The sequence below is a fragment of the Perognathus longimembris genome, chromosome 11 (assembly GCF_023159225.1).
Source record: "Perognathus longimembris pacificus isolate PPM17 chromosome 11, ASM2315922v1, whole genome shotgun sequence".
NCBI lineage: Eukaryota > Metazoa > Chordata > Mammalia > Rodentia > Heteromyidae > Perognathus > Perognathus longimembris.
Genome location: NC_063171.1, coordinates 52,587,726 through 52,730,080, shown reverse-complemented (window position 1 = coordinate 52,730,080; position 142,355 = coordinate 52,587,726). Strand labels below are relative to the sequence as shown.

At 43.0% G+C, this 142,355-nt stretch overlaps 6 protein-coding genes and 1 pseudogene across 10 annotated transcripts in view; 4 read left to right on the top strand and 3 right to left on the bottom strand.

Moving 5' to 3' along the window:
* The first annotated feature begins 4,940 nt into the window (after positions 1-4,940).
* On the top strand, positions 4,941-6,668 carry Garin4 (golgi associated RAB2 interactor family member 4). Its single transcript, XM_048357837.1, has one exon. The coding sequence runs from the start codon at positions 4,941-4,943 to the stop codon at positions 6,666-6,668; it is 1,728 nt and encodes a 575-aa protein (XP_048213794.1).
* Positions 6,669-42,723: 36,055 nt separating this feature from the next.
* On the bottom strand, positions 42,724-61,250 carry Batf3 (basic leucine zipper ATF-like transcription factor 3). 2 transcript variants are annotated; one of them, XR_007212524.1, is made up of 4 exons: positions 61,158-61,250; positions 58,402-58,506; positions 50,068-50,335; positions 42,724-42,735 (listed from the first exon to the last, which is right to left on the bottom strand). XR_007212524.1 is itself a non-coding variant. In XM_048356926.1 (3 exons), exons 1-3 carry the CDS (start codon positions 61,233-61,235, stop codon positions 50,153-50,155), a joined length of 366 nt encoding a protein of 121 aa, XP_048212883.1. In that variant the 5' UTR covers positions 61,236-61,250; the 3' UTR covers positions 49,770-50,152. The 2 variants fall into 2 exon arrangements, 1 of the variants encoding a protein (XP_048212883.1); XM_048356926.1 differs by lacking the exon at positions 42,724-42,735 and having other exon boundaries at positions 49,770-50,335.
* A 5,261-nt stretch (positions 61,251-66,511) lies between these two features.
* LOC125360085 lies at positions 66,512-66,938 on the top strand (annotated as a pseudogene).
* Positions 66,939-79,981: 13,043 nt separating this feature from the next.
* Nsl1 (NSL1 component of MIS12 kinetochore complex) lies at positions 79,982-96,614 on the bottom strand. Its single transcript, XM_048357044.1, has 6 exons — positions 96,324-96,614; positions 95,556-95,634; positions 93,334-93,464; positions 91,037-91,091; positions 83,156-83,223; positions 79,982-81,259 (listed from the first exon to the last, which is right to left on the bottom strand). The coding sequence occupies exons 1-6, from the start codon at positions 96,558-96,560 to the stop codon at positions 80,981-80,983; spliced, it is 849 nt and encodes a 282-aa protein (XP_048213001.1). The 5' UTR covers positions 96,561-96,614; the 3' UTR covers positions 79,982-80,980.
* Positions 96,615-96,673: 59 nt separating this feature from the next.
* Tatdn3 (TatD DNase domain containing 3) lies at positions 96,674-109,935 on the top strand. Of its 3 annotated transcripts, none has more exons than XM_048357047.1 (10): positions 96,674-96,814; positions 98,687-98,719; positions 99,630-99,703; positions 100,315-100,399; positions 101,380-101,442; positions 102,554-102,663; positions 103,435-103,490; positions 104,656-104,768; positions 106,705-106,782; positions 109,641-109,935. In XM_048357047.1, the coding sequence occupies exons 1-10, from the start codon at positions 96,749-96,751 to the stop codon at positions 109,782-109,784; spliced, it is 822 nt and encodes a 273-aa protein (XP_048213004.1). In that variant the 5' UTR covers positions 96,674-96,748; the 3' UTR covers positions 109,785-109,935. The 3 variants fall into 3 exon arrangements, with proteins under 3 accessions (XP_048213004.1, XP_048213003.1, XP_048213005.1); XM_048357046.1 differs by having other exon boundaries at positions 106,702-106,782; XM_048357048.1 differs by lacking the exon at positions 103,435-103,490 and having other exon boundaries at positions 104,657-104,768; positions 106,702-106,782.
* A 5,098-nt stretch (positions 109,936-115,033) lies between these two features.
* Spata45 (spermatogenesis associated 45) lies at positions 115,034-121,531 on the bottom strand. The gene is made up of 2 exons (XM_048357093.1): positions 121,089-121,531; positions 115,034-115,185 (listed from the first exon to the last, which is right to left on the bottom strand). Exons 1-2 carry the CDS (start codon positions 121,363-121,365, stop codon positions 115,166-115,168), a joined length of 297 nt encoding a protein of 98 aa, XP_048213050.1. The 5' UTR covers positions 121,366-121,531; the 3' UTR covers positions 115,034-115,165.
* A 12,016-nt stretch (positions 121,532-133,547) lies between these two features.
* Positions 133,548-142,355, top strand: part of Flvcr1 (FLVCR heme transporter 1) — a 23,572-nt gene continuing 14,764 nt past the window's right edge. The window contains exons 1-3 of one of the 2 annotated variants that reach the window (XM_048357091.1): positions 133,548-134,290; positions 138,646-138,790; positions 139,314-139,982. In XM_048357091.1, coding sequence (XP_048213048.1) covers positions 133,556-134,290; positions 138,646-138,790; positions 139,314-139,381 — 948 coding nt within the window. In that variant the 5' untranslated portion in view covers positions 133,548-133,555 and the 3' untranslated portion in view covers positions 139,382-139,982. Of the gene's footprint in view, positions 134,291-138,645; positions 138,791-139,313; positions 139,983-142,355 lie in introns of those variants that run through there. The other variant, XM_048357090.1, reaches the window with a different exon arrangement.

Genomic DNA, 142,355 nt, shown 5'->3' with positions numbered 1-142,355 from the left:
TCCTCAAGGCTGGCACACTATTACTTGGGCCACTTTATGCTTTTTCTTTCTTTGTTTTTTATTTATTTATTTTTTTAGTGGTTAATTGGAGATAGTGTCTCATGGACTTTCCTGCTCAAACCAATTTTGGTTTGGTTTGTTTTGTTTTGGTTGGTTTTGGTTTGTTTGTTTTGGTTTTTTTGCCAGTCCTGGGGACTGAACTCAGGGCCTGAGCACTGTCCCTGGCTTCTTTTTGCTCAAGGCTGGCACTCTACCACTTGAGCCACAGTGCCACTTCTGGCTTTTTCTATATATATGGTGCTGAGGAATCGAACCCAGTGCTTCATGTATCCGAGGCGAGCACTTTGCCACTAGGCCATTTTCCTAGCCTCAAACCACTTTTGAACTGAGATTCTCAGATCTCAGCCTCCTGAGTAGCTAGACTCACAGGTGTGAGCTACCAGTGCTTGGCAGGGATCGTTGTCTTTCAATTCTGGTCCTCAGCCTGTGTCACTACTGTTCAACTTCTCTTGACAGACTCTAAAACAGTATCTTATTGGTGCTAAGATAGAATTTTGATATTAAACCTAAATTGCAGAATATCTTTATCAGTTTATCTGACTGTACAAATGTCTAAAATGTGTACCTATGCTGAGTCTATCCTACATACCTTTAAAGAATTATGCACTTTAACTACAGCTGTTGTAACATTAATATGTACCTCCTTGTTGCAAGTATATATTCCAACTATCAGGAAAGAATGAGAAAGTGGATGGAGAAAAAGAAAGAAAATAGTTTTGGAGAAATTGTATATAATGAAGTATATAAACTATACACTTCAGAGACAAGTATTCTGGAATTTCCAGGGCCTGTGTTTAGGCTTGGAATAGAACCAGGCTTTCTCTGCTGGGGCACATGTATCATTCACAGTCTAGAGACAAAAACTGGCCAGTCTGCTGTTTTCATTAGCTGTATCAAATGTTACCATTGTGTATGTGGATGGTGGACCTGTCTCTTTGATCTCATGTGTGGTGCGGCCCTTAACCTGTTACTTAGGATGCAGACATCAATTTTGCTTCTTTAGTTGCACCTCTGGTTGTTCCTACTCAATAAGCAGACATTATCACTAGATAAGGTGTTCTGTAGAGCAGCGAATGGGTCTAAATCTGCTACACCTACCCTCTGGTTGGAGGTGGAGATGTCACCCTGAGTCTTAACGAAACTCAGGACAATTTGTAAATTGCTCTGGACAACAAAGGGCTAGAGAAGAAGGGAGAAGGGGTGCCTATGGTCAGAAAAATTGATCTGAGAAAAGCACTAGGCATGGCGAGTGTGACTCTTAAGTCCTTTCAACAAAAGCATTAAAGATAGCTCCATATCTGGTAGCTAAGTTTGTTTCCATTGTTTCATAAAGAAAAGAGTGAATGTGTATTTACCTCAGGCCATTTGGTTCCATCTTGTTTCACATTTGAAGAGAAAGGAAATTTGGGGGTATGAGAGAATAAACTTAACAACAGGCTGCCTTCACAATAATCAAGCACTTGGCTGACAGCTCGGGCCCTGCGCTGCATTCTGAAGGGGATGGTGATGTCACACTGGGGCTGGAAAGCTGCCCTCTTGTATTGCCCTGAAACCTGTCCTGGCAGAGTAACAAACTTGAAAGGGTCCTGGTTCTAGAATGAAACCCTTTCACTTTCTTACAAGAGGTAAGTGCTGGTTCTCAACTTTCTCCTAATCTCTCTCCATGAACTTTGAATAAATCCTTGATACGCAAACCCCAATCAAGCTTTCACCTCTCTTCTTTGCTGCTTTTCAAGTATTAGTGTTTTCAGTCAGGATCTACCTGAAAGGAAGCCAGATTTGCCCGTTAAGCACTCTTCTGTGTTCTCATAGTGACTCTAACTCTAGAAATATTTCCCGAGCTCATACAATACTCCCAGGAAGGAATTCACACCAAAAAAAAAGCAAGGCATCACTGAAGACTAATGCCAATCATAGTTACCACGTATTGAAAAGGGCAGTATACTTAACACTTCACATGCATTATCCTGTGTGTTAGCTTCCTGTCACTAATGAAAGGCCTGAGACCATCAAGTTACAAAGAAAAAAAAAGGTTATTTTGGCTTACAGTTTGGAGGCCAGTCTGAATGGCCCTGTTGCTTTGGGCCTGTGGCGAGGCAGCATATCCTGGTGATCTGTGGCAAAGTAAAGCTATCCATCTAGGAAGTGAAAGAGGAGAAAGGGATGGGAGTGCCACACTGCTCAACAGCATGTCCCCAATGACCTAGAGACATCCCTAAGGTCCTACCTCTTAAGAGCACTGTACTGTGGACAAAGCCTTTAATATGTGGGCTCTGGGGGAAAACACTGAAACCATAGCCTCCACTAATTCTGACAGCAGTATCTGTTCTCATTCTTCAGGTGAGGAAGTAAGGAACAAAGTAACTTGTTTAAGGTCACAGGCTTGACCTTTCTGAAGCTCTTTTAAAAATCACAGTGGTTCCAAGCAGGAGTTCCGTGTGTGTGTGTGTGTGTGTGTGTGTGTGTGTGTAAAAATATGCAAATTAAACTTACCACTTCAACTGTTTTAACGTATCCAGCTCAGTAGTATGAAGTACATTCACAATGTTTATAACCACAACTGTCCTTGATGCCATTGACCAGTCATTCTGTGTCTGTTTCCTCCAATACTTGGCAATAGCTACTCATTCTTTCTCTGTGGACTTGTCTATCCTGGGCATTTCATAGAAGTGAACTCATACAGTCTGTGTCCTTTCGTGTCTGTCTTCCTTTCCTTAGCATAATGTCAAGAATCATCCATTAAAACAAGGGTAAGGACTCCTTTCCTGTTTATGGCTGGATTATATTTCATTGTATGGATAGTCTGTGTTTTGTGTATCTCTTTGTCTGTTGATAGATCTATGCATAAATAATTTTAAGATGCATCAGCAAGCTAGGTGCTGGTGGCTCATGCCTGGAGTCCTAGCTACTTAGAAGGCTGAGAGCTGAGAATCATGGTTCAAAGTCAGCCTATGTAGGAAAGTCCTTGAGACTGTTTACTCCAGTTGTGCACGTGCGCACACACAGACACACACACAGAGTCTATGCAATTTTAGTAGAAACAGCATTTATCCTTAAGGAATGATTGTCTGAGGTCAGATTTCAGGCATAACCTCAAACTAGAAAGTCAGAGATCCTTCTCAGAGCTTCCTACTAACAGCTTGGAAATCAGTCTGTGGTTATGTTTGAACAGGAACAAGGCAGGCAACAGGAGTGCCCCATATATGTGAATGGCTTCCAAACCAGCCTGTGGTATAGGATGGTACTTGGTAAGCTCCTGGAATTCAAGGACCACCATTTATTCTTGCTTTCATTCCCCTCTTACCACATGGCATTTTACTGAGAAGATGTGAGAGGAAGGAGCAAAATTGGGAGCCTTAAAAGCACGGCTAGATTCCCCCACACAGGGTGTTCATACAAGCAAAATAGAAGAAAGAAACTATAGCCTACTGTAAGATGTAATATTTAATAGCACACCCATTGTCTAAAGTGGGTGTCCCATGACTCTCTCTCTCTCACACACACACCCCCTATAATTCATTATATAACTTCTTATAATCATGTCTGTCTTCTTGAAGGCAAATATACTAGTCCAGTTTGAAAATAGACTGGTTCAAACTTTTTTTTTGCAAGGCAACAGCTGTAGTGATTTAGAACAAAGATTTTGCATCAGACAGCTAGACCTGGATTCAAACAGTACCATCAATATGTGAATGTAGGCAAATGATATATGTCTTTCCACGTAAAATGAGAATAGTTACAACAGTCCCAAACTCAGAGTTCTTCCAATGATACTCAAAGTACAGCTGGACACCAATGGTTCATGCCTATAGCCTTAGCTACTCAGGAGACTGAGATCTGAGGATCATGGTTCAAAGCCAGGTCAGGCAAGAAACCCCAATAACCAGCAAAAAGCCACAAGTGGAGGTATGGCATACGCTGAAGAGTGCCAAGCCTTGAGCCAAGAGCTAAGCAAGAGTACAAGGCTCAAGATCAAGCTCCAATTCCGGTACACACATGCACACATACAAAACACATAGTACAATGCCTAGAAGATACAACTTCCATTACATTGAACTTTAATTATTAAAGATCAGAGTTTTTCTGGAAGATCATTGTGTTAACATTTACTGAGATTTGATGAAAGGATATGCTAAGGACCAAGACCACCAAGTATAGATTACTCAATAAAATTAAACTATAAACACACATGGTTCAAGTGTATTCTGTCATCTTGTGCTTCTATAGACTGTCTAGAATTGTTGGATCTCTTCAATTTGTGGGAAGGAGAGAATCATTCCTATAAAAACTTTCCATTTGAAAAATGTTTTGTTACCTACCCAAGTCCCTGGCCAGGCCGGGGTGAGGGTGGGTGGAGTCCTGGCCTCTAAGCTCTGGCCTCTAACCTCTGGCCTCTGTGGGGACAGCTGAAGTATGAGAACAAAGGGGTATGTGACAGTGACAGGTCACAAAGGACAACAAGGATAAATGTGGCTATGTAGGGGCTTAAGGCCAAAAGGGTGGCCACTTCTCCCACTAGGACTGCAGTTTGTAAACTCTCACAGAGATTTAAAATATATATATATCACAAGGTGGAGGTTGAAGGGGTTAGACCCAGAAGAAAACTTCGCCAGAACCCACCTACATCTCTACACCTTTGATGGGATTCAGTCTGGGGTCCAAGCAGCCTACAGTGCCCCCTTGTCAATCATCTGTGCTCCCGCCCGCAGCCCGGCCTCTGGGGGGCTCTGAGGAAACCTGGGGGCCCTGCGGGGTGGGATGGGGTTGAGAGACCTGCTGTAGTGCAATCTCTGTGACCCAGGAACACAGCTCTGCCAACAAGACCAAGAAAAGACCACAGGGACTCGTCTTGCCAGAGTTCCTGTCCTGGTTGGTACAAGATGGCCCTGAAAAGTGAGTCTGTGTTGCCCTATTACACCGCCCAAAGTGCCTCGGGCGTGGGCTTGTTCAATACTGCCATGGGAAAACTACAGAGGCAACTGTATAAGGGAGAATATGATATTTTCAAGTATGCACCAATATTTGAGAGTGACTTTATCCAGATCACCAAAAGGGGAGAAGTGATCGACGTGCACAACCGTGTGCGGATGGTGACTGTGGGGATCGCGAGTACCAGCCCCATCCTCCCGCTGCCAGATGTCATGCTGCTGGCTCGGCCAGCCACGGCGGCTGAAGACCAGGCTGGACGAGGCCACACCAAGGGAAGAAAGCGCAGGTCCGCAAGGCCACTGGAGCTCACCAGGCTCCTTCCACTGAAGTTTGTAAGGATCTCTGTTCACGATCGCGGGAAACAACAGCTCCGCCTGAAATTTGCCACCGGCCGCTCTTGTTACCTGCAGCTGTGTCCCCCTCTCGAAGCACGGGAAGATCTCTTTGCCTATTGGGAAAAACTGATTTACCTTCTGCGACCACCTGTGGACAGTAACAGCAGTACCTATGCCATCCCGGCTGAGGACACCATATGCATGCCTGCGTTTGAGGAGGTCGACAGGACCAGTTTGACAGCCGCCGAGTTCCAAGGGAAAGGAGATCAGGACCAAGTCAGCATCAGGAGCCTCCACCTTGTCCATGAAGTGCACGGGGCCACCTCCGCTGCTTATGCTGGTGGGGAGAGAACAAAGTATGACAAAGCCACTACCTTGTCTGAAGCATCTACCACTAAAAGAAAACCTACCAAAGACTCAGCAGCTAGAGCAGGAGCAGCCGCCATTGCAGGTGCTTACTTAGCAGCAACCAAGTCTGCAAGCTCTGGGCAGGTAAGCGCAGCCATTGCAGGAGGGGTAACCACAGGGGCAAGAGGAAGCAAAAGCCATCTGGCTATTGTGGGCACTTCCAAGACCTCCCCAAAGAGCTTTAGAGTTGCCATGGCTGGAGCAGCCAGCAAATCCATAGCGCACATTCCCCACACATCCATCAACCCCCGCCCAGAAGGCAACGTGGGAATCACAAGAATAGACGTTGCTCGCAATAACATTGAACTAGAGGATGACTTAGCCCTTGAATTGCTCAGCTCTCCCTTGCTGAATGAAAGCCGGATGGGTAGACAGGCTGGCCGGCAGAGAACCTCTCCAAACACAGCCCGCAAGGAAAGGAGGGAAAGAAGGGAGCAGAGAGAAAAGGACCGAGGCGCACATCAAACCAGGACCGGGGAAAGTCATCGCAAGACAGGGGGGGACAAGATAACCCGAAAATCATTAAGTCACAGAGCCACTAGAGAGGATAAGAAGGAAAAAGGCTCAATGGGCACCTGGGAAAGTAGGCACATTTCCCACAAGGGCAGTAGCCACATCCCCATCGCAAAGGAGTCAAGGACCTCCTACAAGTCTGGGAGGAGCTTTTCCACTGCAAGTTCGGCTTCCTCAAACAAGAGAGTTGGCCGGATCAGCTCTTTCTTGAGGAACATCAGATCCAACCTTGCTACGAAAGGGGTAGCCTCACCGCGAGGCATCACCTCATCACGTGGCAGATCTGTGGACATCGTGGCTAAGACAGTAGAGAGGACCAACATGGATGCCATCATGGAGACAGCAGAACGTGGCCAGGGACTGGAGATCATTAGTTCTGTGACATCTGATATCATCGAGACAATAGCCTTCGAAAGCCATTAAGTAGAAGCCAGGGTCAAAAGCTGCAAAGGGGTCTTGGGGTTCCAGGGAGTACCCCGAGAGTGCCTATTCCATCTTCCTTGACTGCAGTTTAAATAAAGAAGCATTCAACCTGGAATGGCTTGCTCCATGCTGTCTGCATTGTCCCATAGCTCAGGGGCGACGTCACAGTGCATTTTGTGATGTCAACTATGCCTGAGACTCGGTGCAGTCCAGGGAACCACCTCTCACCCTTAGGCTCAACAGAGCCAGTGTGAGGACTCAGCCCCATCTTGACACTAAGAGCCAAAGTCTGTGCACTGAGTGCCCCACCTCCACTTTCTCCCGGTGTTAGCATGAGGTTTTCTTCCACAGCCCAGGAGGAAGCTAAGGGAGGACAGGGAAGGACAGGCAGCATTGTTTCCTGGCAAAGAGGGGGGACCTTTGTCTAGCCTTAGGAAGTCTGGAGGGATTCACTGTAACGCCGATTGTTCTAGGAGATGGTTATGAGAATAAGTGACAGTTAGGAGAATATTGACCAAAACATTGGAAACAGTCAAAATTTCCATCAACCAAAGAAGTGCTATTACAATGAGCTATGGAGTGGGATATTCAAAGTGACAAGTGGACAGCAGCTATGTATATGTAGTTTACTCATATTTTTTAAAAAGCAATAGGATACCATTCCACTTATAGTTCATAAACAAGGTCAATCTAGATAAAAACAAGGGAATATGAAAATTAAGGCTGGTGGAAAAGCAAGAAATAACAGGAGATGGTCTCAAGACTTTCAGTGCTTTTTGGGGGGGGCTTGGGAGGAGGGAGTGGATAGTATTCAAGGTACACTTCCAGCTCTTTTTTGCTCTGGTTATTTTTGTGATAGACTCTCCTGAATCTCTGATCTCTGCTTCCTGAATAGAAACGACAGGCACCAGCCACCTGTGTCTGGTAAGAATTGGGTTTACTAAGCAAGGGAGTAGGTACATGGGCATTAGTGATTTGTGTTGGTTTACCCACCATGTTCTATGAAATCAGGATGGCCTGTTATTGTGATGGCAGTTATAATTAAGTTGTTATTGCCACAGACTTAGCTTAATCAAGTTATTCCTTTATCAGCCTTATGGACAAATTTTAAATAGTATGTATGTACAAGAGCCCACGGTTGACTATTAAGAAAGAATGCCATCCCCTTTTACAGATGAGGACACTGATGTTCAGAAAGTTCTTGCCCTGTGACCATAACTTTATGCGCCCTATCTAAGGTATGCAGGGGCCTCTCTGGAGCACAAGAGGAGGCCTCACAAGAACCTGCAACCTGAGCTCTATAGATGCACACTAAATCTACCGGGGATTAAGAGAAGACAGAGGTTGGGGGTTGGAGAGACTCCTGGTCGTCCTTATGTGGTGGTTTTTGAACTCCAAGGAGCTCAAAACCCTGGCCTTATCTAAAGATTACTCAGACTATCCCTTAAGCTGTGCCTGGCTCCTGGGCTTTTCTCCCCAGCCTCGGCTGGCCCTTGTACTATAGTTGTAAACAGACCTTGGAATTCCAGGCCTTTCTCTCGTTCCACCTCACAGCCACTAACTCAACTTTTGAAAGATAGGACCCAGAATTCTTTCTCCATACCAAAGCTTTTAAGAAATTTCTTCTGGCATCTTCTATACCAGTCCTCAAACCTCACACGAAGGAGGTGATGACTTAGGTCACAGGGTCTTTGTTGCTTGGGCCTCTGCAGTTGATTCCCCAAACTGCTTTTGAGGACTCCTGACTTCAGCCTGTGAATGGAGAGAGCATGGTGGAGATGGGGGAGGGGGAATCTGTGGAGAAAGGCAGCCCGAGATCTACCCACACCCACCATTTTCACCAGCCAAACAAGGCTTCTGATCCCAGGATAAGGACTTACTGGAGTGAGTCAAGTATTCTGAAGAAAGGAGGGAACATGTCAAAGATTAGATACAAATGGGCCCTGTGAGGAAAACAATCTCAGAATCATTAACTTCGAAGTCCAGAGGAGGCAGAGAGGGATCTCCAGGGAGACAAATTAATGGTTTATTTCTGACTAGCCTTTCCTTTGACTGGAAAAGTGGGGAAATTACAAAAAAAGATCACATCGCATTCATCTTGCGCGTGAGGATTTCTACACTGGCAAGCAGAGGTAGACAGTAGTGTACCTGTTAAGGTAAAAGCAGTAAGAACATTGGCATAGTACCAAGTTCTCTTCAGATCCTCACTGCTTTCTTTCCACTGGGCACATCAGCAAACTGAGGTTGGGAGCATTTAAAGGATTTGCTCGAGCCATGGGTGCCTCATGTGAGCCCAGGCCAGCAGGAGAGACCAGGCCCGCATGTGAGTGGATGCAGTAGTTCAGAGCCACTTTTCTAGGAGAGACGTGTATTCAGGAACAGGATCAGTTCACAAGAGAGACTGTGGAAGAGCACAAGAAGAGGAGGGTCAGGAAAGGCTTCACAGATGCTGACCTTTTTGGAGAATAGATGAGGCCCTGCCAGGTAAGTAACCTGGAGCAAGGCTGAGGGCAAGGGAGGTGATGAGGGAGAGATGAGGAGGAAGGGATGTGTGTCAAGTACAAAGGCTTGAAACATCACAGTGCATTGAGAAGTTACAAGCATGTCAGCCTTGTTAGGTGGATGGCGAGAGGCGAGGAGGGGCAGAAGGACAGCAATCAGGTAGCTGGATAGGAAGAAAATGGGCTGTGGGGGTAGCTCAGTGGAGCCATTGAAGGCTGGTGCCGGAAGGGAGAGGTGAGGGGCAGGGGACTCCCTGGAGGCAGGGAATCTTTGGGGAATTCAGAAACAGGGAGCCCAGGACCTAGGTGACCCAGGGAGTGGTCAGGAGATGTCAAAGAGATGAAACGGGACCATCGTCCTTTCCATGTTCTCAAAAGAAATGGGGGTCATAGTTTGGCCTTCACTTTTAAAGAAGACAGAACACAGAGGCAGAAATATTTCTAGGGTGACTCTAGCTCTATGAGAGCAAGAACTTGAAACACATCAAAAGGTAACGAGAAATGTGTTAAAGTGCAAAACAGCTTCCAGACAGCGAAGAGGAGTCATATGTGAGGTTTAGCATAGGAAATCTGTGCGAGGATCTGAGAGGAAAGACACCCCTCCCCCTCCCCACTCCTTCCATGGTTTTCTTGTTTATGTGCCAGGAGCAGAGAAGGAAGTTCCATTTCTCTGCTGGACTGACCTGGCCCAGCAGAGCCCCTTGTGGCCACATGCTGCTACTACAGTTTTACACTTGCTTCACTGAGATGAGTCAGGAGTGAGTCACAGTCACTTTTCCCTTTGTCACACCACTACTAATCAACCCACCCCTTAGTGGGTGCAACAGGTAGAAGCCAGAGATGGAAGCTGGCAAAAAGGATGTGTCTTATCTAGGCTGTTGCATGGCTAGTAGGTGCTGAAGTGTGGAATAGCCACAAGACAGATCCCCAGAGAAGCCAGAATCCATCACAAGGGGGAAATGAGTAGCCATGAAAACCAGGTAGAGATGTTCTTGTTAGAGTTTATCTATAGCCTGGAAGTCACTAAAGAAATAATTGTTGGGCACATACTATGGGCAAGACATGAAATCAGGAGTATGAAGAAGCTACTCCTGTCTTTCTGTCTCTGTCTCTCTCTCATACACACACACAGCAGTAATACAAACTAAGATATGCTACAGATACAGCTTTGTGGTACAGTGCTTAGCATAATCAAGACACTGCTTTTGATCCCCAACACACACACGCACACACACACACACACACACACACACACACACACACACACACACACACCCCCCCAAACACAAAGTGTGGTGGTAGATCTCAGAACATGTATAGAAGACAGCTTCATAAGAGAGGAAAGATTTGAGCAAGAGTAACCAATTGCCCCTCTTTGTAGATGCAGTTGCATGGCACAGAAAAGGGAGACCTACTCTGAAATGCTTTATAAAATGTTAAAGATGTTGTAAATTTCCTTTGAGCATATACTTAGGAATGGAGCTAAATATATGCATGACGTAGTAGACACGGATGAGCAGTTTTCCAAAGAATGTATGAGATAGTGGAATGATAATAGAAAGCAGTTTGTTTTAAATAAAATAATTAAGCCCACTTAAAAAAAAAGAATATATGAGAGTTCTGATGGTTCCACATCCTTGCCAACGTTTCATGTGGTTCATCTCTTTCACTTTAGTTATTATGGTGGAAGGCAATGACTTTGCCTCCCTCCCTCACCGCTTCCCCCACCCTTAAATGCTGGAAATTGAGCTCAGGGCCCTAAGTCATAAGGCTACATCCCATGTTGAGGGAGAGGGGCTGGATTGTGCCCCTCACAGGAAAGTCAGAGGAAAATGGCAAGACCACGTTGTAGAAGGGACATGGATTGACAATGACTGTGATTCTTCAGACAATACAATTTACCATACCTCCAGTGATAGACCCTATCCCAATAAAATAATATCCCTAACAAAACCAGGCCAAGATGTACCCGGAGAGTGCTGAGCCCATTGTGATGGCTTCCTCTATCCTGGGTACTTTTCCCACCCTACCTGCTTTTCTTGTACTTTTTTTCTGCTGGCCCTGGGGCTTGAACTCCAGACCTGGGCACTGTCTCTGAGACTCTTTGGGCTAAAGGCTAGCACTTTTCCACTTGAGCCACAGTGTTACTTCTGGTAGTTTATTGGAAATAAGAGTCTCACCGACTTTTCCTGCCTTGGCTGGCTTCAAACAGCTATCCTCAGATCCTGAGTACTGTTTTTGTTGTTGTTGTTTTGTTTTGTCTTTTAACCTTTTCACTTTATCTCATCATTCTATTCTCTTTCTCTTATCCCTTCAGATATCTTAAATTCACAAGAACTCCCCCTGGAAATTTCTTTATTTTTTTTCTAGCCTTGAGCAAAAATGCTCAGGGACATCACCCAGGCCCCTGAGTTCAAGCCCCAAGACCAACACACACACACACACACACACACACACACACACACACACACACACACACACTCAACTTTTAATGAGTAAAATCAGTCAAGCTAATTTGTTTGCTAAGTCTCGGCTGACATCATCTCCATATCTCATCTACTCAAAGGGTGCAGATTGCTGGGGAAGCCCCTGGAAATTTCTTAGTCCTTTTCTCTTCATCTCCTTTTCCTTCCCACTCCCCTCCAATGTCCCACCCCTGCCTGTCTTCCAACTGTTTGTCCCCAGAGTTAGATTACTTGGACTCCTAGACCATAGCTTGTCATGCCTGGAAGAGAGCCTTGACTAATCCCAGATATACTTTTACATATGAGGAAGTTGAGGCTAGAGAAGGGACTTTCCCAAGGTCCTACTGCAAGTAAGTAGCTAGCACAGCATAAGAAAACAGCCCATAGCGCATCTCAAAGAACAGCTTCCTTTCCATTTCTAACTGCCTGGAACTAAACCCACTTGTTTATGGTCATTGCCTCACCATTTCAGTATCCTTAACCTCTTGGTCAAGAAGTGATAGCAAAGCCAGCCAGACTCTGCCCAGTAGGCCTAGCTGGCCTGTCCAAGTTTCAGCCCCTGGCCCAGTTTCAGCCTCTGGCCCAGTTTCCAGAAATAGATGGGGTAGGTAGTACTTGTGGATGGAGTAGGTGGGCAACAGTGTAACCAGTCCCTCTAGACACCCCACAGACCTCAGTGCAGCTACCACTTTATGTTCTGGTCTCTGAACTCTTAAGTTTAATTAGCAGTCTACAGACCAGATTTGAACATTTCCAGATATCCAAGAGTGGCAAATTTCATTCATGATGACTGAAGCTGGCTAAGGAAAAATCTGGGATGATAGCGCCAAGAAGACCCAATTCTATGTCTTAGCCCCAAAGACAGGAGCTCCATTATGCTAAAGTCTGTCTCCTATGACAATATGTCTCCTATGGCAATACCTCCAAGTAGGAGGAAGCTAGGCCCAGAGTGGGGAGTGGGGATCTCAAGCTGGGTCACCCCGTGTCCCACAGCATCACAGCTGGATTGTGTGGGAAACACACGTTGCTCTGGGGTCTGAGTAGTTAAAGTTGTGCAGAATGATCTACTTTAGAAAATTCACCAGATCTCTGCTTGCAGCCACAAGAAAGAAAGCAGTTCTGTGAATTAGTCCTAGCTGAGACTCGGTGCATAGGAAGGGCTGGCGGCGGTTATGTTAGCCAGTCACCTCCTTCAGGGGAGGGCCATGTCTTCTTCTTTCTGGGACCCCTCTGGTCTATCGCAGTGTTTGGCACACATTACATATTATGGGTTCTATAAATGTGTTACAAAGATCTACTAGCAGGAATCGAGGCTCTATGGTGGCCCATTCTTCCATGTATCCTCTTCGCCCAGCCTCCCTCCAGCAGTCCCCTCTACCACCTCTAACCAGTGGGAGGCTCAGAACACGCAGAGGTACTGCTAAGAACTTTTCATTCCCCCATCTAGACTCCCTCTATTGAGAGAAGTAGAAGACTCATGGAAAGCCCTATGTCTCCTTACAAGGGTCCTGCCTTGCAGCTCTTCTTTTCTTTCTAAGAGATGGGGAGGGGAAAGGGGGACATTTTTTAAAGGGAAGAAAAACCATTACGTTAGAAGAAATGTCATCATCTCATACTGTCATTTCCCAATCTGTGGTCAGCCAGAGCCCGTGCCTGGCCCTCATCCACACAAACTGCTGCTGCGGCTACAGCAACGTAAGCTGCAATGGTAAGAACAGCTGCCATACTGGGCTTGGAGCCAAGAAAATGGGAGCCCATCTGTGTTTCTCTTCAAGCTCTGCGAGCTTTTCATCACATCATATTTGTGACTGCCATGTGTAACAATAGGAGCATCTGTTGAATGCTTTCCCCAGTCAGCCACTACTCTACCAACTGCACTGAGACCATTGCATTTGGTGCTTGTGCTGTAACTCTGTGAAGTAGCCATTATCATTCCCATTTCACAGATGAGAAAGCAGAGGCATTAAAGTTTTAAAAACCTACCCAACATCCCCAGTGATAAAGTCAATATAAAGTCCCAAAGGGCCGACACAACAGCCCACATCATAATGGATTTTATAGAGAGAAGTCAGAGTCCTCCTTGGGGACAAGCCATCAATAAACGCCATAGTTCAAAGCCCCAGATGCCATGCTATACCACTCTCTTCCCTGGCTATGAGAACCCCTCAGTTTCTGCCACAGGCACTGTCTTGCATTCAGGCATGTACACATAGTGTCCCCTGAGAGGATGAGCAGCATTTATGGATGGAACAATTTATTCCTTCTTGAAAAACTACCACCATCTCATCTCGCTATCTTCTGATACTTCTAGACCATCATAGATTGTCCCAGGACCCAGTAGATGTCTTTCCAGGCCCCAGTAAGAAATCCCAATCAAACATTTGTTTGGCAAGGGAGGATGGGAACAACCCCTGTGGAAAACAGCTTGCCACACACTCCAACTGTAGACAGCCATTCTCCACCAGTCATGCAATGCTTGCCTACAATCTTGCCCCGATCACTCCCATGCATGCTTCTTTCTACCTCTCCCGTCTCTTTCCTTTTCCTACTCCAGGACTCCACTCCTCATGGGCTTCCATCAGACATTCTGTCCCCTTCTTTACACATCTGGTCCCACTCCTGTCCCCAGCTCTTTCCTTTTTTTCCAATGCTTTCTTTATTCCACTTTCTTGATCTTATATATTTTTCTCCTGACTTCAGATCAGTCCTGAAGATTTCTTCATTGCAACTCCTGTCCCACCAAACACAACTTAGACACACATACCACACGAATCCCTCTGCTAAGCTCGAAACCCCTTGGGGGAAGCCTAGGGACCCAGATAACAGAGAATTCCTTGGTTGGCTTCCTAGTGGCCCCTGGAGAGAACCCACAGGCCAAAGGGATGGTGAAACTCCTGTTGACAAGTCAAGGGGCTCTCACTGAGGCTGCTTCCTGGGCCACTTCTTAGGGCCACAAAGCTTGAGCTGATTTGCATTCATTCCCTGCCTTCTCTTGACTCAGGTTCTAAGACTTAGTGGCATGCTAATTTATGCAAACTAAATGCTAATGAACACAGAAAACTATGTGACCCAGAGTTTACTGGAAATCAGAGGCTCCCATGCCAGGAAGACTTAGGGAAACTTTGGAATCTACTTCCCAAGAGAAATTTAAAAATAGAATAGCTTTCAGCTGGGGGTGGGGGGGGGGTTGGTGGAAGGACGTGGCTGGCTGTCATTAGAGGAAGGCACACACTGTGTTCCATGTCTGTCTCTAAACTACCCAACAAAAAGCAGCAGAAGAAAAACCCTTTGGTGGCCAAGCCTCACTGTCTTCTCCTCTCCTGGTTCTGAGTTCTGGCTTCAGCTGCAAAGTCTGTCACATCTACTCACACCTACCCATCAGTGCTCATAAAGAAGCAGAACCACCAATATTCCTGTCTCCTCGAAAACAGGGTGTTAGATTTACCTCCTAGTTCCCACTTAGGTACTGCCCTCCCGTTGCCTGCACTGACCCCCTTGGATTTGGTCCTCATTGGGTGTGGGTGGTCAAGTGAACAGAATGTTCTGGAACCTGGACAGTGAATGCTCTGGAAGTTTCTATAAGGAAGACCTCAGAAGCTGTCTCTGAGCAGATCAACTTAGTCACAAAGGGTTAAGCACTTTAGTTCCTGAAGCAGGAAGTGAAGGACTGGTGCAAGAAAGGACAGGAGAGAGTCCGGTGATCCCAGAAGCCACATACCATTCTTCTGACCCTAAACAGAGAGGTGAAGAATTAACCACAAAAGGTAGAAACTGATTGTTTTTGTTAAAGATCTCAAGGCAAGAAAAGATTCTTCTAAAATGTTTCCAACAGCCTGCCAGTTCCATCAAAAAGTTTTTGCTTATATTAAGACAAATGTGTAGTGCTACCATGGTAATCATTTTATTCCGGTACTTCCTTTCTTGTAACTAGAAAAACAGCTGCTCCTGGCTATTAAGACAATATGCAAACAGAACTTTAACGTGTGCTGTGGAAAGACCTTAAGACAAACTCCTAAGACTTAGGGATGACTCCCAGCTTCCTTGGGAGATCACTCAAACCTTCCTCTTGAAAGTAAATCTGGGCACTGATCTGCTCTCCTCACCAGAGGAAAGGTTGCCAAACACCAACTTTAAGTGCTCAGTATTGGAGGCTGTCTGGAGGTAGGAAGTACCCTTCTGTATATTTAAGTGGGAAAGGTACACTGTATATCAAACATGTTGTGTATGTCTGCTCCATTTAGTTCCACTGTGGTCCCATTTCATGTGTTTTATTTTGAGGAATGAAGACTACGTAAGAGCTATAAACTCATTTTTCAAGATCCTACAGCTGCCATCCTACCAACTGGAAGCTAAGATTAGCCTGGAGTTGGGGCGTGATAGAATCAGCTAACTTTTCAAAGAGGAGGCAAAGAATTATCTATAGGAAGGGAAAAGAAGCGTATGTATTTGCCCAGCCCAGAGAGGATAGAAGCTACAGATAGAAGATGTCATTTTGAGTCTTTAGCACCCTTTTCTTGCATGGGGAGCAGGAAATATTTCTTTTTTCCCCCATTCTCCTTTCTCCTGTTCTACTAAAATAAATTCTTGATCAAGCTTACAGAAAAGAAGGAAAGGAGGGGGAGAATTATAAATTTTTCTGTTAAGCTGGGAAATTTTGCAAGAGTAATATGCAGCGTCATCTCCAAGCCAGGAATGTAGTACACACCTGTAATACCAGTCAGTACTCAGGAAATTGTGGTGAGAAAATCTTGAGTCTGAAGTCAGCATGTGCTACGTTAGTGCAACTCTGTCCAAAAATGAAGAAAAAAAAAGAAAGGAAAAAGAAAAAGGAGAAGGCAAAATATGATCTCCAGTCCTATTTGCAAATTCACCAGAGATTAAAAACAAACAAACCTGTGTGAGTTTGGACCATGCTAATTTGCTGCTTTGGTGCATGTGTGGATTTAGGGCTCACTAAAAGCACCTGGATGAAGCTTGTTGCTTTACTGTGCTCAGTCCCAGAGCAGCCAAGTGAGGGTGAGGCCAAATGGCTACTTGAAGAAACACCTTGGTCTATCCTAAGTCCTGTGACTGGTGTGAGAAGAATTCAGGCAAGATGCAAAGTGATAGGCAAGCTTATTAGGAAAGGAATATGGCAGAGAAAGGAGATTGTGTGGTGTGATGTCATGGGAAGTTGGCACTTTAGTTCCTCTCCAGCCATCTTTACAGTACAGACATGAGTATTAGAGAAAGAATTAGGGACAGGGGACAGAGTTATGCATAGTTTAAGAATCCTAGTTACAGGCTTGGTCTGGCTGGTCACCATTTCAGTTTAGGTTCTCCTGAATCCTGGAGAAGTTAGTTTCTCTGTCATCACTGGAGTGAAGCTGTTTGAATCCCAGGAAATAGTGCTCCCAGCTTGAAGGGGCAGCCTGATCATTGTTGGTAATTGTCTTCATTTGGGGGTGATCTGTCTTGCAAGGCTCTGCTATTCCTTAGTGATAGTCTTTTATCATCAAGATACTATTGAGCAGTCCTGTCTTTCCCAGCACCCAAGGAAACCACAAAGTCATGGTGGAGAGAATGGTTTAGAATGATGACAAACTCAAAATGGAGGCAGAGATGCCAGGCCAAACCAGTTGAAGTCCCTGTTACAAACATGTTTTCAATAGTCAGAACAACAGAAATCACCTGTGGGCCCTCAATGCTTATTGAGGTTGCCTGTAAGGAGTTCCTATTCTTAGGTCCAGTCTACAGAGCAGAGGTCATCTGTGAGCTGAGATGTTTAATTACACTCTCTTTTTTTTCATCAGAGACCTTGATCTCATCCTCCATTTTTTAGTTCCCTTTGCACTTCCCCATGGTGATCCATTGAAACCCGTGATGCTATAGTTTGTGTCTTAATTGTCCTTGGAAAGTCCAAGTGTTAAATACTTGTCCCTGGAGAGCAGTGCTATTGGGAGCTGATAGAAAAGTTAAGGGATAAGGCCTAATGGGAGATCTTCAGGTCCTTGGGGCATTGCCCTTGAAGGAGATTATGGAACCACTGTTTCTCATCTTCCTCCCTCTTTCTTCCCCAGCCATGAGTGAGCATCTTTGCTGTACCACATGCTTCCCCTCTGATGTACTGTCTCACCTCAGCCCAAAGCAAAGGGGCCAACTCATCGACTTGAACTTCCCAAATTGTGGGCCAAAATAACACTTTTCTGTTTATAAGTTACTTATCTCATATGTGTTATGGTCACTGAAAGCTGACTAACACACTTGACGGATTGTCAAATGTTTTTGAAGATTACTTTGGGTGTGCACTTTCTGGGAGGTCTCTTTACAAGGGATGTGGTGAGCTAATCTCTTCCCTCCATCCTTATTGCTGCTGGCAGGAATGTATACGTGATGGTTGGACATCATGCATCCAGTCTACTTGGAATCATGCAGGTGAGAAACACATCCTGGAGAGAATGAATCAGAAAGGTGAAAGGATGTTGGATCTTCATAACTCCCTGAGTGGCTAGCCTCTGGCTGTTCTTACCGAAGAGATTAAATCTTGTCACTTCCAGTCATGAGCATTTGTATTTTCTTTCACTCTCAAAAGAATTTGTGTTTTACCATTTGCTTTCACCATCCTGGAATGTCAAAAGGCATTGAATTTACCTCAAGGGGCTTCACGTGGGCTTGGGGTGGCTCTGCTTCAGTCAATGGACCGCGTTCCCTCTGCTCTATAGTTTCTGTTATTCTGGGACATGCTGTCCTCCTCAGGAGACTGATCCAACCCAAACAAATCACATTTAAAGCTTCTGCTACTGTCACCCTTACATTCCATAGGCCCAAACAAAGCCATGAGACAGTTTGACATCAAGAGGAAATGAAATGCATTCATCCCACAAAGGGGAGGATAAAGCAAACAATGGTTGACAATCATACACAGAGTTGACACATGTCTAACCCAGCCCTCTAGCCTTACAGATTTAGCAGCTTCTGAGTGTGCCAGGCTCCTTCTGTCACCTCTAATATCACTGTGGGTCACTGCTCCCTGAGCAAAGCTTCAAGTGTCATGGAGGTTTTCTCATCCCCCATCCAATGGGCACTATCAAGTAGATGGCATCAGGACTCTTTTTTTTTTTTTTGTCCCATCTTTGTGGTCATCCTCAGACTACATACCTGGCAGGCTGTGCCCAAAGGGGAGAGGGGAGAGGGAAGGCTGGCAGCTCTGCTGTCTTACATTTTTATCAGACATCCATGACCTCCCTCTTTCACACTTCTTTTCAGAGTCCAGTCCCTGTGTGCAACCCACACTTGTGCATCTAAGAGAACCAAGGTGCTTTTCCAAGTGCTCTCAAGGGAAAGGAATTTTATGTTTCCTAGAGGCCCTCAATACACTTCTCCTTAGGCTGCAATATGTAATCACCAAGACACACCCAAAGATTAATTATGAGGTTTAATCAGGCACTAGAAGCTCACACCTGTATTCCTAGCTAACTTGGGAGGCTGAAATCCGAGGATTGTAGTTCAAAGCCAGTTCAGGCAGAAAATCTATGAGACTCTTATCTACAACTAACCACCAAAAAGCCAAAAGTGGAACTATGGCTCCAGTGGTAACCTCACGCACAAAAACTTAGGGGCAGTGCCCAGGCCCTGAGTTCAAGCCCTAGAACAGGCACAAAAGAAAGAAAAAGATTGTGAGGTTTGAAAAGGAAATCAGTATTTTATCCTCAGCCACATTCAAATACTGAAAGAAATACTAAGAGATATTGATTGGTAGAGTACCTTCGCAGATAATTGTTTGTTGCTATGGGTTTGAATGTGTCCCCTAGAAAGCATATATTGGAAATTGAATCTCCATTGCACCAGTATTTCAGGGTGGGACCTTAAAGAATTGAGGACAGGAGGCTCTTAGGAGTTAATGAATGCATTGAAGGAGTAGGTTTGTTAAATGAGTAAAAAGAATGTCCTGCATGGATGGTAACTCTCTCTTTCTCTCTCTCTCTCTCTCTCTCTCTCTCTCTCTCTCACACACACACACACACACACACACACACACACACACTTACCCATATGCCTGCTACACATATCAGTCATATCTCTAGTCCATTGAAATCATCTAAACAAACACCAAGGGTGGTCTTGGAGCTAGGATAAAGAAATCAGCATGGTATTTGATGGGGGCGAGGGGGAAAAGAATGTCTTCTTTTCAGGATGGGGGGGGGGGTGAAGTTGTGTGGGGCCATTGGTCAGGAAAGGCTACTTTGAAAGTAGATCATCCAGGGACCCGGAGCTAGGCTGGGTTGGGTGGGCAGATGGATTGTGAACCATCCCTCACTTTGGTTCCACTGGACAAGGAAGAACCCGTGGCCTTTTAGGGAGGAAGAAAGAGGAACTGAATGGGTACTATGAAGACAAATGTTAAGAATCTCCAGAAACACCTCAGCTAAGGGATCTGAGGGACCCAATGGTCAAAGGAGTCGACTGCCTTCTCTCACTCCCCTCTGTGTCCAGGATGTCCAGACAAGAGCTGTCTCAGACTGATGGCCTGAGAACTCTAGTTCCATCTCTTTACTAGAAGGCTGGGAGGAGCTTCTACATTGCTTGTTCAGGAAATTGCTTTAGGAAATTATTCAGTGAGCTTGATGATCTGGGGGGATATACTATTGTTTGCTTAATTTGTCTTAAAAATGATTAATATTGTATACAAGAAGGTTTTTTGTTTTGCTTTGGCAGAGTCTCAGCTAACTATATACTTCCTCTTGGCCTAAGACAGCCCAGTTATCCTCAACTCGCAATCCTCCTGCCTCAGCTTCGCAAGTGTCGGACTCATAGACTTGTGTTACCACACCTGGCTAATAATAAACTTTCCTTTGAGATGGAACTCAACCAGTTAGGTTCTTTGTCAATATTGAGCGTGCTCCGGGGGAAGGACTTAAACATCCAAAATGTCTGAATTATTCTGGTTGCAGGTGAGGACATTTGATGTCCTAATATGCCTGCTCCTCTGAGCTTCCAGGTGGGACTCTTGCCTATCATGAAGGGTTGGACTATGCCCTCAGACTTCCATTGATGACATCACTTAGCACCAGTCAAAAGCCAGGCAGCCATCTCCACAGACCCTGTGGCCTTGTGCTTGGATACGCAGGAGCAGCTGGCTTAGAGCTCACTAGCTTGTCATCAGGCCTGGGTATCACTTCCCACCCCCAGCTGTTACCCAGGAAGTGAGCACTATGCACACACACGTGTTTGGGCTGTGTGCTGGTGTGTGAGTACTATGAGCATGTGCTGTATTACCAGCCAAGAACTGCATTGCCTCATCTTTACGTCCTCCAACTCTGCCCCACCTTAGGTCCTCGGATGCCAGGATGGTGGAATTGTTATTTATGAACAAGCACTGGGCTCAATTTAACTGGAGATGGTGTGGACAGCCAGAAGTTTTGACTCAGCACAACTGAGGTTCAGAATCCAAGATGAGCGGAGTGCCATGTGGCTTATGCCTATCATCCTAGCTACTCAGGAAACTAAGCTCTGAGGATCATGGTTCAAAGCCAGCCTTGGAAGGAAAAGTCCATGAGACTCATCTCCAGTTAACCACAGAAAGCTAGAAGTGGGGCTGTGGCTCAAAGTGGTAGAGCACTAGCCTTGAGCAAAAGAGCCCAGGCCCTGAGTTCAAGCCCCAGTACTGACATAAGAAAACAAAACAAAACAAAACAAGACAATCTACTTCCTTCCCCTCATCTATTCAACCTATGCCCAGATCACTGGAGATGTCATCAGGGCTCTCTGGAGCCTCTGCTCCTGTCTCAGCCTTTGCTACAGGCCTCCCTTGGGGACAGGAGGCTGAGGCTGGACTCCTCTACCCAGCTTCCTCAGGGCAATCTTCTCTCCAATGCCCTTTTTTTTTTTCTTTTTCTCTCTTTTTAATCTCTCCCCTTACAATTCCTATAAATTGTAAACAGCTTAGCCACGCAGCAAACTTGGCTGGCAAAAACAAGTTCATGTCGTAATCACCCTGTACTTACTCAATGCTTAATAAGTCCTACACACCTATAGGAAGCACACAGTCATTGCTTTGCTTTTGCTTCCTGATAATTCATTATGATGGCAACAGATAAGCCCAACAACCACTGCCTTCCCAAGAACTGCTTTCTCCATGTTAAGGGCTCAACATAAGCTTCCCAAATTCCTGGATAATAGCTGGGTGCCTGGCTTACTCTTGTCTCTCTCTGCAGCATCCTATGAGAAATGAATATACTATGGTAGATTTGTATAAGATTTGAACTCAGAGCCTCATGCTTATGAAGTATCCTACCAAAGGAGCCATGCTCCCAGCCCTGTTGTAAGGTCTTAGTGGGCATGTGGAGACAAAGATGGAGTCCTGTCTGCCCCCAGGCATCCAGGTCATTGATCTGGGTTCCAGTTGGAGCCAGGACTGCCTAGACTTCAATCTGGAACAGGCCACACAAAGCCCAGAGGCACTGGAATTTGTCCCAGTGATGAGGAATCCAACCAGGCTGTCTGGTTAAAAGGCATTCATCATGCTTCCTTCCTGTTTCCTCCAGACTCACCCCATTCCTTCCTTTCAATAGATTTGCTTCCTGGTTACAACAGCCAGGCACAGTCTGGCTTTCTGACTCTGAAAGCATTCCTCCTGACACCCTCTTCCTTTTCCTCTTAACAACCCCAAGTTTTCATTTGTTTATGCATCTGCCCTGGACCAGTAGACAGATCATAATTGGTCAGACCCATCCTCGTGTCTAGTAATCCATCCAAGGTTAGGGATGTAACCCACCAATGGCCAAAGACCTGAAGGGAAGCTACTAGAAGCTTCTAGGAAAGACTGACTTCACAAATTGCACTCTGGCCCTTGTTCCCTCTGCTCGGGAAGCTGTCACATGAAAAGGGAATCTTGGTGCCACTGCAGCCATTTTGCTACCATGAGGGATGATAGCAGTAGCCTTGAAAAAGGCAGTGAGAAACAATGGAAGAGCCTGGACCTAAAAGGAAAGAACTCAAGAAAAATCCTTAAACTGAAATCAGCTCAGCCCCCCGACCCTCCAGGCCAATTCAGTGGCTCCCCTTTCTGATCCTCCAAGCTTGGTACCTTTTGCTTCTTCACCTTACATGTATTCAGAAGCACAGCACAGTCAACCTAATTTGCCTTTCCTTCCACCCTAGGCAAAGAGCAGGAGTCCTGGAGACATCCCTTCCCTGAGCTAGGGCCTAGGGAGGAAAGGTGGGGATGGGAGGGGGTACGTACCTTCAGTTCTTCTTCCTCCAAGTGTGACTTCCTCACTCTGGGCACTATCTCCCAGAACATACCCTGAGTTCCTGGGAGATGTTTATGGACTAAATAAATGAATAGTCCTCTAACAAAATGTGCCCCTATAGTGGAGGCATTCGCTCTGGTTTAGACCCAGCTGGCATGGAATAGTTTTTATCACTAGGCTGCACAGTTGGCTCACAGATTGCCCATCTCTGGGACCAGCAGGGACTCTGAATCCTCAGCAAGATCAAGTCTCAGGCCTTCCTCTAGTGTCCAGATAATGCAAGGGGAGTAGGGTAGAAGCTTTTAGGGGGTGGGACTTTTGAGTTCATCCACCTGTGCACCCCCAGGGCCAGGCTCCCATCCTAGTAGAAGTTTGATAAACGGCAAAGGAAGGAAACGAGTTATTAATAACATGATCTGAATCTGAGTGTGTTCCACACTCCACATGTTGACATCTTAACCCCAAGATGACATTATTAGTATGTTTGGCTTTGGAGAGATTAAGGGTGAGGCCTCTTAAGTGAGATTAGTGCCAAAGGCACGCATCCAAGCAATAGATTCTATGCCACTAATTGCTGACCCTGTGATCCTGGACTTCTCAGCCTCTAGAACTACAAGAAGTCTCCAGTCTCTGGTATTTTATTATAGCAGCTAGAATGGACCAAAACATTGTTGTCAAGATACTACTATCTCTAACATGCAGATGCCACTCAAGCCAAATAGCAATCCAGGATGCAGGTTCTCCTCTGCTGATTTTTCTGGTGAGGAAACTCAATTCCTTCCTAAGACTATGAGATGTTTCAGTAGCAGAGGCCTGGTGTTAGTTGAAATCAGTTTGTTTTTTTCCCTCTGAAGGCCATGTTTGTTCACCAGCCACAGAATCCCCACACAGATCTGAGGTCTGGAGGTGGGAACGCTGGGCTTCCTCAGCCCATGCAGAATTAATGCCACCCCTTCCCCACCCATGAGAGGCACAAGTGGGTTCTGGGTGGAGCAAGAGATAGCTCCCATCAGGCCTTCTAGTGACTCACTATCCAGGCATGGCCAAAGCAGCTGTGTGTGTGTGTGTGGTGTGGCCCCTTGCATTCAAGATGAGGAAGATGAACATGGCTCTGAGACCTAGAAGGTCTGAGTAGGACTTGGTTACCAAGGTTGAGTCTTATTCCTCCAGACCCTGAGAAGCTCATCCTTAGCTGGGGCATTTTAGGGCCCAGCAAACAGCTAGAGGTCAGGACATAGCCATACTCAGTGAGGCCCAAATTGCCAATGGATGGGAAGAGAGGCACTGGCAGTGAACCTGCTAAGGACAGACGAATCCACACAGAACACAAGGCAAGGTGAGCCGGTGAAGAGTCTGTGTTTGGGCAGGGAGTGTAGTCTAGACAGAAGCCCTCCTATGCAGATGGTATCTACATCTCGCAAGGGGCAAATTAGAAACAAAATACTTCAGCCCTACTTTAGATAAACTGTCTCAGGATTTCAGCTTAAGGCCTAGAAACTAGTACTGGAATAATTTCCCAGTTCATACTGATGCTCTACCAGAAAAAAAATCTCATTAATTCCCTAAAGCCTACAGTGGTGGAAATATAGGGTATAAAGATAGTGGCTGGCCCCAGAGATTCACCTGACAAGAGACACCCCCCACTATGGCCCACCTGATGCCCTTTTCCCCTCACTGCTGCTGTGTTCTGAGAAGTGGATGGTTTTATCCCAAGGAGGGAGCCTGAATCCTCAGATCTTTGCCTCCTGAGTAGCTAGGATCACAGGTGTGAGCCACCAGTGCCCGAGTGTTGTCTATTTTGAACAGGCTCAGAGACAAAAATCTCATCAGGAGGAGGCAGAGGTCTGGAGGCCTACTCCAAAGGTATATGCTCCCGCTTTCTAGGAGGGCATAGGGAAGAGTTCTCGAAGCCACACAAATGGAAACCTAGCTTGGAGCCCAGTACCAATACCTACTTCCTCAGTGGGTCCCTGGAGCCCATGGAGAAAGCAGACCGGACCCCACCGCAGGCTGGTGCGCCCTGGTGCGGCAAGCGGAGAGCGCAAATGTTTAGGGACAAGGGGCCCCGAGGTGTCTGCCGGCGGCCGCCAGGTGGCGCTGCGACCCAGGAGACTCCAGGTCCCCCAGGCCCGGGGACCCACGAGGACCCTGATGCCTCGTGGAGGACCAGCCCGTGGACAGGCAAGATGGAATCCCTTTCTGCTCTCCCTGGCCGCGGGGCCCAGGGCATCGGAGCCCAGGATCGCCCGGCAGAACGGACCTGGAGGCCCAGAGCCCGCCCGGGAGCCGGAGCGTGCCTCTTCGCCCCGCCTCTCCTCTTCCCCGTGCTCCTCCCCTGCCTGGCGGCCAGCCAGGCCCAGCCCACCGCGCTCTCCACGAACCGCGGTGCCGGCTCGCAACTTGCACAATGACACAGGAAAAAAAAAATCGACTGTGCTAACAAGGCATGCCTTCCACCGGGAAACTCGGCCCTCGAAATGAACGGCCTTGTATCCCAAATAACCGACAGCTAGAGCCGGATGGGACCCTCTGCCTGCGGTTTGAGCTCTGCTACCCCCACTTCCAGAAAAGTCGTTGACCATCACTTGAGAAAAATACACGGACGCTGGGGAGTGAGGGGGGGCGGTGTACGCGTGACTTTGGGAAGGTACATTTCAAGGTCAAATCACAGATCCACCATCAACTTGAGTTAGTTATGTGACCTCCTTGCACCTTACTTTTCTCATTCACAAAAAAGGAGCAAAATTACTCACGGGGGCCCTCCTGAGTTGGTGGAGGAAATGAAATACACCCGTATGGCTTGGAATGATGCGCGGATAGCTCTTAGGTGCTCGGTGAATGTTATTGGGGTTCTTTTGTCGCCGTGAAGGGGTCATTTGCCATTCAACACAGGTGGCCTTGTAGCTTGTGGCCGGGTACTGTAACGCGAGTGGGCCCCCGCAGCTGCCCACAAAACTCTGCCTACGAACCACTCTGCCTCTGGTTGCCAGGAGTGGGGAGGGGGAAAGACAGTCCCAAGACTTCTCTGCTCAGGCTGACTTTAAAGCTCTATCTTCCGATCTCGGCCTCTGGAGTAACTAGGAGCAGGTATTGTTGTGCCAAGTCGCAAGACCACCCCCAAGAAGACCACCGAGATTCAGACACTCCGAAATGTAAAAGCAAGGCAAGGTTTTATTTAAGGAGCTGCCAACTCGGGCCTCGTCCTACCCACAGACACAGCGGAGGTTAGGAGGAAGCCCCGAGCTGTGATTACACAGGGCTTATAAAGGCAAAGAACAAAGTTACAACAATCAGCTGTGCAAGCAAGATTAGAACACAGGTACAAATCTGATTGGCTCAGGGTTCGATTCTAAAATGGGGTTCACGTGGTGGGGCCTGACTTCAAAGTCTGGCACCTCAGTATGAGCCATAGGTTCCTAGCTTTGTGTTTAGCATTCTTTGGGGCCTTTCCTACCTTCCTCACCTCTCAGACAGGCTGCCCCAGGACCTGGTAAAAGGTTTTGTTCACAGCGCTTGACCATGCCATGTGTGGGAACTAGCTATCTAGCAGTCACACCTAGCCCTCAGACTTGATCACAGTTGAATCTCAATCAGATCTTTAAAGAAGCTGCGGTGCAACCCATTCAGTTCCACCAGAAGGCCCGGATGAAGCTGGGCACAGATCACTGAATATCATTAAAAAGCTAACCACATATGCAAATTGAGGCCAACTTAGGGTAGAAAGTGCTTCTGGTTTCCTCCAGGAAGGCTTCCTGCCGGGTGGGAGGGGCTGATGCCTTCTGACACTGGCAGAGGGGGAGGGGTTAGACCTTAGCTCACCCTTTCCTGTACCAGGTTCTCACTTGAGTCATTCCAAAGTTCCCCTACTGGTCACTGAGAACATTCCAGGGTGTGGCATCTCTCAGGAAACAAGCTGAGTTCCTGGAAAACATCATCAATAGAGCCACCCCCATCTTTCTTAGAAATCCGACTTTCCTGCAGCTGGGAAGGAGGGGACTGGAAGTCAAGGAGTAAACAGTAACAAAATATGAGGCAGGGGAGTCCTGGTTCCTATATGCCTTCTGGTCAGGGTCCCGGGGTGACACTGGCTGTCTGGGGAGGACAGCCTTGAAAGATGGATGTGAGCAGAGGCCAGAGGAAGGGCCGGCGGGATGTCCTGGCCTCTGCTCAACTGGCAGCGTGAGCCTGGCACTGCCCCTCTGCTTTCCCCTAGGGACTGGGAGAAGGCAATCGGAAGCATGTGTCTCTGACTCATTTAATCTGGATTTATCAAATTGATGTTTGGCCAGAGTCCTTGGATGTCTTGGAAGAGCTCTTGGTTTGCTTTCATTTCGTTCTTGTGGTCATTTTCCTCTGAAATAGAATGTCCGTGTGGGAAGTAGACTTTTAAGAAGAAATTAACAAAACTTTATCCTTTGTCTTTGTTTTGACAACACTATATCTGTTAGAATGATAAGGATGAACCAACATGCTCTACTTTTCTTTTTTTTCTTGCTTGCTTGCTTTACAAAAATTTTTATTTTGTCGGTTATGGGGCTTGAATTCAGGTCCTAGGTGCTGTCCTTGAGCTCTTTTGCTCAATGCTAGCTCTCTACCACATGAGCCACAGCTCCACTTCTTGTCTTTGAGTGGCTAATTGGAGATGAGTCTCATGGGGAACTACAATACTCAGATCTCAACCTCCAGAATGGCTAGGATTATAGGCATGAGACACCAGTGCCAGGCTCTATTTTGCTTTCAGGGGTCGAAGAAAACATGAACTTCACATCAAGAGAAATTCTTCTGTTATATAATACTAATAAATTTGTCTTTCTAGTAACATGGCAACATAAGCTATAATTTTTATTTTTTTAATTATCTTTAACTAGTTGTACAATGGGGATTTCAATTCCACTTGGCAATTTATGAACACAGTGTATCTTGACCACTGTCACCTCTTCTATCATTCTCTCTCCACCCCATCTATACCAAGCTTACCCATCCCTTTACAAATTTATGAATTATATATATACATATTATTATTATTATTTTTGGCCAGTCCTGGGCCTTGGACTCAGGGCCTGAGCAATGTCCCTGGCTTCCTTTTGCTCAAGGCTAGCACTCTGTTACTTGAACAACAGCGCCACTTCTGGCCGTTTTCTATAAATGTGGTGCTGGGGAATTGAACCCAGGGCTTCATGTATATGAGGCAAGCACTCTTGCCACTAGGCCATATCCCCAGCCCCTATGAATTACAATTTTTGAGACGCAGGCACTGTGTTAGAGACCAGAGGACATTACAAAGAGAATAGCGTCAGCAGGCATTGGGTAGCCATGGCCCTTATGGAGGCTGAACACTCTAATTGTGGCTCCAACTCCCATCAGCCCCTAGTCAAGGAGCTATGTGCACGTTCTGCTATTGAGCAGCCTGTGTTTAATGAAGTGCATTATGGTTTGGACCAGGTAGACCACATGAGGCTCTGTAAGAGAGCCAGAATTTGAGGAGAAAGAGGGTTAAATATGAAAAGAGAGAGAATAACATGGAAAAATGGGAGAATGAAGATTCACTGTTTGGGGGAAGATTGTTAAAACTCAAAACTACTTGTATATTTTCTTTATTTCACATCAAAGACAGCATTGAATTGTTGCTTGTATCCATCCCCTCAGGAGCAATTCCTGCCCAGTGATTACTTAAACTCACACATGATTATCTTAGATAATAGATAGAAGGGGAGACAGGACTTATTTGTCCATTGTTCTTTCCTGTTGGCCCTTAATTTTCACTCTTTAGTGGTTTATGTCTAAGAAAATAATAAAAATGTCCAAAAGGTCATAAGAAACCATCCCACTTCCCTATTTTTGCTTCAAAACAATCCAGCAAGCATTGCTATGCTGTTTCCATGGGTACACAAACAAGGCTCCTAGAGCTGGGGCCCACAAAAGACATCTCAAAAAGCAAGTGAGGAAAGGGGACCCTCTGGTAGCAGGGGGTGGGTGGGGAGAACACAGTTATAGTTTTGTCATAAACCATCAAGAAACAAAAGAGGATACTCTAAGAGAGGAACACAAAGGCACAATGCCTATGTGTATCTGATCATACAAAATACTATTTATGAAAATGAACCCCAGGAAATGAAAACAAGACTTTTTTCTTTCCTTTTTTGGCTGTTTTTCTTTTCTTTTCTTTGTTCTGTTTGCTCATTTATATGTGGTTGGGAGGGTAAAGGAGGCACAGAAATGGAGGGAAAAAGGATGAACAAATGCAGCAATGGTACTCACTGGACACTATGTTGAAAATGAACTATACAACATGTGGAGGGGCTGGGAATATGGCCTAGTGGTAGAGTGCTTGCCTCCCATACATGAAGCCCTGGGTTTGATTCCCCAGCATCACATATATAGAAAAAGCTGGAAGTGGCGCTGTGGCTCAAGTGGCAGAGTGCTAGCCTTGAGCAAAAAAGGAGCCAGGGACCAGTGCTCAGGCCCTGACTTCAAGCCCTAGGACTGGCAAAAAACAAAAACAACTGTGTGTGAGGTGGGAAGGAAATTTTGGAAAAGAGCAGGGGAAGGGGTAGGACATTTTTCAACAAAATATGTACTCTTTACTTGACTTACATAACTGTAACCCCTCTGTAGATCACCTTTATGGTAACAATAAAAAATAAACAAGAAAGGTAAATAAGAACTTAGGGAGTAGTTTATTCTCCACCTACTCCCAAAACAACTTAATGATGGCTTGCAAAAATGCAAAAAGAAGGGAGGAAAGGAGGGAGGGGAAGGAAGAGGGGAGGGAGGGAGGGAGGGAGGGAATGAAGGAGGGAAGGAGGGAGGAAATGGAAAACACAAAAAATGCTGGAGGAAAAGCCAGCCATCCCCAGGTGAAAGTTGTACATCAAGCTGCGAGGGGAAATGGGCCCAGAGAAGAGGCCGCAGCTGGGCAAGTTCACAGAGGGTGGTGTGGACACATCCTTCCTCCAGCACAGTGAGATGACATCCTGGGCAGAGACCTGACTCCCTGTAGAGGCTTCTAGAAATTTGATGCAATTCTTTTTTAGGCTTATTTGACTTTGGATGGAAATGTCCTCCTTTCATTTTAGCTTGGTTTCTCCTGGCCCTTGGCAACTAGAGTCTGCTTACCTGGATGTCTTCAGTCCTCCAGCCACACACTAGAGCCTCTTCCATGACGGCTAATCATTGACTGTCAACTGGATTGAGAATTGCCTAGGAGACTAATGAAGCACATCTCTGGGTGTGTCTGTGACAGTATTTCCAGAAACAAGTAACTCTTAAGGGTTCTGACCTCATCAGTGGATTAACTCCTTGACGATTCATGATATTATAGCATCATTGTGAAGTGATGAAGAATAGTAGATAGATGAAGGACGTTACTAGAGACATTTCCTGGGGGCCATACCTTTCCCCTGCTCCTTCCTTCTCTATTTCCTGTCCACTATGTTGTAACCAGCTCTCCTCTGGGCTCATGCTTCTATGTCATGATGTTCTGTCCAAATACATGGGACTAAGCTACCATGGACTGAACTTTCTGGAACCATAAGCCAAAATAAATCTTTCTTTAAGTTGTTCTCACCTTAGCTTAGTAACTAATACATTCCATCATCAAACATTATCAATGAGTGACAAGCCGAAATTTCACCCTCTAGGATCTCAACTATTTAGTTAACATATATGTTGTGTTTACTCTGTGCCAGGCACTGTTCTAAAAATATGTGTTAACTCCTTTGATTCTCACATGGATTCTATGAAACAAGTAGTATTATTATTTTTATTTGGCAAATCCAGACACAAGGCTCAAAATGGTTAAGTAATTTGTTCAAGGTTGTACACTGGTTGCATGCCTGAGACTTCAACTGAGTTTCACTCTGGTCTCCTACTCTATCATTCAGCCTCTTAGCTTGCCAACTCATGAAAGCCTTCTGGCTGGGGGTTGTGGGAAGTTATACTGCCCCTGAGGCTATATTCTACTCAGCTGAATCCTAGTCTCTCCTGTTGGAGGAGACCAACAAGGTAGCACCTTGAGCTCTGTACAGTTGTGTCCAAGATGGGTCTTCCTTGCAGCGTGAAATGTAGTTAGAAAGCCGAATAAACCAGAGATCTTGGTTGATCCATAGTTTCATTTTATTAATGATAATAATTTCTTAGAGCCAGACAGTGTTCTAGGCATTCTGTATTTGGTTTTATCAACTAATCCTCAAAGCATCAGAGCATCACTACAAGAGCAGAAAATTGAGACTCTAGGAGTTAAATTCGTCTCTGCTCTCTCCCAGGCCATAATACCTCTGCTTTCCACTTAGCCACTATCACCCCCAAAACCCATCTGCACAGAAGTTCTTTCTGTGTCTTCTCAGGATCTTTCTTTCCTTCTAGTCCTCACTTGAACTGTTGGTTCTTCAAAAGCCAAGAAAGATTGCTTACTAGTTTCCTTCCCTCCCCTCCACACCAAGAGACCCCCACATGGAGTTCCTAGCAAGTGGATCCTACTTAGATGCTCCAACTTCATAACTCCAATTGCATTAGCAACATTTACGGGGAATGCACAAACAAGGAAAGAGCCAAAAACATAGTCTCCTGAACCCTCATGACACTCGGCTTCATACATGTTCATAAAGCAGGAATCTATCCAGATACCACCCCCCAAATATTTTCCAGTAGTGCCCAAAATCTAGTCATTTAAATCATCATGCAAATGGGGCAACATCTGTGGAAGCTGGCTGCCAGAGTCAGCCAAGGAAGATCCCAAGACTAGCAGGAAAATCTTGCTCCTCTTATCACATCCCTGAACTGGCGACTAGGGGGGAAACCACACAGCCTTCCAAAACTACAGCATCCCTTTCATGCGAATCCTCCATCCCCTCCTTATCCTTGTGGGACCCGGGAGAGATGATCATAAACAGCTGTTACCAGCTGGGCTTAGCAGGAAAACATTCTTGCCCCATTCTGGAAAATTTTGGGCATGAAGGATCTCAGAAGGAAAGTGGTGCCAGGACTGTTTTAGGTCTTGAGCAAGTGTCATTAGTCTGGACAGTACTAAGACTGTGACAAATTAAGGCTTTAAGTTGGTGGGGAATTTTTTTGTTGTTGTGGCTATTGTTTTTGCTTTTTGTGTGTTGTTTTTCTTCTTGAGCAAGGTGCCATGAACTCTCCATCCTTCTGCCTTAGACTTGTGAGTACTGGGATTACAGGTGTCTGCTGCTATGCCCAACACTAGGATTGTACCTTATGAGCAAATGAACTAAAAAAATTTAAATTGGCAAAAAAAAGCCAAGTAAGAGTGTGAGGCCCTATGTTTAAGTCCTTATACTGGCACAGAAAAGGAATGTGTATGAATGTGAGAGAATATCTAAGGTGTATTATGTGAAAAGGGAGGTATATAATATTGTCTCATATGTGTATAAAAGAAGAAAGGATCTTTACATATATTTCTTTATGTGCATCAAATATTTCTGTTTACACATATTAAAAATGGGACTGTCTACTGCTTCTAAGTAAGAGAATTTAAGTGCTGGTGTCGGGTGGAAGCTTTAATTTTATAGTGTGCCATTTGGCATTCTTGGTTTTATTACTGTATTTGTATATTATATCCTAAATTTCCCAAGGATTATACAATTATCTGAAATGATGATCACAAAGATTTTAAGGAAGCAATATGGGAAACATTTTTATTTTTCATATCTGCACTACATTGTTAATGCAGATGTAGTGTCACTAGCAATGGAGTACAGCTATGAAGATGTGAGAGATATTTCCTCTTCTCTCAGAAACCTCTCTACATGGGCAGTGAACTTAAGAGGGAAAAGGAAGGCCTCAGACCAAAAGGAAATTGATGCTTATTACACAAGGAACAACAATGCAAAAAGGACCCAACTTCCTGCATATGATTTCTGACCATCAGTCATTTCTCCATGCTGCTTGCTTCCCTGGGTCCCCCAATATGGAAAGTTTTTATGATGTGAATTGAAAACAGTAAGAGTCAAAGTTCATATGTACATGCCAATTTCCACTAAGTAAAGATAGGTCACTAACAGAAGCCTGGCAGGGGGAGGTTGAGCAGGTTCGTGATTCCAACACTCACAGGCCTGAGGCAGGAAGATCATGAATTGGAGGCCAGCTACATGGTGAGATCCTGTATCAAAAATAGAAGATAGAGAAAGAGGAGGAAGAGGACAAAGATAATGAGGAGGAAGAGGAAGAATAACAACAGCTTGGCAGAAAATGAATAAGATTTAAGAGTTTTATTATAGCATTGGAATATTCCATAATTACAGAAATCAACCTGATTGGTATATATAGTTTAAATATAAAAACAAGTCTATTTTAAGTGTATATTTGGGAGACAAATTTGTTCTTTCATGGAACTGTCATCGCAATCAAAATACAGAACATTTCCCTTATCCCCAAATTTCCCCCTGTATGCCACCCTATTACATCCTGACCCACAATTAATGAGACATTTTCTGTCATAAATTAGATTAGCTGTCCCGAGAGTTTCTTATATAAATAGAAGCATGCTGACTGTATTTGTCTGTGTACTTGTTTCTTTGTTGCTCAGCATAACAGTTATGTCCATTCTTTTTCTTCCTTAGTAACCAAATCTAGGGTAATATACCTAGCTAAAATTCTGATACTTCCCAGACTTCTCAGTAAGTGGATATGACCATATGATGAAATGATGAATGAAATGTAAGGCAATAGGTCATTCATGTGGCTCTCCTGAAAGTCTCTGTAAAAGTGAGGAGCATGAGGTCTTTTTCTTTTTTCTCTTCTTCTGGGATGTGGACCCGATGGACGAATCTCCACTAGCCATCTTGGAATATGGCTTGGGATATGGAAGTGACTTCGTGCATGAAAAGAAAAAGGAAATGAGCCTGGATTTCTAATGACACAATGGAGCTGTCCTACCAGCTTAACACCCTTTGCCTCAAATTGCTTTTGTTCTTTCTTATTCTCTCTCCCTCCTCTCTCTCTCTCTCTCTCTCTCTCTCTCTCTCTCTCTCTCTCTCTCTCTCTGAGTTTTAAACCATATATTTTGAATTTTTTCTGCTATTTCTAGCTGAAACAAATTTTGCCTCATAAGCTCATAAGTTTTTTAGAACTATTGATTTTGTTTTTGTTTTTGACCAGTCCTGGAGCTTGGACTCAGGGCCTGAGCACTGTCCCTGGCTTCTTTTTGCTCAGGGCTAGCACTCTGCCACTTGAGCCACAGTGCCACCTCTGGTCATATTCTGTATATGTGGTGCTGGGGAATCGAACCCAGGGCTTCATCTATATGAGGCAAGCTCTCTTGCCACTAGGCCATATCCCCAGCCACACAGAACTATTGATTTTTAATTACAGAAGTGTTTGAGTAAGAATTATATTTGATTAAGAAGCCTTTATGCTAAAACTTGACAAAAAGTAGTTCAAGAAACACATTCTTGTGTACAGATACACAAATTTTTAGCAAAACAATGACAAATTGGGCCAGAAATAGAAAAAAGAATAATGTATGACCTAATGGAGTTTATAGTAGTCATCAAAGGTTGATTTTGAATTCAAATTAATCTATTTAATTTATCAGCTTAACAGAATTAAAATACAATAAAATCAAATAACCTCCATAGGTACAGAGAAAACATTCGACAAAATTCACCATTCATGATAAAAACTCTAAACAATCTAATAAAGAAGAAAACTTCAGTTGATCAGGGATGATTCTGAGAGAAAAACAACAGCAACATAAAAAATTCTGGCTAACAACATACTTCATAGTGAAAGAGTGTTATCTCTAAGATAAGGAACAATTAAAAGATAACTGGCTTTTTTGGGGGTAGAGGAATACTTGAGTTTGAACTCAGGATTAAACACTTGCAGATAGATAGGCATTGGAGGCACATCTCCAGCCTGAGATATCAACTCTTTACAAATAGTATAGTGCAAACCCTACAAATGTGTATGTCAAGAAAAAGAAACAAAGAACATAACTTTTTTTTTGGGGGGGGGGAAGTTCTCTAGTTACAGGCAACATGATTATCTACATAGAAAATTGTGCAAAATGGAGGAGGAGGAGGTGAACAGGAAGAGGAGGAAGAGAAAAGGAGAGCAAGAGAAAGTAGAAGGGGGAAAGAGGGAGAGAGAGAAAAGAAAGAGGAAGGAAGGAGGGAAGGAAGGAAAGAAGGAAGGAAGGAAAGAAGGGAGGAAGGAAGGAAGGAAGGAAGGAAGGAAGGAAGGAAGGAAGGAAGGAAGGAAGGGAAGGAAGGAAGGAAAACTGAGTTCTACTACAAAAGATTGACCAGGTGCCAGTGGCTCACTCCTGTAATCCTAGCTATGCAGAAGACTGAGATCTGAGGATCATGGTTCCAAGCCAGCTGGGGCAGGAAAGTCCCTGTGAGACTCTTATTTCCAATTAAAAACTAGAAGTGAGTCTGTGGCTCAAGTGTAGGACACTAGTCTTGAGTACAAAGAGGCTCAGGGAAGAGCCCACGCCCTGAGTTCAAGCCTCACAACTGACCAAAGAAAGAAAAAAAGGAAAGACTGTAGTCTGGTTCAAGGTCAGAAAGCCATTTGTATACAAAACAAACAAACAATAACAACAACAAAAAAAACTAGCTGCTCTAATTTGGAAAGGTTTTGAAGTGTCCCCAAGGACTCACATACCGGAAGCTTGGTCCCTCAACATATGGCAGTGTTGGGAGGTGATGAGACCGTTAATAGATAGGGCATTAACGGGTCATTGAGCGCATGCCTTTGGAAGAAATGAGTAGAGTTCCGTGGAGCCCTGGTTAGGGAGCTCGAGTGGGTTGTGAGAGCTGGGAGTATCGCTCAAGTGGTAGAGTCTCTGCCTAGCAAGCAGAAGGCCCCAAGTCCAAACCTGAGCACTGCAAAATAAATAAATAAAAATTTTTTTTTAAAAAAAGGAATGTTGCTCTAAAAAGAGCAAGTCGGGCCCTCCCCTCCTGAGTCTTACTATTTTTGCCATGTGATTGCTCTTACATGTGCTCCTGCCACTGTGATGCCATGCAAGGCCAGAGCCAGGTAATGCTGCTGCCATGCTATGTTCCTTTACCTTCCTTCCCTCCCTCCCTCCTCCCTCCCTCCTCCTTCCCTTCTCCCTCCCCTCTTCCTTCCTTCCTTCCTTCTTTTCTTCCTTCCTTCTTTTCTTCCTTCCTTCCTTCCTTCCTTCCTTCCTTCCTTCCTTCCTTCCTTCCTTCCTTCCTCCCTCCCTCCCTCCCTCCCTCCCTCCCTCCCTCCCTCCCTCCCTCCTCTTTCTTTCTTTCTTTTTTTTTTTTGGCCAGTCCTGGGCCTTGGACTCCGGGCCTGAGCACTGTCCCTGGCTTCTTCTTGCTCAAGGCTAGCACTCTGCCACTTGAGCCACAGCGCCACTTCTGGCCGTTTTCTGTATCCATATCCCCAGCCCCGCCCCCCTTTCTTTTTTTTTCTTCAAATTTTTATTATCAAACTGATGTACAGTTTCATACGTTAGGCATTGGATACATTTCTTGTACTGTTTGTTACCTTGTCCCTCATACCCCCCTCCCCCCTCCCCCTTACCCTTTCCCTCCCTGAGGTGTTCAGTTCACTTACACCAAACAGTTTTGCAAGTATTGCTTTTGTAGTTGTTTGTCTTTTTTTACCCTGTGTCTCTTAATTTTGGTATTCCCTTTCAATTTCCTAATTCCAATACCAGTATACACAGTTTCCAATATACTCAGATAAGATTACAGTGATAGTGTAGGTACAACCACAGGAAGGTGATACAAGAACATCATCAATAATAGAAGCTACAGATACACATGGGATGTTGAAAGTAGTTACAACTGTGATATAACAATTGTCTCCATAACATGGAGTTCATTTCACTTAGGATCATCGTATGTGTTCATAAGGGTATAGCTATTGGGCCTTGTGGTGCTCTGCTATGACTTGCCTAAACCTGTACTAATTATTCCCAATAAGGGAGACCATAGAGTCTGGCTCACTTCACTTAGTATAATTTTATTCCTTCTTCTTCTTTTTTTTTTTTTTTTTTTTTCCAGTCCTGGGCTTTGGACTCAGGGCCTGAGCACTGTCCCTGGCTTCTTTTTGCTCAAGGCTAGCACTCTGCCACTTGAGCCACAGCGCCACTTCTGGCCATTTTCTGTATACGTGGTGCTGGGGAATCGAACCTAGGGCTTCATGTATATGAGACAAGCACTCTTGCCACTAGGCCATATTCCCTGCTCTATTTCTTCCTTCTTTACTTCCTCCCTGCCTCCCTTCCTCCCTTTCTCTTTCTTTCATTCTTTCTTTCTTTCTTTCTCTTCTTTCTTTCTTCCTTCCTTCCTTCCTTCCTTCCTCCCTCCCTCCCTCTCTCTTTCTTTCTTTCTTTCTTTCTTTCCTCCTTTCTCCCTCCCTCTCTTTTTTCTTTCTTCTTCTCCCTCCCTCTTTCCTTCCTTCCTTCTCTCTCCTCCATCCTTTTTCTTTCTTTTTTCCTTCCTTCCTGTCTTCCTTCCTTCTTCCCTCTTTCTTTCTTTCTTCCTTCCTTCCTTCTTTCCTCCATCCCTTCTTCTCTTTCTTTCGTTTCTTCTTTCTTTCTTCTTTCCTTTCCCTCTTTCTTCTTCCTTCCTTCCTCCCTCCCTCTTTCTTTTTTCTTTCTTCTCCTCCCTCCTTCCCTCCCTTCCTCCCTCCCTCCTTCCTTCCATTCTTCCCTCTTTCCCTCCATCTTTCTTTCTTTTTTTCTTCCTTCCTTCCTTCTTCCCTCCCTCCCTCCCCTCTGTCTTTCTTCCTTCCTTCCTTCTTTCCTTCCTCCCTCCCTCCCTTCTTCCCTTTCTTTCTTTCTTCCTTCCTTCTTCCTTCCTTCCTCCCTCTTTCTTTCTTCCTTCCTTCCTTCCTCCCTTTGTATCATTCTTTCTTCTTCTTTCCTTCCTTCCCTCCTCCCTCCCTCCCTCTCTCTGTTTCTCTCTTCCTTCCTTCCTCCCTCCCTTTCTTTCTTTCTTCCTTCCTTTCCCTCTGTTTCTTTCTATCTTTCTTTCTTGCTTCCTCCCTCTCTCTTTTACTTTTTCTCTCTTCTCTCTTTCTTCTCCTCCTTATTTCCCTCCTCTCCTCCCTCCCTTCCTCTCTCCCTCCCTCTTTCTTTCTCTCTCTCTCTCTTTCTTTCTTTTTCTCTCTCTTTTTCTTTCTTTCTTTCTTTTGGGCTGAGGACTGAACTTGAAGCAATATGGTAAGCACACACTCTACCACTGGGACTTAACACACAAGACCTAAATACTACCAGCATATCAGCAATTGAAATATTAAAATTTTATAAATTCCATTTACAACAGCATCAAGACACAAAATACTTAGGGGTACACATATATGTACTTAGGGGTGAATGTAATGAAAGACCTCCACACGGTATATTACCATACATTACTACAACAAAGAAGATTTAAATAAATGAATAGACATGTCACATTGCTGGATCGGAAGACTCACTAATACCAACCTGTTATTTGTCCTCAGTTTGAGCTACTGTCAATACAATCCTGTTTGAGAACAGCTAGTCTCTAGACATTGACAATATGATGCTTGATTGTACATAAAATTAAAAAATACAATAAATCTGAAATCAAATACACTAAGACAAGTGCTGTGGCAGAGATAGGCACAAAGGTTTACGACAGCACAGAGGAAAAGAGAACTGCTCCGATTGGGTGACTCAAGGGAGATTCCTTGAGTCAAAGGAGATAACCTTTGGGCTTGCAGTTGAAAGATGATTAAGCACCTACCAGCTAGAGCTGTTTAGGAAAGCCAGTGGCATACTTAGGTTTAGCTGACCACAGAGAATCAAAACACATCCTGAAATTGGGACCGCTCAAAGGGACAAAAGGCAAGTGAATTCTGGGCCTTTTAGTCTGTCACCCATTTATAGCTGGATGTATGTTTTCTTCTTCCTCCACTCTTGTACTCACTCTCTCAGTACCTTTGTCATAAAATACCAGAGTTGGCCACCTGGCCAGAGTGTATACAGATTCAGAGCCCCATATGCTTAAACCAATCTAAAACTAGCAGATTCAAGATGTCTACATAAATGGTGGATGCAGACAAGAAGGAATTATTACAGGGGAAAACCTCATCCTATGAAAATTCCTCGGTAACACCCCAGAGTCCACTTGGATGTCAGCTAACCTGTCATGGCCAAATCATGATCTGCTGTAAAATAATATCCCTGATGTGGGGATTATCATAACAATTGCCTAGATTAATTTGCAGCAATCTGAAGAAATACTGACTCTTCACTCGAGCCTACAGATATCTGATGGATCACTGAAGTGGAATAGAAGGCTGATATTCTATGTCTTCATGTTTTCTGTCCCCCTTGTACCTCAACCTTTGAGCCATACTCTACGCTCTGCAGGTTGACACATTGATTATTTGATAAATATTCTGTCCAAGGCTATTACACAGGGTTAACATGGCCAATTGCCCATTGGAGTGAATACATGTCTGTTCTACAATGTTCTTGCGATTTCTGGGAAATTCAAGTACCAGAAAAAATCTTTCAGCCCTATTACAAGGCCAGAATATTTACACAAGATAATGACACCAGCTCTAACTCAGAAGTTCCCAAATGGAGTTGGTTGTCCACTAGCCCTTCAAGTACAAGTCCAGGATGCTTGCATGCAAGAAGGAAAACATCTTTTGAAACTGTGCCCATGACAGACAATTAAAACAAACTTCTGTTTACTCCTTCCCACACCCTGAATTGATAAAAACAAACAAACAAACAAACAAACCTTTATTCACCCTTTATTCAAGCGAGTGGCCTGCTCATCCCTGGTCAGTGTTAGCTCCTTCTAGTTTGAGTTGGCTGGTTCAAGTTGAGGTCTCAATAAAGGAGCATTTCCTCTCTTATTCATAGTATGTGGCTTGGTCTGCTTTCAACTGTTTCCATCATCAGTATCAGATCCCATAGACAGAATAGGTCCCATTTAGTCCACTAGGAGGCTGCCTATGGATCTGTTTAAGAGTTAAAGTCTTAAGGAAACCCTTAGTTAGCCTTCATAGAATATTACATGAATGTTACACTTCTTTCCTGGCTTCAATATCCAGCATCTCTAAACCCTTAATATCCATCCCCCATCCTTTCATCTCCTCTTTTTAAAATTTCTTTTTCTTTTTCCTTTTGTCAAAGTGATGTTACAGTTTCATACGTTAGGCCTTGGGTACATTTCTTGTACTGCTCTCATCTCCTCTTACACTATTCTCTCTGTATACTACTGGGCAGGTAGGTAAAAGCATAAGTTAGATTAGAACAAGATTCTAAGGAAGAAGTTATTCCAAATGAGATAAATTAGAATGGTCCAATTCAGTGGTATTCAGTGAGTATGGGAATGATAGAAGTTTTCAATAAAGGGATGAGGTCCAAGATATGGACCAGTTATGGGACCAAGAAGAGATATTCAAGCATAGGGGCTATGAACAGAGGACAGCTGCTACCCCATCTAGGCCTGAAGAAGAAAAGGATGGTATGAGGGCTGATGGGAAGGAGAGGAAATTCTTCCTGGTTCTGGGACGAGCTGGGTTCTGGAAGAAGCTGTCCTGGAGGAACAGAGCCACTGCCACCCAGAGACCCTCAGTCAAGAAAGGGGAACAGGAAGGCCCTGGCAAGCACTCCCTCTTCCACTTTCCAGTTTCCTTTGTGCCAGTTGGAAGTCAGCCACGTGGGGAGCGTGGACAGATGAGGATGGATGGATTTAGGGTGCAGATTTAGAGGCCAGCGAGATAAACCAGAGTGACTAGATGTAACACACCTCGAGAAAGGCAATGGCGTGGGTCACTCAGGCATGGCAGGGGAAAAAAAATACCAAGCAGGCCATCAAGAATTTCCCACCAGGATGTCCCACCTTGCTTCACAGGGACAGGCCTGAGGGTCACATTTCTGGCAACTGGGCCCTCAACTGCTGCAGTTCTAAAATAGGTAGGCTGGATCACATGACCTTTGAAGATTTTTTTTTTTTGAAGATGCTTTGATGAGCTTCTCTTCACCTAGCACAGGCTGGATTCTATCTCATGCAGACAGGGGTCCTGTCTGTCAAAGGAGAGTGGGGATACCCAAAACTCCTGGACTAACCAGGATGTAGTACTCCCCTCTTCTAGCGAACCCATGGGACGTGCAGAGACAACCAGGGACTTTCTTAAACGTATTTTTCACTGTGGTGAGGCACATTCAAAAGGAAAGAAGAGTGTATTCATCTCCAGAGAACAGCAGCTTCGCAGACCTGCATAGCTGCAGCTCCAAGTCTTGGCGCCTCTCACTCAGTTCCTGATAACTGAAGATGAAACTTGAACAGCAAAAGGGAAGTCTCCTGTCTCCTACAGGGTATCAAATCCTGTTTCTAGATGGTTTCAGTTCTTAAAGACACAGGATTCCATATTTTCTCACCCAATGAACTGGAGGCAAAGAGGCTTCACTGACCACCAACCACATTTGCACAGTTTTGGGGTGAAATGGAGGTGTACCACAGAGTCGTCCTGAAATCCAGGTTTCAAAGGGTCCCAATATTTCTGAAATGCCTTGCCTTTCTTCTTCTTAATGTAAAGAATTTGTCTAGGCCAGTGCACAGATTCACTCAGTTTCCTCTGACCCTAAGAGCACCTACCTCCATACTTTTACTTTCCTAGTTTTCTATGGGACTCAGATGACTCAGCCAAGTACCAAGAACTGTTTTCACGGGGTGGAGAGGGCTTCACAGTCTCTCACAAGGCTGTCCTCAGTGGCCCTACAGTGTTACCTCTCCCATTTTGTGCCCAAGAAGCATTTCTAACTACTATAGGAAGAACCAGAGGTTGGGATCTTGCTGTCTTCAAGGAATATGCTCATGCATACAAGTTCAGTTATGGATTCCACAGGACAGGGTAGAGGAGGGAAACAAGAAAGATGAAGAGAAAAATAAGGAAAAGATAGGGTAGACACTCTGGATGGTGGTGTACACTATAATTCAGCCTGGACAGGGCTTAGGAAAGGTTTCCAAGCACATAAAAATAGGTAGCTGGGCATTCCCAGCTCTCGCCTATAATCTTGGCTACTCCAGAGGCTGAGATCTTAGAATCATGGTTTACAGTCAGCCCAGGGAGACAAATCCTGGAGTCTCCAATTAACTAACAAAAAGCCAGAAATAGAGACATGGCTGAAGTGGTATAGCAATAACCATAAGTAGAAAAAGGTAAGTAGAGCATGGAACTCTGAGTTCAAATGCCAGTACTAGCACAAAAAGAAAAAGGAGACAAGAAATAAAGAGGAAAAACAATTGGTGTGTCTAAAGAAAAAGAAGAAAAGAAATATTTCCCATTTTCTCTTTCTTTCTTTCTTTCTTTCTTTCTTTCTTTCTTTCTTTCTTTCTTTCTTTCTTTCTTTCTCTCTCTCTCTTTCTTTCTTTCTTTCTTTCTTTCTTTCTTTCTTTCTTTCTTTCTTTCTTTCTTTCTTTCTTTCTTTCTTTCTTTTTTGCCAGTCCTGGGGCTTGAACTCAGGGCCTGAGCACTGTCCCTGGCTTCTTTTTGCTCAAGGCTAGCACTCTACTACTTGAGCCACAGCACCACTTCTGGCTTTTTCTATATATGTGGTGCTGAAGAATCGAACCCAGGGCTTCATGTATGTGAGGCAAGCACTCTACCACTAGGCCATATTCCCAGCCCTCTTTCCCATTTTCTTAAATCCCTAAATTTTTTCTCATTGAGCAGACCCTGGAACAGGAGCACAGAAAATACCGTGGAATCTCCACAAGGATAGCCAGTCATTTAGGTATCATTTACTTAAATGAGCAACAGCAATAGGATAGAATATGTGCTCTGACCTATGTGCAGAGTGATGGGAAGGACATCTAATCAAATTTACCAGGAAACACAGAAGGCTTCTGGGGAAATCATAGCCCCCGACCTAAAGGATGCTTAGCAGTTGGAGAGAAAATGGCAGGCGTGAAAACAAACTGAGGGCTGATTGAAGACAACACAGACCAGGAGAGCAAAGCAGGTGAGACGGCTGATGTCAAGTGGAAACATCATTTGGTGTCAATATTTCCTGGCTTTCTTGGTGTCTCTGGACCTGGAGAAAACTTGTTAATCTTCCAACAATTTTAACATCAACTGGTACTATCTAAAAATACTTTTTTTTTTTTTTCCTGTTCTGGGGCTTAGACTCAGGACCTGAGCACTGTCCCTGGCTTCTTTTGCTCAAGGCTAGCACTCTACCTCTTGAGCCACAGCGCCACTTCCAGCTCTTTCTGTGTATGTGGTGCTGAGGAATTGAACCCAGGGCTTCGTGCATGCTAGGTAAGCACTCTACTGCTAGGTCACATTCCCAGCTCCTAAAAATACTTTAAAAATATTTGTATTTATTCATTCTTATAGGTTATTAATCAATGAAGGAGTCAGTCAACTGTAACCAGCTAAAAGAGACTCTGCAGAACAGGCATATTTACAAATCTAGAATACTGAAATGAGTGTGCAAATGGAAACAAATTGGTTATTCTGGAGGAAAGGGAGGGAGGAAAGTAAATTGATCCATCTTTGAGCAGACTATAATTTGCATGTCTGTAGATAAGAATTTATTTTGTTTTGCTATCAATTAACTAAATTTACATAGTTCTCAAATAGCTTAAAGACAGGAATGACTACAATCAGATAACCTGAGAAGTGTCCTCTAGACATTGCATAATTTTTCCTTGAACTTTTTCTCTATAAGGCCAACCTGTGAAATGGTTTTGTTTTGTGTTTTTGTCCCCTGGCCTTCTCTACTAGAAATTTGCATACATGATAAAGTAACCCAGAACAGATATTAAGGACTTAAGTAGTGATCACTGTAGAACAAAATGAAAACATTCTAACTGCATTGACAGCATTAAAATTGAATTGACGATAACAACTAAAGATTTCTGGTATTCTTTGTGTGTTTGTCCCATTTTTTCCCCTTCATCATCACTACAAGCTATGGTTGCTTTCATCATTATTATTATAAGGTTTCTCTTAACTTCTCTACTGATTTATGGTAATTCCTAAATGAAAACATACATGTTGACCTAGATGAAGAATTATAAGAGCAAAAGATTGAGTAAATCACTAGAAGGAAATCATTACATTTCTTTTGCGCAGATTAAGTCTGGAGGTTAGATTTCAGAAGTTTTAGGATAGATGACCCCTTAAAGTATGTGAAAATTTAGGGGTGTCTTTCCCTTGTTAGCCTTGCTCCCTAGCAGAAGTACTTAACCATGAATTGTTTGAACAATAGTTAATTTATAAATTATAGAGAATAATTTTAATGACATTCTAGCATTTTTATTAAAAAGGCATTATTGAAAGAACTGAATTATTATAAAAACGAATTGCTATCTGGGTGCTGGTGCTTCACCCCTGTCATCTTAGCTATTCAGAAGGATCTGAGGATTGAGGCTCAAAGCCAGCCCAAGCAGGAAAGTCTGACAGACTCTTATTTTCAATTAACCATCAAAAAACCTAGAAATGGAGGCAAGGCTCAAATGATAGTGTTGGCTTTGAGTGAAAAAGTCAAGTGAGAATTCAAGGCCCTGATTTCAAGCTCCAGTACTGGCACAGAAAAAGAAAAAAAAAGAATGAATAATTACTAATAAGGATTATAAATAACTGTTGAAGTAGCTCAGTGGTAGACCAGTTGCCTGAGTTTACTTGTTCTCCCCATTCTTAAGCTTTACAATAATAGCCACAACCAGTATTTCTCAAAGTTGTCTCCTTTCTCAATCTCAAAAAGTACAGCCTGATGAACTGAGCCATTTGTAGTTTTGTGACATCTGGAAGGTACTTTTTGGCCCGGTCTGGAGGAAAGGCTCTGAGGATGCGCCATGAAAATGGGATGCTTAAAAAATGGTCTTTCTAAGTGCTAGGGAAACAGCCATGGCACTGTCCACAGAACCTGTCACCATGGAGTTCAGATGTTACACAGTAAATTTAGTGCTAAGAAGAAAGTGACCCATTCCACAAAACAACTGAAAACTCAAACCAAAAGACTGGAGATGGGGCTTAGCAGTATCAAGCCAGCCTAGTAAGTGCCACTCCCTGTACACTGCAGTACTACACACTCTCACACACAGACACACATTATATATGTTAATAATAATAATGATGATGATGACAAACCTAAACCTTTGTGGTTGGAAGTGTGGCTCAGGTGGTAGAGTACCAACCAATGAGTGAAAGTTTGAGTGTGGGTCTCAGACAATTTTAAACAAACAATAAAACAAACAAAGAAAACCCATAAAACTTGTTCTACCAGAGTCTTGATTAATGGATAGGTTGATAAGTAGTAGATTATTAGGGGAAATCAGGGATGTTTCACGAACACCTCTGGCATTTCAAGACACAAACACTGGACTCTCCCTGACTCTCTTCCTTTAGGCCGTGGTCAAAGTTTTGAGCTAGTAGTAGACTTTGGTTTGATCTGTGATGACATTTCTGGCTTTCTTAAGAATAGTGTACCAGGAATAAAAAAAACCAAGTCAAACACCCAAAAGTGCAGATGAGCTGTCTCAAGAGACAATCTGCTCTGAGTACAGCTCAAGGCTCCAAACCTGAGCCAGCCAAGTGTATCCCATCATTGGCACCTGCTAAATGCAGACTGTTGTTTTCGGCCCAGCTAATGAGAATGGTGATGTCTAAGGTGGCAGCATTGACCATGCTGATAGGCTGAGACAATTTTATCAAGGTGGTTAGTGTTGGGGTCCGGCTTTATGGACTTCAGGTGAAGGGCATTGGAGAGTGCACCAGAGACGCCGCCCTTTCCCCAGCCCTGGGGGAATGCGGAAGCAGGCCACAATTCTCTGGGTCCGGAACCAGAAGAACCGGCTTTGCAAACAGCCCCCAACTTTCTCCCTGGCGTGGTGCTTTAGCTCATGAGGGGGTCATATGACAAGCCCGCAGCCTATCAGCGTCCTGGCCGGTCAGCTTTCTCTCTTCTCTTCCTATCATTAGTCCTTGCCCCCGCCTTAATAAATCAGATAGCTCTTGAAGCTTCTCGGAGACACGCATATGCCTGGCTTTCTTTACTGGTAAGGAGGTAAGCGTTCTCGTTCGGCCGCGTGCACATGAGGTCTGTGCTGGCTTCCCCGCTCCACCCTGGCCTTACCTGCGGGTCGGGTGACCAGGGGAGAGGGTGAGAAAGGGAGTTGTGAGAAGCGTAGCAGAGCCTTAGTCCCCGCGCCAGGGGAGGCGACCCGAGCCCGACAGTTAGTTTCCAGATGGGCAATTCATAAATGTTTCTATGACTCCACGCATAGGTCTGTTTCCATAGATTCTGACCTTGGCTAGCCCTCCCCTGATCCCACCACCACATCATTACATCCCAAGTTATGTGGCAGGATGAAAGGGGGCTTTCAACAGCATATTTTCCTGTGACTCAGCATGGCCTCCCCAGGAGAAAGGGTACATTAGGTTCAGAGCTCAAGGATCTCCACTGTCTTCTTCTCAACTTGCTTCCTTTCCTCTCTTTTCTTCCCTTTCTCCTTTCTCCTCTTTCTTCTTTCTTCTTCCAGTTCTTTCTTACCAGTCTTCTTCTTGAGGCATGGATGGTCTTGCTAGGACTTCCTGGGTATGAAGGGTGGAAAGCCTGCTGATGAAAGTTGGGGCCACCTCTTTTCTTGTAGTTCTCACTGAGGCAAAGCCGACAGCCTTCTGTCAGTAAATACACCCAGGGTTGTGTTGACCGTAGCATTGATGGGAAAGTAGAGAGGGGCTTTTGTGTTTCTCACTATCCTGTCCGTTAGAGTCACCATTCTTCACCAAGGTTTGGGGCCCAAATTGGGGCCTGATTCAGGGATGGAAACCCCAAGCTTTAAGGGTAGGTTGGTGCAATACAGGGTGGGATGGCGGACAGGAAGTTATGTGGCTGTGTGGGTGTAAGGGAAGGGCTTCCTCCCTCTCTAACACTTTCTATGCAGAGGGGACCTTCCTCAGCATTCTCCCTTCCCCCAGCCCAGCAGACTGACACTCTATCCGCAGCTAAGTTGCTTGTAACCAGCACAAGCAACAGTACAAATAACAACCAAGCAAACCCAGTCTTCATCAGTGTGTCCTTGTCCCTTCTCGGAAAAGAAGTCATCATCTCTTAGCTTTATATAGAATATCTATCTTTTCAGCTCAGTGCACACTTGCTTTTCAGCATACTCTTGTCCTATCTCCAGTTATCTGGGTGAGTACTTAACTCTCATCATCCTAGGCTACCTTCATTTTGTTTCCCTGCCTCCCAAAGTACTGCTTTCATGTCAGAAATGGAGGTAGTTTGGTCCTTCCTAAATTCAAGCTCAACTTCAATAAACATGTCACAACCAGGGAAAAGTCCCTGTGTTTAGCAATTAATTTGAATGAAGCTGCTTTGTCTGTTTTTCTTGTGAGAGGAACTGTCAGGGCACTGCAGGCTGGCTAAAGTTATTGACAGCAAACCAAGCAATCAGCACATTGGAGCAAGAGTGGGTGGGTCTGTGGCTATTCAGGAGACAACTGACAGGACTTGTAGGTTAGCTTGGGGACAGTGGGAGTAAATAGGAAGATGATGGTACAATCACGGTGTGGACCACAAGGCACTGCCATTTCTCTTAAGAGACCCTTAATTTGGAGCTGGATATATAGGTCTGTCCTCAGGAGACAGCTGGGTTCAGCGTACTAGTGGGGTGGACATTACCAGCATAAAGATAGATAGGGACTGGCTCACTCTTCATCTTGAGAAGAAAATAGGGATAGAAGTAAAGGGAGATAAAGCCTAGACAGGCCCATTAGATGAACAAACATCACTTACTGGTGGCTTCTAGGTGGGCAGTTTCAGGAGGAGGCTTGAGTAAAGACTGAATCTCATTCCAGAGACTGACAGTGACCAAACTTAGTTCCTTCTTCCATCCCCCAGCACATCGCCAAATTTCATTTCCCAACCTCCCTTGTAGCTGGGTGAGGCACTATGACTGGCTTTTGGCCAATGCATGAAACCAAAGAGGTGCGGCGATGTGCCATCATCTATGGGACATAGCACTACCCACCAAGCATCCTCTCTTCCTTAAGCCTGCCAGCCAAAGCCGAGGAGCTAAGGGGCTTCCAGGCCTTAGAAGCACAGAGAAAATGGCAGGAAGTTTGTTACTGCATTGTCGTGTGGTAAAAAGGGTGTCTATAAAGTCAAGCTGGACAGAGCTTAAAGAAAATCAGGCCCATGGGGCTATCAGACGTGGATACCAGTGGAGTGCCAGGCAGCCAGCAGAGCAGCAGCGACTGTAGAGGGTCAGAGCAGATCAGCACAGCAGCAGAATAGCTAAAATTTGAAAGTCAGATCAGCTAGAGGGATCTAGGAGCCGGGTGGTCAGGAAAGTTCTGCAGGATCAGCTTGAAAGCCAGGGCTCCCTGAAGTGCCAGGTGAGGGCTGGAGTTGACCGGTGGTAGCAGCCCAACACCTGCCTGCACAGGGGACTCGCTTCCCGTCTTCATCCTCATAGCCATATGTGTTCCTGGGACCTGGCTCTGAGCCCATCCTTTTACAGACAGGCTGCTTACCTGGGCCTGGGGCCCAATTTTAGCTTGGCTTTGTTCTACATTTTCTGAGAGACTAGTCAGACAGGATTTGTGAAGGAAAATTGTTCCTCTTCTCATCAGCCTAAGGGGACAGATTTTGGACTAATATGATTCTGTCTTCTAATCTTGCACCTTATAGCACAGAAAGGTGGTCTGGAAGTGTACAGAATAGTTAAGAAAAAAACAACTTGGCTACTGAGTGTCAGTGGCTCACACCTGTAATCATAGCTACTCAGGAGGCTAAGATCTGAAGATCGTGGTTTAAAGCTAGCTTGGGCAGAAAGTCTGTGAGATTCTTATCTCCAATTAAACACCAAAAAGCCTGAAGTAGAGCTGTGGCTCAAGTGGTAGAGTGCTAGCCTTGAGCATAAAAGTTCAAAGACAGCACCCAGGCCCTGAGTTCAAAGCCAGGGAGTGGTCTGAGAAATAAAAGCAATCTGGAATAGAAAACAGTCTATCATGGTGTGAGAGTTGGCAAAGATGGAGCAGAACACCAAGTACAAGATGCGCGTGAGTCATTTCCAGCCCACACCATAGCAACCCATATGGGTTAATGATTTCTGAAATGCTAGGGGTGGCTGGGAAGTCCCACCCCCTTATGCTCTGTCACAGCCCCTCCAAAAGCTCTTCTCCTATCCCCCATAAATGTGACTGTGGGGAAGACTAGGAGGAGGAGAAAGGGAAGCATCCCAAGGAGACAGAAGACCTCTCCAAAAGAGGAACTGAGCATACACCTAATCAAGAACTCAAGAGACAAGAGAGACAATTGTCATGTTTATTACCCAAATTCAAGAGACCTGGTAGAACAGCAGAACCGACTAATGTAACTGAGCTCAGTTCACTGGTGAAGGGGCGGAGAGGTTGCTGGTCTCATCAAAGAAGGAATTCAAGGATGAACGCAGAGGAGACTCAAGCGTGGAGCAGGTGTATTAATACAAAGCAAAGTGAAAATACACCCTCAGACAGGAGAGTAGGTAGGCTAAATAAGGAGCTGTTGCCTTGATGGTCTCAGGGGACCTCATGCTTTTGGGGTCTGTAGCCATGAGGATGGTCAGTCTTGGAAAATCAAGGTACATGCTACTAACTCCTGAAGGCTGAAATGCATCCCACAGATGATGAGAGCAAGGCCTTAATAAAAGGCCATGGGTTGTGGGGCATATAGATATGTTACAAGTGGTCCTATCAGCAGCAAGGGTGTGATTTTCATTTTAATTAACATCCAAGAACTGGGTGATGGTGGCTCACACCTGTCATCCTAGCTACTCAGGAGGCTGAGATCTGAGATCACAGTTTGAAGGCAGCCCAGGCAGGAAAATCTACACGAGATTCTTATCTCCAATAAACTACTCAAAAAAGCCACAAGTGGTTCTGTGGCTCAAGTGGTAGGGTGCTGCTACCTTTGAGCTCAGAGAGGCTCAGGGACAGCACCCAAGCCTTGAGTTTAAGCCCCAGGACTGGCAAAAAGAAAAAATAAATAGCATCCAAGCCATTGTTCTCACCCATCAGATCGCCTAACTCCCTGCACAATCCTTTATCACTAGCTGCCAAAATGGATAAGACGTGATTCCTGAGGATGGCCTTCCTCCTGGACGTGCTGTTCCAGGGCTCTGAGTATGGGGCTGGCAGAGCACTGGGCTGGGCTGAGGACAGTCTGTGGAGGCCACAGCTGGCCAGGTTACTTCCGGTGCCCCTGTACCCAAGTGCAGATGGAAATCCTTTTTGCCAGGTTTGTAAAGGACCGACGCTCCTCACTCCACGCAGGAGGGACGGCATCCTTGGCTTCATCGGGGCAGGCAGCTGGCCACGGGCTCTTGCAGCACCTGCACGAAGTTCATAGGGCACAATAGCAGTGGGCACATTTTCTCATGCTCCTTCAGCACCTCGCTCAGGTGCCTCAGCTCCTCCGTCAGCTTTCCGATCTCCCTCCGCAGAACGGTGTTTTCCTGCTCCAGGCACTCGTATTCCTGTGGAAGAAAGACAATGGACAAATGCATTTGTGAAATCACATTCCCTTCCTCTGACTTCTGGAAAGCTCTAGCCGGTACCCTGATGCTGACCTCTTGCCTACAAAGCTTAATCATTACCTCTCTCGTGTTTATTGGCATGGCTTTTCTCCTCCTTCCACAACAAAAGCGTCATGAAGGCAGAAAGCTCTGTACTTTGAATCTGCTTGACTCACATATAATTTACATAAAATGCCATGTGTGAATAGTAAGTGTAAAATTCATTGAGTGTTGATAAATATTTAAACCACTTGGTTTCTCTAGAGAACATTTCCATCACTCCAAAAAAAAATGCCCTGGTACCTCTTTGTGCCAGGCCCTCATCTATCCTCAACTGCTATCTGATACCTCTTAGCACTTAGACTAGTCCCTGGATCACACACTTGATCACACAAACAAATGCATGAAAACGCCAGTTAACTCTCCAGTAGGTAAGGGTTCACACAGGTTTAGAACTAAAGGGGATCACAGCTCTCCCGTTGTCCAACTCACATAATATATCATAATTTAAACCTTCCATATGTAATTTTATCTCACATATTCATCTTGGGACACGCATGCCCACCTTCAAAGGACTGTCCTTGTCATTTCTGAGCTGCTGTAATAGAAAACTCCTTTGTGGGGCTGGGGATATAGCCTAGTGGCAAGAGTGCCTGCCTCGGATACACGAGGCCCTAGGTTCGATTCCCCAGCACCACATATACAGAAAACGGCCAGAAGCGGCGCTGTGGCTCAAGTGGCAGAGTGCTAGCTAGCCTTGAGCGGGAAGAAGCCAGGGACAGTGCTCAGGCCCTGAGTCCAAGGCCCACGACTGGCCAAAAAAAGAAAAGAAAACTCCTTTGTGTATTCATTAAAATTATATACTACCCCTGGGTGCTGGTGGCTCACACTTATAATCCTAACTACTCAGGAAGCTGAGATCTGAGGGTCAAGGTTCAAAGTCTGGGTAGGAAAGTCCATGAGACTCTGATGTCTGTGGTTCAAGTGGTAGTGCACTAACTTGGAACACAAAAGGTCAGGGGGGGGGGGGGGCTGGGGATATGGCCTAGTGGCAAGAGTGCTTGCCTTGTATACATGACGCCCTGGGTTCGATTCCCCAGCACCACATATACAGAAAACGGCCAGAAGTGGCGCTGTGGCTCAAGTGGCAGAGTGCTAGCCTTGAGCAAGAAGAAGCCAGGGACAGTACTCAGGCCCTGAGTCCAAGGCCCAGGACTGGCAAAAAAAAAAAAACCCAAAAAACAAAAGGTCAGGGATAGTACCAGGTCCTGAGTTCAAGCCCCAAGACTGGTACCAAAAAATAAAAATAAAACAATCTCATATTCTTTCCGTCGAATCCACCTATTGGGCTTGGTTCAACCTAAGGGAACTACACAGAAACTCCAATACTTTTCCACCACTGTTTTTTTTCACAGCTCTCAAGATTTGTATCCTCTAAGTTCAACTGTCTTAGGGTCTCTGAGTTCCTTGTTCAGGGCCACCCCTGCCCTCTGGTTCACTGTCCCTGGCACACATTCCAACTTGCCAGAGTTCTAAGAAAACATCACTCCCAGAACACAGTAAATCATTCTGAAGAGCACACAAAGGGCCAGTGCATGCCGCTGACCTCTTTGGGCTAGCCCTGAGGCACGGGGTTTGTCCCTCAGCTTGCAGAGGAGTGCAAACCCCATCTACAGGTGCTGCTTTGCTATCTCCATGTGGATGATGTTTCAAAGCTTAAGGAGAAAACTTTACTGACTCCATTGAGTCTCACCCTGTTTAGGATTTGAGTCGCAATTGTGTCATCTCATAGGGGCAAGGCACTGATTCCGTGGCAGGACACTGAGCTTTGGCTCTGGAGTATGAAGATCTCTGAGGCTTCCTACCTTCTGCAGGCTCTGCTCAGAAAGTGTTTGGAGCTGCCTGTCCAGGCCCCTCATCAGTCTTCTCCACAGGGACTTTCTTTTCTGAGATTTATGTTTTACTTGTAAATCTCTGTGGGACTTTTACTGAGGTCATGGAATATAAGGGAAAACAAAGTGGAAAAAAAATCCTCAGGTGAAACTAACCTTACCAGAGGAAAAAGAGGAGCTGGGAGAAGAAGAGGTTGGGGATCACCGAATGGGACCAAAAGGGAGAGAATGACACTCACTTCACACTGAGAAGAAACAGCTACATTTAACCTAAACAAAAAAACTTAGCAGAGAACATTTAACCCAATGTGCTCTCTATAAAGAGTTGATCCACCTAAATCCTGTGGAGCTGAGGGAGGGCTTTGAGGGTGCTGTGCTGTTACCCCAGGACAAAGTTCATAAACAATTCCTAGTTTCAAAGCACAAGTCTATAAAATGACTATAAAAGTGAGAGAAATCACTGCAAATCCCAACTGTGCCTCAGAAATGAGTGGAGCAGAGGCTCTTACCTGGGGCAATTTTGGCAGTCCCTAGGAGAACTTGAGGACCTACAGTGGCACCTGGATAGTTCGGGTTGTCACCAGTGGGGGAAGAGAGTGAGACTATATCCAGTGGGTAGAAATCCGGGATGCTGTTCAAAGTCCTCCAGTGCCTCGGACAGCCCCCGCCCCAACAAGGAATTAGCCAGCCTATGTCAATAGTGCTGAAGTTGAGAAGCCTTGTTCTGGGCATCTCTGAGAGGTTGCCTAGAGGAACAAAAGGCTGTCTGGGTCTTCCAAGGTCTAGAGTCCTCTAAGGAAGATAACAGGTTTACAGGTGGGTGGAGGTGATGTGAATATTAGGGAAAAGAAGTAAAATCTCGAGTGCAAAGGAAAGGAGGGGTCAGAAAAAGTAGCCATGAGGCTGGGTACTGGTGGCTCACACCTGTAATCCTAGCTACAAAGGAGGCTGGGATCTGAAGACTGCCGTTCCAAGCCAAATCAGGCAGATAAATAAATCCTGAGAGACTCTTATCTTCAATAAAGCAGCAAAAAGCCAGAAGCAGAGGAATGGCTCAAGTGGTAAAATATCAGCCCTGAGTAAAAAGTCAAGTGAGAGCAGTACCCTGAGTTCAAAGGAGTGTGGTACACACATACACACACACACACACACAGCCACACATTACCCTCATTTCATAAGAGGTAATGACACATCCAAGGTCAACTGAAGCTCTCACAAAGTACCAGCAATTTGGCTTTAGTTGGCAATATCTGGGACCAAATTCCTTCACAGTGGTTACTAGGAGTAACTAGAGGCCTTACCAAGCCTTAAAATGCACTTGGCAGCAGAAAAATTATGTCACTACCAAGAGCTGTGCCAATTAGTGTCATACACAGTTTCTAACCCCAGTGGGGAGAGCACGAAGCATCTCTTAAAACAGTCAATATCTGACAAAAACCTGACAACACATACCACAACCCTATTGCCCAAGTAATTCATCAGTTTGTGAAATTTGGGGCTCATGAAACTGGCATTGCTGCTTTCCTTTTCTGACTCAAAAGTCTTTCTCAGTCTGACATCTTTAGGTGCCTGATCCAAACAACCTGACCCACTTGTTTCTTTCTTTTTCTTCTTCTTTTTTTTTTTTTTTAGTGTCACTTCCAGGACTTGAACTCAAGGCCTTATATTCCTGCTTGCCTTTTTTCCTCAAAGAGGGCACTCTACCACTTAAGTCATATCTCCACTCTCAGGGTTTTTTTTTTTCATGGTTAATTGGAGATATGAGTCTATGATCTTTCCTGCTTGGGCTAGCTTCAAACCAACATCCTTAAATCTCAGCCTCCTGAGGGGTGAGCCACTGGTGCCTGGCTTCTGAGCCACTTCTGAGCCACCTTTCAGTTTGCTTAGAGATCCTGCTGTTTCCCCTTGGCTCCCACTTGTGAATGACCTCCAGCATGCACCTGATGTTCAGAGGCAAATGGAGGTAGAAATCCCCATGAAAGGTGTAAGTGTGTAGAAGAAATGATTTGAAAACTGAACACCGAAGGCTGCCTATTACAGCTGCTTCCAGCACAACAATGCAACCTGCCAGCAACTATATCCCATATCCTCTGCTTGGATTATCCAGTCTTGACAGGTGATGGAGAACTGGGCCAAGAAACTCAGAAGAAATGGAGCTAGCAGGGTGCTGGTGGTGGCTGGAACGCAAGGATAATTGTGGCAAGTAAATGAGGAGAGCAGAAGAGAATAGTTGGGAATTTTAAACAAGTCTTGCTCCATCTACTTTGGGGCATTCAATTCATGTGAGTAAAGAGTCAGAGCTACTTTAATATTAAGAAATTCTCCCTATCAGTGTGGGATAGGAGAACCAATGAGGACTCTTTCAGTGGGCAACTATCTCCAGTGAGTAGCAGGTGGCCCTGGCTACTAGGTGACTGTCTTCCTGGTCCCTGGATTCCTCAGGCTGCGAAGTTTCCAAGTATAGTGTCCTGTTCTCTCTTTCTCTATCCTAGATGTGATCCAGGAGCCCTCCAGGTCCCAAAGGGCTTTCTGTGAGGAGCCCCAGGAATGTGCTAAATGTTCCCCACTCAAGTCACAGAAGTAGAATAAAAGTATTCATTTTCTATATATGTGGTGCTGAGGAATCAAACCCAGAGCTTCATGTATATGAGGCAAGTACTCTACCACTAGGCCATATTCCCAGCCCCAGAGTGAAAGTATTCTTTACCCCATTTCTTTGACCAGTCGCCCCACTTCCAGTACAGAGCGTTAGTCATTCTGTGTCTTGCCACCACACCACTGCTCATGCAGAAGAGTGATCCGCCCTAACTGTAATGTCCTCCTGAACAAGGCCAGAAAGTAACAGAAAAAGGGTGATTCTTGTGGTGCTTTTTGGTCCAGAGATGGCATTCATCCTGTTCTGCAGAAAGTGAGGGATGTAAGTCCATCTTCCAAAGCCAGTTGCTCCTTCCCTCCCTCCCTCCACCTTTTTAAAATCCATGACACTTGTGTACAGTGAGTGAGGGAAAGGGGAGGGCTACAGCTTTGGCGTCTGGAGACAGATGGAGGCAGAATCCTGACTTCCTTGGAACTGTGTTTTTCAGCAAAGCTGGCTTTGCCGAGGTCATCTCCCAGTGGTGTATATCCTGACTCTGTTCTCCAGCCCCACAGAGAAAGGGAATGGCTGCCCTAGCTCTGGAATGGACAACTGGTATAATTGTCTGGCAACCCAGCCAATGGTTATTGCTTAGTGCGGAACATCTCGGCTATGTGAATGCCCAAACTGTAAGATGATAAGTTTGTTATTTTAAGTCATCACATTTGTGGGAATTTGTTACCGCAGCAGTAGGAAGCTAGTACACTTTCTGTGAGCAATCCTATGCTTCCCAAGGACACAAATGAGGTCCCCTGTTCTATTTGTGATCCAACAGCAAGGCTTTGCCCTCAGGAGGGCTTAATGCTTGTGGAACACATCTATCCTACCGTATTCCAGAAACAATCTTGTCTAACACAGGTCACCTGTGTACCTATAATCACTCAGCATTTACAACCTTTAATGCACCTGGCCTGGACTCGAAACTCTCGAGAGGAAGAACCCAGGCAGCTAGCTACACCATGGTCTGAATACAGGACCATGCACGACTTTCTCCTCTGGGGATTATTTGGTGACATGAAGCTAGAATCATAATTGTTCCAAGAGCAAGGGGGAAGGAACCACAGAGACAAAGGGGAGACAGGGCTGGGGATATGGCCTAGTGGCAAGAGTGCTTGCCTCGTATACATGAAGCCCTGGGTTCAATTCCCCAGCACCACATATACAGAAAACAGCCAGAAGTGGCGCTGTGGCTCAAGTGGTAGAGTGCTAGCCTTGAGTAAAAAGAAGCCAGGGACAGTGCTCAGGTCCTGAGTCCAAGCCCCAGGACTGGCAAAAAAACAAACAAACAAAAAAAAAAACAAAGGGAAGAGCAGACTTCTGTGGAAATTTTACAGAACTGGCGAAGAAATAGGAAGGTTTTCCTTGACTCTAGAGACCCATCTTTTTCTAAGGCCCAGCCCTTCTACTTTCAGGAAGGAATCTGACAGTTATAAATTATGCCCTGCTGTGAATTTACACCAGAGGTTCACATCTCCCTGGACTATGTGCTACTGCTTTCCAAATAACAACTGTGTCCTATGCATCAGACTGCTGACTAGTTTTGCTAAGGTCATCTGTGGCAAGAAAGCACAGCAGGGTTAGGCACCACATGCCTGTAATCACAGGTATTCAGGAGACTGAGATTTGAGGATCACAGTTCAAAGCCAGCTTGGGCAGAAAGGGCTGTGAGACTATTTTTTTTTTAATCTCCAATTAACCACCAAAAAGACAGAAGTGGAGCTGTGGCTCAAGTAGTAAGTGCTAGCCTTGGGCAAGAAAGCTCAGGAACAGTGTCCAGGCCTTGAATTCAAGCCCTAGGAATGGATCAAAAAAAGAGAAAGAAAAGAAGAGAGGAAGGATGAAAGGGAGGGAGGAAAGGAGGGAGGGAGGGAGGAAGGAAGGAAGGAAGGAAAAGGAAGCATGGCAGAAGTTGGGCACGGTAGTTCACACCTGCAATTACAGTTTCTTGGGAGGTGAAGACAGGTGGATCATGGTCCAAGACTGCTCCAAGCAAAAGTAGAAGACCCTATCTGAAAAACAAACTAAAAGCAAAAGAATTGGCGCATGGCCCTGATTCAACAGGAAGTAATGAAGGAAAGAAGGAAGGAAGGCAGGTGGGAGGGAGAAAGGGAGGGAGGGAGGGAAGAAACCTTGTACAGAGATGGCAACATGGAGGTATGACCAATTCCTTGGACAGAACCTTCATTGCTTCCAAGGCCAACTGCTGACATGGAGCAGTTCCCAAGTATGCTTGGAGATTATGTGGACTAAGGCAAAGGGAATCACCAAGGATAAATTCCAGTGTGGGTGGAATAGGTCCTCTAAAGGTCGATATACTGGAGACTTGGTCCCTTATGCCACAGTGTTGGGATGTGGCACCTCCAAGAGGCTATTAGATGACGAGGGCTGTGCCCTCATGGTATATTAGTCTATCCATGGAGAGAACTGGTTCATCATAGGAGTGGCTTTTTTTCTGCTAATGGGATTTGAACTCAGGGCCTCCCACTTGCTCAGTGGGTGCTCTACCACTTGACCCATGCCTCTACTTGCTTTTTACTAGTTAATTGGAGATGAAATCTAAGGAACTTTTCTGCCTGGGCTGACCTTGAACTCTGATCCTCCAGATCTCAGTTTCCTGAGTAGCTTGGATTACAGGCATGAGCCAGCAATGCCCAGCTGGAAGGGACTTTTTATCAAAGCAAGATCTCTGTTTGCTATCTTGTGCGACACGGTAGTCCACTATGCTTATGGTGCAGAAGTAGCTCTCCTTGCACACTAAGCAGATGGTGGCATCATGCTCTTGGATTTCCCAGCCTCCAGAAACATGAGCCAAACTATTCTTCATAAATGATCCATCCTATGGTATTCAGTGAGGGAAGCCCCAAACAGACCTAATATCAGGCTCCTGATCCAGCTACATCCATTCACTACACTGAATACAGGGAGAAGAGAGATCTCAGAGCAAACAGACCTCATTCACTTATGAGCCCGCAGTAGACGCATCTGGAGGCATATAAGCAGAAAGTGACATTATGGGCCTAGGACAGAAGGCCTACCTAGTAACCAATGTGGAAAGATATGTTAGAATAGATGAATTGAAAAACCTTCAAGGGTGAGGTTTAAAAATAGCTTTGTCTGAAACCCTGGTCAACAACAACATTTAAGAAAACAGGCAGGTGCCCACCTGTAATCCCAGCAGGATCCTTCTACAAAGCTACATCCTTAGATGTAAGAAGAAAGGAAGGAAATGAATGGGGAAAGAACTGGAGAGGGACTGGGATCAAGAAGAGGTACTTTGTTTTGTTTTATAATGAGAAAATCAAGCACTGAAAGCACCCAGGGGATTATACTGCTTAATGGAGTGGTCCACAAGCAAAGAGTCCAAGCACTGGGCTGGAAAGACATGAAACAGAGTTAGATATGTGGAGAACATATCTAACTGAGGATGACAAGGACAGCCGGAGGGGGCGGGGGCTTCTCCCCAAGGTGCTCACGTGGCTTAGTCCCAACCACGTACTCACCTCGTGGAGTTTGTCAGCCTTCTGGGTCTGTTTCTTTCGACTTCTTTGAGCAGCAACTCGGTTTTTCTCTCTCCTTCGAACCTTCCTGTCATCATCCTCTGGGCTCTAGGGGGATAATATTTGAGAGGTGTGAGGGTGGGGGTCCCACCTTACCTGGTTCCACTCTCTCTGCTCCTTGAGCTCCATTACAACTTCGTTCAACAGCGCTTCTTGCTTCCACACCAGCAGACAGCTACCTTTTAAGGGGGTGGTGCTCACTATATGCTCACTCTCTGCTGAGGAGTTAATTCTCCACCATCCTGAGGAATGTGTACTGTGAATATCATTTTCAAAATGAGAAATAAGAGTCAGGTTTAGTGGCTCATGCCTGTAACACTAGCTACTCAGGAGGCTGAGATCTGACAGTCACAGTTCAAAGCCAATCAATCCCAGCAGGAAAAAAGCCAAAAGTGGAGGTATGGCTCAAGTGGTAGAGAGTGAGCCTTGAGTGGAAAAAGCAGAGCCCAGGCCCTGAGTTCAAGCCCCAGGAGTGACACTTATGTAAAGAAAGAGAGGAAGAGGGGAAAGGAGGGCTGGGTAACTTGCTCCATGGTGGGACACTTGTCTTGCATGTGTAAGACCTAGATTTGACGACCCCCAGCACCACACAAAAATTTTAAAAATTAAATAGGAAAGATGAGGAATAAGAAACTCAGACAGGTTAAGGAACTGGCTTAGGTAGCAGATCTAGAAGGGGGTGAGTGGGAAGTGGAACTCAGGTCTGTTGGCCTCCACCCCACAGGGCGTGGGCTTGGAAGCATTGTGGTGGCAAAGTTGTGGGCACCTGCTACCTGGAACCTATTATGTGCCAGCATTAAACCAGCCTGCCCTAGAAGGTGCTTCTGATACTGTGTGAAAATCATGATTATACATCTGTAACTCATTTTAACCACAGAACTCTACGAGCTCCAGGAATGATCTGGAACACCACCGATGATGTGCTCATTTGAACAACGTGTCACTGACATTTTGTTTCAGAGATCAGTATGAATCCAAAAGCAAATGTATGATGTGTCTTGAGAGCACTTAGTAATATGTGAGATTTAACCTAATGAGGCAAATTCTTAACAGGGATCATGTAACAGGCAGGCAGAAAAACATGTGTCTACCATAGTAGACACATTTACTTATTATAGAAAATATGGAAAAGGACAATAGTATTTGCTTTCCTGAACGCCAGGAGAGGATATGGGGAGGGGCACTTCTTTAAAGACTTTAAAACAAGAGGTTGCAGGGCTGGCAACATAGCTCAGTGGTAAAGTGATTATGTTGCATGCACAAAGCCCTGGGTTTGCTCATCAGCACCAAAAACAAAAAACCCAGAGGTTTGTTCAATTATTGACTTTAATGGAAAGCAAATCTTGATAACAGAAAAAAAATGGCAATTTCAGTAATCATTTTAGGTGGTCTTGTATTCCAAATAAAAAAGACATATCATCTTCCCAAGCTACTACTGGTAAGAATTTTCAACATATTCAATAACAAAATGGCATAAAAAGAGAATAAATAGAACTGGGAGGCAGCATTTGAGAAAAGAGGTAAGCCAGTCTTTAGATGTTCATGTATCATCCATATCTCATTTAGTCCTAACAAAAATCCAGAGAGGCACTGGTGGCTCATGCCTATAATCCTATCTACTCAGGAGGCTGAGATCTGAGGATAGCAGTTCGAAACCAACCCGGGCAGAAAAAGTCCCAGAGACTCTTATCTGAAACTACTCAGAAAAAGCCGGAAGTGGTGCTGTGCTTCAAGTGGTAAAGCTCTAACTTTGAGCACAAAGAGTCTCAGGGACAGCATCCAGGCCCTGAGTTCAAGCCCCAAGACTGGCCAAAAAAAAAAAAAAATCCAGAATGGGTAATGTGTGTTCATTTCACAGATAGGGAAACTGAGGCCCAGAGAGGTTAAACACATTGCCCAAGGTTACTCAACCTGTGTAGTTAAGGCAAGACTTAAACCTGCGTTAACACTTCCAGGGTTTCCCTAAGACGCTCTGTGCTGGGCACCAATTTGGGGGGGGGGGGTGGGATGGGAAAAGGAAAAGATCCAGTTCTTAAAGCAACTGGGTGAGAAGTTTCCAGAAGGTCTTGTCTCTTCAGACAACCTGGTCTCAGTCTGCTGTGAGTATAGTTGTAAGTGCTGTTGGGGACAGCCCAGGGGTCTGAGCTCAGGGGGTGAGGACGAGGGCTTTCCACTAGCGCTGGGGATGGAATAGCCCCACATCCTCGGACAGGTGCATCCAGCCCCCCATTCGGTTGGCAGCCAGGGGGATGCCAGTAGAGACAAAATGCCCTTCGGGCTGAATTTCTCCTCTCCTTCCTCGGGGTGTTCGGGCCTCCCCCGGGGGACCAAGGAGGCCCATGCACGGGGCCAGTGAGCTGGCAGCCTCGACAGTCCAGCGATCACGCGCCCCTCCCCCGCAGCTCGGGCCCACGTGCCGGGGTGCACCGCTGCGCCTGGCCCCGGTCAGTCCTGTGCGCCCCGGGGAGTCCAGCCTGCGGGCGCCGGGGCCACGTCGAGCCGCGGCTGCGCTGGCACCGCACGCGCACGCGCGCGCGCGGCTGGGGCGGACCTGCCGGGGCGCACGTCGGGGCCACCGGACCGCCCCCCGCCCCCGCCCCGCAGGGCTCCGGTTCCTCCACCCCCGCAGCCACCACCTAGCTCTCCCGGGCGCCCCGATCCCGCACGTCCACTCCCCTCCCTGCACTCGGCCCCACTACCTGTGGCTGCGGCTGGCTCCGGGGCGCCGCGGCGCTCCTCAGCTGGACGCTGCTGGCGGCGGGGAGCGCTTGCGACATGCCGGGCGCTGGTCCAGCCGCCCCGCCCCGTCGCGCGCAGCCTCGGGAGCAGCGTCCGCCCGCCGGCTGCGGCTCCCTGCGCCGGGGGGGGGGGGCACTGCCTAGGGCACCCGCATCCCGGCGCCCGGAACTTGCGGGCCCGCGGCCCTCCTTCCCGCTCCCCAGGTCCCCGGGGTGCAGCGTGATCGCCCCGTCTCCTACCCCGTACCCCCCCTCCCCCGCAGCTCCAGTCCCCAGCGCGCGCCCTTCCCGCCCCCAAGCCCGCCCCGCCTCATTTCCTCTTCTCCCCGCCCTCTTGCTGCACTTCGGGGTCCCAAATCCCACCCCTGGGGCGGCTTTCCGGGGCCCTGCGTGGAAGTCACGTGGTGGTTCTGAAACCCCGAATGGGAAAGTGAAGCCCACCCCCAGGAGACGACACTGCGGGAGGCCCAGCGCGGCCTTCGGATGCAAGTGGGTGGTTTGGAGTCGGTGTCCCCCACCCCCACCCCCAGGTCCCGCAGCTTCCACGTCGGACCACGCCACCACGGGGCCGCGCCACAGTCCGTGGGCACCGTCTACGTGCGACCTGTCACCTCGCTGCCACTCCCTCCTCCCTCCGCGGGAACCGCTCTGCGTGCGCCCCCGAGGGCAGCCCCGGGATTTTCTGTGGGGAGCACCCCTCCTTCCCGGTCCCCCGGGGCTGTGGGAGGGGGGGGTGAGGCGGGGAGGCCCCAGGGGTGAATTCCCTGAGCTGAAGGTGGGCAGAGGTGGGGGTGGGGAGCCGAAAGTGCGGTGCCAGGCTTCCTGGAGGTCTAACCTGTCACACTGCGCCCCACTCCTCACCGATTCGGGGATCTGCGCCCCCCCACCCCCGCGCCCCATCGTAAGGTTGACTAGACCAGATCCGTTTACTTTCCCAAGATTAAGGTGACAGGTGTGTGTGGCTCCGACGTGCGGTGACCACGCTCCGGCCGCAGTGTGAAGTCAAGATGATTGTGCCCAGGAAAGAACGAACGAGCGATTGCCAGTCTGTGGCGTGCAGGCTGCGAGCGCGGGGGGTGGGGGGGTGGGGGAAAGATACCCCAAAAGCTGTGTGGGAGTGTTGGGAACCAGAACAGAAGCCCTGGTAGTTCCCGGGCAGTCGTGGAGATGGAGGGCGTGCGCTTCCCTGACTTCTCGTCCAGCAGAGGCGACTCTAAACCAGGATTCAGGACCAACCCCTACAGCCATTTCCAAAGCAGCTTTCTTGAGCTCGGCTACCCGGCTCCCAGCAGGAAAGAGAGGCGAATCCAGCACGGAGCCGCCGAAGGGAGGGGATTGGAGACAGCGGGGTACCAGGTTGGATGCTGCTGGGGGGGCGTGGTCACGATGGCACGCACCACATGCGCACGGCTGCACGGCAGAGCCATTCTTCAAGGGGCTTTCTGCCTAGATTTCCCTTCTCATCTCTCTTGATCTCATCGGTCAGGGTAGCGCATGGCTGCCTCAGGAGCTGGTACTTTTTCATCTCACTCAATACAGTGTACCCTACACCACACTCAATACAGTCATTGCAGTACCTCGGCTGAGGGTCTGCATTCTTGGAAAAATTGGAAAGGATTCAACAAAATCAGAAAACATCTGGAACAAATGGTCATAATATTGAGAAGTTCTTTTATTGCTTGTGATCAGAGAGAACAAGGTAAAAACATGGGACATTTGTCACACTCCCATGCTTCATCCGGGTTATTGCTACATTTCTGTTCTCCATGAGTCACTGGAGCTGAGCCTTCTGTGTCTCCCTTCTGTCTGCACAGAAGAACTTGTCATTATAGGCTAAGTCTAGTTACTATGTAAGGGATTCTTCCAATGTATTTAAAGGAATCATAGTTTACTAGTTAGTAAGCATTCAGGGAAGAGGTCAATTTGACCTACATATCACAACAAAATGAATGGATGACTAAAGTCAAAAATAAAAATCAGGCAGACTGGTGGAATAAAATCCTAATTACAGTCTTGGGAATATGACCAGGAGAGGATTGTTTAAGAATATCTGTGATAAAATTTACTTTGGTAAGATATGAAGTATAGGAAAGTGTTCCATTGTTTTAAATGGTAGTGTAACTAGAAATTTAAACAGATCAGAAAAGCAGTACATATATGAAAGAGTAATAGTTCTATTATATAGATCCCAGGGAAGTGAATAAGAAAAATATTGTGACAATCTTTTCTAAGCCCCCCCCCCGAAGATGAATTGTATGTAGAAGAAATAATCAGGGAAAATGAATGGATAGATATAAACCAGCAATAAAAATCCTTTGAAAATACTAGCAAAATATCTACTGCAAATTAGTGTTCATTGGTGATGCAAATTGGTACAGATCTATTGGAAAGCAGTTTCATCGTGACCCTCAAAAGTTATCAGTTTTTATACCATTTCCCAATGTCTAGAAAATCATTCCAGGAAGATCATCAAATAGATTCAGGAGGGAAAAAATGCCATATTCACTAGTTCATAACACTGAAAATTTGAAAAAGCAACCTAAATATCCAATTATAGTTACATGGCTTACCAAAATGTTATTGGTTCAGTGCAGAATATTATATATCTTTACAATTACAGCATGAAGACAAACTTGTCACCTGGATGACTTATTTGATAAGAGGTAAAGTGAGAAAAAATGAAGGTATAAATGCATATGTAAAAATGTTTGTATATTTTTTAAAAGTGGAAAAAGATACAGCAAGCTGGTAGGTTTTCTCTTGTGATGGCAGAATTACAGTTTCTTTGTCTTTAAAAAAATTTTGGCAACCTTTGTTTGAGTCTTGGAATGTTTCATATTTATAAGCAATACATGCACATTTATAGTATGCCCTTTCCTAATGGTAAGGTCCTTTGAAGCACAAGGATGCAACACCTCTCAGAGTAAGAGCGCTTCCCTTCCAGCCTACTTTCTTGTGTATTGTAACATGTTCCTGCTCATTTTATCTGAAGAAGGAAAAAAGAAAAAGAAGGCACTGTAAGTATGAACAAACATTTCCAATGTGTCCATTCATTCTGTGCTTATTCTTTGTATTTTTCCCCCTGAACTGGCAAGGGAAAAGGTATGATTTGGCAATTTCCTATTAATACCACGATGACCCTGGATTACATTTGGGGGCAGAAAGAGGAGATGCAGGGGAGGTGTATAGCTCAGTGACCCAACCAACCTTCTGGTGATTCACTTCACAAGAACACAATGTTTTATCAAAACAAGTTGCTTATGTGCTTTTTTTTTTTTTTTTTAAATCCTGTCCCTCATTCACTTTTGCTGTTCTCCCTTAGGGAAACTGGCCTTCTGGTAATCGCATTCTCAGGACTTTCTCAGAAAGTGATCCTGCAGGCATCTGGTTGGGTTGGGGAACAGAAAGCTGAAGGCAGAGATCACTGGGTTTACTGGAAGCTGCCCACTGTGGGCCAGCCATTGGGATTCAACAGTGGGCCAAAGAGCCACACCTCAGGGAGCTCATATTGTAGAAGAGGGAGACAAACCGCAAGCAGAATGTACCATGTTAAATGTCAGTAGGTTTTATGGGGAACTATAAAGAAGGGATGAGAAATAGGAAGTAATGGGAGATGATGCTTTAAATAGACCAAGGAAGTCTTCTCTGCAGGAGGTGAAGGAAGAGGGCCATGTGAACATCTGAGAGGAGTGGTCCAGGCTACACTAGCAGCAAATGCAAAAGCTGTTACACATTATGAAAGCAGCCTGGTCATTGCAGAAACTGATGGAGGCTCATGTTTTCTCCTTGCCAGGCATGAAATCAACAATACAGCATATACAATGACAAATATTCCTTAAGGAGATTTTCCTTGCTAGAAGAGTGGCACATTTCATAAAGTTTAACTATGACTTTTTTTTTTTTTTGCCAGTCCCAGGGCTTGAACTCAGGGCCTGAGCACTGTCCCTGGCTTCCCTTTGCTCAAGGCTAGCACTCTGCCACTTGAGCTACAGCGCCACTTCTGGCCGTTTTCTATAGATGTGGTGCTGAGGAATCGAACCTAGGACTTTCATGTATACAAGGCAAGCACTCTTGCCACTAGGCCATATTCCTAGCCCTAACTATGACATTTTAACTGCTACTTAGAAATTGAAGTATTTCAATGAATAAGTCAGAAATTAAAGACTCCCTAATTTGCATGTATGTAAAGGGCATCATTGTTTGTCATCTCTAAATTTATTTATGTATTACAGAACTGGAGGGAAAAGATGTGAAAACAAGGTGTGAGAAAACGTAGAAAGGAGTTAATAAGCAAGATAGCCACAGTCTAATTATAATAATGAAATTAGATGGTGCTGTATGCAATAAAATTTCATGCAGAGGAAGAGGGTAAATGTCCATTGAAAGCAATGGACAGGCTGCTAAATTGTTTGATGATCCAACAATAGAGCAGATAAACTGTAAAAGCCAGAGGAGAAGCATTTCCTCTCACTCTTACCTGTAATCCTGACATGAGAGAGGATTATACCAAATAAGACCTACCCATGACAAAGCCATTAATGACTTAGGTCAGTTCTGAGAATATTGAAGATGAATCACTAGGAAAAACCATGAAATGCCCTGGAAAGATGCAACTCATACATTTTCTTTTTAATTAAGAGATTTTTATCCCAATTCCGGAAACTGTCTTTTGTCTCAGCAAGGCAAAATTTACTTCTTCAGAAGGGTGCACCATCAGCCAAAAATCTGGCAAACTGAAAACTCTTTAAAACATAAACAGTTACACCACATTACCAATAAACATCTTGCAAGATAGGAAATATTATCTGAATGTTTAAATTCTCATCAATGACGGGGAAAGACTGAATTGTTTTCAGTCTTTTTTTTTTTTTTTTTTTTTTTGCCAGTTTTGGGCTTTGAATTCAGGGCCTGAGCACTGTCCCTGGCCTCTTTTTGCTCAAAGCTAGCATTCTACCACTTGAGCCACAGCGCCACTTCTGGCTTTTTCTGTTTATGGAGTACTGAGAAATTGAGGGTGTGATGCATGCTATGCAAACACTCTACCATAAGCCACATTCCCAGCCCTGTTTTCAGTCTTCATAGAAAATAATAGCAGTTCAGAATCACTGTCTTTTTTTAAAAGTTAATTTTATTGTCAAGGTGATGTACAGAGGGGTTACAGTTACATGCATAAGGTAGTGAGTGCATTTCTTGTCATACTTGTTGCCCTCTCCCTCACTTTTCTCCCACCTTTCCTCTCCTCAGCTCCCCCCTCCCCCCCAAGAATCATTGTCTTATAAAGACGAGATCAAAGAGTAAACCAAAAGTGCCTAGTGCCCTGGAAGCTGCCCCTTCCTGGGGTCATGATGGGCAGCAAGATGGTATCTGTCAGCAGGGTGGTTCAGTCAAGCCACATACACAATTCATAAGACTTCCTAACAGAAGAGACAATCCTCAGTGCATCTGAAGCTCTGAGGTCTGCGGGGCTCCCACCTCAGTCTTCTTTGGTCTCCCAACGTACTAAAGGAAGTAAATCACCAGGTCTGAGGCAGCAAGGCCCAGCAGACACTGCAGCAATATTAAGAAACATCATCTCAGCCTAGGAATGTGGCTTAGTGGTAGAGTGCTTGCCTAGCATGCATGAGGCCCTGGGTTCAATTCCTTGGTACCACATAAACAAAAACTAAACAAAAACATAATCACAGAAGGAAACTTAGATCTCAAGGGGAAATGGAATTTATCCAACATGGAGGTTCAGAGTAAACATTGAGGCTGCTGTTTATCATCAAAGAATTACCATTACAGTAAAGGATTTCTAAAATGACAAGTCCAAAATTGTATATTAAACAACCTCAAACAACCTTAATCAATATCCTGAGAAAATGAAATCGAAAAATATAGATGGATACTTGTATCTCCTAATTTATGTATCTCAGTCAGCTTCTCCACACACTTACCAAATTGCTTATGTATTTTATACTTATTAAAGTATACTTTTTGTTTTGCTAGTCCTGGGGCTTGATCTCAGGGCCTGAGCACTATCCCTGGCTTCTTTTGGCTCAAGGCTAGCACTCTACCACTGAGCCACAGCGCCACTTCTGGGTTTTTCTATATATGTGGTGTTGAGGAACCGAACCCAGGGCTTCATGTATATGAGGCAAGCACTTTACCACTAGGCCATATTCCCAGCCCAAAGTATACATTTTTAAATGTTAAAAAAAGTGCCTACAGAGTATAAAGGGCAACATTTATAGGAGTATTATACCAGTAAGCTAATAACAGCAGTATTTTTCTTGATTTCTTCATATGGTGTGGTTAGTCAGCTTTTTGAATTGATAATTTGTTGGTTTTGTTTGAAAAATAAGAACATTACTTTTCTAATTACAGCCTCAGTGGAATTTCTAATTCAGCTTTCAGTGATGTTTTGAATGATAGTTAGCAACTACTAGACATCTAGCTAACTTTATATCCCTAGTGTATTTGATACTTGGTCATAAGTGATAATAACATCTACAGATCATGGAAAAATATGCAGATGAAAAAGAGTCAAAATTCAGCCACTCACACAGAGGTAAGTACTGAGATTTTGGCATTTATTGACTTCCCACATTTTTTCCATGGAAGTGTATGTATGTTTACATGTGTATAAATACACACTAACCTGCTCTTTCCCTTAAGAAGAATATAAATGCTGGGTTTTAGTGGCTCATGCCTGTAATCCTAGCTATCCAGGAGGCTGAGATCTGAGGATCAAAGTTCAAAACCAGCCAAGGCAGGAAAGTCTGTGACATTCTTCTCTCCAATTAGCCACCAGAAAACCAGACAGAGGGCTGTTCCTCAAAGTGGTATAGTGCTAGTGTGAAGCAAAGGAGCTCAGGAACAGTGCCTAGGCCCTGGATTCAACCCACAACCAACCAAAAACAAAAGGAAGAACAAGACAGTACAGACAGCGGAGGGATGGGACAATTGAGGGGAGTCTGGATTCATGTAGAGTTCCCCAAACTTACTAGGTTTGGCATACTAGGCTGTCATCTCCTTATTTCAAACACTTTGCATTGCCAAATGACCTGAAAATCCATAGCTCTGCAAATTGCGTATTAAAATCCCATTAGCTAATTAGAACCAGAGTTCTAGGTTCAACTCCAAGGTCCTACCTACATCCCATTCCGACCACTCGATACACCAAATGAAGAGTGTGGAAGTAATGAGCAGAGAAGGAAATGTGTCGCTTAGCATGAGAAGAGGCAAAAGTCAGTACTTCAGCCTACATTTGGGGAACACTGCGAGCTTTAGATGGGAATAGAGGAAGAATTGAGGCAGCAAGCAAAACATCTGCAAATTACTAAACAGTCCTGGTTATTGTGACCTGGTTGATCTTTTTTTTTTCTGTTTTTAAAGTTGCTATTATAAAGGTGATGTACAAAGGGGTAACAGTTACATAGGTCAAGTAAAGAGAGTACCCTTCTTTTGGGACAATGTCACCCTGGTTGATTATTAATGAGGGGTTCTGTCATTACTTGAGAGAAGCAAGCTGGAAAGGATGGAAAGTTAACAATGACTGGCAGGTGGTCTTTCCTCACAGACTTCACTGTTCATTATCTTTAAATGTCGTATGTAGGGGTTTCAATTCACCGTGTCAGTTTAAGGGTACAATGCATCTTGACCAGTGTCACCCCTTCCATTTATCTCCTCACTCCCATCAATCCCATCAACACTCATCTCGTTACTGAGTCCATTGTCACATATGTACACTGAGTATTACATTGTACTCTCCCCATCATTCTTCTCTCCATTCATCTGCTCCCTCTCCTAATCCCTCCTCAGATAAGACACGTTGCAGCTTTCTGGTATTCATCTTGTTAAACTGTTCTATTGAACACTCGGAACACACGTGAGATACAAGTACTTCTCTCCCTTGTCCCCTCTTCTTTTCTCTGGCAGGAACCAATCTGTTCATCTCAGTAATCTTGTCCTCTCAGGAAATAGTACATATGAACTGGATGCTAGTGGCTCAAGCCCATAATCCTAGTTACTCAGGAGGCTGAGATCTGAGGCTCATGGTTCAAAGGGTAGCCTGGTGGACTCTTATCTCCGGCTAACCACTCAAAAAAGCCAAAAAAGCCATATATAGAGGCATAGCTCAAGTCTTAGAGCACTAGCTGTTAACAACAACAACAAAAGCCCCAACATTTCCTCTCCACAAGAATAATAAATTTAAATGTACTCATATGGTATATAGAAGACTGGATCATTTGCATCCAGTGGATTCAATGGGCTCATCCAAATTGTTGCTTAAATTGTTTGTTCCTTCCTGTCGCTGAGCAGTATTCTGTAGTGTCTGCAGCAAAGCTCATTTGCTATTAAGAACATCCTGTTTGTTTTCCAGTTTTCAGCTACTCCAGACAAAACTGTTACATTTTTGTATGGATTTTGTTTAAACATTAAGTCTTTGTTTCTCTAGGATAAACACTCAAGAGTATAATTTATGAGTTATTTGGTAGTTGAATATTTAAATTACCACCAGTAATAGCTAAGTGGTACAATTTCTCTGCATGCTCGTCAGTATTTGGTGTTATCACTTAAAAAAAATTTAGCTGCTCTGATGCACATAGTGTTAATTTGGCATTTCCCTAATAGTTAATCGTGTTGAATAATTTTTCCTCTTTGCCATTGATCTGTGCTCTTCTGTGATGCTTTTTTTGTTTTTCTTGAAAACAAGATCTCGTTATATAGCTCAGGCTACATAATGTTGAGATCTTCCTGCCTCAGCCTACCAAGTGCCGTGATTATGTGTATGCAACCACCTTGCTCAGCTCATGACATGTTTCTTTATGTCTTGCATATTTTATAATGAGTGCTTTTCTTGGTTTGCTGCATGTTGTAGATACTATATCATATATGTGGTTTGCAACTGTTTTCTCATATTTTATATCTTGTCTTTTCAGTTTTTTGATTAAGTATTTCACAGAGCAAATTTTTATAAAGTCCAATTTATAATTTATCCTTTTATGAACATTTTTTTGGCTAGCCCTATATCCTAAAGATTGTCTCCAATTATATATATTTATATGTGATCCATGACAGATTCACTTCTCTGTAAGGTGTGAAATGTGGCTTGATGTTAATTTCTTTGACCTATAGATGAACAAATTGTTCATGCCGCATTTTTTTTTTGGCAGTACTTGAGAGTTTGAACTCAAGGCTTTGGACTTGCTACCAGGCACTCAACCACTTGAGCCATGTATTTTTAAAGGCTGTACTTCTTTCACTCAATTGCTTTTGTTCCACTGTCAAAAATTAGGTGTTCATAGTTGTGTGAGCCTGAGTCTTTTGTTCCACTGATCTATAGACCTCTTACTCAGTGAGTCCAGGAATCCAGAACTACAGCCTTGATTGCTGTAGCTATTTGTTTTCACGTAGACTAGCCTGATTCCTTCCAAGATTGTTTCAGTCTTTCTAGTTCCTTTGGCTCTCTATATAAATTTGAGAACAAAAAATACAACTTCAAACAAAATCTTGCTGGGATTTTGATAGGAATTTCATTAAGCATATAATCATAAAATGTTTAGTGATATTTTGGTCAATCGTTACATATGGTCTATTGGCCCTGTAGATTATAATGGAGCTGAAAAACTGAAGCCATCATAGCGTAGCACATAGAAGATCAGGGACAGTGGTGCATCCCTGTAATCCTCACACTTGAGAATGTAATGTTAGCTGTACAGTTTTTCTCTTCAATAAATTGAGGAAGTTCTCTATTTCTACTTTCATGGGAAAGTAGATGATGAATCATTGTTAGATTTTTAAAAAGTGCTTTTCCTACATCAGTTGGTATGACTGTGTGATTTTTTTCTTCTTTAGTTTATTAATATGATTGATTACATTGGCTAATTTTCAAATACTGAGCTTTGGATTCTTACAATAGACTGCTTAGTCATGTTGTGTACTTTTAAATACATTCTGAATTTTCTGGTATTTCTTAAAGATTTTTGTCTGTATTAATAAAAGTTATTGGTCTTTATTTCCTGTACTGTGCTAATCTGTTTTAGTTTTTAATATTAGATTATTACTAGCTTCATAAAATGAATTGAGAACTGTTACTTTTATTCTCTAGAAGAGATTCATTTTTATGGATATTTTAATTAGTTCACACTAATTAATTCCTCTTTAAATATTTAGTGGAATTCTCCAGTATATTTTATTTGAAGAATTTTAAAACTATGAAGGAAAATATTGATCAATTTCCTATTACATGAGACATGATGGTTTTTTTTCTTTAATTTTTATTATCAAACTGATGTACAGAGAGGTTACAGTTTCATATGTTAGGCATTGGATACATTTCTTGTACTGTTTGTTACCTTGTCCTTCATACCCCCCACCCTCCTCCCCCTTTCCCTCCCCCCCCACCCCCGGGAGGTGTTCAGTTCACTTACACCAAACAGTTTTGCAAGTATTGCTTTTGTAGTTGTTTGTCTTTTTTTACCCTGTGCCTGACATGATGGTTTTTAAAGGAACTGCTTTACTCTATTTTGTTTTCGTTTTTGTAGTATAAGAGTTGGAACCTAGATCTCATGCTTGGCAGGTCAGCATTCTGCCACTTGAGCAATACACCCAGCCTCATTACTAGCTAGGTTCTTGAGGTGAACGTTTAAAGATACATTTTAGAACTATGAACTTTTCTCTTGGCCCTGCTTTAGCTAAATCATATTTCAATTTCATAAATCACATTTAGCTAAACTCTTATTTCAATGTATTGTGTTTTCACTTCCATTCCATACAAGATTTGCTTGACTTTTAAATTTCCCTAGGGACTTTCTCTTTGATCCATGGATTATTTAGAAAAGTGATGATACAAATGTGTGGAGATTTTCCTTTTATTTCTGTTATTAATTCTTTTTTTTTTTTTTTTTGGCCAGTCCTGGGCCTTGGACTCAGGGCCTGAGCACTGTCCCTGGCTTCTTCTTGCTCAAGGCTAGCACTCTGCCACTTGAGCCACAGCGCCGCTTCTGGCCGTTTTCTGTATATGTGGTGCTGGGGAATCGAACCTAGGGCCTCGTGTATCCGAGGCAGGCACTCTTGCCACTAGGCTATATCCCCAGCCCTCTGTTATTAATTCTTAGTCTGATTCTACTCTTGTCCAAAAACTTGTTGCTGCTCCAATTTTAATTCTTCCTAACTTTACTGATGTTTGTGCTGTGACCAGGATCTATCTTGGCTCCCAAAGGTACTTCAAATGAGTTTGCATTCATCTATTGCGCAGAGTGTTCTACAAATACATACCTGCTACTTGGGAAGTAGACAATCTGAAGCACCACAAAGCCAGTCCAGGCACAAAGTTAGCAAGACCTCCATCTCAACCAACGAAAGCTGTGCATGACAATACATGCATATCATCCCAGTGCATAGACAGTACATGCCTAGCAGTCCAGCTACGAGGAAAGTGTGTGTAGGATTACCATCTCAGCCATCTAGGCATAACTATGAGACCCTACTGGAAAAATAACTAAAGCAAAAAAGGGCTAGTGAGTGACATGGCTCAAGTGGTAGAATGTCTGCCTGGTAAGCCCTGAATTCAAACCTCAGGACCATAGGAAAGTATTTATTATAGAAAATTAAAAGCTACAAAAATATCTATAACAATTGTTCTTGATAATTAATAACAAATCATTGTATCTTCAATTAATAAATTATGCTATTATGCTATTATGTTAAAGTATGCTGTCTACCATTCCTAATCTCTTTACCCAGAGACAACTATTGGTAATAATGCAAAGATCTTGGAGAGATAACTAGCGATATTATTTTAATTTGTGTTTACACAAGTCTGTAGTTTTTGTTTTGTTTCTGAAGACTTTGAGCTGCCTTTTCCAGGACTAAATAATGCTGATGGTTGGCAGTTCTTCATGTTTATTTTGGTTCCACATGCTGTTCTTCAAACCCATTTCCTCTTATTCTCCCCTTAGAGACAGAAGAGTAGCAGCTTCTCACCTCTGCCTAAGATCTATCCACAGAACTGAATCACTAATCTTATCTTTTGCTTTCCTGAATGAATCAACCAAGTGTCTCTCCTCGGTATCTCAGCCTCACTATTGAACTATTTTATCCCTTGAAGAGAAATGACCAAGAGGAAAGCCTATGTTTTCTGACTAGTTTATTGGGTTCTGAGGGCCTCAGCTCCTTGAAAGCAGTGAGCTGGATCTGTTGGCTTACAGTTTCCTTTCCACTGGGATTCTGCACATGGTAGACTTACTAAGCCTTACTGGTGTGTGACTCAAGAGCGTGGTGCCTAATGAAAGGCACCATCAAGGCAGTTCCAGGAACTTGCTGGTTACTCAGTAGTGCTGGGTCAAGTGCCAGGCCTGGGGGGGTGGGGGCGGTGATGCAGCTTGTCTCCCAGTCATTTCTCACATTCATCTCAAGTGGGTGCTAGGGATCCTTGGCACTGTGCTCCTTGGCAAAGGATGTGCCCGGGGGACTTCAAAGAGCTTAGGTTCCTTAAGGGCTGCTTTTACTGAGCTTGGTAGCTCTAGGGAGTTGGAGCTACTCCATGTTGATAGCTCCACATAGCCTTGAGTCTTTCCAAGGAAGCCACTTTTAATGTGGTGGCAGCGGGACTGAGCATTTGTGCACTCCAGTACGTGGGAATGCAAGATACAGACACTTAACAACCTATGTCTCCAATTCAACTCCTGTAGACCTGGAAATAGGAGGTGGAGGGAGTTCTAGCAGTGTGACAGGGCCAGGGACAGACTTCTGAGCACTTGACTTAACAGAGGCTCAACATGCAGTGTCCCAGGAAACACTACAAAGACTACAAATTTTGGCAGGAAGTGCCCAAACCCCCACTCTTTATAAAACAAAGAGCTCACTACACACTTAGTCATCTAGACACTGTATCTTTTTCTACAGAATGAAAAATTTGTAATTTATTAGCTTACCATATGTTTGCAACAGGTTCTTGAAAAGGAAATAATTACAGTTGGTACGTAGTTGATGCCTTATAAGAGGTAGCATGATAGCTAACTTGATGTGTGACCAACATATCAGAGGAACAATCAGAGGTTAGCAAATTGGCATGAATTTGCAAGTAGTTGCTCTGATTTCTCCTTTAGAATCCAAACTTCTGCAATTCGTGTGGGGCTGTAGCTTGTATGCACAGCTTTAGCCAGATGCTTCTCTTGTATTCATTCAACAAACATTTACTGAGAGCCCAACACCCTCCAGTTTCGACTGAAGTGATGCACCAGGAATTTGGTGGCTGCAACGAACCATTCCCCTAAGTGTTTTTGACCTGCACAACCCCCTCTCTACTCCCTCTTGTGTCAGAGGTGCCTGAGATCTGCCTCAATAAGTAAAATAGTGGCAGTGATGTGCCAACTCTAATCTTAGACAAAAAGGGCTGGTGATGCTTGCTTTTTTTTTTTTTTTTGGCCAGTCGTGGGCCTTGGACTCGGGGCCTGAGCACTGTCCCTGGCTTCTTCCTGCTCAAGGCTAGCACTCTGCCACTTGAGCCACAGCGCCGCTTCTGGCCGTTTTCTGTATATGTGGTGCTGGGGAATCGAACCTAGGGCCTCGTGTATCCGAGGCAGGCACTCTTGCCACTAGGCTATATCCCCAGCCCCGTGATGCTTGCTTTTGCAGTTGAGATCTCTGGGCTGCCATGTATGGGTAGAGTCCAGCTACTCTGCTGGAGAGGCCATGTGGAAAGGAGAGGCCGAGACTCTGGGGAAGGGAGAGATGCTCAGGATCACACAGAACCCAGCCACTCCATGCCCTTTGTTCAAGGCAGGATGCAGGCTCTGTTACTGAGTTACCCAGGGGCGGTAAATCTTGGTTCACTCAAGGTCAGGGGGAAGAAGGTTTAACTGGAGGAATGCACAGAGGTCAGATTCATTTAAAATGTCCCCCTCAAAGAGATACTACAGAAGATTGGAAAACAGATACAATTTAATATCACCAAAGTGAAAGGACAATAACTGAAATGGGTGACACATCCTTCTCCTAAGCAGTCTGTGACTCGGCTGTCTGCAATTTGCTTTGAAACCTTAATGGATCCACAGGTGACTAATTCAGAATTTCTTGTAACCATTATCCTGAGCAGTGAGGGCTGTTAGTGGCCCGTACGCCCAAAGTGATCGATATTTCCTAAGCAGTAAACAATAAAAGCATACAACTAACATCATTAAAATAATTGCCTTTAACAATTTTGTACTTTTATTAGATGCTGCCATTACCTGTGACTATTAGATATTCATGAACTCCTGGGAAATTCAGAAACGTTTTCAGTGTATATTGGTAAATGTCAAGAACCAACTAGGTGACCCTTATATAATGGTACAAGAGGACCAGGCCTTTACACAAACTACAGACAGAAGCTGGAGCCCAAAGGCCTTATTTGTCTCATAGCAAGGTACGTACCTCCTTTGTCTGCATTTCTTACTCAGAGAGATGATACTGGCCTACCTATTGGTAGTTTTGACCAGCCTGGCCAATGAAACAAGAACCAATGTAGAAATAATAAATGAACACATGCAAAACATATGTATGCATTTACATGTTCTTTATATAATATCTACTTATATAGTAAACATGACACACATAGACATATTTATATGACACATGTTGCTTTAATTCTAGGACTCCCACTATTAGTGGCCTTTCATTCAGTTTTGCTGTACTTAATAGCTGCGGTTTTTCATTTCTTCCTTTCCTTTTTGTAATCTCTTACCTTGAACTACCTAGAACAGAATGCAGGATAATTCCATGTAGCTGGAACAGATCTAATAACCTGGGTTTATTTAAATAACTTCAATTCAGATTTATAAGGTGACAGGGAATAGAAATAGGTATTTGTCAGGAAAAATTGTTTCTGAGAATCTGGAGGTGTCCAAGACAGAGAAGGGTACCATGGCCTCATCTGAGTAGCACACATGCCATCTGCTGAGCTCTCTGGAGTATGGAGTTCCCTCACAGCCAGCATCAGGGTAACCTGGTCAGGGTGCCTCTGCTGTAACTCAGCAGGTCTCTCTGTTTTACTGACTGCAGTAATAGCTGAGGTCCTAAGGGTAAAGCCCCAGCAGGTAAAGCCCAGGGGGGTAGGGGTTAAACCTGGTGGTCAGGCTGGGTGGGTCACAGAGCAGAGTCCATTAATCCAGGCAGAGTAGTGTGTGTTTAAAAGTTGAAATGTGTGTTTATGAGCTGGCATTTTTATTCCCTTAGAATATGAAAGACAAAAGAAATGAGGATTATTGGGGGAGAGGGGGTCATGAGGCTTGAAATCAAGGCGAAAATGCTCAGGGCTAGAGTTCTACAATTTGAGCCATGGTGCCACTTCTGTTTTTCTGGTGGTTAATTGGAGAGAAGAGTCTCACAGACTTTGCTGCCCAGGTTGGCTCTGAACCATGATCCTCAGATCTCAGCCTCTTGAGTAGCTTGGATTACAGGTGTAAGCCATCAGCACCTGGCCTGGGAATAATTTTAATAGTGGGGACTGATTTGGAACTTATTATGTAGTCCAGGCTGGCCTCAAACTCATGATCCTCCTGCCTCAGCCTCCTCAGTGCTGGAATTACAGGTGTGCATCACCACACCCAACTAATAACATTTAGTTCTTTTTTTTTTTTTTTAGTTCATTTGTCAAATCTGATTTACTTGTTCAATGTAGAACTATTGATTTGGATTTAATAACACATGCAAAGTGCAGTAAGTACTAAAACTTGCCAGTAAATTATGGGAATTTCTTACTATTCAGTTTCCAAAGTTGATAAAACTGTTTCTTCAAAGCAGGTCATTCCATAGAACTCTAAACACTCAGTTTCTCATGTTCTCTCTAAGAGCAATAGCACAGGCTGCTCTCCTTCCTTCCTTCCTTCTTTCCTCCCTCCCTCCCTCCGTCCCTCCCTCCCTCCCTCCCTCCTTCCCAGGGCCTGGCATTGTCCTTGAGCTCTTTTTGCTCAAAGCTAGCACTCTATCACTTGAGCCACAGTGGCACTTCCTTTTCTAGTGGTTCATTAAGAGATAAGCATGGACTTTTCTGCATGGGCTAGTTTTGAAATGCAATCCTCAGATCTCAGCCTACTGAGTAGCTAGGATTACAGGCGTGAGCACCAGAGTCTGGCTATGAACTTATCTTCACTATGCTAACATTTCTCAGTGAGCCTTGGTAGGAGTTTTTTTGTTTGCTGGTTTGTTGTTTGTTTTGTGCAATGAATATTCAGTGTGTCTTTCCATCTGGAAACTTAAGTGCTCTCATAAAATTCTGGGGCTGGGGACTATATCATGAAGAGGACTATTTAGCTCACAGTTCTTGAAGGCCAAGAGCGTGGCACTGGTATCTGCTCAGCTTCTGCTGAGATCCACATTTTATCTGCACATGGTGGAAAAGCAGAAGAGCAAATAAATGGGTTTGTGCAAAGAGATGGCATGGCAAGAGAGGAAGGAAGAGTACAAGCATAGGTAGCTGACCTGCTCTGTTCTGCTCTGGCAAGAACTACCTTCACCCCTCTATTAAGGTGGGGCCCTCACAACCTAATGACCTCTTTTTAGGTCTCACCACTTGTCAAGGCTGTTATGTTTGGACCAGGCACTTCCAGATGAGTTCTGGCATAGACATAGCACATTTGAACCATAGCACTGGCACTCCTCAGTTCTGGCGTGTTCCCTGAATTTCTATTTCTTCATTCTGCATTTTGAGATACACTCATGTCATTCCATCACTTGTGTGTGTGTGTGTGTGTGTGTGTGTGTGTGCGCGTGCGTGCGCGCGCACCAGTCCAGGAGCTTGAACTCATGGCCAAGGTGCTATCTCTGAGTCTTTTGCTCAAGGCTAGCACTATACCACTTGAGCAGAAGCTACACTTCTGGCTTTTGGGGAGTTAATTGGAATTAAGTATCATGGATTTTCCTGACTGGGCTGGCTTTGAATTGAAATCCGAGATCTCAAGTCTCAGTAGCTGGGATTACAGATGTAAGCCACAGGTACCAGGCCCTGAAAGAGAATTTTAAGACTTTGTCCAATCCAGCCTTTTTTTCCCCACCAGAGAAATCAAGATTTTATTTTCAATATTTCCTTCACATTCCCACATTTCCCAAATATATTGTCTTTTTTGTAATCCTTACCTTTTAATTTTTGGCCTATGAAGAAATGCAGTTTCTCTTGCTAAGATGCATATACTTATTAAACATTACAAATGATAGTTACATCTTAGTTAATAGTGCTAAAATAAGCCAGGTGCTGGTGGCGCACACGTGTAATCCTAGCTACTCAGGAGGCTGAGATCTGAGGCTTGAAGTTCAAAGCCAGCCCAGGCAGGAAAGTCTGTGAGACTCATCTCCAATTAACCACCAGAAAACCGCAAGTGGTGCTGTGACTCAAGTAGTAGAGCATTAGCCTTGAGCTGAAGAACCCAGGGACAGAGTTCAAGCCCCATTACTACTACTACTGCTGCTGCTGCTGCTGCTGCTAAAATATTATCTTTCCAATGGCATTTCTACTTTAAATCCAGCTATAACTGTGGAATACAATTTTGAGTTCTCAAGGAGCTTTTGGCTTTAGTTGCCTGTTTTAATTATAACACTTCTGGACACACAAATAGATATGTCCATTACAGAGTTATTAAAATTTCTACATTCTCTTAATCTATTTCTTCTCTTTGCTGAAATACTTCAAGGTAAATCCAGGGTATCACATTTAACTTTGTATATCTCAATATATATTCCTTAAAAAAGGGAGGGGGCATTTCCTTATGTAATGATAATGTAATTACCTTATTGCTAATAGCATTAGCAATTCTGTTTGAAAACTTTCAAAGTAAAATAAATCACACATAATTTTAAGATAAAAGAGCACTGTAAGAATAGCAACATTTTTTTGCCTCAAAACAACTCTTTAAAAAAAATTGGTTTTTGTTAGTTTCTTAAATTTTGTTTTGTTTTGTTGCCAGTCCTGGGGCTTGAACTCAGAGGCTGGCCTCTGTCCCTGAGGTTCTTTTTTTCTCAAGGCTAGCACTCTACCACTTGAGCCACAGTGCCACTCCTGGCTTTTTCTATTGACATGGTACTGAGGAATCAAACCCAGGGCTTCATGCATGCAAGGAAAGCACTCTACCACTAAAGCCACATTCCCAGCCCCCCTCAAGGAACAACTTTTAAGGGGAGGAGAGAAGGTGGAAGAAATATGAGGGAGGGGGTAACAAGTTGGACAAGAAATGTACTCACTACCTAACGCATGTAGCTGCAACCTCTCTGTACTTCACCTTGACAATACAATTTTTTCAAAAAGAAACGAAAAAAACCAAAAACCTTTTTAAGGTTGGATGCCAGTGGCTCACGCCTGTAAGCCTAACTACTCAGGAGGCTGAGGTCTGAAGATCACAGGTTGAAGCTAGCCCGGGCAGAAAAGTCCCTATGAGACTCTTATCTCCAATTAACCACGGGAAAACCATAAGTGGTGCTGTGGCTCAAAGTGGCAGAGCACTAGCCTTGAGCACAAAAGCTCAAGAACAGCACCGAGGCCCTGAGTTTAAGTCCCAGGACCAATCAAAAAAAAAAGAATGCCTAAGACGATGAGGTGGAATGATGAAAAGAGTGAAATCAAAATGCATTGAATTCATAAACTGATTTGTTCAATGTTAACTCCTTTGGACAACTACTTAAAGTTAATAAAAATATAATTTTTTAAAAAAGAATGCCTAAGACAACCACCAAAAATAGTATCCAATTTCAGTCCTCATACATTATTTTAATTAAAAACTCCACAGTGATAAATGTGTGTGTGTGTGTGTGTGTGTGTGTGTGTGTGTATTTACAGATCTCAAATTGTAACATCAAACAGAATGAAGAATGGAATAAAGTGGCTTCATGATGGAATCTTATTCACTGAGACAGACCTGATTGTGATTATGAGGACACAATGAGGAAGACAGCACAGGTTTCCCAGTCAGGATTAGTGAGTGCCCCTAAAAATGAATGGAGGCATCAGTCACCTCAGGGGAAACAGATAACAAGCGAGATGCCCTGTCCACATTGTAGAGTATAACACATACAAGAAGCTCTAAGAAACTGCAGCTCAATGATAGAAGTATAATACAAAGTAAGGTTTCTCAGACTTGCTAGTAATGACATACAAACCTCACATATACAATAGTTCAGTATAATTGCATTTGCTGAAAAAACCCCCACAGTATTGCCAATGTATCAATACATACACACACACACACACACACACACACACACACACACTCTTTGAGCTTGAAGGATCTATTTAGAAGTAAATGAGGAATTCTAAAAAGAATCTATTTGTTCCAAGTCATTTAAAAATGTCCACAAATGTGGGCAGAATACATGGCCTCGTATCAATTTTTAAAAAATAATTCTTGTACAAACAATGGTCTTCTTAACAAAACAAAGTTCTAAAATGAATTCCAGAAACCCAAATCAAACTGCACTTGTGACTTGTGTGGCACTGATGTTTGTTTTCAGCACTTAAGAGAACCACCATGCAGACCACAGCCTTAAAGAAAGATATACATAAAGGAAACCCAACAGAACATGTAGCTCATGAAATTTCACAAGAGTTCAAGACAGCCCAGAGTGGATGGCATTTAAGGACAGTAAGTGCATACTATTCAAGTCCACTGGGGGGGCCTTATGGCAAATTATGAATGAAATGCTAAAATAAAATATGCACGGTGTCCAGAATAGCAGTTAATGTGTCTATATAAGTGAATCACTAGTAAGAAAGTTGGTTGTCCTTTTAAATGAAATCATGTTGATAGTGTCTATTTTCAATGCCCACAACAAAATCATGTGTCAAGATTAATTCTCTTACACCTTAGTGGATACCATTTTCTCTGTGGGCAGTCTTGAGGTTGTTTTCTTTTAAGCACCACATCAGAGGTTCTCCTGGAAGCAGTCTCTGTTGGTGTGGTTTCTATTTGTGATATGAGGCTCTCAAGGTTGGTGTCGGGCTTCCTGTGACCACTGGAAAAGACTTCCTGGTGGATCCTTTGGAGCTGAATAACAGGCTGCATCTTTAAGACTTGGGAAAACCCATCTGCTTGTTCAATTAATGCAGGCAAAGCCTTAAAAAAACAACAACAAACTAACATTTAATCTCAGGCTAACACATAAACACAGAGATGGACACAATACTACAGTTCTTTAGGCCAAAGTTTTTCCTGAATCCTAGCTTTTGGAGGGGGTCATGAATATTCAATTTTATCTTTAAAATATTAGTGTAAGCTGAGGAATTTTAACTAAAAGCTACAAACAGAAAGATATTCTGTCCCTACAATAAACAGAAGTAATCTCAGCTATTAAGGAGGTTAAGATTAGGAAGATCGGGGCTGGGGATATAGCCTAGTGGCAAGAGTGCCTGCCTCGGATACACGAGGCCCTAGGTTCGATTCCCCAGCACCACATATACAGAAAACAGCCAGAAGCAGCGCTGTGGCTCAAGTGGCAGAGTGCTAGCCTTGAGCGGGAAGAAGCCAGGGACAGTGCTCAGGCCCTGAGTCCAAGGCCCAGGACTGGCCAAAAAAAAAAAAAAAAAAAAGATTAGGAAGATCACAGTCCAAAGCCAGCCCAGACAGACAGATAGTGAGACTCATCAAAAGAAATAAGCTAGATGTAGTGGCTCACACCTGTAATCTCAGCTATGCAGGAGGCTGAATGTAGGAGAATCATAATCTGAGACTGGTCCTGGGGAAAACCATGAGACACTATATAAAGAATAACTGAGGGCTGGGAATATGGCCTAGTGGCAAAAGTGCTTGCATCGTATACATGAAGCCCTGGGTTCAATTCCCCAGCACCACACATATAGAAAATGGCCAGAAGTGGTGCTGTGGCTCAAGTGACAGAATGCTAGCCTTGAGCCAAGCACAGTGCTCGGGCCCTGAGTCCAAGGCCCAGGACTGGCAAAACAAAAACAAAAACAAAAACAGAAAAAGAAAAAAGGTTGGAGACGTGCCTCAAGTGGCAGAGCACCTGCCTAGCAAGCCTGAGTCCTCAGGTTCAAACCTCTATCACAAAAACAACACATGCATGTCAGTACTGCTACTTGAAAGGCTGAGGCAAGTTTGAGGTCAGCCCCGGCAACACAGTGAGGCTTTTTCTTAAAAAAAAAAAAAAAAAAAGTAATAAAAACCAACCAAAAGAACTTAACTGTGCTGCTGTAGCGTGACAGAAACAATGGATGCCAAGTAAATGAATGGACCATGTAGCTTTGTTTACAAGAACAGGGGCAAGGGGTGAATTTTAGCCTGGCCCACGACAGTTTCCCAATTCTGAATCAAGAGCATGGCAAGTAGTGTGATGGATGGTCATCAGAAAATAACCATGAAAGAATGTTACCAAAAATTAACACTAGTAGGAGTTTACAGTAACTGTCATGCAGTAGAAACCCCAATGTTTTCCTGCTTCTGTAAACTAAATGTCAAAATATAAACAACTTCACTGCAACAATAGGAGGCTTCCCCAGCTGCAGAAGTATGTGATCTAAGGGGAAGGAGCAGACTCCAGGATCTGACACCCAGGCTTTCCATCCAGGCAGTTACTCAGCTGGGCACCTAGCCTTTGCTCACCTCAGCTTCTTTATCTGTAAAGTGGGGCAGGTCTCTCTCACAGGGTTAGGGTAAGGAAGAAACTAGGTAATAAATGTGAAGTAGTTAAGACGGTGCCTGATTCACACCAAAGTTCAATAAATGTCAGTGTGATTATCCAAAATTGTTTGATCAACTGCTAACAGTATGAACTCAAAATAATAACCAACCTTTTTAAGGACACCAGGTGGAATGCCTGGCATGTAACAGGTACATGGTACGTGGCACTCTGGATGTTGCTGTTGCTCAATAAACTCACAAACGATCTATTTAAAAGACCCCTAAGTTCCTGTCATTGTTACATAAACACTTGGCTAGGGAAGACAGGCATTTAACCACAGTTTTTTGTTTTATACTTTAGCATACAGCTTTTACCTTCATGGCGCCACTGAGGTCCTTGACTATACTTTCTCCTCTGCATTTCAAATGTTCCATACAGGAAGCTGTAAAGAAACCAATAAACAGTGTTTTAGGTAATTTGTAAAAATCCAATAGCCAATTATAAAAGGCATTTATTTACATGCTATCTGGACACAAGCAGTCTTTCAGGACTATTCGCTTTAGTTTTAGGGGCCTGGAGGGTTTTTTTGAGGGGAAGGGTGGAGGTTGGGTGGTAGTGGGTTTGAATGGGGGCCTCATGTTTACACAGGCAGTGAGCCATGTTCCTAACCCTTTTTTATTCCCTTTAGGTTTCCCTACCACTCCACTGGATTTTGCTTTTTTATCCAGAGCCAGTCTCAGACTTTGATTCTATCTATACCTCCCACATAGCTGGGTCTACAGCCATGCACCAACATATCCAGCTTCTTTATTGAGATAAAGTTTCATTAATGCTTTTCCTAGGTGGTCTCAAACCACAATTCTCTGGATCTCTACCTCCCATTAACCTGGGATTACAGGCATGAGCCACTATGTCTGGCCTCATCATATTTTAAAATAAATATAAGGAAATATTTATTTTTAAAATTACTATGAATGTTATAAAAGAAAAACATTTTTTGAATTTAGAATGTACAATCACACTCTATGGAGACCATACATCAATATAAAAATCTGGCCTAGGTTGCCAATATTATTGGTAACCTACTTCCTTGACGCTTTCCTTCCCTGTTGCTTTCTAAGTTTTAGTGTACTTTATTTTTTCCTATTCTTTGTTAGGTATGTTCTGGGCCACTCTACAACATAACTGTGTATTCAATTTCTAGAAAATTGTGATTCATATTTATATTCTGCACACACACACAGTCCAGGGGAATAGCTCAGCAATAAAGTATTTGCCACATGCACTAGGCACCAGTTTCAATCCAGCATCATAGACAAAAATGAAAAGTCTACTTTTCAATAAAGAGCTATAAGTAACACAAAACCTAAGAAAGTATGGGACCATTCACAGGGGAAAAAACTGAAAGAAACAATCTTATCATTGAGGAAGTCCAGATATTAGGTCAAATATTGGGTTTGCCATATGAATTCAATAAATGCTTAAATATGCTCAAATAATTAAAAGAAACCATGAACAAAACCCTAAAAGAAAATCAGGGGAATGAGCTCTCATCAAATAAAGAATACCAATGAGATAAAAATTATAGATAGGAACCAAATAAAAATTCTGGAGGTGAAAAGTAAAGCAATAAATAAAACATTCATTAGAGGGATTTGATAGCAGATTTGAGCAAGGAAAAGAAAAACAATTTATGAACATAAAAACAAGATAAATAAATCATCTAGTCTGAGGAACAGAAAGAAAAAGAGAGAAGAAAAAAATAGAGCCTAAGAGAATAAGGCACCATTAGATATACCAACTAACATATAATGAGTGTCTTAGAAGAGGAGAAAGAAATAGAACAATTTAAAAATAGCCACTAACTCCCTAAATTTGATCAAACACAGGAATCGATACAAGTACTGCCAAAAAATGAAAAATAGGTCATCTCAAGACACAGCACAAGCCCGGTACCAGTGGCTCACACCTGTAATCCTAGCTACTCAGGAAAGGGAGATCTGAGGATTGAGGGGCCAGTCTGAGAAGAAAAGCCCGTGAGACTCTTATCTCCAATTAACCACCAGAAAGCCAGAAGTGGTGCTGTGGCTCAAGTGGTAGAGCACTAGCCTTGAGCTGAAGAGCACTCAGGGACAGTGCCCTGAGTTCAAACCCCATGAATGACACCCCCCCATACACAAAGACAGTACATTCAAACTAACCAGTGCCAGACAAAATCTTATTATTATGATTATTATTATTTTGGTTCTAGTCCTAGGGCTTTAACTTTGGACCTGGACCTATGTACTGTCCTGAGCTTCTTTTGCTGAAAGTTAGTGCTCTACCATTTGAGTCACATTTCCAATTCTGGCTTTTTGGTAGTTTACTGGGGCTAAAAGTCTTATGGACTTTCCTGCCAGGGCTTGCTTTGAATTACAATCCTCAGATTTCAGCCTCCTGAGTAGCTAGGATTATAGGTATGAGCCACCAGTGCCCAGCCCAGATTGAATCTTAAAAGTTGGAGGACTGCAGGGCTGGGGATATAGCTTAGTGGCAAGAGTGCCTGCCTCGGATACACGAGGCCCTAGGTTCGATTCCCCAGCACCACATATACAGAAAACGGCCAGAAGCGGCGCTGTGGCTCAAGGGGCAGAGTGCTAGCCTTGAGCGGGAAGAAGCCAGGGACAGTGCTCAGGCCCTGAGTCCAAGGCCCAGGACTGGCCAAAAAAAAAAAAAAAAAAAAAAAAGTTGGAGGACTGCAGGTAGGCCTGGGGGAAAAAAGAAGACTCTATGTGATAAATAATGAAAGCAAAAAGAGCTGAGGGTATGGCTTAAGTGGCAAACAGCCAGTGTAGCAAGTACAAAGCCCTGAGTTCAAACTGCAATGCCACTAATGAAGAAAAAGAACTTCAGAAAGTTATCTTACTTTTATGTATACAGTAAGCAAATAATATTATTTCATGATATACAAAATAGTCTATCATGAATGGGATTCGTTTTAGTTTTATTTATTTGCAATACTGGGATTTGAACCCAGAGTCTCACACTTGGTAGGCTGACACTCTTCCACCTGAGACACGTTTCCACTTTTATGCCCAGGCTTTGAACCATGATTCTCTGGATCTCAGACTCTTGAGTAGTTAGGGATACAAGATGTGAGTCACTGGCATCCAGCTGCTTAATGTTTTGGGTGTTTGGTTTTTTGGTTGTTGTTTTTTTGCCAGTCCTGGGGCTTGAACTCAGGGCCCGAGCACTGTCCCTGGCTTCCTTTTGCTCAAGACTAGACTCTACCACTTGAGCCACAGTGCCACTTCTGGCTTTTTCTGTTTATGTGGTGCTAAGGAATCAAACCCAGGGCTTCATGCATGTTAGGCAAGCACTCTACCACTAAGCCACATTCCCAGCCCTGCTTAATGTTTTTTTTTAATTAATAGCTATGACTATATTTACTGTTTGTGAACCCCTTCACTAAGATTCCTAGACTAAGTGCTATCAATGACTAACCTAAAATGTTTCATATTCCTTTTTTTCCCTGTTGGTCTTTAAACTCATATTGATGAACAATAATTGTTTCCCATCTGTTGTTGAAGTAATGACCATGTAAAAACTGCCAAGAGTATTTTGGACTTGTATTTAAAGTGGAATTAGAGACTAAAACTAGGTAATTATAAACAGATTAGTCACGCTTCATTGTCTGGTGGGAGTTCTAAAACCACACCAGACATGCAAGACTTTTAGTGTCACTGATCTAAGCACAAAATGTCCTTCAATTTTCTCAAAAGGGCCACTAGGGGGCACTAGTAACACCAATGAGAAGCCTGGTATTGACCTGGCAGTATTTGTTTGGGAACAAGTACCTCATTCTCTGATCTTAGCACTGACTATAGTGCTTGACTCTGAAGGCAGGTACCCTGAGTGTCATGATGGAACAAGGTTATGATAGTGGGAGCTGTGGAGGCTCAAAGATGAGAGAACTGAAGGAAAGGAAAATCATGGGCATAAGAGAATTAAAAAAGGAGTTGCTGCCAAATGGTCTGGAGAAAGAGAAGGGGTTAGGAAGGTGGCAGAGGATGTGCTAGCTATATCAAAACAAGGGAATAAATCAAGAAAACAGGAACCAGGAAACATGACCTAAACCAGGAGAGAAGTAAAGGAAATTCCCAGGATAATGATGAAAGGAGCAGACAGGATGAAAGCCCAGGGAGCAGCCAGTAAGGACTGAAATAGAAGACAGAAGGTTCCCAGAGGATTATCTCCAAGAAAAAGAAAAGGGTCTAAAAAAGGTTTGATGGATGATGTGAAGTGTTTACCACACTGAGTTCTGGTGAAATGTTTGGGAAAGAACCAATGACAGACTCAAAAGACTACAAAGCAAACAGAAAATAATCATCATTCCAGAAAGGGATAGGAAGCTGCTCAGGAAGGAAAATTAAAACCTGACTGATTGAAAAGGATTTACATGGTCATAATAATCTAAGTACTGAACATTTGGTTTTTTATTTTTTTACAAGAACGTCTGAGATATTAAAAGTGAGGCTGGTGGAGGATAGATGAAGTCCTTTGAGAAACTTGGCTATAAAAGGCAAGAGTCCAGCAAAGGGGAGTAAGATACCAGAGTGCTTTCTGTACTTGTTCACTGATAACCATAACCCACTCAAAGCATTTAAATTATGACACATTCCCAGTCAATCTCACACAGTTTAAGCAATGCTGTAACTCTGTAAGACAAGCCTCCCTTTTGGGAGCTTGAACTCAGGGCCTGGGTGCTGTCCCTGAGCTTTTATGCTCAAGGCTAGTGCTCTACCACTTGAGCCATACCTCCACTTCCAGCTTTTTTTTTTTTTTTTTTTTTTGGTGGTTAACTGGAGGTAAGAGTCTCCTGAACTTTCCTGCCTGGGTTGGTTTTGAACCATGATCCTTAGATCTCAGCCTCCTAAGTAGCTATGACTACTGGTGTGAGCCATCAGTGCAAGCTCAGCCTCCTTTTATAAACAGAAGCTGGGCATTGATTCTATAATTGACTAGCAATACAACTCATATCTGCTAGAATATGGAGCATGACATGTGATATTCTTCATATTTACATCATAAATATTTAGTATCTCCGTTATACTGCAGGTTAAATAGGCTTTCAGAGTAACTTGTAAGTAGGTGGCCACCTGCTAATGTTAGAGCAGTGGCTTGGACAACACAGCAGTATTAGGAAAGAAGAGGAACTGCCTGCAAGTCCTCAGTTTGTGGGTCAGCAAAGAACTGGAAATATCATTAAGTCTACTGCAGACACAATATAGCTCCTTGCCATCACTACATGTTTAGTGGAGAACAAAAGGGGAAAACCTCTTCAGTTAATTTCAAGGACTTTTAAAAAAAAGGACAATATATAAGTAATTATTCAGCATACTAATAGGATTAAAAAAGATTAAAGACAAACGAGAATTACATTTTATTGGTGGAAAGCTAATTAGTAGATTGCTTCAAGGAGATTTTTTTTTTTAAGTCTGCCTTTAAAAATGTGGAAGTTAGGGGCTGGGGATATGGCCTAGTGGCAAGAGTGCTTGCCTTATATACACGAGGCCCTGGGTTCGATTCCCCAGCACCACATATACAGAAAATGGCCAGAAGTGGTGCTGTGGCTCAAGTGGCAGAGTGCTAGCCTTGAGCAAGAAGAAGCCAGGGACAGTGCTCAGGCCCTGAGTCCAAGCCCCAGGACTGGCCAAAAAAAAAAAAAAATGTGGAAGTTAGGTACTCGAGAACACTGCCTTCCCTAGTCACTTGCTTTCTAAAACACAGGGGAAGGAAAAAGTGGAAATGAAAGCTTGAGTAATCAGCCTGGTTTTGCTTTCAGGTCACTGCACTGACTAAACTAGGCAACATGAACTTCCAAAGCCTGCACAAATTCAGAAATTCAGCAAAAATACATGAAGGAGTGTTTCTGCTGTATGTCCAATGTATTTTATGAGCCCATACAAACAATCATGTGCAACATACGATAAGTGGCTTCTACTGGTTTCTAAAGAGGTAACTGAAGTCATGAGGAGAATCACGACTAGGAAAAAGCATTCCTGGTGAGAACAGAAACAACCCCTTTTTATTTTCTGGAAAACCTTTTAAGATCTACTACAGCCACCTGCTTTGTATCCATTCTCATAAGCACTTCACCATCTCCTTCAGTGGTCTCTTACAGCACTTTCTATCAAATTCCTTACCCTTCTCATCTTACCTGGCCTTGGCCAGGAAACTGATTTTGACTCACAATGCTTTTTCCCTGTACTCTCCCCATTATATCTCGGTGGTCTTTTGTTCCATGAACACTCAAACTCATTCCTGACAAAGAGAAACACTGTTCATGATTCTCCCCCCGCCTCCCCCCCCCCCCCCGGGTGGAGAGTTCTTCCTCTAGACTGCAACCAAGCAAACACCTTTCTATTACTACCACACAAAGCATTTCTATCAATGAATACTGTCTTAACACGGAAGTCACTGGTAATTTCTGTATCCCTTATTTTTTCTTCCCACTAGAATGTAAGCTTTAGCAAAGCCTTTGCTCTTGTATCCTCTATTTTAAGATTAGTGCTACAAGACAGCAGACACTGATTGAACAGGCTTCTTCTAGTAAGTTCCCATTAAGGTTTTCTATATAGCTTATGCAGACCTTACTCAAGGTCCTACAGACATTTTTGCTATTTTAGGTCCTACTGAATTTTTTTCTGTGGGATCTAAAAATCTGCATAGGCAGTTATTGAGAGATTACTTAGTAACAAATGTCTTTGAAAGTTGACAGTTTAGAGGGGGCTTTGTGTTTCAAAATGTACTAGACTCCTTAGCTCTTTACTATAATACCTGCAGTTTCTCCAGTAGCACTTGTTACAATTTATTTTCATTTCTGTTTATTTCCTCCTTATTATGGACTCTTCCTTTAGAGTAAAATTAACTAACTAAAATAAACTAACTAAATAAAATACTTGAGTATCTTATAGTGGAACAAACTTTAATCACTATTTTTACAGTGTTCACAAGCAAATCAAACATGTTAACTGCTGCATTTTTGAAACCACTCATTTTGGTGGACCATTGTAACTGGTTAAACATTAATTCCTAGGTCAATTTCTAAAGTCAAACACAGTGGAGAGTGTGATTTCAACCAATTTCATAGCCATGTTTACCTACCCATCTCAGTTTAAATGAAAGATTGAACTGGTTCCTTCATCTACCCTCAACAGTCTAGAAATGGTATTTTAGAATGCCAAGGCAAAAACTCAAAAGGTGTTTCAACATTTAAAAATGTGAGAATAGAGTCATTTGAAAATATTCATAGCCAAGCCAGACACTGTTGGCTCACACCTGTAATCCTAGTTACTCAGGAGGCTGAGATAGAAGCATCTTGGTTCAAAGTCAGCCCAGGCAGGAAAGCCTATGAGATTTTTTTTATCTCTAATAAGCTACCAAAAAAGCCAGAAGTGGAGCTGTGGCTCAAGTGGTGGAGCATTAGCTTAGAGCAAAAGAAGCTCAGGGATAGCACCCAGGCCAAGTTCAATTCCCCCCTCCCCCCGCCAAAAAAAAAGGAGAGAAAAAAAATCCACAGCCAGGTGGTACATGCCTATAATTGTGGCTACTTGAAGGCTGTTATCTAAGAATCATGGTTTGTAGCCAGCTTGGGTAGACAAATCTGCAAAACTCCTTTCTCCAACTAATCAGCCCAGAGCTTAAGCCCCAGCATCAGCACAAAGAAAAAGGAAAAAAAAAATCCACCTTTTTAAGTATTGCCAATTGTTGCTAGACTGACCTAACAATGAATCAGTTTTAACTGTTGTGTTTTAGAGAATGGATCTAAATGGAAACAGAACTGGATCGAAAGGCACAATTAGCATGTTTCTCTTAAGTTCAATTTTATGTGTTTTATTTTGTGAACAGGAGAAACTGGTAAGGCAACCACACTGAGAAGCAACATATGAGCAAATGCTTTAAAAGTGTGACTTTTCCTGTACTGCAAAGGACAGTAAAATAGTAGACAGAAAACGAGTATTATAATAGAAGCTAGAGATAGATAGTAAGAACTTTGTGAAGTTCAAATTCCTAAAGCCAAGCCCTAGAAATTCTGTCAGTAAATTCATAAGTTCTCAGAATTCTAAACAAAGAGCTAAACATGGATGATCAGAAGGAAGCTGAAGCATGAAAGGAAAGATAACCCATGATGCTACTCCTTCAGAAGAATGTCAAGAACTCATAAAGATCACAAACTGATATTCCATTTTTACCGTAAGTAAACAATAGCTTACCTGGATCAGGCTCAGATTTCAGGTCCAAAGGATATACAACAGGTTGGAACTGCTTCTAAACATAATACAAATTAAAAGATTTATTTTAAGCATTTAGTACTTCATAAATTCTTCTTTGGGCGAGTGTAAGCAAATATACTGTTTTGGGAAATTTTGTTCTTAGATCCTGAAATATGCCTGGAAGGGAAGGAGGTAAGACCAGAAAGCCTGAATTATAGCTTTAATAGTACTGCCACCTACTGCACACAGTAAGAAATAGGACCATAAAAATTATAATCAGAAAAAAAACAAGCAAGCAAATTAAAGGCAGGGTGATGGAATTTTATGTTTAAAGTACACGATAGTCCTCAAACTATGAGTGGACTGTCTCAAAAGGTCAATCAGGGCCAGGCACTGTGGTTTATGCCTGTAATCTTAGATACCCTGCAGTTTAAGTTGCGGTCAACTGCAGTAAAGTTGCAGTTTAAGACTAGCCTGTGCAAAAAAGTTCACAAGATCTTCATTTCAACCATAAAAAGTTAGAGTGGCAATGTGAGTCTGTCATCTCAAATATATAGGAAGCAAAATAGGGAGATTGTGGTTCAGGCCAGTTAGGGCATAAATGTTAAGAGTTTATTAAAAAATAACAAAAGTAAAATGGGTGGGGGGCATGGCAGAGTCTGACTGGCAAGAGCAAGGCCTGAATTCAAACCCCACTACTGTCCCACCCCACAAAAGGTTCCTCAGGACAAGTATTAGGAACTCAGAATTCATATTTCCACAGAAACCGTTCTAAAAAGTGACAAGCCCATATATCAGCATAGTAAAGTCTACACATCCTTAAACACATGGAAACTACAGTAGAATTACTGATAGATTTCTCCAATTTAAGCAAGAAAAAGGAAATGTTCTTTTTCCTTTCTATCAACAGGAGTCAAAAGGCTAGAGGGAAAAAAAAAAGAAAGCACTGTGGTATCCTCATTCTACTCTTTTTGCCTACTTCTTTAAATCTGCACAGTGGTAGTGTGATACCGCTTCTAGGGCTGTAGCTTTCTTTTATGTAATACTGATTTCTAGGTTTTAGGGTGTCTGGGAGGAGGGAAAGAATAGGAACTAATTACATTTTGAATGCTTTCCCTGAAGAAAGTTTAAATGGTGGGGAGAGGACATTTCCTTCCTTCCTTCCTTCCTTCCTTCCTTCCTTCCTTCCTTCCTTCCTTCCTTCCTTCCTCCCTCCCCCTCCCCCTCCCCCCCTCCCTCCCTCCCTCCCTCCCTCCCTCCCTCCCTCCCTCCCTCCCTCTCTCTCTCTCTCTCTCTCTCTCTCTCTTTTACCAGTCCTGGGGCTTGAATTTAGGGTCTGAACACTGTCCCTGGCTTCTTTTTATTCAAGGCTAGTACTCTACCATTTGAACTACAGTGCCACTTCTGGCTTTTTCTATATATGTGGTGCTGAGGAATCAAACCCAGGGCTTCATGTATACGAGGCAAGCACTCTACCACTAGGCCCCATTCCCAGCTCAGGCATTTCTTTAAGGACTAAATACTAATGCTTATTCATAGAATAGTAACTCAACTATTTTAGACAAAGTATAAAGTCTTGACCTTAATGCTTTAAATTCCCAAAAAGAAAGTAACGGGCAGATTTATATGTCCCAGCAGTATAGTATAATTTAAAAGCTACATGTAGTTATTACTCTAAGGGCAATGCCAGTCCTAGGAAATCTCCTCCATGTTATATTCAAGGAAGACGTAGGTCTAATTTCCTTGTGAACTTGCTTATTTTTACTCTAATCCTAATACGTTTGAAAAGACAAGAGTATGGCATGGTTGGTCTTTGATTATCTACATTAATTATAAGAAGCAGGCCGATGGCATTGCCTATTAAAAAGCTCACCCAAAGGAGCTGACTTCCTGTTGTGACCCCAGAGGTATGATTTTTAAAGCCAAACAAATTATACACAATACAAGAGGCAAATTTCAGTATTATGAACAGGTAAGTAACTCAAACAAGTTTCTCCATCAATTTCATTAATGGGCCTGCTGAAACACAGAAATATATATAATGGCAAATAGAAAGAAAGGGGTAAAAGATACATTTCCTTTCTCTTCCTGGTCATCATCAGTACTTAATTTTCAATTTTAATTTTACTAAAAGCTGTGTTTAGTAAATACTATGGTTCAGAACAAGAAAAAGTCTTTTAAGAGACAAATAGTGCTGAAACAGGAAAAGACAACATATTATGCAAATAGATATGGCTCTTCTTTTACTTTTTACTGTGGCAAAATAAACATAAAAGCTTAAAGGTAGATTATCTTACCAGAATTTCATGTTGTGCTTTCAAGGTTTTGATGACACATTCAAGGATCTTTCTGGGATATTGCTTGCGTTTAGTCGCTAGATCTACTATGATTTCATCAAACTGATCTTCAAGTATTTTGATGTCAGAATCTAGTTCAGAAAAAGAAATCTAAAATATTCCTTAAAACTGATTGTGAAATGTGATATAAACTAAACTTTAAAAGTAATTAAAGAAAATAAATACAGCAAATTAACAGATGACTGAACTCTGGCTATTTATTCATTTATTCACTGAACAATCAAGCTATTCATCTATGGGAAGTCAGGCACTATTAGGCAAATATAAAGATGAGTATAATATGATTCCAAGAAACAGATGACAACTGGATTATGTAATAGAGGTATGAACACAATTTAGTAGGATACAAACCAAGAAACATTTTTTGGAAACTTAAGGCTTTAAAAAGAAGTAAGTCAAGCATCAGTGACTCACAATTGTAATCCTAGCTACTCCAGAAGCTGAGATCTGAGTATCATGGTTCAGAGTCATTCTGGGCAGAAAAGCCCAATTAACCATCAAAAAGCCAGTTGAGTTATGGCTTAAGTGGTAGAGCACCAGCCTTGAGCAAAACAAAATTAAAAAACAGGGATAGTGCACAGGCCCTGTGTTCAAGCCTCAGGGCAGACAAGAAGAAAGAAGAAAGAAGAAAGGAGGAGGGGGAGGAGGGGGAGGAGGGGGGAGGAAGGGGAGGAGGGGGAGAAGGAGGAGGAGGAGAGAGGGAAGGAAGGAAGGAAGGAAGGAAGGAAGAAAGGAAGGAGAAGGAGAAGGAGAAGAACAACAACAACAACAACAACAACAAGAAGAAGAACAAGAACAAGAAGAAAGAAAGAAAGAACAAAACAAGTTCCTAAGTGGTAAAAGATGGTATTTTTTTCAGCTATTTTCTTGCATTAGACATATGACCTATATGACCTATCACTTAACAGTTACTCATGCAAAAGGGTAAGAAGTCTAGTATAGTATTCTCCATTTTCTCTCCTCATAATCACAGTGGGGAAAGGAACACAGGACAGCCACTCTTTTCCTGGGCTACTGACTTATAAGATCTACAAAGTAATGAACCATGTTCTAACAGGCAGTCTGGGATCAAACAAAAAGTTACAAAGTTACTTTATGGACAAAGAATCAGATAAAGACACATGAAAAGCTATGTAGTTTGAAAGCACTCCTAGCTGATTCTATAAACTCCTTCTCCCCTTCGAGTTGGCAATTATTTTGTTAATATTTAGCAATATTGATGCTACTTTTTATCCTTTTAATATATAAACCAAAAAGTCAATTTTGGTGACTTTGAAAAGACAAGTATCTTGATCCCAAAAACTAGCAGTAAAATCTTCTGGGCATGGTATTACCTTGTTCCAAGCTGGCAGGCCTGGAACTAGTTCAAGGGTAGAGATGGATAATATGAACATAAAGCAGTGACATCAAGCCATGCCAGTGCCCACTGACAATCTTGTCATGAGACTCTTGTGTCGTGACAAGAGTGAACATTACTGCACAGGTACTGGGAAATGTGCCTCTCCTCACAATAACTTACTAAACTATTTTCTTCCTATATTGATTTGCTTTCTATTCAAGCTTGATTTCTTTAGCTATGTCAGCACTACTATTTAGGGTATAATTGAGTCTGCTTTAGACCAAGAATTTGTGTGTCTGTGTGTGTGTGGGGCGGGGGGGGGAGGTCCTGGGGTTTGAACTCAGGGCCTGGGCACTGTTCCAGAGCTTTTTTGGGTAAAAATATTATCTTTTTAAGATGGTGTCTACAAGCACCCATGACTTCATCCTTATGGTGCTTAAGGTTTAATTTCACATTTCTAAAAATACTTCACTATCCATTCTAAGAATCAGTGATAAGAAAAATCTAACTGGCTTTATAAGTATTACAGGAATTCTCTGGCCTGTTTCTTCTGGGGAGAATTCTAGAGTGTTCTCCAATAAACTATAAACAAAGGTAACTTCAATGATTAATCAAATGATAGTCCTGTTTAAAATATCAGATATTACTTTTGACAGAGCAAGGTACCTGTTGTATCCTACTTATATTATAATTTCAATAGTTTAGTTCCCTCTTCTTACTTCTCTAATATTTTTAAATGACACCAATATATTTTAAAAGAGCATTCAAAATAAAATTAACTATAAAAAATAACTCAGAAATTAATGATAGATTAGTCACATACCTACAAGATAACCATCTGAAGCTTCCTGCCATGCTTGCCCATTAATACTGACATTCTCTTGCACAGCTGATTCAAAAGTCTGCAATAAATTCACAGTGGTCAAGTCACTAAAAATAATTTTAAACACTGAATTGATCTGTGATCTTGGCAAAGTTTATAACCAAAGACAGCTTCATTTATTTTAGGCTTTTTTAAAGGAAAACTTTCTCTGCTCTATTCAGGAGATGTTCAAAATAGGCAAAAGTCAGATCACAGGCTGACTTCCAGGATTATCCTTTCCTGGACAATTCCTCAGAGAGTTTATATGCCTGCGCTGTTCAGCAGGGAAGCCACTAACCACTTTGCACTTACTGAGCACTTAAAACGACAGCTAGTCTGAAAGGAGATGTAAATAAATGCAAGTCACCAATTTGGAAACTTAGTATGACACGGACAACGCAAAGCACCTCAATAATGTGTCCGTTATTACTGTACATGTTGGAATAAAGGCTATTTCCGTTAATTCCGCCCGATTCCTCTCACTTTTAACATTACATACGCATGTGGCCCGCAGTGTGTTTCTATTGGACAGCGCGGGCCTAAGTAATTCATAACACCTGGTGACACTGCCATCTATCTATGTTCTCCTCCACCCTCGGGATTCTCAGGCTGTTTTTTTACAACACACGGGGACACCGGTAACGACCCCGAGGCCTGGCGTAAGGTCTTTTCCGGGACCTGGGGTGTGGGGTAGGGGAGAGATAACCGAGGGGCGGACGCGGCTCGTACCCACTGCACGTCCCGCAGCGCCAGCTCCCGGATCTCCTCCGGCAGCGCCTCCCCGAGCTGCTGCACAAAGCGGCCGCACAGTTCTAGTACTTCCGTCACGGCCCGCTTCGAGGTGCAGGGCACTCGGAAGTCCTCGCGGGGAAGGGCTGAGGCCGAGGCCTGACGGGCTGTCCCGGCCACAGTCTGTTCTTCGTCCGGCGGAGTAGCGGTAACCACAATCCCGGGAAATCCCGCCATCTTCCCTGTTTGAACTATGGGCGGGGACTCTAAAAGCGGAAGAAAGAGTTCCTGGTGGTGCCAGCAGCCTGCGTCCGGCCGGAAACACAGGCCTGATCCGCCACAACGTTCCGGTTCCGGCTCCGGCTCGGGCTCCGGCTCGCGCCCCGGCTCCAGCCCGACTCCGCAGGCGCGTTTCCGGAGCTGCTATGGGGCCGATGGACTTGGGGCTGGTGGACTGTCACTGTCATCTCTCCGCCCCGGACTTTGACAGCGTACGTGAGAGCAAGGCTCGGCTCGGGGGAGTGGGGAGGTCCCGGCCCGTACCCCCAGATTGTCTTCTTGGAACGAAACCCCAGGTTTTCCTCGGGCCCTGCTCTGTGGCCCTTTGTGACCCGACGGATTTCTTGTTGCACTTCAGTCGTAACTGATTTTTCTTTCGGATCACCACAAAGATTGTGCGTGCGGTCTCTGGTTTCTGGATCCCTTTCTCCTATTTCCCCGGTTTATTCCAGGCCCGAGTTTACCGGACTCCCCATATATGAGACACGTGGATTCCAGGAGTGGTGGGGGAGAGAAGCAAACCAAAGACTAAGACACACAGAAACACACGCATACACACATGGAGCTAGCAAACAAAAGACTGATAATCGAGAAGAAGTGGGTGTGTATTTCAGGAGGGGGGGGGGAATTTATGAGGTGATATTTAAGTCTGGGAAGCCAGTTAGCCAAGCAAGGGGAATCCATGTGTTGGGTGAGGAAAGCTGACAGGTTGTAGCCCCCACACCCTGCAAGACAGCATAGAATTTAGCCTAGTTACCAGAAAGCTGGATGATCCTGATGAACTATTAACATAGTGGAATGAAACTGCACTTGAGAGGTTTGCAAGGAATGAGAGACATAGATCTATAATAAATTTGGATCACACAAGAAGCACAACTCAAATCCATTAAAGTTTGTGTTCTTAAGAAAAACTGGTAACAAAAGGGGGGGGAAGCTGACAAGATCTAATATCTATTTGAAGACCATTTTGTTGCAGCGTGGCAAATGGATAAGTACCATGATGACAGCAGGGGAGTCAGAGAGAGACAGGGTGTGTGTGTGTGTGTGTGTGTGTGTGTGTGTGTGTGTGTGTGTGTGTGTGTGTGTGTGTGTGTGTGTTTAGGGGCTCAAACTCAGGGCCTGGGCACTGTCCTTGAGCTTTTCTGCTCAGGGCTAACACTCTACCACCTTGAGCCATAGTGCCACTTCCAGTTTTTGTTGGTTAATTGGAGCTAAGAGTCTCATGGACTTTCCTGCCTGGGCTGGCTTTGAACCACAATCCTCAGTTCTCAGCTTCCCGAATATCTAATACAGGTATGAGCCACCAGTGCCTGGCTTCAAGGTATATTTTAGAAATGAAATTCACAGCTGAGGAATTGGATGTGGAAGCAAAGGTAAAGGAGGGATTAAGATGATTCTGCTGTTGGGAGGTGTAGGGAAAAGTTGGAGCTGTTTGCAGAGATGAAATCCAAGAATGGATGGAAATGGGGTGGATGGAAATAGGCCGAAGGGATAGTTTGTGGGGAGAGAAGATTTATGTCAGGAAACATTGGAAAGCCTGATCCCACCATAGTGGAGAGATTATATAACTATGTGAATCATGATTTCAGGGGAGAATTACAAGCTAGAGGTAAAAGTTGAGGATTCTGTATAATGATATTTTAAACCACAAGAACAGATGAAATCACTTCAGGCAAGTGTAGAGAGAAGAGTAGAGGGTCCTGAAGTCCAAAAGAGGAAGGAAAGCCAGCCAATGAGACTAGAAAGTAACCACCAGGGAAAGATGATGTTGTAGAAGCCAAGAATGGGAAACAGGACAAGCAGGAAAGAGTAGACAGTGAGGGATCCAAAAGCTGCTGAAGAATGGAGTGAGAGGAGGACAGAGAACTGTCCTTTATTATTTGGTATTAGGGGTATCTGTTTAATGCAGTGGGAACAAGGGCCAGACTGCTGAAAGAGTAAAGGGCAGCTAGGTCAGTGGAGTCTTTTCACTTTTATCCACCCTGATGCCATTCTTTATGATGCCTCGACTACATTGATATACACAGCCAGAGACCAGTTACTAATTCACCTAAAATAATTGTGGTTACTTATGTTTATTTTAGGATCTGGATGATGTATTGGAGAAAGCCAAGAAAGTAAGTCAGTATCTGTAAAATTATCCTCCCTCTTTTTTTCTTTTTGTTTTCTTCTAGTTTCAAGTTGTTTTAGCTTGATACTATGTTGTTACATCCACACTGCATGTATAAACAAGTAGCATTTATTAAGTGGTTACTATGTGTTAGTCACTAATCTAAGACCTTTTCTGAGAAAGCTGCTATTTTACAGCTTTGTTTGATAGATGAAACAAAGGCCTAGAAATTTGTAACTAGTCCAAAGACACAAAGTAGTAAAGAGATAGAAGAGATAGGTTAGTATGAGTTCAAAACATGGTCCTATGTCCACTGTGCTTACACTAAAGAATGAATTGCTCCATCTGTTACTTTTTAAATTCACAGCATTATGGTGATCTGTGATATAAAAGCTTTCTCAAACATTTTGATTTGTTAGAGAAAATGATCCTTATTTTAGTTGTGTTCATGAAGTTAACTGCAACTAACATTTGGCTCTTCCCAGAAAGTGACAGCTTCATGAAAGGATTGCTAGTTTTTACATATAGCCAGGTTTTACTGTGGAAGTTAATTAGGCACAAGGACTTTGTGCCCTATTTAATTATACAGACCCAGTGACCTTAGGCATGTGATTTGACTCCATCCAGAACTCTGACTTCTGATTGAATTACTTATGAATTCAATTTATATTTAATGATATACCATTATGTTCTTTAAACATAAGGCTTGGACATAGGAAGTACTCAGTGGTAGCCATTTTGATTATATTACTAGAGCTCGGGAGAACAAGAATCATAAAATTTACAGAAACTTTCAATTTTTATTTAATTTATATAAAACATTATTTGACTCTCTGTCTCTGCGGGGACGGTGTGTGTGTGTGTATGTGTGTGTGTGTGTGTGTGTGTGTGTGTGTCCGTCCCTTTCTCTTTTTCAGGCCAACATCATGGCTCTTGTGGTAGTTGCTGAACATTCAGGAGAATTTGAAAAGATTATACAACTTTCCGAAAGGTGCTAATTTTAATTAAGATTTTTGTTTTGTTTGCTGTATTGCCCAAGCAGGTCTTGAACTCACAGACTCAGGCAATTTCCATCCATTAACCTAGATTTTATTATTATAAAGAGTTCCTAATAGGCCAGGAGGCATGGCTCAAGTGATAGCACAAAATCCTGAGTTCAAACCGCAGTATTGCCAAAAGAAAAAGAGCTGCTAATAAATCTACTGTTGGACTAATGATGTCAATGATCTATTATATTTTTGTGTCCATACTGGGACTTGAATTTAGGGCCTCTTGCCCTCACTTGGCTTTTTTGCTCAAGGCTGGCCCTCTACCACTTGAGCTATACCCCTACTTCCTGCTTTTTGGTGGTTAATTGGAGATAAGTTTCAGAGATGTTTCCTGCCTTGGCTGGCTTTGAATTGCAATCATTAAATCTCAGCCTTCTCAGCAGCTGTGATTACATATATGAGCCACCAGTGCAGATGTGTTTTAAAAGAGAATGAGGGGGGTGGGGAAAGCACAACATCATAGCCCTAAAAAGAGATTCTTCTGTAATTGTTCAAATGATATTATAGTCTCCTAGAAAACCCCCTGATTTCTTAATTTGTTCTGCATTTTTAGGTACAGTGGGTTCATCCTGCCATGTTTGGGTGTTCACCCAGTTCAAGGTCTTTCACCAGAAGACCAAAGAGGTGTCACATTAGAGGTATCTATGCATTCAAAGCAAAACAATTAAAAATAACTTTTCCCTAGTAACCTATTTCTAATTTATATCCTAAGAAAAATTATCTAAGAGAAAAAAACTACCTTCTTTCATAAAGATGTTTGTTATGATATTGTTGTAGGAAAGAAAAATGGAAAGAGCCTAGAGGTTCAGAATTATAGAAGTCATTACTTTGTAGAGTTGTAAAATTTATAGAAAATGGGGATTATCTACTATATTTTACCTCCCTCTTCTTAATTCTCTCTTAGTCTGATAATCCTCAGTAGAAGTACTTTGCCACCCACATATCCTAAAAATAAAATCTACAAAGTCGATTTTTTTTCTTTATTTGGAAAACAGTTATAACCTTTTTTCCCCCCACAAAATAGTTCAGAAATCACCCATGGCCATTTTCCACGTGTTTGTCTTTCCCCTGCTTTAGAATCAAACTGTGACAGGGCTCATACTCTTAGATGGGAAATGTGGTATGAATAAAATCCATTGTCCACAGTTCCATGTGGTATTTATTGTTTGTATTGTTGAACTTTTAGGCCTAGCAAGACCACAAAGACAAAAGAGATCAATGAAATAAAGGGTTATTGCTACTATACATGTATTTCCAAAAATATTCTAAGAGGGTAGAATGCAGGACAGTCCCCCAAACTCAAGCGTGGTGGTTACCACCTGGTGACTCACTTCTCTCTCAGCTGTTACAGGAAATCCAAATTATACCTCCTCTCAGAGATGTCTCCTACATGGGAGGCAATGTGTAAGTGGGAAGCTTCATAAAAAGTCAGATGTGTGATATGTTTTTACTTAGATTTATAGTCACAATTATAAAAAGTACTGTTCCTAGTCCACTGACTGGTTGGATATTAAATGTATGTGAAGCACCAGCGTAGCATAGGCACATAATATAATCTCGTTGATTATTACATCTTTTCTCTTTCCATATTAACAAATACAATTTTTTTCTCTCCTAGGATCTGGACGTAGCTTTACCTATTATCGAGAATTATAAGGATCGGTTGTTGGCAATTGGAGAGGTAAAGACCCATTAGCTGATCAAATAACTTCTAATCTATATCTGTATATGATATATGAGCATAATCCGTAGTTCAGTTTCAATGACTGTAACTGACTTTAATAATTATATTTGCCTTGTTTCAGCTAACTATTAACTTGTTGGTATTTTGTCAGTGAGCAAGAATATTTGGGGGCTGGGGATATGGCCTAGTGGTAAGAGTGCTTGCCTCATATACTTGAGGCCCTGGATTCAATTCCCCAGCACCACATATACAGAAAATGGCCAGAAGTGCACTGTGGCTCAAGTGGCAGAGTGCTAGCCTTGAGCAAAAAGAAGCCAGGGACATTGCTCAGGCCCTGAGCCCAAGCCCCAGGACTGGCCAAAAAAAAAAAAAAAGAATATTTAGAGATGAAACTATACAAAGCCTAACATAGGCTTGTCTTAATAGGAAAAAGCCATGCTAGTAGTATTTCTAATACTTGCTTTTTTTTTCTTTTGCTCAAATTATTATTCCAGTGAGTCAAAATTGTGTGTGTATGTGTTTGTGTGTGTGTGTATGTGTGTGTCACTTCACAAGTAATTTTAAAGCAAGTTTAAGTAGGCTAGCATTTTCAGTTAAGGGCCATTTCATTTAAATTATTTATAATGGTAGAGCATTTTAATCGCTTAGTAAAAATGCCATTTCTTATTGAAGATGAAAGATAAGAATAATGATTAAATTCAGAACATAGGTTATGGAATGCATTGAAAATAGTATCAAAGAAAGCAGACATCTGAACTCTACTGTCCAGTGCAGTGAACATTTAAAATACGACTGTTCCAAATTCAGATGTGCTAAAAGTGTAAAACACAGTGGATTTCAAATTTTTAGTTCTCCCTCCCCTAAAGATATAAAATAACTCAAATATTTGCAGTGATTACAAATTAAAGTAGTATTTTAGATCTGTTGAGCTGCATATTATTAAAATTAATTTAATTCTTGTTATTTTTAATGTGACTACTATAAAATGCATAAGGTTACATGTGGCTTCTATTTGTGGCTCATGTTATATCTGTATTAGGTATTAGTACCTCTTTGAGGGGTGGTCATTAAAGCATAAATGCCTAATTCTCTTATTTTTCTGTTATAGGTTGGACTAGATTTCTCCCCCAGATTTGCTGGCACTCAAGAAGAGAAGGAAGAGCAAAGACAAGTTTTAATCAGACAGGTCCAGTTAGCCAAAAGACTAAACTTGCCTTTGTAGGTGAATTAATCATCCTTCTGTGCTAATAGCAAAAAAGAAAATTAAGCTAGGTGCTGGTGGCTCACACCTGTAATCCTAGCTACTCAGGAGGCTGGGAGCTGAGGATTGCGGTTTGAAGCCAGCTGGAGCAGGAAAGTCTGTGAAACTCTTATCTCCGATAAACTGCTCAGAAAAAGCCACAAGTGTTGTGGCTCAAGTGGTAGAGCACTAGCCTTGAGCCTAAAGAGGCTCAGGGACAGCTCCTAGGCCCTGAGTTCAAGCCCCAGGTTCATAAAAAAAAAAAAAATCAAATCAAATAATAATCAAAGAGTCCTCCAGAAATGGAGCCCTCAAGTGGCAGAGTGCTAGCCTTGAGCAAAAAGAAGCCAGGGACAGTGCTCAGGCCCTGAGTTGAAGCCCCAGGACTGACAAAAAAAAAGAAAAAAAAAAACAGAAATGGAGCCCTATGCCTCTTTTTCTCTGTGTTGCTGTGATACATTAAAAATATTTTGTAGGGCTGGGGATATAGCCTAGTGGCAAGAGTGCCTGCCTCGGATACACGAGGCCCTAGGTTCGATTCCCCAGCACCACATATACAGAAAACGTCCAGAAGTGGCGCTGTGGCTCAAGTGGCAGAGTGCTAGCCTTGAGCGGGAAGAAGCCAGGGACAGTGCTCAGGCCCTGAGTCCAAGGCCCAGGACTGGCCAAAAAAAAAAAAAAATATATTTTGTAATAATTCAGGTTCAAGCAATATTTTCAAAACTAAAAAGAATCTTGTTGTTAAACAGAAATGTCCACTCACGCTCAGCGGGAAGACCTACCATCAGCCTCCTACAGGAACAAGGTATTTATGTTTTTGAGGAAAATGTGCCTAATGTTCAAGTTTTGCAATTCCAGTTCAGAGTTCCATAGAGAAAACTGTATTTTAATCTTAATGGGGCAAGAGTAGAGATGGAAATCAGCAAAGGTGATCTTGCCCATCAGACTATTGTTTACAAGGATTTTAGTGTGACCGAGCAAATGAAAACTTAAATCAAGTAATTAAAAAAAATGTTTTGGTATGTCTACAGTACCGGGGCTTGAACTCAGGACCTGTGTTCTTTCATGGCTTTTATATTTAAGGCTGATGCTCTACCACTTAAGCCACACCTCTATGTCTGGCTTTTTGCTGGTTAATTGGAGATTAGAGGCTCACATATTTGTCTACCTGGGCTGGCTTCAAGTCTTGACTCCCAGATCTCAGGTTCCCAAGTGGCTAGGCTTACAGGCACGAATCACCTGTACCTGCTTTAAATTCCTTAATTCAAAAATTAGCCCCTCTAGGGGCTGGGAATGTGGCCTAGTGGCAAGAGTCCTTGCCTCGTATACATGAAGCTCTGGGTTCGATTCCTCAGCACCACATTCATAGAAAATGGCCAGAAGTGGCGCTGTGGCTCTAGTGGCAGAGTGCTAGCCTTGAGCAAGAAGAAGCCAGGGACAGTACTCAGGCCCAGTCCAAGGCCCAGGACTGGCAAAAAAGAAAAAAAAAAGAAAAGAAACGAGAGTTGGTAGGGCTGTGAGTATAGCTCAATGGCAAAGAGCTTACCTAGCACAGGCCAGGCTTGTTTATGTGGTGATGATCCCCAAACCACATGAACAAAGGAGTGAATTGGTCATTTAATTTGTGAGCCATTTAGCTCTGTCTTTCTTCTACCATTTTTGTTGGGAAAATCAGCTTGACTGCCTAAAGTTCTGTTAAAAATGATAATTTGACAATTCGCAGACTTATAGACAGGAAGCTTAAATAATTTAAATTTTATGATTAAAAATTTAATAATTCTGAAGGTTAAGTTTATTTTTCCACTCTTTGAACACTGTATAATTATCCTTTAGAAGTCATAGAATCTCATCTTTATTTCCTAATGACAATCACCCACTTAAGTTTTCAGATCTCCTTTGTTGGGTTTGAGTAGTGAAGAACCTCTTGTTAAGGAATGAACTAGAACTCTGCTGTGTCTTTCATTTGGGAGGTGCTGACAAGGTGCTGCTGCATGCGTTTGATGGTCGTCCATCCATAGCCATGGAAGGAGTAAGAGCTGGATTCTTCTTCTCAATCCCACCTTCCATCATAAGAAGCGGACAGGTAAATTCTTCCATTAAAACCTACCCAACACTTGGTAACCAGGGGCCATTCTTATGATCATCTCTCAAATGCTTTTCTGTCTGTGTTTTCTTCACTGTACAAACATTCACAAAAAGGATATAGTAGTTGGGTGCTGGTGGCTCACACCTGTAATACTAGCTACTCAGGTGGCTGAGATCCAAAGACTGCAGTTCCAGGCCAACTCTTATCTCCAACTAACCACCAGAAAATTGGAAATGGAGCTGTGTCTCAAAGTGGTAGAACACTAGCCTTGAGCAAAAGAGCTCCGGTGTGGGGACTGCTTTCTCTGCTCCGGCTCAAATTCTTATTTTCTCTCTTATTATCCTCGCATCGCCTTCTCCCCCAACCCTCGGCCTGCAGGTTTGTCGGGGTGAGACGTGGGGATGTCTCCGTCCTGGCGGGCGCGCGACCCGCGTGGCAATGTGACCGCTATCCTACTCTGGAAGCAACGGACATAGACCACGGGTCAGCTTCTGAGAGCGAACTAACTTTATTGAGAGAGGGGCAAGGGTAGATGATCAGGGGAAGGGGGTTGGCCAGGATTCCCATAGGCCGCGAGCTGTCAGGTGACCTCCAAGGGGCTGGTCACTTGACCTCCAAGGGGCTGGTCACTTGACCTCCAGGGCGGGGCTGGTAGGCGCCAGGCTGGCTGCCAGCTAGGTCGGGGGTCTCTTATCGGACCGGTTTCTCCAGATTCCAATGTAGAGAGGATGGAAGGGCTGCATTCCCCAGCTGGGGGAGGTGCCTCAGGCCCCTTCCATCTAGGGGGGAAGATGGACCCCAACACTCCGGGACAGTGCCCAGGCCCTGAGTTCAAGCCCCACAACCAACCAAAAAAAAAAAAAAGGATATAATGTCAGGTACCAGTGGCTCACATCTGTAATCCTACCTACTTAGGAGGCTGAGATCTGACGATCATGGTTCAAAGCCAGACTGGGCAGGAAAGTCTATGAGACCCATATCTCCAATTAATCACCAAAAAAAAGAAGGAAGGATGGAAGGAAGAAAGGAAGGAAGGAAGGAAGGAAGGAAGGAAGGAAGGAAGGAAGGAAGGAAGGAAGGAAGGAAGGAAGGAAGGAAGGAAGGAAAGAAGGAAGGAAGGAAGGAAGGAAGGAAGGAAGGAAGGAAGGAAGGAAGGAAGGAAGGAAAAGCAGAAATGGAGCTGTGGCTCAAATGGTAGAGTGCTAGCTTTGAGAAAACCAAAAACTTAATGACAAAATTCTTGCTATACTAGTAACATTTCAAAAGTTAATCTCAATTCTCAGTGCAGGTGCTGGTGGTCCACACCTATAATCCTATAATCCTAGCTATTCAGGAGGCTGTGATCTGAGGAACATGGTTCAAAGCCAGCCCTGGCAGGAAAGTTCGTGAGATTCTTACCCGCAATAAGCTACTCAGAAAAAGATAGAAATGATGCTGTGACTTAAGTGATAAAGCACTAGCCTGGAGCAAAAGAAGAAGGACAGCACCCAAACCCTGAGTTCAAGCCCCAGAACCGGCAAAAAGAAAAAGAAAAAGAAAAAAACACTGTGGCAATGGCAAAAGAAGTGACAAGTCTCTTCCTTGCATAATGCAGTGGGCGTATATGATATCAAATGTTTGAATGTCTTGCCTGGGTATGCCTTATTTTTTTCATTATATGTTTATTATCTTTAAGTAGTTGTACAGAGGAGTAACCACTTAACAAATGATATATGCCTATTTTTGTTATGGTTACTACACTTTGGTTCCCCAAAAGCTTTGGGCTGTGTTTGGCAATGAGTGTGTATATTTTAACATAACTGTTAATAGTGGAATATTGTCCACACAGTAAGCATTTGGTAGCATTTACCAGTTGAATATTAAAACATGATTTTTAGATTCTTGCAAAATAAGAGGCATTTCTCATGCTTTAAACTTTATTTTCTCCAAGAAGCAGAAACTTGTGAAACAGTTGCCTTTAACTTCTATCTGCTTAGAAACAGATTCTCCTGCACTAGGACCAGAAAAACAAGTAAGTGTTTTTCTAATGTCTACATCACTTAGATTGTAGCTTTCATTTGAGCTGTTTTCAGTTTGGTTGTGTTTTGCTTTATAGTATAAATACAATGGAATCCTAATTCTTGGTTGAAGGTTCATATTAACTTTGAGTTCTTTTCCAAATAACTGTTGTGCTCCAGAGAATAGGATTTGGTAGGGGTCATAGCCTAATTTACATAATAACAATCTTTTTTTTTTTTTTTTTTTTTTTGGCCAGTCCTGGGCCTTGGACTCAGAGCCTGCTGAGCACTGTCCCTGGCTTCTTCCCGCTCAAGGCTAGCACTCTGCCACTTGAGCCACAGCGCCGCTTCTGGCCGTTTTCTGTATATGTGGTGCTGGGGAATCAAACCTAGGGCCTCGTGTATCCGAGGCAGGCACTCTTGCCACTAGGCTATATCCCCAGACCCATAATAACAATCTTAAGTGTAGTAAAAACAGTTTCTGAAATCAGAAAGACTTCAGTTCTATTATCTACCATCTGACTTTGTATATATCACTTAAATCTGTCTGAAATGTATTCATTTATAAAGAATGAATAAAATAATGTCACACTTTAAAGACTATGTTGTGCATCACATGAAGTGATCTATGTAGAAGTGCCTAGCAGTGACTGGTCTATAGCAGGTGATCAAGAAGTGTTCATTTTTCTTCTTTCAATTAGCATATTGTACTGAAATCTTATTTCTTCCAGTACAAGTATTGATAAAACCATACATTTATTTATGTAATCTTTAATGTAGTGTGATATTTTGTTATTATAGACTACAGAGTCATATTTTAAGTTTGTTACTTTTTCATATTGCCACTGTTTTTTATTATAATTTTCTAAATTGGAGCCACAGTCTCTGCTTTATTTGCTTTAGATAGTGCCTATTACACTTAATGTGCAATTTAAAAAGACCTGGCACTGCCCACCAGATCTTTTTCTCCCTGTCTGTTAGAGAAGTGGCACTAGAGAGTTATGAGTCTATTTTTTAGAAGTAGTAGCAATTAGATATAGTAGCAAAGGATAATTACTTGTGATTGAAATGGATATTTGATCAAGTCCAGCTATTTACATTATAAGAATGAAAAAGATACATAAATGAAAAATAGAAGACTGGAATGTCAGTTATTTTTATTTGGGTGTATAACAGGTAGTATAGAATTGCAGTCCTGTTTAAAATGGAAAAAAAGATCTAACACTTTTTTCACTAAACAGGAGTAATTTTTATTTTGGGTGTGCCAATCCTGGGGCTTGAACTCAGGGTCTGAGCATTGTTCCTGAGCTTTTGTGCTCAAGGCAAGTGCTCTACCATTTGAGCCACAGTTTCACTCTTGACTTTTTGGTAGTTCATTGAAGAGTTTCACAGCCTTTCCTGCCAGGCTCTCTTTTCAAACTGCAATCCTCCTATCTCAGCCTCCTAAATAGTTAGGATTGCAGGCGTGAGCACTGATGCCTTTCCCAGGAATAAATCTTGAATACAATTGCAACTCCTCTTTTTTTTTTTTTTTTTTTTTTGTGCCAGTCCTGTGGCTTGAATTCAGGGCCTGGGGACTGTGCTCGACCAATAAGCCACAGCTCCACTTCTGGCTTTTTAGTGGTTAATTGGAGAAAAGAGTGTCATGGACTTTCCTGCCTGGGCTGGCTTCGAACCATGATCCTCACATCACAACCTCTTGAGTAGCTAGGGTTACTAGCTGGCATCAGGCGCAAGCCAATTTTATATTTGTATTTAGTCAATCGGTTTGCTATAAACCAAGTTTGTAGCAAGGTACTCAATAAACACTTATTACGAAACTTGTTCTGAGCATGATGACTCTTGGTTATAATTCCAGCACTTGAGGGCCAGGCTGTGCTATATAGCATGACCCTTTCTCAAGAAAGAGAGTGAGAGTGAGGAGGGAGGGAGGAAAGGAGGGACGGAGGGACAGAGGGAGGGAGGGAGGAAGGAAGGAAGGAAGGAAGGAAGGAAGGAAGGAAGGAAGGAAGGAAGGAAGGAAGGAAAAAGCTAGATATAGAAAACAAAAGAATCATAAGCATGAAAATAAACTGTCACTGAAAAGTTAGCACCATAGTATAGTAAGTAGGTAGGAACATAAAGTGAAGTCCTAGTGCTTGGGTCTAACTCAGGTGGGCTTCTTTCTACGCTGATTAGGACTCCTTCTTGCCTGTTAAATGGGACATTAATGCTAATTGTGCTTAGAGTTATTTTTGAGGATTAAATGAGATATTCCATGAGAAACAGAACAAAATCTCATCTACTAAAAGCTACTAAATATAAGGAGCAATGTAGACTTAGAATCTTATAGTCAATGTAACAGCCATACTTTTCTCTCTCAATACCTGCCCCAATTTAAAACTGCTAATAAAATAAAAATAAAAAATAAAAATAAAAATAAAAGTAAAAATAAAAGCCAGATACTGGTGGCTCATGTCTGTAATCCTAGCTACTCAGGAGGCTGAGATCTGAGGATCGTAGTTTGAAACCAGCCTGGGCAGGAAAGTCTGTGAGGCTCTTACCTCCAATTAATTACCCCCCCTTCCAAAAAAAAGGCAGAAGTAGAGCTGTGACTCAAGTGAGCACTAGCCTTGGGCAAAAAATCAAAAAACAAAACAACAACAACAAAAAACCCTCAAGGACAACACCCAGGCTTTGACTTCAAACCCCAGAACCAATACAAAATAAAGAAAAAAAAATAAGTGAAACAAAACATTATATATGTGTGTGAAAAATAAAAAGGGGTTCATCAGTTTTCTTATCAACTCATTTTCTTCTGTTTAGCTAGTCTCTAAGGATTTGCCTCCTTGAGTATGGTGTTAGGATTGCATTCTGTTTCGCTCTGTTTCAGACACGGAACGAGCCCTCCAACATTTCTGTTTCTGCGGAGTATATTGCCCAAGTGAAAGGGATCTCGGTGGAAGAAGTTATACAAGTGACAACACAAAATGCCTTGAAACTGTTTCCCAAACTGCGACATCTGCTCCAGAAATAGCAGCAAAACCACCCATTGCAGGACAACAGTAGGGGGCAGAATTTGAAAAAAAAGGAAAGGTAGATTATAAATCTGTTTTGAAGAAGCCTATAGAGATACCAACTATAGTTTCAGATAAATTATCTTAGAAACAGGTCAACTGAAACCTTAAGTTCTGACTCTAGTCTCTGCTACTTTTCATTTAGCCAAGTCCTGGCAAGAGACTGGGAAAACATTGCTTGCTTTTTCTTATGCAGCCCACTAAATAGAGCCACCATGAGCCATGTGAATCAGTCACTTCTGGAAAGGGGCTCCACCAGGTAAGACATGGCACCCCTGTGATTGTGATAAGAGGAGAGCAGGCCAAGCTCCAATCCATTCTTGCTTGGCTTTCATAGGATTTAACCAATAAAGGATGTGTCAGTTTCTTATACTACCAGAAATCTCTTTTCTGAGTTTATAAAATTGGGATTTTAGTATTTTCTTTAAAAGCAAAATGTAAAGATTTTCACATTGTCCTTAGATTTTTTTTTACTTATGAGGCCAATGCCTTGTATAGTCATTATTAAATAACGAAGCCTAAAAGTTTACTTATTAAACTGATTTTAAGTTCCCATCTAAATTTTGTCAAAAATTTCAAATGTAAATGGCACTATTAAAAATGAGTTTGACTTTCTTTGAATGTGGCAATATTTTACATTAAAAAAAAGCTTATGTGTAAAAAGTTCTTCAGCCACGTGCTGGTGGCTCCTGCCTATAATCTAGCTACTAAAGAGGGAAAGATTTAGAATCAAGGTTAGAAGCTATCCTGAGCAGAAAACTGCATCAGATTCTTATCTCCAATTAGCCTTCAAAAAGCCGAAAGCAGGGCTGGGGTATGTGGCTTGGCAGTAGAGTGCTTGCCTAGCATGCATGAAGCCCTTGGTTCCATTCCTCAGTATGACATAAACAGAAAAAGCCGGAAGTGGTGCTGTGGCTCTAGTGGTAGAGTGCTGCCTTTGAGCAAAAGAAGCTCAAGGACAGTGCTCAAGTCCTGAGTTCAAGCCCCAGGACTGACCAAAAAAAAAGCTGGAAGTGGAACTGTGACTCAAATTGTAAGAACATTAGCCTTGCTTGAAAATGCCAAGCAAGAGAATGAAAACCTGAGTTCAAGCCCCAGTACTGGCTAAAAAAAAAAAAATTAGTTCTGCAGATAGATGATGGTGATGGCTGCCCAACAATGTGAATGTACTTAATGCCATGACACCATGGCATTGGACAATACAGCAGTCTAGCTTGGGAATGCTGACAATGGTGCCTGCCCGGTCTAGCCCCAGCGGCTAGGCTGGTGAAATCATTATGGATCTAGTTCAGTGTCAGGAGTTGGTATTCTCAACCCCACTGCAGAAGGTTCAGATTTTTTTTTTTTAACATTTGAGGACTGTTACAGGGTTTGAGGGAGGAGATTCCAAGTCCCTCCCAGAGTCCACCACTCAGAGACAGTCTCAAGCAAAAAGATGGGTTTATTGGGGAAGCAAAAAGTGAACTGACCAGCTAGGGACACAGCACAGACTCGGAAGCTGAAACTGCAACCGTGAAAAAGCAGGCTGAATGGCCAGGGACACAGTGCAGACTCAGGCACTGATACTGTGACCCCTAACAGTCCTCTAGCTGGGGTTTATAAGGGTAAAAGTGTAGCACAGATGTAGGGGGGTTGATGCAGTGGGTAGAGGAAGCAACAAACAAGTTTAAAAAAGCCATTTACAGAAGCAGAATTTTGGGGTCAGGTTGACCTAATAATCAAGATGGAGTCAGCTCTACTCCCCCCAACATTTCCCACCATGTTTCCCTAGTCAAGATGGAGTCAGTTGTACTCCCTACAACAGGACTCTGTCCCTAGAAAGTGAAAATGTCAACCTTATTTCCAAGATTTTCTTATAACAATGATAGGTTTTTAATTAGAAGTCAGAAATGTAAAGAAAACAGCTGGACATTGGGCTGGTGTGAGCAGGTGCAGCAGCCCCCATTTCCAGAGCGGTGGCATTGCTGATTCGAGTAGCAGTATCTACTTTCCCAAGGCACTGAATTGGGCTGGGATGTAGCTCAGTGGCAAAGCACTTGCCTAGCAAGTGCAACGTCCTGGGTTTGATCCCCAGTACCAAAACAGAAAAGACAAAAAAAAAAAAAAAAAACAGTTAAATAAACCAACCAAGGCATTGAATCTCAGGAACTAGCCTTGTAGCTGAAATTAGTCGGTATATATTTTCTTATTTTTTAAATATTATTACTAAGTAGTTGTACAAAGAATTTCCAACTACATAAATCAGGTTTTGTTATACAATGTATTTGATCAATGTTACCCCTTCTAACATTCCCCCCCCCCATTTTCTCCCATCCTTACCCTCAAGTTACATAGTTCAGTTTCTATACAAGGTACATTGAATATAATGACTACATTTGCTCACCCTTCTCTCTCCCCCACCACTATCCTACCCTTGCCAAATGTTTCTACTTCCTGGTATTTATTTCGTCAAACAGTTCATTTGCTTTTTTGGAAACTAGGAACTCTGCTAAGTAGGCAGTATACGTAATTTAACCATCTCCAAACCTTTCATTCCTGCTTTTCATATTTCTTTTGTGGCTTCTTTTCATTTTGTGGAGTTCTTTGTCCCTTAATTCCTTGATTTTAAATGTCAGAAAGTGGGAGAAGCACATTGAATTTGTAGGAATTGCTTAGCTTCAATCCTAAAGATGGTCTTCAGTCATTAGCCCCAAGGGTGATTATGTCTTAGAATTCATCAGTAGCCACAATTCATTACCCACTTAATAGTCTTTTCATTTTAAAAGATTTCTTATTGGAGGCTCAGGAGCAAAGTAAGAAATTAATTTGACCAGAACAAATATATCCTTTGGAGTCAGATAAATGATCAAGTATCTCCCAAACTATCATTTAAAGAAATCTCAGGGCCAATCATGGTGATGCATACCTATAATCCCAACTACTTAGGAGACAAATGAAGATCACAGTCTGAGGTCAGTTTTGGCAAATGCTCTGTAGAGGAGCCTTTAATCAACTCTAGTGCCTGTGGCCCCATGGAAATTAGGTAATTCAGAATCTCTGCAATCAGGGCATGGAGCGAGGCATCTCTAAAAGTTCACCAGGTATTTCTAAGAGGTATAAAGAGCTGAAATCCATATAGTAGAAAGGTGCTTCTAAATTGTAGTGTTTTTCACTATCATCTTGTTAAAGACAGATCCTACTATACTGGGCCTTGGGTGAATCCTGTCCTCTGTGTTTCCAACAACTCCCAGATGCTGCTGATGCTGTTGGTACACAGACTACACTTGGGAGTAATGAGGCAAGAACTGAGGCTTCAACTGGCATATTTTGTTCATGCTCACTAATAAGTATTTTCATGGCTGAGTTCCATGTGGTTTAGGTGTGGTGGTCAGCATAGGTTTCTGAGGAGGTAAAATTCTAGTACAGACCCGAAGAGTGGGAGGGAGCCAGATCTGAGATGAATGGGAAGAAGCCTCCGAGGCAGAACAGGAGCTGTCTATCTGTCATTTATCCATCCATCCATCCATCCATTCATCCCACATGCCCTGTGCCTTTATAGAACTATTTGTGGTTCTGAGACTTTACCTTATCCTCTTACCTCTCCTTCATCTAACTTCAACTTGTGAAAGATTTCACATAAATATCACCTCCTCAATGCCTTCCCTCGCACCACCATTATTACACATTTCTTCCTTGCCTTCCTCTACACCTCTCTGTACCCTACAATATCCCTAAGATGAGGGTCCTAAGGCAGGAAAGACACATTAAAAAAAAAAGCAACAGTATTTCATTATGTTGTTCCAGGCTCATTGGATAGAGCACAGGGCAGGCTTGCTTAAATTCTTGATAATTGCTATCTCCTTGGGGCCAAGGTTGGGTTGCTTACAAGTGGGGACCCTGAGTTACAAGGTATATCCTGTATGTGTTGCGTGTACCGCTCCGTTCTGCATGGCCCGAAGGGTCTCGAAGCAGTGGGAAAGATCCTAAGAGTCAATCCAAGCATGAGGCTTATGCTGTTGTGTTCAGGGCAGTTGCTTGGCTCTGTTAGTGCTCATGAACTATGGCAGGCTAACACTTCACAGTCCCTGAAACTAGGTATTTGCCTATTTGCCATTTGGAAAATGAAAACTTATTTAGGTCTGAGCTGGGTATTTTTTTTTAATCCCTCATAGTCTTTTTTTTTTTTTTTTTAAGGCAAGACTCACTATGTAGTACACACTAGCCTTGATCTGACCTTGGGATCCTCCAGCCTTAACCTCCTCCTGAGTGCTGCAGGGATTTCCAGGTGTGCGCCATTCTGGCAGTGTCTGCCTTGCCCTTGGAGTCTTTCCCACACTGAGCCATCCTTGCCGAGGCAGGGGTGCCAGCCAGTTGGCATCTCCTGATCTGTTTCTGAATCAGAATGCTTTGACTTTCTACAAGTCTGAGCTTTCTATGGAGACAGAGTAACCAAGTTAAAAGATGAATGTTTGATTAATATGAAGACAGATGCCAAGAAGCAGCTGGGGTCCGGCCCAGCAGTGCTCTGCTTGCCATATGGAATGGGCTTATTAATTAAAAAAGAACACAAGCTGAGTGGAAATTTGAAAAACTGTCCTCCAAGAAGCAATGAGACAAAGCCAAATATGATGATTCTAGCAATGCTCATTTGGGTGATGAGCAATGAAATATAACAAAACCCCTTCCAGCACCTTATTTAATATCTCCAGGATGTGCAGTTGTCATCAAAGGTCTGACAAAGTGATTTAAGGAATTAAGTGATACTTAATTACAATGTAGAAGCAAGTGTTAACTTTGAGCAAGTACATACCTTCTACCTGACCAGTGGGATGGATCAACACAGTCCTACAATCTAGAAATAAATGTGAACTAATATTTAAATATTTTAGATTAGCAAGTAGTATATCACTTTAAGTATACTTTAAGTCATTTCATCTTTGAAAATCTCCTTAATAATTCAGATCCCTGCTCAAAACATCTAATTCTAAATACTATGATGGGGTGAGTGAATATGTAGTATGCTTTATGTGACTCAAATTTTTATGGTGATGTAGTTAATCATTTTGCTTTTTTTTTTTTTTTTCTGGTCCTGGGTTTGAGCTCAGACACTGAGCTTTTTTGCTTAAGGCTAGTGCCCTAGCACTTAAGCCACACCTCCACTTCCGACTTTTTGGTGGTTAATTGGTGTTAAGAGTCCCACAGACTTTCTTGCCCAGGAAGTTTTGGCTTCTTGCTTCAAACCACAATCCTCAGATCTCAGCTTCCTGAGTGCTAGCTTCTTTTATAATTAGTTTTTCTAAATAATTCAGACAAACATTGAAGAACCAAAGGTACTTTATTTGTTCGTCTCTAGAGATGCACTTTATCCAAAAATGGCATTATCTGAAAAATAGAAAATATTTAGATAAAACATTTCATAGTTTTCACAAGAACCTGGAGGGCAGAGAGGGTAGATATATTTTGTTTGTTTCTTTGTTTTGAGGTCCTGGGATTGAAACTGGGTTCTCACATGTGCTCAACAAATACTGTGCCACTGAGTTGCATTGTACCTGCAGTCCTTGAATACTGGTTTAGAAATACAGAAACCAAGGTTTAGAAATACAGATGACTACATAAGATAAACTAATGGCAGAGACAGACTTGAACCCATCTTCCTTTTTTTTTTTTTTTTTTGCCAGTCCTGGGGCTTGAACTCAGGGCCTGAGCACTGTCCCTGGCTTCTTTTTGCTCAAGGCTAGCACTTTGCCACTTGAGCCACAGCACCACTTCTGGCCGTTTTCTATATATGTGGTGCTGGGGAATTGAACCCAGGGCCTCATGTATACGAGGCAAGCACTCTTGCCACTAGGCCATATCCCCAGCACCCCCCCCCCCATCTTCCCTTTTTAAGGCTTTACATTTAACCATACTGCTTTCCTTTTGGCCTCCATATCTCCAAGTAGAAGACTAACGAGATCTTACAGCTCTCTGGCTAAGAAAATTCCTTCCTTAGTCTTCACATCATTATTGACAGGAGCAAAGAGGAACCGCAGAACTCCAAGTGCTTATAGCAGAATTCTAATTCTCCTCCCCACTCCAAGACTTATGGACTCCTGATAAAGTTTGTATCTGGAATGTTTCCACAGGCCATGTGTTACAGGTTCCATCCACATGGCGGCACTATTGGAGGTGGTGGAACCTTTAAGAGGTGGGGCTTAGTAGGAGGTCTGTAGGTCAGTGGAGGCCTGCACTCAAGGGGGACCGCTGTCCCTGCAGCAACCTCTGTTACTCCTTAGGCATAATTTCAACAGTTTTGTTCTGCCATGCACTCCCCCACCATTGTCATCTTGTGCCCCAAAAACAATTGAGCTGCCCAATCATGGAACCTGAACCTCCAAAACTGTGAATCAAATAAACTTTCTCTTTATACGTTGATTACCTCAGGTATTTGTTGTAACAATGGATGGCCTATACATTGATTATCTCAGGTATTTGTTATAGTCCTGGACCATCATAAGGTTAGGCCATCAGTACAATTTCATGCCTCAGATACGATTCCTCATATATAGTTGTTTGGGAAGCAAAACATTCCCCACTAACCCCATTAATTTATGTTTCTCCATAGCATGTAACCAGTCATCACTGTCTGACTTGGGATCTATTTTTTAAAATTTGTTTGCCAGCTCTACCCAATAAAATCTAAACATCTTGAGGCAATAATATTCTTCATTATTATACTAAGCATATAGAATAATGCCTGACATAAAGTAGGCACTCATACATAATGTTGAATGATGAAATTATTTTCTAAGTTGGATGCTAGTGGCTCACACCTGTAATCCTAGCTACTCAGGAGACTGAGATCTGAGGCTTGTGGTTCAAAGCCAGTCCAGGCAGGAAATTCTGTGAGACTCTTATCTCCAATTAACCACCAGAAAACTGGAAGTGGTGCTGTGGCTCAAAGTGGTAGAGCACTAGCCTTGAGTGAAAATGCTCAAGCACAGTTCCTAGGTCTGGAGTTTAAGCCCTAGTACCAGGCGCATGTGTGCATGTGTGTGCACACACGCGTGCATGCATGCACACACTAAAACTTTCTGTCTCTCACATAGATATACAAAGGAATAGTATACTATGTCTAACTTTTATTTTATATACCCAGAAAAAAATATCTCTTTACGTCTAAAGATTATTCCATAGTAACTAAGGTTGTGGGAAGTTCTAAGTTTGTGAGCCATTGTCCAATGTCATGACTACTGGGCTCAAAAAAGATCCACCACTACTTCTATAAAAAACTACCCTATGGCCTGATATTTATCCAATCAGCCAATGAACATTTTGAGTGCCTAATGTGCCAGTGCTGTTTTGGGGTCTGAGGATTAAGCAATCCATACAATTCCTGCTTTCAGGGAACTTATAAAGAGCACAGCATGTTGAGATGTGAAGGAGTTAGCATGGTTTCTGATCAATAGATTTAGACCAAAGGAAGAGAAAGAGAGGGAAGGAGGGAGGGAGAGAGGAGAGAGAGAGAGGCAGAGACAGAATGGAGAAGGGTGCAGTATGTGCCAAGTTTTAGAGTAGGAACCGGCTTGGCGTGTCTAGAGGAGGAGGAGAGCAAAGCCATAGTGACTTCCTGGACTGACTGGTGAGCAGAGGAGATAAGGTGGATGCGATAAGCTGGGACCCTACTGGGAAGGCCCTGAAGCACAGTTGTAGAGCATGGTGTGCATTTTGAGCAATTAGTGCCCTAATGTACATTTGTTAAAGGTCACTTAGGCAACTGTATGAAGAAAGAAACAAGAGAGCCTGTAAGAATGGAAGCTGGGCAGTCAGGAGGCCCCTGCTGTACTTGTGGAGAACCATTATTATGGGTGGAGGCAGAGCCCACAGACAGGTGGTGAAGGATGGGTTGCTGGGACTTGCTAACAGATTGGGTGTGGATGGGAGGGAGCAGGGTCAGGTTCTCCTAGGTCTTTGGCCATTTCTGATATTGGTGGTGGTGATGATGGTGGTGGTGGTGGTTGTGTGTGTGTGTGTGTGTACGTGTGTGTGTGTATGTGTACATGTGTGCATGCCTGCGTGCCAGTGTGGGGGGGAATTACGTGCTTGCACTGGGGAATTGGAAGAGTCCTCAAGGGGAAGTGGCCGCCTGGTACATGTAAAATGTTACGCATGGCTGGAAGTCAGAAGAGAGATCAGGGCTAAAATTAGCCATGTGGGTGTCGTCAGAACGGAGATGATATTTTTTAAGTCCTCCAACAGGGTAAGTCCTGTAATCTACCTACACAGGACTCACCTAGAGGAGAGTAAATGTTATTCGATGTTGAAAAAACCAAAGAGGGCCATCTTCTATAAAGATGACTTTATTCTCTAGTGAATGATGTTTATCATTTGACGTAATACATATTTGTCAAAGCTAACCGCCTAAGTTTATGAAATTGTAAAGGCAGTATGCTATCTTCTTGTTTTAAATATATATATATATACATATATATATGTATATATATATATATATATATTCCCTCTGTATATCAGCAGATGTACTGGAGCACACCCTCATCTATCCTCAGTCCATAGCAACAGGCTTCAGGTTTGGGTTTGAGATGGGGAAAGTTCTCTTTAGGGGTAAGTTGACTGCTTTTTAGTGAATTTTTCTACTCGAGGTTTTTTTTTAAAACAATAAAGCTACATTTTTACCTTTATCAATGATCAGATGTAAGAAAGGTATTGTTGTTGGCCTTCACATCTATTCAGAATAAAGTAAGCACTCAAAGAAAAAAAAAAGCCAGGCACTGGTAGCTCAGACTGCAAACCTAGCTACTCAGGAGGCTGAGATCTGAGGATCATGGTTCAGAGCCAGCCCAGGAGGGAAAGTCTGTGAGACTCCTATCTTCAATTAACCACCAGAAAACTGGAAGTAGTGCTGTGGCTCAAAGTGGTAGATCACTAGGCTTGAGCAAAAGAGCTCAAGGACAGTACCCAGGCCTGAGCTCAAGCCCCACAACTGCCCCCTCACACACAAAAGCTGGGTACCTGTGGCCTATGCCTATAATCCTAACTACTCAGAAGGCTGAGATCTGAGGATCAGAGTGTGCAGGAAGGTCTATGAGACTCGTCTCTGATTAACTACCAAAAAGCTGAAAGTAGAACTGTGGTTCCGGTAGAATACCAGCCTTGAACAAAAGAGCTCAAGGACAGTGTCCCTGAGTTCGAGCCCCACTACTGGTACGTGTGCACACACACACACACAACCTCAAGACGTGCACATACACAAGCTTTTCTATGCCCAGGTACTTTCTACTTGTGGAAATAAGAAAATAAAACCCAAATATCTCTTTTTCATCCTCTATAAGAAGTAATGTTGAAACTAAATTTTCAAGTAGAAAATTAGCTGTAGGAACATTTTAATAATGCACAGCCCTAAGTCAACAATTACCTGTATTTTGTTTAGACTAGTGATTTTCAGTATATTTGGTCTCAGAATTCATTATATTCTTAAACAGAGGACCCTACCAAACTTTTGTTTAATATTTCCCAATATCAGTATTTGCCATTAGAAATGAAACCATAGTTGTGTGTGTGTGTGTGTGTGTGTTGCTCCCTAGCACCACAAACCTAGTGCCTTGCACATGGTAGCCAAATGCTCTACTATTGAGCTTTACCCCAAACTCCTAAAACAGAAAACTTCTTTAAAACTTAAAGAAGAGGGGCTGGGAATATAGCCAAGTGGTAGGATGTTTGCCTCTTATGCATGAAGCCCTGGGTTTGATTCCTCAGCACCACATATATAGAAAAAGCCAGAAGTGGCGCTGTGGCTCAAGTGGTAGAGTGCTAGCCTTGAGCAAAAAGAAGCCAGGAACAGTGCTCAGGCCCTGGGTTCAAGCCCCAGAACTGGCAAAACAAACAAACAAACAAAAACTTAAAGAAGGGCTGGGGATATGGCCTAGTGGCAAGAGCGCTTGCCTCGTATACTTGAAGCCCTGGGTTCGATTCCCCAGCACCACATATACAGAAAATGGCCAGAAGTGGCACTGTGGCTCAAGTGGCAGAGTGCTACCCTTGAGCAAAAAGAAGCCAGGGACAGTGCTCAGGCCCTGAGTCCAAGCCCCAAGACTGGCAAAAAAAAAACACAAAAAAACAAAAAAACTTAAAGAAGGTTACTCTATATTCACGTTATGGTCAGAGTAATGATGACATTGAACATTGTATTCTCATAAGAACAAAAGAGAGAAAAAAGGAAATAATGTACCAATATTATGGAAATACTTTTGACCTCATGAACCCCTGAAAAAAACTTGAGTACCCAATAATCCTACCACCTTTTGAGTCTCAGTCTGTTTGATGATAGCTTGTACTCTACCATTTGAGCCATGCCTCCAGCCCAGCCTTTTGTTTAGTTAATTGGAGATGGAATCTCATGGAATTCTCTGCCCAGTCTGGCTTTAAACTGTGATCTCAGTCTCCTGAGGAGCTAGGATTACAGATGTCACACACACACACACACACACACACACACACACACACACACACACACACACACCAAGCTATTTTTTTTCAAGTAATGCTAATGTGATTATTACAGACTGAACTTTAAATACAGTGAAGCACATTGAAGTTCCTTATTAAACTGTATCCCCTCCCTACACCATCTACTAAGAGCACTGGGCAAATCCAAAGGCACAGCCACACCAAAGAAGCCAAATCTCCATGGTAGGCCTTTCTTTTCTTTCTAAACTAAATAATGCATTTGCATTTATTGAATAAATGCAAAATGTGATTAATTGTTTGCCTTGGCTAAGAAACAAGTGAATACTTTCTTAGCCAAGAAACAAGTATTCACTTATTTCTTAATTTAAAATAACTGTCTTAACCTGTTCCTCTTCCTCCACCTGCAAAATAATACCCACCCCATATCAGTCCTCCATACACAAATACATTTTGATTATTGCATCTTGGGCATATTGTAATATAGGTCTCTTAACGTTTTTGTGGTAGATCATAGTTCTGTACAACAACTTTTCTCAAAATGTGAATTCACTCTAGTTGGCTGAGAATACAGAAGGTGAGCACCCAGACAGGCCCCTGTGGAACGAATCAGCCTGTAGTTGGGGGCTGGGATCCTGTAGGCACAAGAAAAAAGAGACTGATCTGGTTAATCTGAACAGAAGATAGGGTATATACCGACACTGTTGCCTTCAGCCATATTGCTTTTCACCTAGCCCAGTAATCTTCAACTCCAGAAAGTCTTCCCAAGTTTTCCTACAATTTTCTCCTACAGACAGGGCAGAAATTGTCCCATAATATCTTACTTTTCGGTGGATAGTGCCTTCTCTCCTTGTGGAAAGGTAGACTCTTGTCGACCCAGGAGCTCCTGCCACTCTCAGGAACAAATTCTTCAGTTTGGGTTTGGGTCTGAGACTGATAGGCAACACTGAAATGCCTCTTTTGAACTCTCAGCAGGCTGACTTTATTGCTTCTTTCCACCTGACAGTTGGATTCACGCCTTTCATTTAACTCTTCCAGGAGTTTTTTTCTGCTTATCTTAAGGTTTTTATTCCCCTGGGTGGGTTTTTTCTCAGATGCCATTATGCTAACAAATGGATGTAAGTGATTCTTGCTACCTTGAAGAGAAAAAAATATTTTAAAGACATTATCGGTTGTCTCCTTAAATGCTAGTGGTCACTACTGCACTTACCAGATCTTCTTTCTCTTTCCACATAGTAGTCCCACCACCACTGCCCCATCCCCACGTATCACCCCAAGTTTATTTGTTTGTTTCTGTTGTGGGACTTGAACTAAGGGACTAGGCGCTGTCCCTGAGCCTCTTTGTGCTAAAGGCTAGTGCTCTACCACTTGAGCCACAGCACCACTTGCAGTTTTTGAGTGATTAACTGAAGATATGAGTCTCATGGGGACTTTTCTGCCCAGCCTGGCTTGAAACCTCAATCCTCAGATCTCAGCCTCCTGAGTAGCTAGGATTTCAAGTGTGAGCCTCCAGTCACGGCTTCACCCCAAGATTTATTATTGACCCAAAGGCTTTTGTAGCTAGGCTTTCTTCAGAGTAAAAAAAAAAGTCATAAAATGGATGTAGCAATATGGAAAATTTCACTATGAAACTCCTTGTTCAGTTTAAAAAGATCTATACCGAGCACCAGTGACTCATGCCTATAATCCTTGCTACTCAGGAGGCACACACACACACACACACACACACACACACACACACACACACAGAGCTAATACACCCAGTTTTACAGTCTCTTAGATGAAGATAAGTTAGGTGCCTACCTCAACTTTTTGAAAAGATATCTGAAAGACTAGGCCAGAGTTGAATTGATACAGGATTTGCACAGCAAGTATAAGGAAAGGGAGGAAGGAAAAAAAGGGCAGAGGGAAGGAGGAGATAGGAAATGAGGAAGGCAGGAAATGAAGGAGGGAGGTAGAAAGGGATTGAGACAGAGGAGGGAGGGAGGGAAGGAGAAGAAATAAAGAGAATAAAAATGCTTAAAAATATTAAGCATGTGCACCTTAATTATTAGTGGATATCATATTAGCAAGTTTTCTTACTCAGAAAAATTATTTGCTACCAGCCATTCACATTCATAGGTATTAGAAGGAATGTATAGAGCACCAAAAACCTGGAGCCTCCTTATATGCACATTCCCAGCTGAAGTGGACTGAGTCTACTCTGCCTTGTTTCAGCTCTCATGCTTAAAAGCAGCGTCTTCTTGTGGTTCAGTCTATGTAGTATCCTATTCCCCACATTTGTGTCTTTGTTATTTCTGCTCTTTAAAATGGCCTGAGTATACAACTAACATGCTATCGTGTTCCTACAAGCTCTGCTGGGCCTTGTGTTACAGAACAGTTGGCCATATGTTTGACTCATCAATTGTCAAAGAACCCTATAAATGTCCTTTAAACAGAAGCATAAACTGGTCACAGTGGTGTGTATCTGCAGTGCCAGTCCCAGCTATGCAAGAGGCTGGGACAGGAGGATTACTTGAGTTCAGGAGGAATTAGAGATCAGCCTGGGCAACACTGCTAGATCTCATTTAAAAAAAAAAAAAAGAAAGAAAGAACAGCCATGCACTATGGCTCATACCTGTCATTCTAGCTACTCAAGAGATCTGAGGATCTTGGTTCAAAACCAACCCGGGCAGGAAAGTCTGTGAGACTCCAGTTAACCACCAGAAAACCACAAGTGAAGCTGTAGCTCAACATGGTAAAGTGCTAACCTTGAGCAAAGGAAGCTCAGGGACAGCACCCATGCCTTAAGTTCAAGCCTAATGACTGACAAAAAAGAAAGAAAGAGAGGGGAGAAGGAAGGAAGGAGGGAGGGAGGGAGGGAGGGAGGGAGGGAGGGAGGGAGGGAAGGAAGGAAGGAAGGAAGGAAGGAAGGAAAAAAGAACAAACACCCCCCTCCAAAAACCCTGAAAACAACAAAAATGAAAATTGGAATTATACATAAAATGAGGTTATATATGGATAGGTTGAGAAAAATTTTGTGATCAGAGACTTGAAAGGGGCCTAATCTCCCCAAATTAGCACTTGCCAATTCAGTAATCAGAATTGACTGGAGATACTTGCAAAACTGTTTGGTGTAAGTGAACTGAACACCTCAGGGGGGAAAGGGGGAGGGGGGAGGGGGGTATGAGGGACAAGGTAACAAACAGTACAAGAAATGTATCCAATGCCTAAGGTATGAAACTGTAACCTCTCTGTACATCAGTTTTATAATAAAAACTTAAAAAAGAATTGACTGGAGAGAGAGAAAATGTACTATTTCTACCTACTGGCACATTATTATAAATTACCTCTAATGTCCAGCAATCCAAAGTCTATTTGAAGTCTACGTGGTTTGGATACGCCTCTCAGCTGTTACCCTAGAGATGGAATGTTCTGATCTGGGCCATCCCAACCCTGCTCTACCTATAGAATCCTGAAAAGAGAAGACTACTTACAATCATGTGTCCTTGGATCAGTGAGTGAAACCCCAGTATCAGCTTCAAATGTGAAATGGATATAGCCATCCTTACCTCCCTGAGTGCTTACCTCCCTGAGTGCTATGTTTGCTGTGTAGGAGATAAAGGGGAAGGAGCTGTGTTAAAGTATACATCCTGCCAGTGCATCATGCCTACCATCAATTTCTCCCATATATTCATATTTCTTGAGCACCTATCAGTGTCTGGTGCCATTAGGGTTATTGGGGACAAACAAGTTCTTGCCCTCATGGAGGGAAATCCTAATCTAAGTGTTTGCTAATCTAAGTGTTTGCTTTAGGTTCTCAGTAAACTGTAGCTGCTTCTTTTTTTTTTTTTTTTGCCAATCCTGGGGTTTGAACATAGGGCCTGGGTGCTGTCCTTGAGCCAATTCATGCTCAAGGCTAATACTCTACCACTTGAGCCACAGTAACACTTTGGCTTTTTTTTTCCTCTGAGTAGTTTATTGGAGATAAGTGTCTCACAAACTTTCCTGCCAGGCTGGCTTCAAACTGTGATCCCCAAATCTCAGCCTCCTGAGTACAGTTGATTGTAGGCATGAGCCACAGGCACCCAGCTAATTGTAGTTATTTTTATTATAATCTCAAGCTAGGTGTGGTGGCATGATCCTGCAGTCTCAGCTACCCAGGGGGCAACAGCAAAATCTCATCACAAGAAGAAGAAAAGAGGAAAAAGAAGAAAAAAGAAGAGGAGGAGGAGGAGAAGTCCACATTTCACACAGATAATTATTGTATTCATATATCTATTTTCTTATACTAGGAAACCTCTTAAGTTAAAAAAAAAGTCCTTTTGAAATTTCAGAAAAAGCAGAGTCAGAATTCCTTTATCGTGGCAGAATTAGTGCTGGGAAGGAAGCAGTTCACAGTGCCAGTGGAGAAGAAGGCGGGTCGGTGAAGGCACACTGGTCCACCCAACTGTGATGAGCCTGGGACATGGCAGCCATGGAGACAACATGGTTTGGAAGAATGAAGGACTTTTGATTTTTAAATTATCTTTTGTTTATAACAAGCCTTCTACCAGACAATGCAAAAGGGCTATCAAGAGACCCCAAAGTCCACTGGGCACAATGCTGGCACCTGGGAATCTGGGAAGGGGCGGGATTAGACCAGACTTCCCTTTCTTCCAATCTAATAGGGAGGATTTCTGCACCATGACCTTCAGCTTCCTCTAGGTATAAGATGGGGTTCACATTGGTACAGAGATGTTATGGGAATTTGGTGAGACTACAGCTGAAAATGTTGAACATTATCTAAAAGTGTGTTAGATTAGGTTTATTAATGGATGTTGGGGATTCACACTGCCCTTCCCCCAGCCCTGGGGCAGTGTGGGAGGGAGCTTCTCCCACCTTCAGGCCTCAACCGGAAGAGAAGCAAGCGGTCCCTGACTCTCAGTTCTGCTATGTGTCTAATGGCAGAGGCCTGGCCCTTGGGGGATTGTGGTCCCCACCCACAGAGGAAGTTTCATGACATCACCTGATGGGCAGCCCAGTTCAGCTAATCAGTCACCCCAAGTCCCTCCCCTTCTGCCTTTGTCACTATAATAAATTCTTCTGCCCGCCCTCTGGACGGGTGAGACATATGGACCATCGAACTGTCTCTCCATGCCTCTCTCCGCTGCTGCTCCTGACAGGGGACGGGAGGGAGAGAGGGGTATCGGCAACCTTTCCTCAATTTAGCGTAATCCATGAGAACACGCTTTGTTCCTTCTGCCGGCAAAAGCCGAGTGTTCTTTCATAGTTTGGAATTTGGGCATCTCCTCTGGAGAAGTGGGGAGAGGGGTCGCGAACCCCGACAAATGGAGAAAGTTATATATGCTGTACTCAAGAATTTCACTGTTGTTATTTTGCAATGTGAAACTTGTCACATGAGAAATTTAATTTGGATCATTAGTAAACAAATTTTCCTTCTTCAGAGATTACTCACTCTACAGGCTGCATGCTACAGCTATTCTTATGCATCTTTTCTCAGACTTGCTCTGGTTTTCTATCTTCTCAAAGTCTTAACGAAGTTTTTCTTCATTTCCTCTCTTAGGTTATGAGATACAACACTAGATCCGTACTCTGTGGCCAACCATGTAAAATTGAATTTAAACTAAATTTAGTTACATTTCAGAGGAAAGAAAGGAGTGATTTAACTTGCGTTAAAATTTAAATTTTGCAATAATGGGGCTGGCCATTCTCATACTATTAGTTTTTGCTCCCTAAATGTATTACTGAGTTAAGTGCAGTGATCCTGTATGGCATGAATTGTTAAGTGAAAGGCATTCTTTGGTACTGAGAGCTTATAAAAGAAGATATATGATCCAATTCCTAGAGTCAAGAAGCTTAGATCTAAATAAGAAAGTAGAAAGAGCACAGTTTCATTGCCAGGAGTGGTCTCGAGAGAGCCAGAGGTCTCTTGGACTCTGGTCATAGAGAAAGCCCAGAGAGGTAGGAGTTGAGTTGGCTTGGATTGTAAAGAATAGATGGGATTCAATTAAGTCCAGAGAAGATGGGTGAGCATTTCCTCCCAGAGCATTGAAGGAAGACTATATGATAAGAATTGGCCTGGAGGGGTATATAGTGGACCAAAGTGGTACAATTTCATCATTACTCTTCCAATTCAGCTGTGGTACTATTATCTCTAGAGTGCACTCTGAGACACACCTAGCTCTTCACCCCTCTCACCAAGGGATCAGGTTTATAGGCAACCTCACTCACAGGCTGGGAGAACTGGAAGTAGGTATGTGCTGGTAGCTAATAAATACGTATTACTATACCAGTGATATTCATTCATGCACTGAAAAGCTTTTGAGCATGAGCTTCCAGATATAATGCTAGAGGGATGAGATTCAAAGATGGTTTATACATTTGGGTCATGGTGTATTCTTGTAATCTGAGCACTTAACAGGAGCATCAAAAATTTAAGGCCAGGGCTGGGAATATGGCCTAGTGGTAGAGTGATTGCCTCACACATATGAAGCCCTGGATTTGATTCCTCAGCCAGAAGTGGTGCGGTGGCTCAAGTGGTAGAGTACTAGCCTTGAGCAAAATGAAGCCAGGGACAGTACTCAGGCCCTGAGTTCGAGTCCCCAGGACTGGCAAAAAAAAAAAAAAAAAAAAAAAGGAAGGCTAGCCTGAGCTACATAAGGTCCTCTATCAAAAAAGTTGAAATAGGGGCTGGGGATATAGCCTAGTGGCAAGAGTGCCTGCCTCGGATACACGAGGCCCTAGGTTCGATTCCCCAGCACCACATATACAGAAAAAATGGCCAGAAGCGGCGCTGTGGCTCAAGTGGCAGAGTGCTAGCCTTGAGCGGGAAGAAGCCAGGGACAGTGCTCAGGCCCTGAGTCTAAGGCCCAGGAGTGGCCAAAAAAAAAAAAAAAATTAAAAAAAAGTTGAAATAATTGTTTATCGTACATAAACAATGTTATAAAATTTTAAGAAATTACTTAGATAATTGCTGCTCCCAGCAGTTATAGTGGTTTGTGGAAAACAAATGTACATTTTGAATGCTAAAACAAAATATTATAAATAGGCTTGCATAGGAAAGAGAGAGATATTTCCTTGTGAGCTGCCTCAACTCAGAGTTGATAGATTTATCAACTCTTATAATTGCTATACTCCAAATTCTTGAGGTAATAATGTAGAACATCTAACAAATCATAAGTAAATATGTCTGGTGGTATGTGTTACATTGTCTAATAAGCATCTTGACCTCTTTTCTACCTCATATTCACCCAGAACACTAAAATAGATTTGGAGCATCATATTTCTACAATCAAAAAAAAATGTCAATGGTTCTTAAATCTGTAGAGAATGATGTTGAGCTTTGCTAACTTAAATTCAAAGCCCACACAGTTTGACCCCAAACCAGTTAGTTACACTGCAGCCATCCCAGTGCTCTTCAAACGCCATTCCCATACTTATCTGTATGCTCCCTTCCCAAGCTACTGGTACCTCATCACCCGTGACCTTCCTCATATTAAGGGATGTGTGTGAGTGCATACAGTGAGTGTGTGCACACCCATGGTGTTACCATTGTTTATGTATCAACCAAGGATCATTCCATTCATATGTTGAGCTTCATTTCAAACCTGCAGTTCCTCTCCACTGCTTTCGGTATGCTATGCTTCTCCTATTCTTTTTTCCCCTAGACCTCTTTGGATTAGAATGTTGACTTTCTTTATGGCCTGCCTCCATTCCAGCATTTACTCTAAATACAGCTTTTGAGAGTTATGTGTTCTCTCAACTCCAGCAAGCACAAGCCTGAAGATTCCTCTGGGCTAGGCAGAGAGATCAGTTTATATTGTTGGCCCGATGCCTTTATCAAGGTTTCATCCAATGAAGGAACAGCGGTGAATCAACAAGAAACATGTGAAGAGGTTGCACAATCATTTTAGTGCCAAACTGGTATGAAGACATTGCTTTGGGTGGGGGTGAACATAGACACATTGCCAAAGGTAAAGATATCTTAAGCATTAAGATATATCTGAAGGGCTGGGAATATGACCTAGTGGCAAGAGTGCTTGCCTCGTATACATGAGGCCCTGGGTTCGATTCCTCAGCACCACATATACAGAAAATGGCCAGAAGTGGTGCTGTGGCTCAAGTGGCAGAGTGCTAGCCTTGAGCAAAAAAGAAGCCAAGGACAGTGCTCAGGCCCTGAGTTCACGGCCTAGGACTGGCAAAAAAAAAAAAAAAAGATATATCTGAAGGTCCTGTATGTCATTCTGTACTATAATTTTGGTGACATTTTAAAATTCTTTCTTCAATTTTTTTTTAAATAACTGTTTCTTAAGGAACTCCACCACACAACACAATTAAGCGTTAGGCTCTAAAAACAGACCAATTTATAGGGGCTGAAGATAAACTACAAATTTCAATTAATTTAAATTAGTCAATTAAAATTGTGAAAACATTTGGCGAGAGGGTATTGAGATAGGGTAAATAAAGCCACATGAACATCATTTTCAAAAATCAGAAAAGATTAGGAACTAAGAGAGTAGGAACTAAAGTTTTAAAAAAAAACACTAGGTCAAGAAAAACTGAATTGAAGAGGGTGCATGAAAGGTACCTTTCTTTAGATGATAGTTTGCAATCTCCTTTGATTAATAACTTAGCTTGTGAATATAAGAGACTTTTTTCCCCAGTCCTGGGGCTTGAACTCGGGGCCTGGACACCATGTCTGAGCTTCTTTTTGCTCAAGGCTAGCACTCTACCACTTGAGCCACAGCACCACTTCTGGCTTTTTCTGTTTATGTGGTACTGAGGAATCAAACCCAGGGCCTCATGCACGCTACACAAGCACTCTACCACTAAGCCACATGCCCAGCCCTAGAAGGGATTTTTTTTTTTAACCAGAAAGCAATGCTCAAGGTCACAAGAAGCAGATGTCCATGTCATAAAATGCTTTCATTAAAAAAAACTATCCTAAATTTGTTTCCATATTTTGGTAATAATATCAAAATGGGACTATAGGGTCACCCTACTCTTACTGTTTTCAAGTTTGGATCAAAGGTTATCCAGCGGAATAACCACTCATCTAGGGAAGATTTAAAGCAGATTTCCAAATTTCTTTTCTATTCCTCCATTCGCAATTTGATCATCTTTCTACAGGGCAGGTGCTGCTGCTCAGGAATACAAAAGTATGGTGATAGCAGTGCAGAGTGAAGGCAAGCTGCCTAATCTACCCACAAATCAGGATGGACTGGATGTGGAGCATTGCTCTGGTTTACACCTTTCTCTCTGAAGCCCTAGACTATAGGAGACCTTTGTTCAGGTGCAGCCACATCACACAAATGGTCTCTTGAACCTTGGCTCCTGGGTGCTGTTCAGATATCCTACCATTGATCTGGGTGTCGTGGTGGACATCTATAATCCCAGATACTTATGAGTGCAGAAGCAGGAGGATCATGGGAAAAGTTAGGAGACTCTATATCAAAAAATACAATATCAATAAAAGTGATATGGGTGTGGCTCAAGTGGCAGAATGTGTGCCTAGCCTGTGTGAGGCCTTGGGTTCAATCTCCCATACCAAAGAATGATTTTTTAAAATCTCATTTCAAGCAGGCATTGCATGCCTACAATCCTAGTTACTCAGGAGGCTGAGATCTAAGGATCATGGTTGAAAGCTAGCCTGGGCAGGAAAGTCCCATGAAACTCTTATCTCTAATTAATCACAGAAAAAGCCAGAAGTGGAGCTGTGGTTCAAGTGGTAGAGCACTAACCTTGAACAAGAGAAGCTCAGGGACAGTGCTTAGGCCTAGAGTTCAAGTCCCAGGAATGGTGCACGCGCGCACACACACACACACACACACACAAACTGGAAATAGTACTGTGGCTTGAGAAAAAAAAATTAGGGCAGCACCCAAGCCCTGAGATTGAGCCCTAAAATCTCTCTCTCTCTCTCTCTCTCTCTCACACACACACACACACACACACACAAACACACATTTACTTCATTGAATCATTACTATTCGTCTCTCCAACGTGGCCTTCCACACTCATAATGTAACCTCAGTGTCATCTTGAATCCTAGCCAAGTGATGCTTCCAGCAGTGTCATTTCAGACAGATAAAAACTCATGTTATCTCATACATCTCAACATATAACATATGACTCAGACCTAAACTAGTTAACTATCACTTCAGAGAGAGGATTCAAGGTTAAGGAATTAGAATGGCACTGCAAAGATACTGCTTACTTTGCTCTCAGCACGTACTCTGTTCTTCACTTTATGGTACTTTGTTGAAATAGGCATATGATTTTTGTCATTCTTTTTGAGTTTTAAATTATATTTTTATTATCTTTAAACAATTGTACAAAGGCATTACCATTCAATAAATCAATGCATCTTGATTGATGTCTGCTTTTCATTGTTTTCTCCTTCCCTCCAAACCCATCATCTCCCCTCCATTTTCCTAGATTCATAGGATATGCACTGAAGGTTGTGACTACATTCTCTGTCCCTGATTTTTGTCTAATTCTTTGATTAGAAGCATTTTTCTTTTCATAAATAATACCAATGAAGTCAGAAGAAATCTTAGAGTTCACATAGCTTAATTTTCCACGGGATTTAGACATTCTCTTCATAACATACCTGTTCTGACAGGTGTTTTTTTTTTTTAATGTTTGTGGAGATGACTTTTATGATCAGCTATCCAGATACATCATATGGGGGAGGGGGTCCAATCAACCCTTATCACCTTTCTGATAAGAAAAGTGCCTCTTTCAACTAAGAGTCATCAGGATGAGGACATTGATGTTTAAAAGAGATTTCCCTGAAAGCACACTCCAGGAATGGGCCCTACAATCATAAATTCAGTTTGAAAGAGCTTGGACTAAACTCCTGTGGGACAAGCAGGCTTACATGGACAAGATGGGCTTGAACCTAAGTCCATATAAGCAGAATGAGATATGACTCTGACAAGCACAAAGATACAAGTTGATAATAATGGTGACCAGTAAGATTTACTAAGTATTACAGACACATCTTACAAGGAAGCCAAGCCCTGTATGTTTTATGTTTACTAACCATTATTTCTCACAATAATCTCATGAAAGCTTTGACTTCATTTTATAATTAAGCACGTGTGGGCTGGGAATATGGCCTAGTGGTAGAGTGCTTGCCTTGTATTAAGCACATGTGGGCACACATATGCATACAGTAACTAACCCAAACAGCTAGAAAGAGCTAAGATTTGAACTTAGGGGATTTGGCTTCAGAACCTGGATCTTTAGCTGCCACACTTTACTAACTATAATTGAGAGAATGTCTATCAAGTGTCTGGCCAGTGTTGTTTAGTCTTTTTTGTTTTGTTTTCTTTCTTATCTTCTTTTGGTAGCACTGGTACTCAGGGCTGGCCTCAAATCCCTGAATTCAAGCAATCATTGTGCTTTAGCCTCTGAGTAGCTACAACTACAGGTAGGCACCACTGTGAGTTACATATATGTAGAAAGTTTCATGGTACCAGAAAGTATTAATAAACCATCTGTTGATATTGAATATAAATTATGCTAAATACTAATGTAATCAGCTCATTTTCCAGAAAAATGAAAACATACTTAATTTAGGGAAAGGTTCTTTGGATCCAATATTTAGTTACTTTTTAGTTCAGAGAACATTGATCAATCAAAATAATCTCTACATCTGTTTCAAAATGATGTTGGGGATAATTTACAAGCTTTTTTTTTTTAAAGAAATGAATTTGCAAAGCAAATAAAAACTTTAAATTTTTCAATAGTAACTTAGTGTTTATTAACTGCATTTTCAATAATTCTTTATCAAATATTGTGTGTGAGACCTTTGCTCTTATGAGGCTTATATACTAGGGTGGAGGGAGGAAAATGTAAAAAATGGGACATTTTAGATGGGGGTAAGTGCTAAGAAGAAAAAGCAGAGAACGGGGATGGGGAGGAGAGGATGTGGGGATTTATATAGGGTGACCAACGAAGACATTATGTTATACATGTTCTTTAAGAGTTTAAGACTAGGGCTGGGGATATAGCCTAGTGGCAAGAGTGCCTGCCTCGGATACACGAGGCCCTAGGTTCGATTCCCCAGCACCACATATAAAGAAAACGGCCAGAAGCGGCGCTGTGGCTCAAGTGGCAGAGTGCTAGCCTTGAGCGGGAAGAAGCCAGGGACAGTGCTCAGGCTCAGGGCCCAGGACTGGCCAAAAAACAAAAAAGAGTTTAAGACTAAAAACCGGGCACTCATGCCTGTAATCCTAGCGACTCTGGAGGCTGAGATCTGAGGATTGTGGTTTCCTGCCTAGGCAGGAAAGTCTGTAAGACTCTTATCTCCAGTTAACCAGCAAAATATTGGAAGTGGAGCTGTGGCTCAAGTGGTTTGAGCATTAGTCTTGATTTAAAAAAAAAAAAAAAAAAGCTCAGGGACAATGCCCAGGTCCTGAGTTCAAGCCCCGGTACTGGCCAAAAAAAAAAAAAAAAGAGTTTAAGACTTAAAACCATTTTGCCTGGACTGAGAGGTGGCATATTGCCGTGCAAGATCAAAATGGTAATGCAAGAGACAAACTACAGGTGTTGGCCCAAGGGTAAGACTGGAAGACAGGATCTGTCCTGGCTCTCAAACTCCAGCCTCCACATCCAAGTCAGCGTGGTGGAGAAGTTCCACTTGCCCAAAGCAGGCTTCTGAGGAAATCTCTGGGCTTCGAAATGTTCGCTGACGTTTTTCCTCGGCGGAGGCAGCAGGAGATCAGATTCCTGCCTAACGCGCCGCCGGGCTGGGGGCGCGAGGCCGCACTCGTCCCTCTCCACCTGGCCAAGCTTCCGGTGGCAGTGAGATGGTGACAGCCTCCCAGTCTCCTCAGATCCGTTTCGTTCGACCCCTCATTCCCAGTCCGGAGCTGCCCCACCAGTGGGCCGCCCTCCCGATCCCGACTCCAAGGATTCCTCCCCTCATCCAGCCCGGGAGAAAAGCACCCAGCCGAATCTACCTACCCGGAGCCCCGGGACAGTTACGCCCGCCTCGCCCTCCCGGCAGCTCTGCGATTGGCTCCCGCGCCGGGCCAAGGCGCTCTCTGATTGGCTGATGAGGCATCACCGCAAGAGACGTAGCGCTCCCTGGGCGGGGCCTGACATCGAGTGACGGGTTGGCCTCACGGAGCGCGTGGAGGACGACCCCAGGTGTCCGCGCCGGTCAGCGAGAAGACCGGGTGGTAGGCCCCGGGGAGAGTGGGAGTGGGGTGCCGGCAGAGCCTCGGGCTCCAGGCTTGAGGGTCCAGCGTCGGGCAGGAGGGCAGGGGCACGAGGCGGCGACGGGGAGCCCGGTGACATGGCGCTGCCAGACGACGAGGAGGGGGCGGCGGTGCCACCTGGCCACCGACTCTCCAAAGGGTACCTCCCGATCCCGCGGGTCGCCCCGGCCGGCGAGGCGAGCGCCGAGGGGCCGGGCGGGCCCCAGGCCGCCTGCCTGCTCCGGAATGGGGGTCCTCAGGACAGCTCGGTCTTGGAAGCCCTGAGCGGGCCACCGGTGCGACTGGCCCCGGAGGAGGAGACCCGGACGCGGCTTCTGCCCGCGGGCGCCGAGGAGGAGGCGGCCCCGGGGGACTCGGAAGCGCAGCCGCCGCGGACGGCGCTCTCCGCGCGGCGCTTCGCCGTGCTGATCATCTTCAGCCTGTACTCGCTGGTGAACGCCTTCCAGTGGATCCAGTACAGCATCATCAGCAACGTGTTCGTGGACTTCTACGGCGTCACCCAGCTGCACATCGACTGGCTGTCCATGGTGTACATGCTGGCCTACGTGCCTCTCATCTTCCCGGCCACCTGGCTGCTGGACACCAGGGGTCTGCGGTTCACCGCCCTGCTGGGCTCTGGTCTGAACTCTCTGGGTGCCTGGGTCAAGTGCTGCAGTGTCCAACCTCATCTCTTCTGGGTCACCATGTTGGGCCAGGGCCTGTGCTCTGTAGCACAGGTGTTTATCCTGGGCTTACCCTCCCGCATCGCCTCTGTGTGGTTTGGGCCCAAGGAGGTGTCCACAGCCTGTGCCACCGCCGTGCTGGGCAATCAGGTAAGGACTGGGGTTAGAGTAAGGGGAATCAATGTCCGATCGTCAAGAACAGGAAAAGCCGTGGGCCATGTGAGCTAGACTCACAAATGGGCCTGGTAGGCCTTTTGTCTATAAAAGAAGGACTGGAGACGATGGTATGATAAAAGCCAGTCTTAAAGACACTTGAGTTTCTTTGCAAGGACAGAACTTTCAAACTTTCAAAACCATTTTGAAGTGGCCACCTTGGTTTGGTTGTCTTTTCTTTGAAAATTACCCATAAATAACTGTATTGGCCCATAGATGGGTAACATCATAGAAAACTTAGCAATGCACTAACCAAACACACTTGCATGGTTATTAATTTTGTCACCAATGTATCCTTTGCAAAAGGAAAGTGTGTTGGAGTCTGGGAAATTTGTTTCTGTATCGAAACAACTCTTCTTTAAATTTACCTATTAGTAATCAACAACATGGACATGTACCAAATGACTGCTAAATATTCTATTGATAAAGATTTCACAGCATTGCTCAATCCAATTACTGACTTTGGAACAATAAAACAAAGCAAGATTACTGATTACGAAATAATCTGTGGCTTAATTTGCTAAGCCTCCATTGAGAAATGACCTTGCTTTTCGAAAATACCACCATAAATTCAAATGCCACGTGTGTGTTTCAAATTGTAGATCAGTTCTCTGTCGTACTTTAAGTTCTGCATGAAGTCCTATGACATTTTATGTAAATGTACTGAGTTGTTCATTCGTTTGAGAGGAATCTAGTTAAAACTTGTACACCAAAAACTTCATTTGTTTCACTGTAGCTATAGAGCAAAAGAATGTTTCTTTCTCCCCCCCCCCTTTTTTTTGTTTTAATAGTGCGGCTAGTGGGAATTGAACTCAGGGTCTTGCCTTCTTGCTAGGCTTACTTCTTGATTGCCTTCTTGTTTGCTTACTCCCCCTCCCCCACCCAAGGCAGGCACTCTAGCATTTGAGCCACACCTCCACTTCCTAGAATACTTTCTTCAAGTCTCACCTGTGTCATTGCATCATGAACACAGTAAGATTTACCTAGAAAACTTGGAAGGAGTATTTCACATTTGTAAAATTATATTCAGGATTAACATTTCATTGGGCATGACAAGAATATTATCAACTCCATACCTATACACCATCAATTTTATGGATTGTAAATGGAAACAATTACTCATAGGCAGACTTGCCTTTAACAGCAGTCTTCTGGGTTTTCTTCCTATATTCTCCTTTGGTGTACTCATCCTTTTCTTGGTTCCATTAGCTATACAGTTTGCTCATTACTCCCAAGTATGTGTTTCCAGCCTAGTTTAAGGAGAGATCACTCATAATATTCAGAAATATTGAGCATTCACAGACAGCCTGGCAACATGCCAAGTGCTGTCCATGCATTGTGTCGTTTAATTTAATGCCACAAGGTAGGTACTAGGAGTCTCCTTATTTGATAGATAGGGAAATTTAGACGAAGGAAATTACTTTCCAAAGGTCATGTAGCTAATGAGCAGTGACTCTCACTGAAGTTTGTCTAGCTCCGGAGTGATAGCTTTTAACTTCAAATCTGTACTGCAGGTTCTTAACCAGGAAGAATCTTAAAATATAGAGTACATCATATCATTGCTGTGCTTGGAACTTGCCAGTGAGTTCATGAAGTACTTAAAATGTAAATTCCTAACTCTGAATTAATTACAAAACTTTACTAGCATATCTTCTTTGATTTTCTAATGACACTAAGCTGGACTTGCTTACTGGCCCTGGCAGACATTCATTCTGTCTAGAACAATGTTGAACACATGATTGTATCATCAATGTCATTCAGCTTACTGTTTACATTTGTTTTGAATAGCCAGTGGCATTTCTTGAATCTATGAAAAGTTGCACAGTCGTTCACTTATTACATCATTAAAATCTATTTCTGGGGGCTGGGAATGTGACTTAGCAGTAGAATGCTTGCCTAGCATGCATGAAGCCCTGGGTTCAATTCCTCAGCACCGCATAAACAGAAAAAAAAAGGAAGTGGCACTGTGACTCAAGAAGTAGAGTGCTAGCCTTTAGCAAAAAGAAGCCAGGGATATATATATTTCTACATATAGTTTTCATTACAGTCTTAAGTTTACTGTTTTTGTATTTATATTTCATTGTTGCCTTTTACTCATTTCTTTTTTCACTGTTGGATAAGTTTCATTACAACAGGCACCTGTTTTCAATATGCATCGTTGTCTCACCTGTACTTACTTACAATGCCTGACATGTTGTAAGCTCTTCATAAACAGGCTTCATCAGACTCATCTAGATACTGGCCAGGTGCTTGTTTACATTTATCTCTGCAGAGAGCCCATCACTCAAAATTAACCTTGTCTTCTAGCTCATTTCTCTTCATCTCTGTTGTTAAGAGACTTAACTTGGGCCACTCCCAGCACCGTCCTATAGCATGCTAATTGGTCTCCATCTGCAGCCGTGGCTCTCTTCCTCTGTCCTCTACAATCATCTACTTTGGCCTTTTTGATATGAAAATGTGTTCAGATCACTACTTTGCTCCTTGCAGTGGCTTCCGCTGCCCTTAAGATAAAACTCACACTTTCTAATGACTTGTGAGACCTTTCAGATCTGTCCCTTTGCCAACTCTTTGTCTTCGTTAGATCCACTGCCTGCCCCTACCTCTGCACACACACACACACACACACACACACACACACACACACATATTCTTTTTTGGCTCGCAGCTAGACTTCATACTGACAGTTTCTCCTAAGGTCATGTTCTCTCTGTGGCCTTTGTACATAATGTCCTGTGGTTTAGAGCACTTCTCCTTCTCTTGGTTAACTCTGAGTTCTTTTTCAGTACTCTACTCCTCCACAAAGCCTGCTTGTATCCCAACATTATGCAAAGTGCTACTACAAAATGCTCTCCTACCTTGGGGACCATGTGTCCCTATTGACCTGGGCTAGTCTGGATATACACCTGTTATTTGCATAATTACTACTGGATTCCACTCAGAACAGTGCTCTGGCTTACATGATGAAGGACGTGATCTTTCCTGTCTTAGAACTCTACATCTCCATCGCAATATTGTGCTACAATGCTCTCTTATAATTTCCTTATTTCTTAACTTTGTCTTGTGATTATTCAGTCTTGTATTCTTAATTGAAATGGAACTCATATAACATAAAAGTAACAGTTTTATATTGTTCACTTCAATGGTGTTTCATTTATTTACAGTACTATGCAATTGCTGTCTCTATGGGGATCCAAAACATTTTTATCTACTCATGAAGTCCCAATACCCAATAAGTGAGCACTAAGTTATAGCACCCCCATTACCCTCTTCCTCATCTGGTAATTACTAGCCTGCTTTCTCTCTACATGGACTTACCTATGCTGGGGATATGGCCTAGTGGCAAGAGCACTTGCCTCGTATACTTGAAGCCCTGGGTTCGATTCCCCAGCACCACATATACAGAAAATGGCCAGAAGTGGCGCTGTGACTCAAGTGGCAGAGTGCTAGCCTTGAGCAAGAAGAAGCCAGGGACAGTGCTCAGGCCCTGAGTCCAAGACCCAGGACTGGCAAAAAAAAAAAAAAAAAAAAAAGGGCTGGGGATATGGCCTAGTGGCAAGAGTGCTTGCCGCGTTGTAGAAATGGAGTTATATTTTGACCTTTTGTTTCTGGCTTCTTTCAGAGCTTACCCATGTTTAGTACTATATCAGTGCTTCATGCTTTTTTGTAGCTGAATACTGTTTGATTGTGTGAATGAATATATCACATTTTTAATAACATATGAGCTCTTGCTGCATTTGAATATTATAAATGAGGATGCTATGAATATTCATGTATGGTTTTTTTTAATGTGTATTGTCCCGTTTTTGGAGTAGGAGCAGAATTGTTGGGTCATGTGGCAATTTATGTTACTTTTCTTCAGGGCTTGGGCACTGTCCCTGGGCTTTTTTTTTTTTTTTTTGCTTAAGGCTAGCACTCTACTACTTTAAGCCACAGTGCCACTTCTGGTGGTTTTTCTGGTTTTTCTGGTGGTTAATTGGAGATAAGAGTCTCATGGACTTTCCTGCCAGAGCTGACTTTGAACTGGGATCCTCTGTTTTTTTGCTTTTTTAATTTATTCATTTGCTTCAACTTTTTGAGACAGAGTCTCAGAAATGGAGACTGTGGGAGCCCAGCCCAGCCTCCAACTCGGAATCCTCCTGTCTCAACCTACCAAGTACTGGAATTAGCAACAAACATATAAGAACATAGTTTTTAGGGTTTATACTGCATCTTTAGGTTCCATGAATGCCAGTATTTACTTTGTTTTCCTCCTCTAATGATAATAGCTGTTAATAGGACTCTCTATCTTACAGCTTGGAACTGCAGTTGGCTTTTTGTTACCACCTGTTCTAGTGCCCAACACACAGAACAACACGGATCTCCTGGCTAGTAACATCAGCACCATGTTTTATGGGACATCAGCAGTTGCCACACTTTTATTTATTTTAACAGCAATTGGTAAGTTCATTATTTCTCCTAAAGCTTAGATAAATTCATGAAGGAAGATACGAGAATAACTAACCCTGAAATTTTTTTTCACTGATAATATCTCAATTGCTCTTTGCTAGTTTCATTCTTGCTATGCATGTCCTGCTCAGATAATAAATGCTACAACCCTAGGGATATGTTATGGTCCACTACATGTATTTAAATACTGGAAGGAGTTTGAAGACTAATCCATCTCATTTATTTCCTTACTAACTTTACTTCCTGGTGAATCTTGGTTTCAACCATACTCCCTATCTCCTCTCCTCATATTTGTCTACACAGTCTACATCTTACATGTACCTAGTCAGGGGTAAGTCCTTGTCATGCTCTGAAACAACACAGATAAAAATCTCATCTTTTTTAAATGATAAATCCTCCCAAGGAGCCCCAATTAAAATTAACTTGCTCTGAAAAATGTTGACCCATGAGTTATTCTGGGCAGCAGCCAGCTGTTCAGCAGAATTTCAAACTGCGGCCACTATCTGCTTGTTAGGCCACTCCAGCAAGGCACGACTGCCACCCTTCGCCACTGAGTCCTCTCATCCTGGGCCTGTCTCTTGAAGCAGTCAAAGTCAGCTGCAAGCAGCCACCAGCACTTTGGAAGAAGCTTTGGGAAGGTCTGCTTTTTAAAGTTTATTTTTTTAATGGGAATCAGTTTTGATTTCAGAAGGAAGATAGATAAAGGCATCTATCAGTAATATACCATTAACATAACTCAGGCACTTAGTGTGTCACAAAATGCATTTAAAGACGAAAGGCACCATAAAATTTAAAGGCCATCATGATCTTGTAATCAGTTAACATTTACAAATAAGTGCATTGTAGTGGGAGGTTTTAGATTTATATATTAACTTTTCTAAAGGTTATGATAGTAATGACAAATTCATATTTTATGATCTCCAGATGTGAAGTCCTCAGTTTTCAGAGAAATGTGTACTGAAGATCCTAGAGTGTTTCAATAGAGACTGCCTGGGTAGATGAACTGCAGGATCCAGGTATAGGAAGCTCAGCCCACATACTTAATTTCCCTTCAGATGATGAACAAAATGTTCTCTTGGTAGCATATGAAGTATTCCATCATGTCCAGTCTGTGGGTTGGTTCTTATGCTTTAAATTAGTTAGGCAGGCACACCTTTGCAGGGTGCAGACATTTGTAAAAGGACAATTTTCCTTGTACTGCTTTAGCAATTTAACAAAACTGTAAAGAAATTGGTGTGGTGGTGGTGGTATGGGAGAATCTTTTTAAATCTACTTTTCTGGTAGCCATATTTTTTAGACAAAATAAGAAGTATTGTTTATGTATATTTTGCATAAATTGACTTGCCATCGGCAATAGAGGTCTTTCTTAAGTATAAAATCCTCTTTGCTTTAATTGCTTATAGGTCATCACATAAATTTCAGGTTTTTAAAAAAAATATTGTCTCCAAAGAGACAATCCATTGTTATATATAAGATATCTATTTGTGTGAAATTGTATGTAATATGTATGTGCATGCAATTTTAACCTGCTACAAATAGACAATTTTATATGTTGAAGGAAGGGGACAAAATAATAGGTATGGCCATTAACATATATTCCTGTGTTGTTGAAGAAGTTAAAAGACTGAGCTATTTATATACTTAATTAGTTATGTATTCATGACTTACTGGTAGAAAGTTAAAATAGAACTAAGTAGAAGGAATGAAAGAAAGACTTAATTTCAAGTCTGCAATGGTAACTTGCAATCTTAATCAGATGATACCACACAGTATAAAAATAAAATAGTAGAGTTATGATATAAAACTGTTATGTTGAAAATTGTGACACTTAAATGGAAAAATCTTTTTGTTTCCCTCATACCCAGATATTTGCTATGGAGGAAAATTTCTATTATTTATAAAATTCTTACTTTAAGCTTCTTACATACTAAGAGATTATCCTGCTTCCCTCTAAATTCTACCCATAATAATTGTGAAACCCAGCCAGATTTTTGTAAGATAATTTAGTTAAGCTAAAGTTTTAAGTGGTATAATATTCTGAACTTGTATTCAATAGGCTACCTAAACTATTATCTTGAAGGTTCATGTCAGGTAACTCTATTCCTCTTTCATGGAGTTTATATACAACCCATCGAGCACTCCTAGGAATGAATCCTAGCTGTGTGCCATATTTCCCAGAATGCCTCATTCTCAAGTAGCCTCTCACTCAGGGTTGTTATATACGCTGACATGACTATAGAGACATGATTCACTGGATCTCATTTAATCCTTAGAGCCCCTTGAGGAAGTTCCAGTTATTACTCCTGTTTTGTAAGAAAACTGGGCCTCCAACCTGAAATATATTTAATTTTCCAAGGTTGCTGTTGGTAAACACCTAAGGTCAGCTTTGAGCCTGAACAGTGTTAGAACTCCATTTATAAAATGTTATATGTTTAAATAGATCATTTAATATTTAAGTAGATCATTTAATATTTACTTGCCATTCTTTTGTTTTACTTCAATACCTTGTGTTTAAAGGGTAATGTTCTTAAGATACAACTCCACTTCTGGCTTTTTGGTACCTTATTGGAAATGGGAGTCTCAGGAGTTTCCTGCCAGTCTGGCTTCAAACCATGATTCTCAGATCTCAGCCTCTTGAGTAGCTAGGATTACAAGCATGACTTACTGGCACCTGGCATAATTCCCATTTTATGGATGAGGGAACTAAAGCCAATACATAGGAATTGATTTTCTTAAAGTCATATAGGTACATGTGGCAGAGCCAGAACTCACACCTATGTTTGTCTTAGAAGGTAACGTGAGCTAAGCACACCCGCTCATGCCTATAAGCCTAACTGTTCTGAGGATGGAGTTTTGAAGGATCATAGTGCTAGGACAGTACAGGCAAAACACTTGGGAGATCCCACCTCAACCAATAAAAGGTGAATGTGGTAGTATAAATAGAAGAATATCAGTTCAGGCCAGCCTGGGCATACATTTGAGAACCTCTTCAAAAAATAAGCGAAAAGGAGTGAAGGATATGGCTCAAGTGGTAGAGTGCATGCCTGGCAAGCACAAAGCCCTGAGTTTAAGCCAGATACCACCCCTCTCCAAAAAAAAAAAAAATCTAATTCCTATTTGAATCATGCATGGACAAATAATAAAGCCCAAAGATAAAAGTACAAGTGTCACTAACAGCAGTAGGATTGTTATTTACACAGTGTAGGAGAAATAGTTGGAATATGGTAGCTAATAATCTGTGGCTACATTGTAGATATGCCTAATGCAGGCATGGACAAAAGCAATTTCAGTAGTCAAAGTTTTGGTGGGGGAGAGTAGGAGACCATTGTTTTACAGCTTCAAAGGAGAAAGGAAAAGCCGCCTTTCATCTTGTAAAAATAGCAACCGTGAGTAAACAAGGTCATAGACCAGTGGCTTTTTTTCCATTTTTTCTTCGTGTAGACTCAAGTCTGACTGCACTGTAGTATGTATCTGGTGAGTACAGCTTCATTTTGCCAAATTTGGCCATCTGAAACTTGAAGATGATACTTGCACTCAGAAAGTAAAGCTAATGGAA

Bases quoted from the DNA above. Each gene is read 5' to 3' on its own strand.
- Batf3 (XM_048356926.1), bottom strand. From the start codon at position 61,235: ATGTCGCAAGCGCTCCCCGCCGCCAGCAGCGTCCAGCTGAGGAGCGCC. The intron at 58,507-61,157 runs GTAGTGGGGCCG...TTATCCCCCTAG, and splicing joins GGAGCCAGCCGCAGCCACAG to AGCCCAGAGGATGATGACAG. The intron at 50,336-58,401 runs GTGAGTACGTGG...TTTCTTCCACAG, and splicing joins AGGCTGACAAACTCCACGAG to GAATACGAGTGCCTGGAGCA.
- Tatdn3 (XM_048357046.1), top strand. From the start codon at position 96,749: ATGGGGCCGATGGACTTGGGGCTGGTGGACTGTCACTGTCATCTCTCC. The intron at 99,704-100,314 runs GTGCTAATTTTA...CTGCATTTTTAG, and splicing joins ATTATACAACTTTCCGAAAG to GTACAGTGGGTTCATCCTGC. The intron at 106,783-109,640 runs GTAAGTGTTTTT...GCTCTGTTTCAG, and splicing joins CACTAGGACCAGAAAAACAA to ACACGGAACGAGCCCTCCAA.
- Garin4 (XM_048357837.1), top strand. From the start codon at position 4,941: ATGGCCCTGAAAAGTGAGTCTGTGTTGCCCTATTACACCGCCCAAAGT.
- Nsl1 (XM_048357044.1), bottom strand. From the start codon at position 96,560: ATGGCGGGATTTCCCGGGATTGTGGTTACCGCTACTCCGCCGGACGAA. The intron at 95,635-96,323 runs GTACGAGCCGCG...AATTTATTGCAG, and splicing joins CGCTGCGGGACGTGCAGTGG to ACTTTTGAATCAGCTGTGCA. The intron at 91,092-93,333 runs GTAAGATAATCT...TATTATGTTTAG, and splicing joins AAGCACAACATGAAATTCTG to AAGCAGTTCCAACCTGTTGT.
- Spata45 (XM_048357093.1), bottom strand. From the start codon at position 121,365: ATGGCATCTGAGAAAAAACCCACCCAGGGGAATAAAAACCTTAAGATA. The intron at 115,186-121,088 runs GTAAGATATTAT...TCTATTTTTCAG, and splicing joins AAGGCACTATCCACCGAAAA to ATAATGCCATTTTTGGATAA.